At 40.2% G+C, this 136,360-nt stretch overlaps 6 protein-coding genes across 17 annotated transcripts in view; 4 read left to right on the plus strand and 2 right to left on the minus strand.

Moving 5' to 3' along the window:
* Positions 1 to 16,863, plus strand: part of trioa (trio Rho guanine nucleotide exchange factor a) — a 72,794-nt gene extending 55,931 nt beyond the window's left edge. For 3 of the 9 annotated variants that reach the window (XM_056400152.1, XM_056400158.1, XM_056400159.1), the window contains 29 exons: positions 562 to 591; positions 1,696 to 1,838; positions 1,980 to 2,079; positions 2,211 to 2,454; positions 2,604 to 2,711; positions 2,995 to 3,188; positions 3,284 to 3,454; positions 6,195 to 6,290; positions 6,565 to 6,713; positions 6,804 to 6,870; positions 7,102 to 7,205; positions 7,306 to 7,375; positions 7,495 to 7,584; positions 7,670 to 7,762; positions 7,972 to 8,022; positions 8,125 to 8,202; positions 8,363 to 8,554; positions 8,919 to 9,099; positions 9,192 to 9,458; positions 9,552 to 10,048; positions 10,864 to 11,111; positions 11,263 to 11,404; positions 11,518 to 11,545; positions 11,665 to 11,827; positions 11,936 to 12,057; positions 12,169 to 12,247; positions 12,452 to 12,652; positions 13,660 to 13,798; positions 14,156 to 16,863. In XM_056400152.1, the coding sequence (XP_056256127.1) occupies positions 562 to 591; positions 1,696 to 1,838; positions 1,980 to 2,079; positions 2,211 to 2,454; positions 2,604 to 2,711; positions 2,995 to 3,188; positions 3,284 to 3,454; positions 6,195 to 6,290; positions 6,565 to 6,713; positions 6,804 to 6,870; positions 7,102 to 7,205; positions 7,306 to 7,375; positions 7,495 to 7,584; positions 7,670 to 7,762; positions 7,972 to 8,022; positions 8,125 to 8,202; positions 8,363 to 8,554; positions 8,919 to 9,099; positions 9,192 to 9,458; positions 9,552 to 10,048; positions 10,864 to 11,111; positions 11,263 to 11,404; positions 11,518 to 11,545; positions 11,665 to 11,827; positions 11,936 to 12,057; positions 12,169 to 12,247; positions 12,452 to 12,652; positions 13,660 to 13,798; positions 14,156 to 14,713 (4,605 nt within the window). In that variant the 3' untranslated portion in view covers positions 14,714 to 16,863. Of the gene's footprint in view, positions 1 to 561; positions 592 to 1,695; positions 1,839 to 1,979; positions 2,080 to 2,210; positions 2,455 to 2,603; positions 2,712 to 2,994; positions 3,189 to 3,283; positions 3,455 to 6,194; positions 6,291 to 6,564; positions 6,714 to 6,803; positions 6,871 to 7,101; positions 7,206 to 7,305; positions 7,376 to 7,494; positions 7,585 to 7,669; positions 7,763 to 7,971; positions 8,023 to 8,124; positions 8,203 to 8,362; positions 8,555 to 8,918; positions 9,100 to 9,191; positions 9,459 to 9,551; positions 10,049 to 10,863; positions 11,112 to 11,262; positions 11,405 to 11,517; positions 11,546 to 11,664; positions 11,828 to 11,935; positions 12,058 to 12,168; positions 12,248 to 12,451; positions 12,653 to 13,659; positions 13,799 to 14,155 lie in introns of those variants that run through there. The other 6 variants (XM_056400153.1, XM_056400157.1, XM_056400155.1 and 3 more) reach the window with 6 other exon arrangements.
* A 15,029-nt stretch (positions 16,864 to 31,892) lies between these two features.
* Positions 31,893 to 46,260, minus strand: zgc:91944 (uncharacterized protein LOC436941 homolog). Of its 3 annotated transcripts, XM_056399484.1 has the most exons (11): positions 45,808 to 46,260; positions 44,404 to 44,514; positions 42,669 to 43,098; positions 42,254 to 42,339; positions 40,508 to 40,618; positions 39,101 to 39,325; positions 38,005 to 38,161; positions 36,172 to 36,254; positions 35,352 to 35,447; positions 34,869 to 34,987; positions 31,893 to 33,949 (listed from the first exon to the last, which is right to left on the minus strand). In XM_056399484.1, the coding sequence occupies exons 2-11, from the start codon at positions 44,483 to 44,485 to the stop codon at positions 33,803 to 33,805; spliced, it is 1,536 nt and encodes a 511-aa protein (XP_056255459.1). In that variant the 5' UTR covers positions 44,486 to 44,514; positions 45,808 to 46,260; the 3' UTR covers positions 31,893 to 33,802. The 3 variants fall into 3 exon arrangements, with proteins under 3 accessions (XP_056255459.1, XP_056255461.1, XP_056255460.1); XM_056399486.1 differs by lacking the exon at positions 39,101 to 39,325; XM_056399485.1 differs by lacking the exon at positions 45,808 to 46,260 and having other exon boundaries at positions 44,404 to 44,678.
* Positions 46,261 to 47,332: 1,072 nt separating this feature from the next.
* Positions 47,333 to 48,988, plus strand: LOC130183794 (gap junction beta-4 protein-like). The gene is made up of 2 exons (XM_056399487.1): positions 47,333 to 48,025; positions 48,161 to 48,988. The coding sequence occupies exons 1-2, from the start codon at positions 47,490 to 47,492 to the stop codon at positions 48,459 to 48,461; spliced, it is 837 nt and encodes a 278-aa protein (XP_056255462.1). The 5' UTR covers positions 47,333 to 47,489; the 3' UTR covers positions 48,462 to 48,988.
* An 813-nt stretch (positions 48,989 to 49,801) lies between these two features.
* LOC130183778 (gap junction beta-3 protein-like) lies at positions 49,802 to 52,067 on the plus strand. Of its 2 annotated transcripts, none has more exons than XM_056399463.1 (2): positions 49,802 to 50,051; positions 50,534 to 52,067. In XM_056399463.1, exon 2 carries the CDS (start codon positions 50,616 to 50,618, stop codon positions 51,345 to 51,347), a length of 732 nt encoding a protein of 243 aa, XP_056255438.1. In that variant the 5' UTR covers positions 49,802 to 50,051; positions 50,534 to 50,615; the 3' UTR covers positions 51,348 to 52,067. The 2 variants fall into 2 exon arrangements, with proteins under 2 accessions (XP_056255438.1, XP_056255437.1); XM_056399462.1 differs by having other exon boundaries at positions 49,803 to 49,995.
* Positions 52,068 to 52,867: 800 nt separating this feature from the next.
* Positions 52,868 to 60,585, plus strand: tmem54b (transmembrane protein 54b). The gene is made up of 6 exons (XM_056399566.1): positions 52,868 to 53,117; positions 54,069 to 54,265; positions 54,909 to 54,968; positions 57,020 to 57,211; positions 59,284 to 59,430; positions 59,533 to 60,585. The coding sequence occupies exons 1-6, from the start codon at positions 53,105 to 53,107 to the stop codon at positions 59,926 to 59,928; spliced, it is 1,005 nt and encodes a 334-aa protein (XP_056255541.1). The 5' UTR covers positions 52,868 to 53,104; the 3' UTR covers positions 59,929 to 60,585.
* Positions 60,586 to 60,891: 306 nt separating this feature from the next.
* Positions 60,892 to 101,081, minus strand: LOC130183840 (hippocalcin-like protein 1). The gene is made up of 5 exons (XM_056399567.1): positions 100,565 to 101,081; positions 71,071 to 71,239; positions 68,982 to 69,263; positions 65,838 to 65,943; positions 60,892 to 64,433 (listed from the first exon to the last, which is right to left on the minus strand). Exons 2-5 carry the CDS (start codon positions 71,164 to 71,166, stop codon positions 64,336 to 64,338), a joined length of 582 nt encoding a protein of 193 aa, XP_056255542.1. The 5' UTR covers positions 71,167 to 71,239; positions 100,565 to 101,081; the 3' UTR covers positions 60,892 to 64,335.
* Positions 101,082 to 136,360: the final 35,279 nt, after the last annotated feature.

Here is a 136,360-nt window from a genome sequence, read left to right on the forward strand (position 1 = left end):
TGCTTCCACCAACGCTGCTGACACCGATTCAACTCCTGAACGCCCACAATCGCCTCATTCTGGCTCTGTGCCACTTTACCAAAGTGACGAGTAGCCATCCTCCTCTGCCAGAAAACTAAGCTTTTATTTGATTTCAACATTGATACATTTATTTAGTCCTGAGTTGATTTTTCCATCCCATATTTTCAAACTTCCTGTTGAACACTGTCACAGATGGATTAAAGTTTGTGTGTCAGCCGTTGGAACAGCATGAAGCTAATATCCTAACATTTAATTCTGAGCATTGACTACCAAACTAACCGCTGAGAAGCAGTCATGTCGTATGTGCATTGTAAATTAAGTGTGTCTCATTACTAACTACACGTGTTCACATACACACACATATACATGCACACCATCCATTACAATCTGCTACACATTTTAATTGGCTGTCAGAACACAAATTATCAGTGTTGTGCGTTTCTCTCATGTCAAACCGTTTTGTCAGCATAAGAAATGTCATGTAAACATCTTCTAAAACCAAACCAGTGAAATTCTCTATTCTATATTTTAAATTCAAAGCTAAGTCAGGGATCCAAACATGGAGCAATGGTGAGTACAAACTATCCCACAACACAGCCCTCAGCCACTTCTCACAAGTCTGAAACTCAAACTCTTTGCACCTCTTATCCTCGCTCTTCATGAACAGGAGCTTAGGAAAACCTAACGGCAGACATGATCCACAGCAGAAACCCACTTTAACCCAGTGCCACCACAGGTGTGGGGCTGAAAGTTGTAAAATAATCTAGGGCAGTGATTCCCAACCAAGGGTACTTGCACATCAGGGGGAAACTTTCTGCAGTTGGCAAAGAGCACTTGGAAAGATTATGTAGTAACACAACACATTTGACAAAAGAAATTAAAATACTATTACAGAAACATCTCTATATATTGAGTCTGCTGTAACACATGAAGACTGTGTTGTGATTGAGAGTGCATGGAAACTAGTTATCTAGCAGTTAGCTAAAATTTACTAACTTGAAATAAGTACTTCGTATAGTTAGCTAAAGTAACACGAATTTATTAAAATTTTTAAAGGTTGGTTAAAAGTGATGAATTCATGGTTAAAATAGTTAAAGTTATAAACACTTAAAAAATAGAATAGTTATTTATTTAGCTAATGAAGAAGCGGATGATATCAACAGCTAAAAGTAACAAACAGTTGAAATAGCTAATGCTAGCTAAAAGTAGTGGCGGTTATCATAGATGGCTAAAAGTAATGGATAAATGGGTGAGACGTCCAGCTTCTGCCGTGTAGCTGTGGTAGCTAGTTGCACAAATGTAAAACTTTCCCAAACTGTTCAGTTATATAAAAAATGAATCCACTTTTATATAACTAGTGTGTTAAATGAATAACACCAAGTTCAAATCAAATCAGTTCAAATGATGAAGAGGCTCTTGAGTTAATCTGAGAGGGCTGTGGGGGAACGGCTGACACAGAAGGTTGGGAACTGCTGCTCTAGAGGTCCACAGCTGGAGAGGACTGTAAAAAACACAAAAAAAGTAAAATGACTAAGGTTGATAAGAGATGACAAGAGGCAAATTCAGACTTGTGTGAACTACACAGTGTGAAACAACATTTCCAAAGGAATTTAATTTCCTGACAACTCTTAACTCTTGGCTTGTTGAACTCCCTCCATCATTGACCATTAACAGGCGTCAAGCATCGAGAACAAGCAGGACTGGATCAAGCACATCCGGGAGGTGATCCAGGAGCGCACCATCCACCTGAGAGGAGCGCTCAAGGAGCCCATTCATATTCCAAAAGCAACTACAGCCAAGCACCACAAGGGACGAAGGTAAACATGCGTCACCTGAAATTTAAGATTTTCTAAGGGAGCAGAAAGTAGTGCACATGAGGGAATACACACAGTGAAGTTCATTTACACTCAGTTTCAGACATACGCTCACCTTTAACTGATGGTGTGTGTGTTTCTTAGGGATGGAGAGGACCTGGACAGTCAGGGTGAAGGCAGCAGCCAACCAGACACCATCTCTCTGGCATCCCGCACCTCTCAGAACACACTGGACAGCGACAAGGTGAGGATGCACGCACACTGATGATACCGTGAACTGTTTTACATTTCATATTATTCTGAATCACTAGACCTTGTACCTGGGAGAAGTGTCACGTGGAGACCAGGTCTTAGTGATCATCCTCTCTCCCTCAGCTCTCTGGTGGCTGTGAGCTGACTGTGGTGATACACGATTTCATGGCCAGCAACAGCAATGAGCTGACTGTGCGGCGCGGCCAGACGGTGGAGGTTCTGGAGCGCTGTCACGACAAGCCAGACTGGTGCCTGGTCAGGACCACAGACCGCTCGCCAGCCCAAGAGGGCCTGGTCCCCTGCTCCATGCTCTGTATCGCCCATTCCAGGTCCTCCATGGAGATGGAGGGCATCTTCAACCACAAAGGTCAGTGCTGTATGTGGTGTGAGGGAGGAGGGTGTATGTGCATCGCCATTTAAGGAGTTTTATGCACGGGGGCTGAAACAATGTTTTGATACTTTTGTCCGTATCATGTGGGAAAAAAATAGAATTAACAGTAGCTTTGTGTATCACAGACACTTTGTCAGTGTGCAGCAATGACTCCATCATGCCGGGGTCGTCCGCCACGCTTCAGCCTGGTCATGGCATTGGCTCCCACACCTCACCAGGGCCAAAACGACCAGGTATGATCCCTGAACCATATTCTCTCTTGTGCCTGCTTAAAAAAATGTCAAAATTTCAGCTTAATCACAAAAATAGCCTCCATTTTTAGTTAAGTAATAGTGCTTGTTTAGTAGCTAAAAAATTCCCACTAAGTCCCTCTGCAATGATGGAAGTGTACTCTGAATTTTACTTGATAGAGATGCTTCTCAGCTGTCAAAATGTAGATGAAATCTTTCAGATAAAAGGCATGTTTAGGTAGGTTTATCTTCAATTGTTTGTTCAAGTATTTGGGCTATTTCCTAGGTAACACCCTGCGGAAGTGGCTCACCAGCCCAGTGCGTCGGCTAAGCAGCGGCAAGGCAGATGGCCACGTGAAGAAGCTGGCTCACAAGCACAAGAAGAGCCGCGAGATGAGGAAGAGCGGGGAGATGACAATGGGCTCCCAGAAGGACTCAGATGACAGTGCCGCTACACCTCAGGACGAGACTGTGGAGGAGGTGGGTGGATACACCTCTGTCCAGTGAGCGGTTCCTGAGCAGCTCTGCGCAGTATTGTGTATTAATTTCTGCTCTGCGATCCATGTGTGTTGCAGAGGGTTCGTAACGAAGGCCTGTCGAGCGGCACGTTGTCCAAGTCCAGCTCTTCGGGCATGCAGAGCTGCGGGGAGGAGGAGGGCGAGGAAGGTGCTGACTCAGTACCACTGCCCCCACCTATGGCCATCCAGCAGCACAGCCTGCTGCAGCCGGACTCACAGGATGACAAGGTGAGGAGAGGGAGGATGTTACCGTGGGTACAGAAGAGAGGGGTCAGAGAAAAGGGATGGAGGTGGACAGATGGGCAAAGATGATGACAGGAAAGGCAGAAGAGTCAGAGGGGAAAAATTATGACTGAACTGTTTTCTGAACTTAGTTTTAATCTAAGTGAGAGAAACTTTCACTGACTCTACCTGTTTTGTCATCAGACAAAATTTCCACATAACAAATTTAGTTCATTTCTCTGTTTGTTCTTGTAACTTACAGTGGTTGAAGCTTTTAAAAATTGAGTCAACAAGCCTGAGGCAACAGCTTTTATCTCTAATAAGTATTCAAGTCAACTCAGTGGCTAAAAACTAAATATTAAGGACTGAAACAGTTAATTTCCATTAGACCATACATCGTGTATACTTTTTTGATGTATGAGCAGGATAACAGCTGTTTTTCTTTGTCCCTCTAATTTCAGCATGATGATTATCTTAAAGATAAATCCAGCACTTACACTGGTTCTTTCTTGTCATTGCTGTTGTGATCTTTAGTTCTTGAAAGTTACATTTCCGCTCATTTCCCCACTCCCCCTGCTCCCCCACCCCCCACCCCCCTCCAAAAAAAGGAACATCTCCTGACACGGTGTTTAAGTGACTCCTTAGTTTCTGTATTGCATAACATTTTATCTTGGCATGTTGCATCATATTCTCCCCTCTCTCTTCTAAAGCAGAAAGCGATGAAAAGTTTCAGGCAGGTCCAAGTCTCCTCCTCGTCTTAAGTGGAGACGCCTCTGACACTAATTTCTGTTTCTCTTTTGTTTTGTTTCCTGGTTGTATCGTTTGCTGTTTGCCATGCTGTAGCATTACCTTGATTTATGTCCTGTCTTTGCTTTGTCTCAGTTTCCATACCTCTCCATCTGAAATGCCCTGCTCTCCCCCCTCTGTCTCTTCCCTCGGTCAAGTTCTTCAATTCTCTCTTTTTTACCCCCTACTCTTCAGCTTTAAACGCTACTTACTGAAGCCTTTTTTTTCCTTGGTTACTACACAGTTTCTAGAGTGAAAGGAAATTAAGCTAGCAGCTTTTTTTTTTAGACTTTCTTCTTTTTAATATGCACCCCTCTCTGTCCCCTAAAAGTCACTCTTCTTAACTTTTGTATTTTTCTGAACTCTTAAACATTCCTGCATTTCTTTAGTGCAGTTTTTTTTTTCCTTCCATCTTTTTTTAGTTTGACTTGTTTTGACTTGGACTTTCTGCCCTGTTTCTTCAACACCCCGCTGTAATGGAGAGTCGCCTGGCAGATGAGCAAGGGCACGAAGGGAAATGTAGATAAAGAGGGAAGGCAGTAGAAAAGCTCAGAAGGCTAACTTCTATAAATTTTGAGGATATTTAGAATCTCGTGATGCCTGGCTAGAAAAACCACAGGACTGCAGCTTTTTTTTCCTGCATGTTTATCGTTCATAGGATGGGAGGAGGTTGGTAAGTGAGGTTTAAAAAGAAACAAATACTCAATATAAACACAAAGAGGAGAGTCGGTAAGATATCCTGTCAGCTGAGCAGGCAGCTCCCCCGGATAATAATCTAAATATGACCCCACACTGAGGTGAAAATTCAAAAGCCCTCCTGTTCCCATCACCCCCCCACCACCACCACCACCACCACCCCCCCGTTCCTCACCCGCCCTGCCCACTCGTCCTCATCTCCCTTTTACCCTCTGTGCGTTAACCTCATTACCCATGCGAGTAATTGGCATCTTCTAAACGCTGGCGAGGCCAGAAGGGCACACAGCCTCACCCAGAAAACCTAATTGGGGAAAGTCTTGAAGCACAGCACAGCAAGGGTGAGAGTCTCCTGAACTATATCTACATACATACATACATATACCTCTTTCATTCTCGCTCTGTGAGCATCCTTTCTTTATTTCAGAGGCTGTTCATCATCACCTGAGAAAGCAACGGAAACATCCTCTATTCAAACATCACTTCTTTTTTCTTTTTTTTTTTCCTGACCTTCTCCCCATCACTTTTCTCTGACATTTCACTTCTTCAACTTCATCTCGTTCACCTGACTTTCAGCCTCATGTTTTTACCTTTTCACTGACAGTTTTTTAAAGTTCATGAACTTTTTCTTTGCACTTTCTTGTAACCTTTAGCTTTAAAACCCCTTTGCACTGGGGGTTCCACTAGTGGAAGCTACTTTTTGGATTTCTCTTTAGATTACAGCATTGAACATTTTAACAAACATTTTCACTAAGCCATCACTCGTGCAAATGACTGAAGTAACTCATTCAGTTATAATAAAACTAATAGACTACTAACAGAAGCTAATCTTGAAATGAATCTTAACAAAACTTAAGCATGTCCTTTAACCATAAAATAATATTAAGCCATTTCTTTTGCTGTTCATCTATGGACTAAACGTATTACATGCAGGTTCACATTCATGGGTTCAATCAGCTTTGAAGTTTTCCCATTAAAACAGATCATAAGAGTATTTATCGTCTGTTTTACAGATGAGGAATTTGCTGTTTAACGCAAGATCTCTTTAAATGACCTGTGTCATTTTAATAATTAAGAAAAGCTTGTATCAATTCTAAACTATAGATTGCTCTTTGGCTGGTGTCAATACAACTGTTCCTACAGAGAAAATGGTGGCGATTAAAGTAGCAGAGTTAGCGTTAGCAGGAACAGTTGTTGTGTTGCATGAACTGTCAGGTTCTTATGCTTGTTTTTCGTCCCTCCTCTCATCTCTCTGTTTTCGTCGCAGACCTCCTCTCGTCTGTCGGTCCGTCCATCCAGTTCGGAAACGCCCAGTGCCGCCGAGTTGGTGAGCGCCATCGAGGAGCTGGTCAAAAGCAAGATGGTAGGATAACAGAGGAACAAAAGAACACATCCGAAATTTGTATCAACGTAGAGGAATTCAGAGGTCTTCATTACAGCGAAATATTCCAAGTGTCACATATATTTTTTTAATACTTTACTTAATACTTAAAACTTTTAGATTTTTTTTCATTAAGCTTAAGTTGAGAAGTAAAATGAATCTCATATTTCATTATCATTTTAATGATCGATGATGACATGATCAAAGTACTTTTAATAGTTTTATTACATCATTTAACCTTTTTCTCTCGGTGCAGGCTCTGGAGGACAGACCCAGCTCTCTGTCGGTAGAACAGGGAGACAGCAGCTCTCCCTCCTTCAACCCTTCTGACAACTCCCTCCTCTCCTCCTCCTCCCCCATTGAAGAGATGGACGAACGCAGGACCAGCGTCCTCAAGAAGAGACAGTATGTCTCCTTCTGCTTACAGGCTGTGATGTTTTGAGAGTTTTCATTCTAATAAATCTGTCATCTTTATTCTTTCTTTCTTCGCTGTAGTTACATTCTGCTGGAGTTGGTGGAGACGGAGAGAGATTATGTCAGAGACCTCGGGCTGGTGGTGGAGGTGAGTTGATGCTTTATGAGCAGTGGGACTGGTTAATTAGTTCTACATTATTATACTGTCAGATCTGAAAATATGAACATCTTTATGGTTCTGTAGTAAGTCGAGCTGCGCTCAGCTTTTTTATTCTATCTGGCATTTTAAAATGTCAATGAAAGTTTTCTGGATTAACTTGCTGAACTTCGTAGCCTCCCTGTTGTAAATTATTGTTAACGCGTGTGTCTCCGTCCTAAGGGCTACATGAGCCGGATGAAGGAGGAGGGCGTCCCCGATGATATGAAAGGGAAAGACAAAATCGTGTTTGGCAACATCCACCAGATCTACGACTGGCACAAAGAGTACGTGGCACACACGTCCAGATGATGGAGAGCTTCCTCGGATCAGAATCACTTGCACAGTCACTCACTTCCTTCTCTTTGCTCTCCCTGTCCTGCTCAGCTTCTTCCTCGCGGAGTTGGAGAAATGCCTGGAGGACCCTGACAGACTGGGACCGCTATTTCTCAAACAGGTTTGACCACAGTGAATTTCTGCTACTAATATCGCTATGGGAACAACTCTTATTTCTAACTTCTGCTTTTCTCGTACACACTCAATCCTGTTGTAATTGTGTGTGTTCTCTACACCCAGGAACGGAGACTGAACATGTACGTAGTGTACTGTCAGAACAAGCCCAAGTCGGAGCACATCGTCTCAGAGTACATCGACACCTACTTCGAGGTATGAGCCCATTATTTTTATGATGATCAGACACTACAAACCAACATCTTGCTTTCAATGTCTCAATTAACCTCTGTCTTTGCAGGACCTGAAGCAGCAGCTGGGACACAGACTGCAGATCACAGACCTGCTCATCAAGCCGGTCCAGAGGATCATGAAGTACCAGCTGCTGCTCAAGGTTGGTGTGTTACAGTACAGCAGGGGGTGCCAGAGCTCCAGCTGCTGCTCCCCCTTTCTTTTATCATCCATATTATTGTACAGTTTGTCCCAGTCTGCTGTCTATAAATATACATCTCTGCCATCTGAAAGCTGCACTGATTTTGAAAGAGTAAATTGTTGAGTTCTGTTTTCTTAACACACGTTTTTTTTTTTTTTTCCCTGTTGTAGGATTTCCTGAAACACTCTAAAAAGGCTGGGCTGGAGTCTATGGAGTTGGAGGTAAGATAAGAAAACTTAAAGCTCTTGTTAAATGTTTAAAATCAAGAAACAAAACATATTCAAAAACTCCATCAACCTTCTGGTCATGTTTGACTCTTACAGAAAGCAGTGGAGGTCATGTGCATTGTGCCGAAAAGGTGTAATGACATGATGAATGTTGGCCGGCTTCAGGGATTTGATGTAAGAAATTACATTAAATTGTGATTGAAAATTATGCTTTACACTAATACAGTATTCTCTTCATGTGTTCACCCGGACTTAACTTCTCAGTTACATTTTCACATTTCCTCTCCCACAACCGATCTTTCCATCTTCCCATCTCGTTCATCTCCCTCTCCAGGGGAAGATCGTGGCTCAGGGCCGCCTCTTGCTGCAGGACACATTCATGGTGTCTGACCCAGAGGGCAGTCTGCTCGGCCGGATGAAGGAGAGGAGAGTCTTCCTCTTTGAGCAGCTGGTCATCTTCAGCGAGCCCCTCGATAAAAAGAAAGGCTTCTCCCTGCCTGGCTTTCTCTACAAGAACAGCATTAAGGTAATGGATATATGATGTGTGTTAGTCGTTCCTCTCACTGCTTCACCAGTGCAATTTAGGCATTTTCTTTTGAGAAAAAGACTGTCATGTTATGCAACATGAAAAGGATCTTCATTGCTGTTTGTGCGAGCTTTTATTTTGAAGTTTTAGTCAGATATGTTTTTTTTTCTAGGTGGTGAACCTTTAAGCTTCTGTTAGTATGTTACAGAAGAGTAGGTCAATTAAGGAAAGAGAATAAAAGAATAAAAATGCAAGTTTAAGAGAAGTATAATTGATCAAATAAAAAATATTACACTAATTTACTCATTACCACAATTAAAGCTCAGAAATTGCCTGACACCTCTCCTGTGATTGTACTCTGCAGGTGAGCTGTCTGGGTCTGGAGGAGAATGTGGAAGGTGACCCCTGTAAGTTCAGTCTCACTTCTCGGTCGACCAACGGCGCCGCGGAATCCTTCGTGCTTCACTCCTCCCACCCAGGGGTGCGTGAGGTCTGGACCCTTCAGATCAGCCAGATACTCGAGAGCCAACGCAACTTCCTGAATGGTACACTGACACACAAACACACACAGGACATGTTTTATAGAAGCAACTGTTTGCTACATGTTTGCCGTCGTCTCTTTTATACCTCATCACAGCTCTGACCTCACCAATAGAGTATCAGAGGAACCATGTAGGGGCGAGCGGTGGCTCATGTGTACCCAGCATGGCAGCGCCAGGTGGAGGCAGCGGTGGGTCCAGTGCGTCCCCTGGAGTTGGAGGTGGAAGCTCCCAGGGCAGTTCCATCCCTTCAGGACCCCAGGGTGGTTCTCGTCGGCCCTCCAGAATTCCCCAGCCCTCCCGCCTGCCCCAGCCCCTACGCCACCACCCCGGGGCCGACCCCGACGGCCCCAACAAGATGTCAGGTATGGAAACTCTGTCTGTATTTGTGAAATTTGTTCTGTATGGCAAAATGAAAGATGTGACTGAGGTGTGAGTTTTGCTCACTTATGGTCCAGGTTCAACCCCTCGTCCTGTCCCTCCTCCCCTGCTTCCTCCAGGGGGTAGCCCGCAGGGCAAGCGCCCCAGCCAGGCCCCCGAGGACCAAGCACAGACCCCCACTCCTGCCAGTGTTGTAGCCCCTATTCCCCGTGCCACAGTCGGGCCCCTGCCCTCTACACCCACTTCCAAATCGCGGCCTGGAGCCGTGCCCCCCATGGCCACGCCTAGCTTTGGCAAAGACATCCTCCCTCCTCCCCCTCCCAGCCCCGGCCAGAAGTCCGGATCTGGATTCTGGAGCTCTATGCCAGGCTCTCCAGCCAGCCGGCCTGGCTCGTTCACCTTTCCCGGGGAGGCAGGAGAGAGTCCGGTCCGCCAGAACTCGAACCAAATCCAGACCGGCTCTGGATCTGGGAACCAAACCCACAGGCACTCCACGCACAGCAAGGAGGCAGACCGCATGAGTACATGCTCATCGGCCAGCGAGCAGTCCATCCAGTCCACCCAGAGTAACGGGGTAAGACCACTACCTGCTGCCCAGTGCTGCTCCGACTAACACCGAGGCAGAGGGAGGCCTGGTCTGTCCTGTCTGCCTGCTGTCTCCTGTCCTGCTGCAGCCAGCGCTACTAATCTGTCCCCTACTACGCATCCCTGACAACCTTCACTGCTCTTCAACATCATCCTCTCTCAAAAGTTTGTCAACATGTTTTCAGGTTCCAAACCTCTCTAGTGGACCTCGTTCAGCTCTTCAGTGATTCACTTTCAAGGCTGTTTCTAGATTTCTTACTTCTAACAAAGCTTATACTAACACCTGACTTCCTCCTGGCCGTCCTTCACCTCCTGCTGTCTTCATGGTGTGTTACTCAAATCTACTTTTCCTGCCACTAACCTCCAACGTTTGTGGTTCGCCTGCAAACGTACTCGACCAAGATCCTCTCATTCAAGCTAACGTTCCTCATCTCGTCTTTGCCTGGAGCTGCAGAGCAAAGACGAGTGAAATGGAAATCTTCATCTTATTCCTGCCTTTCTTCATCCACTTTTTTCAAGAAGAAAATATTGACTCGCTCGTGTTTTGTCTTCACTCTAATCTTTTTCGAAGACTGTTTTCAGTGTTTATCCTCTTTGTTTTTCTACTTCTTTTTCACTTCTTCCAAAACTAGTTCGCTTGTGTTCCTCTTGAGATTTCATCCCATAGTTTAGATTTAAAGATATCTGGTGTTATCATACCTATTGCCTCCAAACCTTGAAGAGATTTTACATTTAACTGCAACGAACCAGATGAATTTGTACTCACTATTTCCTACATGTCCGTGCTTCCTCCCTGTGATGCAGAGTGAAAGTAGCAGCAGCAGTAGCGTATCCACCATGTTGGTGACCCAGGACTACATGGCTGTGAAGGAGGATGAGATCAGCGTCATTCAGGGCGAGGTGGTCCAGATCTTGGCCAGCAACCAGCAAAACATGTTCTTAGTGTTCAGGGCAGCTACCGAGCAGGGCCCCGCCGCCGAGGGCTGGATCCCCGGATTTGTGCTGGGACACACCTCGGCAATCGTCCCTGATTGTCCCGAGGGATCCATCAAGTAAGAGCTCTGAAAAACTGTACCAGTATGAATTATTTTTACTGTTTTCTGCAAATTGGAGTTGTTATTTTTGCAGTCTCTTATTTGTAGTAGCTTGAGCCTTGTTTGAATAAACTTTTTGATTTGACTTGAGTCTTGTTTGTTGTCCCAGCAGGAAGTCTTCATCCTGGCACACGTCCCTGCGCATCCGTAAAAAGTCTGAGAAGAAGGACAAGGAGGCAAAGAAAGAGACCAAGCTGGAAAACGGTTACAGGAAGTCCAGAGATGGCCTGGCCAATAAAGTTTCTGTAAAGGTGAGTTTATCACTTCATCTGAGGAAACACTATTAAGTCATGCTTCTGCTCCACAGTGTATTTTTCACTCATGCTTTGTTTTTTCTTTGTTTTTGTTTTTTTTCTGTCTTCAGCTTCTAAATCCAAACTACATCTATGATGGTAAGTGTGAAGTTTGTAGAATTAACAAAACTTACAACAAAACCAATTCAACATCTTATCAAAAGCACCTTTTAACTGCTTTAAACAGGATTATACCTCTGACTTTTTCGCTCTTCCAGTTCCCCCAGAGTTCCTCGTACCCCTGAGTGATGTAACGTGTGACAGCGGCGAGAGTGTCACCCTTAGGTGTAAGGTCTGTGGTCGACCCCGGGCCACTGTGACCTGGAAGGGACCCGACCAGAGCAACCTCACCAACAACGGACACTTCAGCATCGCCTACAGGTATCACTGCATGAGTCTCATTTTGTGTTGGATATCGCCTTTGGGGTTAATTACATGAGGCAGTGCAATGGGACGGTCACTAAATGAACGTGTGTGTGTTTGTTTCAGTGACACAGGTGAAGCGACGCTGCGGATACTTGGCGTGGCCTCTGAGGATGATGGCGTTTACACTTGTGTTGCCACGAACGAGCTGGGCAGTGTAACGTCATCAGCTAGCCTCAGAGTCTTAGGTAAGGGCGCAGGTACAAAATAAAACGGACAGTATCAGTTCTGCCTCAGAGGTGTGACAGTGCTGGTGCTTACAGATATTCACTGACTGTCTGTGGTGTCATTTGTCTCAGCTGTGTCCACTGACGGGGTCAGAGTGAGCTGGAAGGACAACTTCGAGTCTCACTACACTGAGGTGGTTGAATTGGGAAGGTAATGTGATCTTACTTACACTATCTATTATCATTCTGTAGATTCTAGCAAAGTTAGACCCATGTATAGATTTTAATCAACACAATACAACAAATTAGCTTTTTGTTACAAATAGAGCATCTTAGCTTTCAGCCCTCTCTATGATAATACCATGACAACCATAACAACTACTGTGTGACCCCTCCCTCTGTTTGTCTTCACCAGGGGTCGTTTCTCTGTTGTCAAGCGTTGTGATCACCAGGGCACCAAACGTACGGTGGCGGTCAAACACGTGAACAAGAAGTTGATGAGGAGGGACCGGGTGACTCAGGAACTCAATCTGCTCCAGAGGCTCCAACATCCCCACATAGTCAGTCTGATAGACACGTACGAAACCCCCAGCAGCTACGTCCTCATCCTGGAGATGTGAGTACAGACCAAAATAAAATTATACGAGGAGTTTTAGAATTAAACTATCCTTGTATAGCTCATTAACTTATAAGTATGGTGGCGTCTAAGGACAAAGTACTTAAAGGCATAAACAGTAAAGGAAACACACTACAAATACCGAACCACATACAAATGGGGAAGGCACATGCCAAAAGAAGAAGCAGCAGTGTCCATCAGGCTTTATGTACCTGACCATTTAATAAGTATTGATATTTTATCCAGGCAACAAAGTAACCATTTAGTTTTTTAATAATATGTGGTCACTTTATCCAAATAATGTCTGTTTGGAAATTTTCACATTTTCTGAAATGTGAAGAGCAGTTGCTCAATGCACAGCGTTGTCCCGGTGATAGTTTAGTTTGGTGCTGTGGTGACATATCTGTACATACAACAACCTCAAAATCCACACGGGCAGCACTGATGATCAGCTATATATATCTAATAAAACATGCACTTTTTATGTACTCAGCTTTACCGTCAGACAAACTGGCAACAACAAATATTATATTTCAACTCTGAGACTAAATTATATCTTCATACACCAGAGCCGGCAGTAAATTACCAAAAGGCTTGCTGAGATAAAACTGTTCACCCCAGGACGATGGCACACATTGAGAGAATTTCCAAGCAGACATTATTTGGATAAATTGATGACATATTCAAAATCTAAATGGTAACTTTCTTTCCTGAAGAAATATGAAAACTTAATAACCACTTAGGTTGGGTACATAAAGCCTGATGGACAGTGCAGATCATCAAAATCGAGCCCTTCACGCCCCCTAGCATCCCGGAGTGTTTCCATTGTAGAAATCTTTGTTGCATGTGTTTTCCATATTCGGTTGTTGTATTTCTTGCATTTCTAGATTTCCAGATTTCGTTTCCCTAAATGTTTGTGCTTTCATTCTTATATGTGTTTATACTTTAGGAGCAACCATAGATCAACCTTGCATTTCTTGCATTTGCATTTATTGTGTGTGTTTCAGGGCTGACCAAGGTCGTCTGCTGGACTACGTCGTGAGCTGGGGGAATCTGACAGAGGAGAAAGTGGCCTGTTACCTGCGAGATGTTTTAGAAGCTTTACACTATCTGCATAACTGCAGGATAGCACATCTGGACATAAAAGTAAGTACTTTAACCGTGACTGCAAGTTTAAAGTGTTTTACCTTCACACAACAAAAGGTCTGGATTCCAAAACACTTAATCTGACCGAGCACCTACTTCATCTCTATAGTTAGTCATCATGGTGGTTAAAGGCCACACAGTGCATTTCCAGTCTTAGTTAGATCCTCGTTTTTCTTTGAATGTTGAGGGTCAAACTTCAGGATTTGCATTATGTTTCACCTGTAAAAAAAAACAAATGGGTTCACTTCAGGAGACTGGAGTCCTGACTGATGGGTTGAATTAATATATAATATAATTAGAGTCAAGTAAAGAAGGCTAATGGAGATTCTTGACTTTTTCTTTGTTTTCTTGTTCTAGCCTGAGAACCTGCTGGTGACTCACAGCTCCAGCGGCCAGCCAACAGTCAAACTCACAGACTTTGGTGACGCTGTCCAGCTCAACAGTGCCCACTATGTTCACCCTCTGCTGGGCAGCCCTGAGTTTGCCTCTCCAGAGTTGGTCCTCGGGGAGCCGGTGTCGCTGACCTCTGACTTGTGGAGCCTGGGCGTGGTGACCTATGTGCTGCTGAGCGGCGCCTCCCCCTTCCTTGACGAGAGTGCCGAGGAGACCTGCCTTAACATCTGCCGGCTGGACTTCAGCTTCCCCAGGGATTACTTCCAGGGTGTCAGTCAGGCAGCCCGAGACTTCGTCTGCCTGCTTCTGAGGACCGACCCCGGCAGGAGGCCTCTAGCTGGGCTCTGCCTTCAGGAGCCGTGGCTGCAGGCTGGTCTGGCTGACGGCCGGGCCAGAGCAGAGGGCTGCTTGGACACCTCCCGCCTCATCTCCTTCATAGACAGGAGGAAACACCAGACTGACGCCCGGTCCATTGGAGGTGTCAGGAGCTTCATCCAAAGTCGCCTTCAACCCCGAGTTTGAAGCCTGAGTGAGGATACGCAATTCCAAACCAACTCCCAGCCCTGCACCACCTCAACAGTCTGACCAGACCACAGCAGGAAAAACTGGACACACTTCAGCTTGTTGTCCACAGGGGCTGCAGATTCCTTTGGAGTTGAGCATCTTGATTGTCTAGATGTAAAAGAAGGAGAAACAATGAATGCTGATCTTATCCTCTTTCACAGAATGTTGATTTACTAAAGTCCTGTGGTCCTTTTATCAACTTTAACAGACCTGTTGAGGTCTTCAGCCAATCAGAGCCCTAGAGAACAGAGTTCTCTCCTACCACATAAATTAATGGATGCCGTTGTCTACTGCTGCTTGCTGGATTCAACTCAACAGATTTTGTAGTTAAGTGAACAAAAATCTTAAAAAAAAAAAAAAAAAAAAAACTTTATGAAGTAATTTATTTTCCTTTGCAAGAGTTAAAGATGATCAGAAGAGCCAGTTGATCGAGCCTTGACACCACTGCACAGATGCAGAGCTTTCAGGAGAAAGTGATGCCAACGAAGCTAGTGATAGCGCTGAGAGCAAACTGCCCTCCCTCTTGCTGCTAGAGAGGAACACAGACGTGCATTTTTGCTCTTTTACACTAAACTGTTAACTCAAAGACATTTGAGAAGCAGCCCTTTCTTATAGAAACAATGTATAGAAAGGAAAAGTACTGTCTCTACATTTCCGAGAAAAAAAAACAATAACTGTAGAAAATGCTCATCAGTTGAAAGTTGCTGTGCTACTTTGGACTCTGTAGACAGTGACTGAGCTTCTTGACTTTAAACTGAGACATTTATACGTGCGATCAGAGCTTTTTGATGGCTGCGCTTACATAATGTACCTAATCTAAGAAACCATGATGACCATGTTGCGAGTAACAATGCTGCACTGTCCAATCTGAGAAGAAGACATCCATTGTTTGCTTTTCCTAGAACAAACTTGTGTTGCGCAGATATGAGATGTTTAAGCCTTACCTTGTATATAGACTTCTGCCTTCTTCCCCCTCACATTGGACTCCTGCTTCTGGACAGCAGGATGAGAGACTGTCGGAGCCTAATTGGCAGCGGTGGTTGCCAATCAGATGGGAGTGAATGTGAAAGGCAGAGGAAGACAAATTACTGTAAATGCACTCATTGTATGTTATGTTTGATTATCATGTGCAATGTTGCGGCTTTAACATTTTATGCAACTATTTATGAATACATCTGTTGTATCTGTAATAAATCTAGAGAAAAGCATGTACTTGGTACTGCAAGCACTGCTGGTAGTTTGTGTTTATTTGATCTTTGAGTGTTACGACTTCCAGGCCAGGCCGTGTCAGAGGTCACAATCTACAATCATTATGGTTTGATCAAAAAATAATTTAACACTTTTTGTACTGTATGCCTCTGTAGTATTGGTACACCAAAGTTGCTCTAGCTTTATAGTACTTAATAAAAATGTTTTATTGTGATTATGTTTCACTTGAGTTAGATAATCTATGACCATGTCAACTGATTGTTTACACTAGTTAAAAATACTACGTTGGAGGAACACAATTAGTTCATTTAGTCTCATGTGCTCTTTAATATAAAGGCAGGGGATTATTGAAAGACATTTATGCTGAATGGGAGATTGTGGTGCATCATTTACTAAATGGTGTTCTAACTTTATGTACAAATACTTGTTGCCAAAATATTTCTTCCATGAATTCCGGATCCTTATTAAGAAAAAAATTGCCCTAAAAATAGCGACTAAGGAATGGTTTTTAGTTTGGTTAGTTTGCTTTCCTGGAAGTGAGAACCACCAGACTATACATGAATCCAATATGGCGGCTAGGACATGTCAAGTTTAAATGGATTCTACCAGGAACAGAAGTCACAGTCCTCTGTTACCTTTCTATTTATTTTAATGGTGTGCACAGACCGTTAGAAACAAGGAAACTTGGACTGGATACCTCAGTTTAGGGTTTTTTCATTGTTTGTCTTTTACTTTTGTCATGTTTGTTTCCCATTTCATAAATTACATGTTTGCTATTTGTTTTTATGTTTTTTATCTTTGCATGTATATTTCTTTGTACAGATCTTACATATTTCCACATGTAAATATCCTCATCTTGCCATCAGTTATTTGAAAATTAAACATAATGAACACATGTACCATGTTTTACATTTTGTTTCTTTATGCATTGTTTTGTGTTTTCTTTTATTTCTTTATTTTTTCATTTAAAAAGCTAAATTGTACACAAATTTGATTAAAACTGAAATGGAAAAGTAGCATAAACATAAAGTTGTTGATGAGAAGAGCTAAAAGCCATTTCCACCGACACCTTTGTTAACTAGGTGACATTTTGGCGTGCTGGGACCTGGTAAATTTGCTCTAATAAATCACGCAATATCAATATTGATTTTTGTGATTAAAAAAAAAAGATGATCGACTTTGGCATCTCAGTTTTTTACAGTGCACCGATCAGTCCAGATGATGAAAAACGTATTACATTAAGTCATAAAAATCGCTATGAAAGTAATAGTGCAGAGAGAAATATAAAGTCGTCCTGTAGTAACGCAAAAAGAGCCATAGTATAGTGAAACATAAGTCATATAGTAGGGCATAAGAATGTAAAAAAGTCATAAAAACAGTATAGTAAGGTATAGCAAGTCATTGAAACGTCATAGTATGGTAAGGCAAAAAAAGTCGGATTATATTAAGGCATAAAAATGACAGTAAGGTATAAAAAGTCATAAAAATGTCATAGTATAATAAGGTATAAAAAGTCATAAAAACAACATAATATAGTAAGGCATAAAAAGTTATAGTATAGTAAGGTAAAAAACGTCAGTATAATTAAGCATAAAAAGTCATGACAACAAAAGTATAGTAAGAAAAAAATAGTCATAAGAAAGTCATAATATAGTAAGGTATAAAAAGTTATAAAAAGTCATAGTATAGCAAGGTATTAAAACAACATAGTATAGTAAGGCATAAAAGGTTATAGTATAGTAAGGTATAAAAAGTCATAAAAAAGACATGGTATAGAAAGGCATGAAAAGTCATAAAAACGTCATAATGTAATAAGGCATAAAAAGTCACTAAACATCATAGTATATAGTAAGGCATGAAAAGTCATAAAAACGACATGGTATAGTAATGCATAAAAAGTAATTAAAACATAGTATAGTAAGGCATAAAAAGTCAAAAAAACATCATAGTATAGTAAGGCATAAAAAGTCATAAAAACATCATAGTATAATGAGGCATAAAAATCATAAAAAAAGTCATAGTATAGTAAGGCATAAAAAGTTATAAAAAGTCATGGTATTGTAAGGCATAAAAAGTCATAAAAACGTCATAAAAACGTCATAGTATAGTATGGCATAAAAAGTCAAAAAATATCATAGTATAGTAAGGCATAAAAAGTTAAAAAAAATCGCATTATATTAAGGCATAAAAATGTCAAAAAAACATCATATTACATTAATGCATCAAAGGTCATAAAAACATCATAGTATGATAAGGAACAAAACGACATAGTATAGTACGGGATAAAACATAAAAAAAAACATCATAGTATATTAAGGCATAAAATATCATAAAAACTTAATAGTATGGTGAGAAATAAAACAACATAGTAAAGTAAGGCTTAAAAATGTCAAAAAAACATCATATTTCATTAATGCATTAAAGGTCATAAAAACGTTATAGTATGGTAAGGAACAAAACGACATAGTATAGTAAGGCATAAAAGGTCATATAAAAACATCAAAGTATGGTAAGGAGTAAAACTACATAGTACAGTTGGGCATAAAAATGTCAAAAAACGTCACAGTATAGTATGGCATAAAGCATCAAAAACTTATCACAGTATATAATGGCATAAAAGGTCAAAAAAACGTCATTGTATTTTAAAGCATAAAAGTTCATAAAAACATCATAGTATGGTAAGGAACAAAATGACATAGTATTATAAGGTAAAAAATTGCCAAAAAACGTCATGGTATAGTATGGCATAAAAATGTCAAAAAACGTCATAGTATAGTATGGCATAAAACATCCAAAAAACATCATAGTATATTAAGGCATAAAAGGTCACTAAAACATCATAATATGGTAAGGAACAAAACGACATACTATAGTGATGCTTAAAAATGTCAAAAAACGTCATAGTATAGTATGGCTGAAAATGTCAAAAAACGTCATAGTATAGTATGGCATAAAATGTCAAAAAAAACATCATTGTATATTAAAGCATAAAAGGTCATAAAAACGTCATAGTATGGTAAGGAACAAAATGACATAGTATAATAAGGTAAAAAATTGCCAAAAAACGTCATGGTATAGTATGGCATAAAAATGTCAAAAAACATCATAGTATAGTGTGGCATAAAACATCCAAAAAACATCATAGTATATTAAGGCATAAAAGGTCACTAAAACATCATAATATGGTAAGGAACAAAACGACATACTATAGTGATGCTTAAAAATTTCAAAAAACGTCATAGTATAGTATGGCTGAAAATGTCAAAAAACATCATAGTATAGTATGGCATAAAAATGTAAAAAAAAAAACATCACAGCATATTAATGCACACAAGGTCATAAAAACGTCACTGTATGGTGTGGAATAACACAATATAGTATAGTAAGGCTAAAAAATGTCAAAAAAACATCATTGTATATTAAAGCATAAAAGGTCACTAAAACATCATAATATGGTAAGGAACAAAACGACATACTATAATGATGCTTAAAAATGTCAAAAAAACGTCGTAGTATAGTATGGCATAAAATGTCAAAAAACATCATTGTATATTAAAGCATAAAAGGTCATAAAAACGTCATAGTATGGTAAGGAACAAAATGACATAGTATAATAAGGTAAAAATTTGCGAAAAAACGTCATAGTATAATAAGGCATAAAATATCAAAAAAAAATTTATATATATAATAAGGCATAAAAGCTCATACCACCATCATAGTATGGTAAGGACCAAAATGACATAGTATTATAAGGTAAAAAATTGCCAAAAAACGTCATGGTATAGTATGGCATAAAAATGTCAAAAAACGTCATAGTATAGTATGGCATAAAACATCCAAAAAACATCATAGTATATTAAGGCATAAAAGGTCATTAAAACATCATAGTATATTAAGGCATAAAACGACATACTATAGTGATGCTTAAAAATTGCCAAAAAACGTCATGGTATAGTATGGCTGAAAATGTCAAAAAACGTCATAGTATAGTATGGCATAAAAGGTCACTAAAACATCATAAAATGGTAAGGAACAAAACGACATACTATAGTGATGCTTAAAAATGTCAAAAAACGTCATAGTATAGTATGGCTGAAAATGTCAAAAAACGTCATAGTATAGTATGGCATAAAATGTCAAAAAAAACATCATTGTATATTAAAGCATAAAAGGTCATAAAAACGTCACTGTATGGTAAGGAACAAAATGACATAGTATAATAAGGTAAAAAATTGCCAAAAAACGTCATGGTATAGTATGGCATAAAAATGTCAAAAAACGTCATAGTATATTAAGGCATAAAAGGTCACTAAAACATCATAATATGGTAAGGAACAAAACGACATACTATAGTGATGCTTAAAAATGTCAAAAAGTCATAGTATAGTATGGCATAAAAATGTCAAAAAACGTCATAGTATGGTAAGGAATAAAATTACATGGTATTGTAAGGCATAAACATACCAATAAACGTCATAGTATAGTATGGCATAAAATGTCAAAAAAACATCATATCAAACCATAAAAGGTCATAAAAACGTCAAAGTATGACATAGTATAATAAGGTAAAAAATTGCCAAAAAACGTCATAGTATAGTAAGGCATAAAACGTAAAAAAAACCATCACAGTATATTAAGGCATCAAAGGTCATAAAAACGTCATAGTATAATAAGGCATAAAACGTCAAAAAAAAAAAATATATATAATAAGGCATAAAAGCTCATAAAAACGTTATAGTATGGTAAGGAACAAAACGACATACTATAGTGATGCTTAAAAATGTCAAAAAACGTCATAGTATAGTATGGCATAAAAATGTAAAAAAAAAAACATCACAGCATATTAATGCACACAAGGTCATAAAAACGTCACTGTATGGTGTGGAATAACACAATATAGTATAGTAAGGCTAAAAAATGTCAAAAAAACATCATTGTATATTAAAGCATAAAAGGTCATAAAAACGTCATAGTATGGTAAGGAACAAAATGACATAGTATAATAAGGTAAAGAATTGCCAAAAAACATCATAGTATAGTATGGCATAAAACATCAAAAAAACATCATAGTATATTAAGGCATAAAAGGTCACTAAAACATCATAATATGGTAAGGAACAAAACAACATACTATAATGATGCTTAAAAATGTCAAAAAACGTCGTAGTATAGTATGGCATAAAATGTCAAAAAACATCATTGTATATTAAAGCATAAAAGGTCATAAAAACGTCATTGTATGGTAAGGAACAAAATGACATAGTATAATAAGGTAAAAATTTGCCAAAAAACGTCATGGTATAATAAGGCATAAAATATCAAAAAAAAATTATATATATAATAAGGCATAAAAGCTCATAAAAACATCATAGTATGGTAAGGACCAAAATGACATAGTATTATAAGGTAAAAAATTGCCAAAAAACGTCATGGTATAGTATGGCATAACAATGTCAAAAAACGTCATAGTATAGTATGGCATAAAACATCCAAAAAACATCATAGTATATTAAGGCATAAAAGGTCACTAAAACATCATAGTATATTAAGGCATAAAACGACATACTATAGTGATGCTTAAAAATGTCAAAAAACGTCATAGTATAGTATGGCATAAAATGTCAAAAAAAAACATCATTGTATATTAAAGCATAAAAGGTCATAAAAACGTCATAGTATGGTAAGGAACAAAATGACATAGTATTATAAGGTAAAAAATTGCCAAAAAACGTCATGGTATAGTATGGCATAAAATGTCAAAAAACATCATAGTATAGTGTGGCATAAAACATCCAAAAAACATCATAGTATATTAAGGCATAAAAGGTCACTAAAACATCATAAAATGGTAAGGAACAAAACGACATACTATAGTGATGCTTAAAAATGTCAAAAAACGTCGTAGTATAGTATGGCATAAAATGTCAAAAAACATCATTGTATATTAAAGCATAAAAGGTCATAAAAACGTCATTGTATGGTAAGGAACAAAATGACATAGTATAATAAGGTAAAAATTTGCCAAAAAACGTCATGGTATAATAAGGCATAAAATATCAAAAAAAAATTATATATATAATAAGGCATAAAAGCTCATAAAAACATCATAGTATGGTAAGGACCAAAATGACATAGTATTATAAGGTAAAAAATTGCCAAAAAACGTCATGGTATAGTATGGCATAACAATGTCAAAAAACGTCATAGTATAGTATGGCATAAAACATCCAAAAAACATCATAGTATATTAAGGCATAAAAGGTCACTAAAACATCATAGTATATTAAGGCATAAAACGACATACTATAGTGATGCTTAAAAATGTCAAAAAACGTCATAGTATAGTATGGCATAAAATGTCAAAAAAAAACATCATTGTATATTAAAGCATAAAAGGTCATAAAAACGTCATAGTATGGTAAGGAACAAAATGACATAGTATTATAAGGTAAAAAATTGCCAAAAAACGTCATGGTATAGTATGGCATAAAAATGTCAAAAAACATCATAGTATAGTGTGGCATAAAACATCCAAAAAACATCATAGTATATTAAGGCATAAAAGGTCACTAAAACATCATAAAATGGTAAGGAACAAAACGACATACTATAGTGATGCTTAAAAATGTCAAAAAACGTCATAGTATAGTATGGCTGAAAATGTCAAAAAACGTCATAGTATAGTATGGCATAAAATGTCAAAAAAAACATCATTGTATATTAAAGCATAAAAGGTCATAAAAACGTCATAGTATGGTAAGGAACAAAATGACATAGTATAATAAGGTAAAAAATTGCCAAAAAACGTCATGGTATAGTGATGCTTAAAAATTTCAAAAAACGTCATAGTATAGTATGGCTGAAAATGTCAAAAAACGTCATAGTATAGTATGGCATAAAAATGTAAAAAAAAAACATCACAGCATATTAATGCACACAAGGTCATAAAAACGTCACTGTATGGTGTGGAATAACACAATATTGTATAGTAAGGCTAAAAAATGTCAAAAAGTCATAGTATAGTATGGCATAAAAATGTCAAAAAATGTCATAGTATGGTAAGGAATAAAATTACATAGTATTGTAAGGCATAAACATACCAATAAACGTCATAGTATAGTATGGCATAAAATGTCAAAAAAACATCATATCAAACCATAAAAGGTCATAAAAACGTCAAAGTATGACATAGTATAATAAGGTAAAAAATTGCCAAAAAACGTCATAGTATAGTAAGGCATAAAACGTAAAAAAAACCATCACAGTATATTAAGGCATCAAAGGTCATAAAAACGTCATAGTATAATAAGGCATAAAACGTCAAAAAAAAAAAATATATAATAAGGCATAAAAGCTCATAAAAACGTTATAGTATGGTAAGGAACAAAACGACATACTATAGTGATGCTTAAAAATTTCAAAAAACGTCATAGTATAGTATGGCTGAAAATGTCAAAAAGCGTCATAGTATCGTATGGCATAAAAATGTAAAAAAAAAACATCACAGCATATTAATGCACACAAGGTCATAAAAACGTCACTGTATGGTGTGGAATAACACAATATAGTATAGTAAGGCTAAAAAATATCAAAAAAACATCATTGTATATTAAAGCATAAAAGGTCATAAAAACGTCATAGTATGGTAAGGAACAAAATGACATAGTATAATAAGGTAAAGAATTGCCAAAAAACATCATAGTATAGTATGGCATAAGACATCAAAAAAACATCATAGTATATTAAGGCATAAAAGGTCACTAAAACATCATAATATGGTAAGGAACAAAAGGACATACTATAATGATGCTTAAAAATGTCAAAAAACGTCGTAGTATAGTCTGGCATAAAATGTCAAAAAACATCATTGTATATTAAAGCATAAAAGGTCATAAAAACGTCATAGTATGGTAAGGAACAAAATGACATAGTATAATAAAGTAAAAAATTGCCAAAAAACGTCATAGTATAATAAGGCATAAAACGTCAAAAAAAAAATATATATATATAATAAGGCATAAAACGTAAAAAAAAAAATATATATATATAATAAGGCATAAAAGCTCATAAAAACATCATAGTATGGTAAGGACCAAAATGACATAGTATTATAAGGTAAAAAATTGCCAAAAAACGTCATGGTATAGTATGGCATAAAAATGTCAAAAAACGTCATAGTATAGTATGACATAAAACATCCAAAAAACATCATAGTATATTAAGGCATAAAAGGTCACTAAAACATCATAATATGGTAAGGAACAAAACGACATACTATAGTGATGCTTAAAAATGTCAAAAAACGTCATAGTATAGTATGGCTGAAAATGTCAAAAAACGTCATAGTATAGTATGGCATAAAATGTCAAAAAAAACATCATTGTATATTAAAGCATAAAAGGTCATAAAAACGTCATAGTATGGTAAGGAACAAAATGACATAGTATAATAAGGTAAAAAATTGCCAAAAAACGTCATAGTATAATAAGGCATAAAACGTCAAAAAAAAAATATATATAATAAGGCATAAAACGTAAAAAAAAAAATATATATATATATAATAAGGCATAAAAGCTCATAAAAACATCATAGTATGGTAAGGACCAAAATGACATAGTATTATAAGGTAAAAAATTGCCAAAAAACGTCATGGTATAGTATGGCATAAAAATGTCAAAAAACGTCATAGTATAGTATGGCATAAAAGGTCACTAAAACATCATAATATGGTAAGGAACAAAACGACATACTATAGTGATGCTTAAAAATGTCAAAAAACGTCATAGTATAGTATGGCTGAAAATGTCAAAAAACGTCATAGTATAGTATCGCATAAAATGTCAAAAAAAACATCATAGTATATTAAGGCATAAAAGGTCACTAAAACATCATAATATGGTAAGGAACAAAACAACATACTATAGTGATGCTTAAAAATGTCAAAAAACGTCATACTATAGTGATGCTTAAAAATGTCAAAAAACGTCATAGTATAGTATGGCATAAAAATGTAAAAAAAAAACATCACAGCATATTAATGCACACAAGGTCATAAAAACGTCACTGTATGGTGTGGAATAACACAATATAGTATAGTAAGGCTAAAAAATGTCAAAAAAACATCATTGTATATTAAAGCATAAAAGGTCATTAAAAACGTCATAGTATGGTAAGGAACAAAATGACATAGTATAATAAGGTAAAGAATTGCCAAAAAACATCATAGTATAGTATGGCATAAAACATCAAAAAAACATCATAGTATATTAAGGCATAAAAGGTCACTAAAACATCATAATATGGTAAGGAACAAAACGACATACTATAATGATGCTTAAAAATGTCAAAAAACGTCATAGTACAGTATGGCTGAAAATGTCAAAAAACGTCATAGTATAGTATGGCTGAAAATGTCAAAAAACGTCATAGTATAGTATGGCATAAAATGTAAAAAAAAACATCATTGTATATTAAAGCATAAAAGGTCATAAAAACGTCATAGTATGGTAAGGAACAAAATGACATAGTATAATAAGGTAAAAAATTGCCAAAAAACGTCATAGTATAATAAGGCATAAAAAGTAAAAAAAAAAATATATATATAATAAGGCATAAAACGTCAAAAAAAAAAAATATATATATAATAAGGCATAAAACGTCAAAAAAAAAATATATATATATAATAAGGCATAAAAGCTCATAAAAACATCATAGTATGGTAAGGACCAAAATGACATAGTATTATAAGGTAAAAAATTGCCAAAAAACGTCATGGTATAGTATGGCATAAAAATGTCAAAAAACGTCATGGCATAAAACATCCAAAAAACATCATAGTATATTAAGGCATAAAAGGTCACTAAAACATCATAATATGGTAAGGAACAAAACGACATACTATAGTGATGCTTAAAAATGTCAAAAAACGTCATAGTATAGTATGGCATAAAATGTAAAAAAAAACATCATTGTATATTAAAGCATAAAAGGTCATAAAAACGTCATAGTATGGTAAGGAACAAAATGACATAGTATAATAAGGTAAAAAATTGCCAAAAAACGTCATGGTATAGTATGGCATAAAAATGTCAAAAAACATCATAGTATATTAAGGCATAAAAGGTCACTAAAACATCATAATATGGTAAGGAACAAAACGACATACTATAGTGATGCTTAAAAATTTCAAAAAACGTCATAGTATAGTATGGCATAAAAATATTAAAAAAAAACATCACAGCATATTAATGCACACAAGGTCATAAAAACGTCACTGTATGGTGTGGAATAACACAATATTGTATAGTAAGGCTAGAAAATGTCAAAAACATCATAGTATAGTATGGCATAAAAATGTCAAAAAGTCATAGTATAGTATGGCATAAAAATGTCAAAAAACGTCATAGTATGGTAAGGAATAAAATTACATAGTATTGTAAGGCATAAACATACCAATAAACGTCATAGTATAGTATGGCATAAAATGTCAAAAAAAACATCATATCAAACCATAAAAGGTCATAAAAACGTCAAAGTATGACATAGTATAATAAGGTAAAAAATTGCCAAAAAAGGTCATAGTATAGTAAGGCATAAAACGTAAAAAAAACCATCACAGTATATTGAGGCATCAAAGGTCATAAAAACGTCATAGTATAATAAGGCATAAAACGTCAAAAAAAAAAAATATATATAATAAGGCATAAAAGCTCATAAAAACGTCATAGTATGGTAAGGAACAAAATGACATAGTATAATAAGGTAAAAAATTGCCAAAAAACGTCATGGTATAGTATGGGATAAAAATGTCAAAAAACGTCATAGTATAGTATGGCATAAAAATGTCAAAAAAACATCATAGTATATTAAGGCATAAAAGGTCACTAAAACATCATAATATGGTAAGGAACAAAACGACATACTATAGTGATGCTTAAAAATGTCAAAAAACGTCATAGTATAGTAAGGCATAAAAAGTCATAAAAAAGTCATAGAATAGTAAGGCATAAAAACGACATGGTATAATAAAGCATAAAAAGTCATAGAATAGTAAGGCATAAAAACGACATTGTGTAATAATGCATAAAAAGTCATAAAAACGACATAGTATAGTAACACAAAAAGTCATGGTATAGTAAGGTATTAAAATGACATCGTATAATAAGGCATAAAAAGTTTTAAAACTTCATAGTATAGTAAGGCATAAAAAGTCATAAAAAGTTCATAGTATAGTAAGGGATAGAAAGTGATAAAAAACGCCATAGTATAATAAGGCATAAAAATGACATAGTATAATAAGGCATAAAAAGTACCCTTTAACAACCCCACCAAGAAAAAAGCAATTGAAAAAATTTTTTTTGCATTTTTTTATTTCCTTGGGTGACTCATAACCACAATCAATGATTTTTTTTTCCCACAGGCCCTGCGGTTTTTTATAATATTGATCTCTACCAAATGGTCGAGATGTCACTTGATGGTTTAAGTTCAGAATTTCATACAAATACCAAAAATAGTAGAAAATGTCAAATAAAATACTAATTTATACAGAAATACACAACAAGAAATATCCATGACATTGAATACACTTTATTGCTGGTGCAGTGGTATGCAACAAAACAGTGCAAAACATAGGAAACATTTGCATTTCATACTTCAACTGCACAAACGTTTTTTGGGACACAAGATCCACATTTCTGGTGGATTGATTGAACTAGTGTTGCTGGTTTCCATTTAATCTTGAAAAAACATTGCAAACATATGCCAAACATATTAAAACATTACATTTCTGACCTTCTCACCTCAACACACCTCATCTGTGTGAGCTTGTTGAGCATTACATCCACTTTACCTCTGGTGATATGCTACAAAGCATTCCTGGTGTTTGTTCAAACACAGGAAAAAATTGCATTTCTCACACTTCCACCTGGAGACACCCTTTGGACAGAGGTTGCATCGTCCCTGCGTGTCACAGTGAAGAGGCCAGTGTCCCAGGTTGTCGTAGCGCACGTCTGGTTGTGGTTTTGGTCGTGAGGGTCTTGGGGTGTCGCCTTGCTTCTGTTGTGGTGGAGAGCTCACAGAAGGTTGTCCCACTTTGGATGCTGGCTTGTTGACTCGGTTCAAGCTTTGGGCAACTGCCAGGCGGAACCTTTTGAGAGACATGGGTTTTTGGTTCAGTAGGCCACAGTCCCTCTTGTAGACCAGCCAGGAATTTGCAATGCACAGGTCAAGGATGTATCCAAACAGGGGAATGTACCATCTCCTTGACTTGGCTGGGGTCTTGTACAAGTGTACCAGCATGTCGGAAAGATCAATTCCTCCCATGTGCTCATTATAGTTAAGATGATGGCTCAATCAGCTTGAGGTAAGTGAGGTACTCCTCTCATTGAAATATAGTGAGTCAAAGTGTGCTAAACCATTTGGTCGAGCAGGCAGTTAAAGGGTTAAAAACTTCATAGTATAGTAAGGCATAAAAAGTCATGGTATTTTAAGGCATATAAAAAGGACAAATTATAATAAGGCATAAAAACGACATAGTATAGTAAGGTATGAAAATTCAAAAAACGTCATCGTGTAATATGGCGTAAAAAGTCATTAAACATCATAGTGTAATAATGCATAAAAAGTCATAAAAACGAGCTAGAATAGTAAGGCATAAAAATACATAGTATAATAAGGCATAAAAAGTATTAAAAACTTCATAGTATAGTAATGTATAAAAGTCATGGTATAGTAAGACATAAAAAGTCATAAAAACGACATATTATAATGAGGCATAAAAATCATAAAAACGTCATAGAATAGTAAGGCATAAAAAGTCAAAAAACGTCATAGTGTAATAATGCATAAAAAATCATAAAAACATAATAGTAAGGCATAAAAACGACATGGTATAGTAAGGCATAAAAAGTCATAAAAAGGTCATAGTATAGTAAGGGATAGAAAGTGATTGTAGCAGCCCTTGGCATCAATAATTGCAGCGTTGAGTTCGACAGGCACGTATTTTATTATCCTTCGGTACCGTGAAACTAAAAAACAGCAGCAAGAAGAAGAAGAATACAGTTCATCGAATATCAAAATACACATAAGCATTTAAGATTCACGCCAAACACAACATCAACCGGCAAACACTTCTCTATCTTAAAAACACACATTCATCATCGCAAATGTGAAAAACTTGTTGCATCATTCCCAAGAAGACTCATGGCTGTTCTAGCTCAAAAGGGTGCGTCTACTCAATACTGAGCAAGGGTCTGAATACTTATGACCATGTGATATTTCAGTTTTTCTTTTTTAATAAATTTGCAAAAATTTCTACATTTCTGTTTTTTTCTGTCAAGATGGGGTGCTGAGTGCACATTAATGAGAAATAAAATGAACTTTTTTGATTTTAGCAAATGGCTGCAATGAAACAAAGATTGAAAAACTTAAAGGGGTCTGAATACTTTCCGTACCCACTGTATATGGGTGTCATATATGTGGAGTCTAGAACTCTGTGACACACACACACACACACACACACACACACACACACACACACACACACACACACACACACACACACACACACACACACACACACACACACACACGCACTCATCACCACAGCAACCAAACTTAGTGCATTCGAAACAACTTTCATATTTTTTTTGTTGCCTGTAACTTCTGAAACACACGAGCTGGAAGAAAACTCCTGTTTTTCCCTCGATTCTATGGAAGATTTATATTTAGAAAAAAAAAAACAACTTCCATTTTGACCTTGTGATTTTCCACCATTTTGAGAATGTCCAAATCTTCTAAATTCGATTCAGTTTTTCACCCAATTTCACACATGAAAAGTTTGGACTCAGTAGGAAGAGATGAAATGTAGCAAATGTTCTGAAATTGAGGATGCAATGACAATAAATGTCTCAGTGTAATATGTGCTGTCGAAACAACATGTCCTTACATGTCCAAAGTTAATAATCCTGTGCTGATCACAATCATGTGTGATTTAGTTCAGGCTTCTGTAAATTATGGTGAATATTTAGACTCTGCATTCATTCATTGGGAACAAACCCATATATTTTACATGTTCTTTAATAACTCATCCATCTGAGTTTGCAGGGATTTTCCCAAAGCTCCTTTCATTACTCCACTGTAACCCCCTGCAGCTTTGGTAGCATATACTTCACAGGTTCCACAGAGTCTCTGTGCTGTTGACTTCACATTAGTTTCCTGTACTAATGTATCATTTATTTCTGGTTTGGTTTTGATTGATCAAAATGGTCAAAGTGGGTTTATTGGTTAGAAATCAAACTTTTAGCAACACAGCCGGAAATATGTGAAGACTCTGTGCTTTTATGCAACAAATGGTCACTCACAAAGTCAGTCAGCCTCCACTCACTGAGCACTTTATTAGGAACACCTGCACACAGTCGAGACAAATGCTGTAATAATGAGGGACCTGGAGTAAATTCATTTTACACTATAACCAGTTGTGGCTTTAGCTAATTATAAATTTAAAAGACAACCTAGTCTTTAGGGCATTAAGTGTGAACAAAGAGGCGGCTGGGGAAATCTTGCCAGGCAACGTCTGTAAAAGAGACTAAAGTGGAGAAAACTGAAAGTGAAAAATATATGAATTTCTTTAATTCATGTTAATTTGTCAAATTAATTTGCCCATGATTTATGAGGAACCGCATGTCTACAGTTTAACAGAAAACAGTACATGTCTGAGCAGAAGCTCCAGTTAATGTTACAGTCAACGTCGCCTACATCACTGGGACCAGTATAATGTTATGTTGTTGTTATGTATTTTACACAGCAACAGACACAGGTCGTACGAGGACACAGCCAAACCAACACAGAGCAAAACTTGTAACAGAAAAGTGTCTGACAAAAGACCCGGTCCTTCCTGGTGGAACCACCTGTTTATGCAACCTTAAAGAAAATCTGAAGCCACTGACAAGAAGTAAAAAAAAAAAAAAGTGAATCCATTTAAAATTCAGGCTGCAACCGTCAAGGGCCGACTACTTCCTGAAACACCTTTTAATGACATTTCACATTTTCTTGTATTTGCTTGTCATTTTGTGCCCTCGCTACCTGATACCGTCTCCTCCTGCAGTTCATCACATTACAGCTGTATATCACAGCGACGTGTACACATCCTGATTCAGACAAGCTCATTGTCTCCATAATGACCACACACATTTTATCCTTGTCTATGCAAACACATTTCTTTGATTTATAGAGGAGTGACGATGTCGCCATCTTGTGTTGAGAAGTCAGCTACTACCCTTTTATAAAAAGGTGGCACTTTGGCTAAAATTTCAGAAATTAACGTGTCATTCATGTTCAAAATAAAACTAATTTGAGAAGGGTAACACAGACACTTGGTAATAATGAGTTCAACTTTGATCCTATATTCATATTATATAGAAAAAAGGAAGGGGCACATGCTTCCATCATATCAGGTAGAACTCAATTCATGTACCCCATGAGCTCATGAAACAGCTGTTTACTTAATCCATGATTCAGAGTTTTGGTGGCAATAACAGACTTAATCATAGATAGAGGTCACAGAGCTGTTCACCCTGTTGTTCAGATGCCTCAGTTATCAGCTGAGCGTCTGCTTCACCAGATACCATCACACAGCGCCAGCACTTCTCCTGAGATCAGCACTGAATTCATAAGAAAACATAAGAGCTTTCACTGCAGAAATCATTTTAACAAGACATTTACTCTAGTGTTGAATAAAAAAAGTGATTAAAAAAAAAATTGACGTATAACTGATAATTTATTAATTGAATAATTCAGTTCTACCTAGCATCTGCTGACAGGGTGAGGCGTTAACTTGTCTCAACTTGGCGACCCAAGAGTCAGGTTTCATCATGTTGACACCAGCTGCATGTTCCTTAAACCACTGAAAAGAAATCGAGACGTGTCAGACTGATTGTTTACACTTTTATTATCGTTATTGTTTTCTCATTGTCAGATAAAAGCAGATAGAGAGGAGCATATTCATCAGAAACAGCGTGCAGCTTTGGGGGGGGGTTCCTGTCCAAAGCCGGACGAGTGAACTGTCTGAGGTGAGTTATACGTTAACAACACAGGGCAAACCCCACCGTCATAAATGCTACATAACACTGTCCATATCATAAACAGTCACAATAATGGCTGCTGTGCTGTCACAGTGTTTCATGACAGTCAGCTTGTAACACATTCATGACATACAGTTATTCTGAGGTAAGCTAGAGTTGGCTAGTGTTGTACTGAGCAAATAAACTATCTATTACGTACTGTATATCTATAGTGTTGTGACTGTGTCATATCCTGCTCCTGTAAGCACAGGTTTCTGTAGCTCATCTCTACCTTGGCATAGCTTTGGCAATAGGAGGTAACATGGTAGCGCCCTGTTGGGGGGCCATTTGAGAACAAGCGTCTTTGTCCATTTCATGAACATTAAGGGAGTAAACTCCCAAGGCCTTGGGCCAGTGAATATAAGGGACTACATGATGCAGAGTTTAAGTCAGCTATTCATATTTCAAGTCTGACGAATAACAGTTTCTATATACTGCTACTGTAATTTGAAGGAAAGCACCCATAGACCTGTATATTTTCTGGGTTATGTACATGTCTAGGTCCAAACGCAGGTAATAGTCTGTGTCGCTCTCCCCTCTTTCAATTATAGTGAGATCCACTTTGAAGTGCAGCTTTGCAGTCGTAACAACTTACAAGAGCTTTAAGCTTTAGCTTATTCCAATAGGAGAGAAGGTGCTTGTAGCATGTAGGCCAACACATTATAATTTTTTTTTTTTTTTGATCACATTTGTTTTTAGCGTTTTTTTCAAACGTTAGAGATATAGAAATAAAGAAAAAAAAAAAAATCAGAGTAGACTTATGTAATTAGTCTAGCTTCACTGGCTGAGTTGAGGTTTGAGACAGATTGTGAAATGAGGGTAGACTACAAAAATGACCAAAGAGCAGCATTCAGTATAACAAAGAAGACAAGATGACAAAGAGACACTATGATATATATTGTCCTAGGCTTGTTTTGCTAATATAAAAAGGTATAAATAACACATCCTGTTTTGGTTAAATACAGTTAAGATGAAGAAAACAAAGCATATGTTAAGACACAAAAGAAACCTGGTGCAATTCTTCACCGTCTTTATCCACCATTTTTTGGGATTACCTGAGATTCCAGTTGTCCCTCAGGGCTTTACGGATTTGATAGCAACAGCACTCGTTGATTGATCGACTTGTTTGCCCAATCGATTGATTGATTGAGGTTAAGAGTCTTACGAACCAGATGGGGTCAAAGACATTCGAGCAAGCAGAGAGGGAATTCTTGTCACCACAAACCAGATCCTTGATATCATACTTTATCCCCACCAAGCACAACCTGACCTGCAGGCTCAGCACGTTCGTGTCACCACAGTCCATCAAACAACCACTCTGAAAAAGCTAAAAGAAGGCATGTAGCAAAGACAACAGAAAAGGCTTAGCTTAAAATGGGCGAGGTATCCTTTACATAATTCTCCCTCTAAGGAATTTAGGCTTTTTAATACCATCTTGGAATGCTCTATATATATTGATATATATATATATTTATATACTGTATATTGCCGTTAATATAAGCAGGATTACTGTTGATAAATACAGTGGCCTCCTTACCATCAGAGGCACCTCAGCGAGATTCAGCACCCTTATCCCTTTGATTTTTGGGTGTCAAAGGCCACAGAGGCCCTATGTGGGTGGTGGAGGAGGAGGAGGAGGAGGAGGAGGAGACACTTATTGTTTTCCTATTTCATCTGATTAAAAATCAAATATGATGATGCGAAATTACACTGGCTTTGGTCACTCCTCATCCACAGTCTCCCTTTTTGAATCCTCCTCTTTCTGTTCCAGGACCTGAGGGGTGGGGCTTGGCAGGGCTGCCACCTCTGTAGTAGCCAGTGAGGAGGGGTCTTGTTGGTCAACAATCCTCTGGGAAGATGTGTCTTCCTGTAGAAAGATAAACAGCAGACATATGAGCAAAAAATATATGGATTTCGGTATTATTTTTTATTAGATACATCCTGTCGGTAGTTTGTTTGGAGCCTTTTGAGGCTTCAAATTATCCAGTCTTCAGGTCCCCACTCGCAGTTTTGGGCTTGGTCAGCTCGTAAGGTTAGCGAAGCGGCTCTTTACAGACTGCGTTTATGTCGTCCTGCCTGGTGTGAGCAGCCAACAGCTGGCTCGAGTTTCTGCTGTGGCCCCTCATGACCTCTGGCAATTCCTCAATTTGTACTCCGTGTAGTAGACTCTGGCTCTTATGATCACCTGCCACAGTATTTATTATGGCTGCATTGTATATATCTCGCTAGCATGGCTTGTTGCCACACCTAAATGGAATAAAGGTCTCATTAATAGTTAAGGTCTCTACACACCGGGAAGGGAGCTCTTTCACAACAACAACAGAATTTCACTCTGTGGAAAAGACCCCACGCTCCATTTTCTAACCTTTCACTGGTGCCAGGAATGCATCTGACCAATCATGACACAACTTCCTGGAAATGTTGCACAAAAACATTAAAACATGGCGGATCGTCACAAAATGCCGATCACATGACAAAAATTATACAGACGATGTGTTTTCCTTCTTTTATTCACCAAGTCATCATCGCTTAATGGTGACTCCATTTCTTTCCTTAGAGCGTCTTTTAGAACCTGTGCTTGTATTAAAAGCATGGCATGAATGCAAACGTATGTGGTATGTGATGTGAAAACGGTCCAAAGGTTTAATTCTCTTTGCTAAAAATAGCTTGAAATAACAGTTTTAAAGCACCACGGTCACAGCATATGAATCTTACTACTACTTCTGTAGTCCGTCTGTTTTTTGTTTCTTCTTCACTAGTTGCCAAATGTCTCCATGTCGACTTACTTGCTCTGAGAATCGATGAGTCACCTGATCAGCGAACTCGTGCATCTCTCCCTCCTCACCATTTGAATGGCAGCTTGGACTTGGCACCTCAATTCCGTGGCTTTCCAAAATGGCAGCCTCTAGTTGTGTTCAACAGGAGAGCGGAGATTGGAAACACAGGACGTATAAATGTGTATGTATAAACATGCAAAGTGTCCAGCGTCTACTGATGGAGACAATCCTCCTCATATGAATCCACCTACTGCAGTGGTTCTCAAACTTTTTCAAATCAAGGAACCCTTAAAGTGACACAAATTACACCACGGACCTTCATCTGGTAAGATTACAGAAGGTGTTTGAAACCCATCACCAGAACAGTCACGCATTCTGTCAGTGTGTGACTTATGGAAGGAATTATAGTGAAAATAAAAAGGAACCACCTCAAGGACTCCACTTTGAGAACCACTGACCTACTGCATGTAAAGTAAGTTATCAGGTCCTCACCGATATTCGCTCTCCTCTTCATCTCCTTCCGGCGGTTGGCAAACCAGTTGTACACCTTCAACGCCGTCACGCGCTCAAACTCGGACAGTTTACAACCTGAGTAATCAAACAAAAAATGACAGTCATTTGTCACGACAGCGAACAGCACAGAAACACATTTGTCATTAAAAAAAATATATTGTTTACCACAGCTTTAAGACACTACCACTGGGAGGAGCCAGTGCTGGACCACAAGAAGAAAAAGAAGTACACAGAAGTACTTCACACCACATGTGTCATCAGGACTCAACCTGGATTAACAAGAACTGCAGGTACGTATTATTTTTAATTTATTTGTATATACTTGCATGTCTTTCAAACATACATTTAACCCTGCTGTACTGGGGTGACAGGTTAATGCTACAGTGGTATGTATCAAACAATACAATTTGCACATCAATGTGAAATAAAATAACATATGGTCAAACTGCATATTTAGTCTGCTCAACAGAGTGAAAACACAATATCTACATTGATCTGAGGCAAAAACAAAATGCAGCAAACCTTTTATTTTATGAGCTGGAAAACAGCAAAGATCTGGAATTTTTACTTACTGACTGAAATGATCAATCATCAAAACAGACTTTATTATTAATCATTAATTAATGTATTATTAATCTCCTGACTGACTAATCAATTAATCAAAACTAATTCAGATCAAGTATGCAGAATGCCATTTTTATTCAAAGTGGGAGAGCAGACTTTGAGCTATTTTTGGCCGCTGCCCTGGGTCATTTCTGACAGGAACGGGCCTCGATACAGTGAAAACGCCACAGAGTACCTGGCTTCTGAATGACAGAGTTACAGGCACTGGCGATCTCCTCTCGCTTCGCTTCGTCCGGATACTGGTTCTCCATGAAGAAACTGGAAGAGACAAAACAGCCACAGTATTGGAAACAGTTAAATCATATTACATCACAGGCTCCACATTTATTAGGAGACGGCACCAGTCTGAGCAGCGCTAGTTACGCCCTCATTTTACACCTCATCAACTTTTAGTCTTTGTATTGAACCAGAGGAGAGGAAGGACAATATTTATACATCGGGGGAGCGTCAGGAGAGAGCCTCACTGTAAAGGAATAGATTAATGGATGCATTAAGTAAATTAATTTCTGCAATTAAAGCTTTACACACTTAAATCTCTCCTTATGCCTTCAAATATGAGGAATCTTTGGTATAAACAGAAATGTATTTATCCAGGTAAAAACCTTTTTTCTTTTTTTGTTTTTCCTTACTCATGTCTACATACTTTAAATCCCCTCATGGCTGAAAAAGAATTATTATCTCACATTACAAAACACACAGGGATTAATTTCGTTCAGCTCTCTTATCCTCTCACCCTCCGGGTTGCCCTATCCTGTTCACTCTGTCTTACACACAAATACACACACACACACACACACACACACACACACACACACACACACACACACACACACACACACGCCACATCATCTTCACCTCTACTTTATCGTCCTTGGGTCTAAACTAGCTCATAAGGATCAGCACTGCAGTGGAATTGCGTAATCCGAGGGCACTGCTGGTGAGTGTTGTCTGAGGCCCTGTGTGGTCTTATTACTGCGAGTGGCCGGTCTGCACCCTATACTTACAGCAACCATGTAATAGAGAAATCAATTGCACGCCGCGGGTAGAGGAATGCCTACTCCTCTTTCTCTGCATCTTTCTGAGAAGACTGTCTGGGACAGAGAAGCGGGGACATAATACACCGAATAAAAAACTGCATCATGAGCCAAATCCCTCTGCACCGCACAAAAGAGAGGAAGCCACAACACTAACACACTAAAGGAGGTTATTACTACTGACTCTTACCTCATATAATACATTCCTATCGTATGGGAATGATAGTCATGAGGACTTGATGGTTGAATTTTTCAAGTACTGACATGTTCAAACTCATGGGAGTCTTCTGTAAAGCTCGGCTGGACTTGATCATCTTTTTTTTTTTTTTTTTTTTTTTTTTTTTAACAGTTTAGTGCAAAACACAAACTCAAATCTATAAGTGAGACATTTGTTTGCCTTTTACAGCAAAACAAACATTGAAATGTCATCAACAAATCCCATCTTGCCAGAGAAAACTTAATACTAAAATAAGTCATTTTCATGCAAAAAAAAAAAAAAAAAAAAAAAAAAAAAAAAAAAAAAGTGAAACATTCAGTGGTTCAATTTTATAAAATGTGACGATTTGCTGCTTTTCTTCATCCTATGTGATTGAAAACTGAATATAAAACAGGCTTTCACTACAGGGGTGAATAAAAGAAATAATGATGTCACATTGTAGGAAATTGTGACTGTGAAAGATTGTGATTCTTCACTATTTTTGGACATTTCATTGACCAAACGATTAAATGATTAATAGAAAATAAGCATCAGATCATAGTTACAGCCCAGGTTCATTTCATATACAGTAAAATCTGCTTCACTTGACTAGATTTTTGACTAGAAGTTGGTGTATTTAGGGTTCGAACATTGGGCTCCTGAGCAGAGCTTCCTCCTTTAAAGTTGAGTCGAATGGTATATTAAAGAAGAATTCTCCATTTTACAACATGATATGAAAGCAACACATTTCAAATTAACTCCATTAAGATTCACTCACCTCTCCATGATTGATTGGCACTCCTTCCTCCAGGTGAACCTGCTTCCTCTGCGCAGCCTCAGTGGCCCACTAACCATCCCTGCTCTGTCACCAGACATGATCCCCGTCCTCCAATCAGGTTCCTCCTTTACCAAAGACCGCATTGATAAGGTGGCACCTGAAGAAGGGAGCACATGGAACAATTTAACTGTTGAGAGTTTGTGGAAACAAAGATGAGAGTGATCATGTTTGGACTCAAGCTGCCGTTGCACCAGTTGAACGGAAGCTGGATCTTAAGTTGCAAAGTAAGAGACATACAACTAGTTATCACGTGCGGACCAGCTAACACAAACACAGGTGGTGCTTGTCCATGGCCTCAATAATATTCAAATAATTAATTTACCATTTACTGATTGCTTCAGTTTTACTGGACAAACATTCAGCTAAATTAAAGCCAACTGCAACCAGGTTGTGTCAGCAACAATTCCCATCTCCAGTGAACGCAGCAGGAACAATACACAGTGTCAAAGTCTGTTTCATCATAAAAGTGAACAGTTGTAGTCTGTCACAGGAAATGAGCTCCTGGTTTGGTTTGTACCAATTGTTCGTAAATCCACCACTATGTGTGTAAAGTCGATGAGTCAAACCACTCGTTTACTAAATCAGGTTGCATCATTAAAATTTAAAAGGCCTCTCCCACTCTATGCTGAAAATAGTACAGAATAGTGAGACTCTGATATACAGGCTGATACAGAAATATCTGCAATTAGATAATATCGGCAAAAATAATGGCTGATATTAGTTTATTGGTCTGGTCCATCCATGGTTCTAATAAACGTTGCTTATAACCTGCACTTAGCCGCTACACTATATTCAAACTAAGCCATGTCTGAAGTGAACAGTCAGCGTAACAGCCTGCAAGAACCTGCTGTGACTACAGCAAAGTCAAGAGGATTTCAATAGTATGGAGCCACTTCACTTTTAGCATTAGGGGTACAATCCTCTAGTTTTTCTCTACTGAGAAAATGGCTATGGGTTTAATGGCATGCAGGCCAGCTCATGAGCAGGCGTCTCCTGCTGCAAGCTGCTGAGGCCAGGGCAGGGAGGGACTGGTTACCTGGCTGGGCCTGGGCGGCTGCGGCGGCAGCAGTGTACCACGGCAGCAAGTGCATCAGCAGCTCTCTCTGCCTGCTCCACACAGGGTTGGGGTTGAGGTTGGTGTTGGGGTTTGGGAGGATGTTGGGGAGGCTGCCACTTGCCCCTGCTACCGTCCCGTCTCTGTCCCCTCCCCTCGCCCTGGGCATGGGACTCACGCTGTGCTGGCTTTCACTCCACCTCAGCCCTTCAGTCGGGACAAAACCAATGGTCAGGCAGGCCACAGCCACGGATTAGACTGTAGACAGGTTTGGGCTCACTGGGTTTACTGACACACTCCTGTAGACCTGTCTGGCAATTTCCAATCATAATACACTTTTTTTTTTTTGTTTTTTTTAAAATGCATTTTCCAATTGAAAATTTTGACTGCTTCTTTCAAGTGTAGTTGTTCAGGTCAATAGGAGCCTCCGTCAGAAGCAAAGCATTGTGACCGCATTGGTTTTGAAACATTGCAGAGAAACGTAGTTAATGTTAGTATCATTGTTAATAGCCTGCTTGTTAGCCATGTAGGAATGAAAACCAGCACCAGAGTACCTCCAGCATCAGGGCTGAGAACTACAGAGGAGCTAAGGAAGAGCTTGGGTGGGCAGGGAAGAAAAAATAAAGGATTAAGATGAAGGGAGGCAGCAGCGACAGCAGATGGTCCATCAGTGGCTTCGTGTGTTTTATAGAACTGGTAACGTAAAAACTGCGACTTTTTGACATGATTTATTGTGAATGCACGCCGTCTGACACAAACCAATAAAAGCTGTGAGCATCATCGGCTAATGTGGTATGGTGCAGCTGTTTAAAACCATACCAGATTTTTAAGGTAGATGTACACCTGTATCCTAGGACATGGAGAGGTCAACACCGACCCAAGCTGTTACTCTAGCCTGCACAGGCAAACCGCATCCACCCACTAAAGTTTCATTTCCAAACCAGAAGCCTTAATATTATTGATTAGCATCTCCTGTGACAGGACTACCTTTATCATTTGTCTTTGCTCTGAAATTATAGATTTGTTTCGTGTCCTTCCTTGACCTCACAGCGCTCGACGACCAGGATGGAGTTAGCGTGAGGAATTAGAGGTGTGTGGGTTTACCATGCAAGAGAGGGTGGGGGTGGGGGGGTAAAGATGGAAGGGGAAGGTTAGCAAGCAGTGGTTCATATTCATGAAAGACAAGAAATATTATCTTTTTAATACAAGCCTTCCTTCCTGCAGTATCTTATCTGTAATCTGTTATCATTAACCTGAAATTCAACCTTGATCAGCTCTCTCATCATTAGTCTTCCCGTGCCTCACATCCATCATCCCTGTAATGATCTACTGTATACTCCACTCATCTGCTCTGTAACAGTCTGATTCTAATTCTACAACCCGTCTCACCTGGATTATTCCTCTCCAGCAGGTACCAGCGGTAGAAAGCTCTGCGTTTGGAGTCGCTCATCTCCAGGCCTTGCTGCAGCAGCCACTGGGAGATGTAGCTCTGGCTGATGCCTGCGTGCGTGAGGCAGGAGGACATGTTATCTTAACAAATTAAAGACATTGATTTATTACACGGTGCACCAACAGCATCTGTACTATGGAGATCGGCTGCGAGCCAGCTGTGTAATACTACTGTTTCAGCTAATGAAACCAGCCCTATGTCAATACTTAAATTAAGGACATGCAATTTAATGCAAAACCTTTTCCAGGGAGGACAGAAAAAAAAAAGTTTGCTGATGTGAACATTGAGCTACTTGTGATTGTAGCTCCATTATTGTTTAGAGGTTGAGTTAAAGGTACAAGCCCTTCTATGTTAGTGCATTACCAATAGCAACCTGCCTATTACTTCATGTTTTATTACATCTATTATTATAAAGGTTCTGCCTGAAAACATATTTAGTCCAGTAGAGTCACATCTACACTGAGCAGCCTCTTTTATATATTTTATTCATCAAATAAAACTGGTGATGACAAAGGGTTGTTGTACCATTGAACCATATGTTCTATAATTTCATGTGTAGTTATTTGTGTTAAAAGGCTGCAACTTTGATTGTATCATTATCGTTATTTTTTAATCTATAAAACGTCCAAAAACAGTGAAAAATGAACCACATTTTTCTCAAACTCACGATTTTCTAAATAAAATGATATAAAAACACAGAAAAGCAGCAAATTCTCACATGTGAGAAACTGGAACTAGTGAATGAATGGATGGCAAGAAAATGTCTTAAACTATTAACCACTTATCAGAATTGTTGGTAAAGTTAAGTTAAGTGAAGTTGCACCACCTCACTTAACTTTCAGGCAGCTCATACCAGGTAAATAACAGTCCTGTTTAATTTCACAATAAAGGTACAGTTCTCCTGGCACCAGCGCTGCAGCGGCGGGTATTCCCTAGTGCTGAAGCATTTAGTCAATTAATCAATTAGTTGATCAACAGAAAAATAATCACCAAATATTTTCATAATCAATTAATCATTTTCAAAAAGTTTCGAAACAACTTGCTGCTTTTCTTTCTCTCGTGTTGTAGTTCCATGAAAATCTGGAAGGACAAAACAAGACATCTGAAGATGTCGCTGGGCTTTGGGAAACTATGATGCACATTCTTCACTATTTTCAGACATTTAGAAGTGCTGAATCAATTCACTGTAAAAAATAATAAAAATAATAATAATGTGCAAATTGAACAGTGATGAAATTGGTTGCAGCTCTAGTATTCTCTACTGTAAAGTCAGTAAAAGCACCTCCTTGCTCCTGAAAATACAGACTTTTCGTTCTACAAAAGAACCTAAACACACATCCGCTATCTTACAATTATTTTCATACATGCAGGTGACTGTAACGTGTACAAATTATTGCAGGTAACATTTTCAAATAAAGCTCCATACTCAGTCAGGGCCCCTGATCATGACCAGTTCGCTTGATGTCCAGTTATACTTCATAATATTATTCAGTGAACTGAATAATTCCTTTTCTATTTAATGAAACAACAATCAATTATGTATCTTGTTCGAATCAACATCAAACTGAAGGATGAGATTCACACCGCCACATGTCTGCACTATTCATGACTGCCAGCGAATGACATTTGACATGTGTCATCTGCTACTGAGGCAGTTGAATAAGCTGTAATGAAAAGCAGGGTACCTGTAACTTGGCCTACGATTGCCTGAGAGATCCTGCGATTGTTGAGGAAAGTTTTGATTTCTTCTTTCACCAGGTTGCTGTCTCTCCTGTAAAAGCAACAAAACCCCCGTCATGGCATAAGAACCATTAGACTGTGGTTAAAGCACAAGCCTTTGCTCTGACTAACCTTATTCACTGATGCTTCTCTTTTTTCAGCCATCCCTGAACACCTGACCTGAATTAACTCCACTAAAATTCTGGAGAACAAGTCTGCACCTCTGGGGACAGAGGCTGTTATTATCTGATGTTATAATAGTCTCTCTTTGTCTCTACTATTCTTTTGGTCTTTCTCTTCAACTCATCCTCACCCAGCACTAATTCATCTCTGGCTCTCTCTTAACAATTAGCACCACCTTCCTCCCCTGTTCCTTCTCACCTCATGTACTCCTCCACCTTCTCCTCCAGGTCCCACTCCTCCTCTCCCATCATGTCGTAACTGAACGACCTCTGAACGGCCACGCTGGGAGGGAACAGGGGCGGAGGCGAGGCCTCGTAGCTATGGCTTGGGGACAGCGCGGCGCCGTCCAGGCCGGAGGTCTGCGTGGTAGCAGATGCCAGGGAGAGCGAGGAAGAGGAGGAGGATGATGATGAGGATGGGGCTGGGGCGGCTGTGGTGGGGGTGTTGTTGGACGGGGCCGGGTGAGAGTCACAGTGCGACGGGCGGTGGTCTGGGTCGAGCCTCTCCAGGGACTCTAAAGCGTGGATGATCTGAGGTTTGGTCATGCCGGATAGACGTAGGCGCTGCAGGAGGTCAATCTGTTCAATGGTGTAGCGTGGCTCCACCTCACAGCACTCCATTCTGGCATCTGCATACATAATGAGGGGTGTAAATTTTGCCAAAGTGAACTTGAGACCAGCTTTTCTGAATGAAATACAACACCAATTTTGTAAGTGAATATGAACCAACTGTAGCTCTATTAATAAACCAAAGGTCTGCGTCGCCGGGTTGAATCCTCACCAGATAAACAGCAACCCAAGACTACACAAAGTGTTACCAGGACATATACTGCTATATTTATCTCTACTCAGCACCTTTGAAAGACCTTAAATTTAGAGAATAAGTTGCAGACTTTTACAGGACCTGCCGACAAACTGATAAATGAAGAAAGAATTATTAATAGATGAAAACACAAATAAAAAAAGACATGCAAGGCTGAATTCAAACACTACCCTTCCTTTGTCAAGGTCCATTTCTCTTGAACACAACACTTTAACTGCAAATAACTGAACTATTTAGTTATGCTTACATCAAATAACTCTGACTTGACACGAGGCTGGTTTACAAAAGTCAACTTAGGAAAAGAAACAGACTGCATTCTCCTCTGAAGAACCCTTGGGTCATTCAAAAATTTGGCACCGATTCAAAACACTTGGCACAGACAGTTGGGGCTAACCTTGCTCCATTTGTCCAGGGTGGAATTAAAGTAAGATCACCCTGGCATACATAGCCTAACATCAGGTCCCCTCAGCCTAGTCATACCCATCCATACTTTTACTTTCTATACCTGTGTGTCCTGTGCAGAGCTGTGGGGAGCGTAAATTGTAATTGTACAGATTAAAGAGTAAATATTGCATGCAACTCATTTAGAAAACCTAGCACTTTGACATGACCTTGCCTAATTGAAAAATGACACCTGGGGCACACAACTTGATGTGATTTACAAATGTATTAAAACCCACTCTTCAATCGGCATTGGTATATTTTCATGATTTTGCAGAGCCATCCAATAAAAACAGTGGTGAGCTACAACGAGCAGGACCACCTGCCCATAAAAAGTTGGTTTTGTTAAATGGGATGTGTGCCGAATTCACCAGGAGGACAATTATTACTGGGATGCTTCAAGTCCAGAACTGTCACGTATGTACGTTTGTTGATAAGAAGGACAAGAGTTAACTTGCCAGATCTTTGCCGAGAATCCCGTTTGAAATGTTATGTTTACGGGACAGACGGACAACCATCAGAGTCAAAGTTATTTAAGTCAGCCACTGTTCTCATATTGGTATTCTGGCTTCCTTTCTGTGCGAAACCAAAAGATTCACAACAAAGCAACGAGCTGGTTTTGGCTTTAAAAGTAAGTAAAAACGATGTCCCGTCATTGAGGCAGCCTTACCTGATGGAGGGGGTGACACAGACAGGCGCCCCGGGAGTGGTTCAGTGCGTGGGGTCGCAGCGGGGACACACCACTGTCGCATGGCTCAGCGGAGTTCAGCTCGGCTGGACCCTTTACACAGAAAGACACGAGAGTTGCTGCAGTGTGCTGCGGTTAAGCTGCCTCTATTAGCATGCTGGCGAACCTGCAGCGGCAGTTAACTCGCTAGCAGGCTAATGTTGGCTAAGCTAACACCATCAACTCTGCGTGGTTCCCCTGAGCACCAGCCGCACATCCATAGCCGCTTGCTATTTTGTTGTGTTAAGTTCGCCAGCGCGAGGCAAATACAAAGCGGAAGTACTGGAATATATCATTCACAATAAAAGTATTTTGTGGCATCCCAACAAAACAAAAAAAAACGGGGTTTGAACCTTGCATGGATTATATTTACAGAAGAGCAGAGAGCTTAGAGTTTACTTGCTATTATTTTTGAGAAATAAACCTATGGATGTTTTGCCCCCTGTTGCACAATTTCACATGTAGTCCCTGGGTGTTTAAAATGACTAAAATAGCCTTTTATTTATAGTGGGTATTCTTAGACTCCTTTGTCAATTCAGTTGACCATAGACATATTAACTAAGGCCACAACTAACAATCATTTCCTTTTATGATAGTCCACTCATTATTTTATTCAATTAAATGCCTAACCATTCACTCAGTGAAATGTTATGAAGTTGTGAAAAATCCGATTCACAACTTCAGAAAGCCCAAGATGTTGTCCTCAAATTGATACGGCCAAACACTCCAAAATCCACAGATATTTAATTTACAGTGATATGGAACAAAGTAAGGCAGTAAATCTTCATATTTTAACAGCTGGTTCCAGAGAATAAATTGCATATGCTTAGATGAATGATAAGCTTAACAATAAATTCTTTTGTTTCAACTCTGATGCAACCCTCTGGCAACGTCAATCTAAAAACTGGCAATCTCAAAACATTCAGAGACAAATTTCACCACACTTTCAAATCAATTTAATCTTAGGATTCTGCTGATTCCATTAGTTTCACTTCTTTAGCTTACTCTTAGTGGGAGAATGATCCGTGTAGGCGAACTACGCTTTTATTTTGAAGGTTATAGGAAACAACAATTGAGCCTGGCCAACTTGACCCTACAGTCGGTCTAGTGTCGGTTATCAACTTACCTAAAACTTAAACCTTGGAGGTTTCATTAACAGTATAACAGTATTTTAGACGAACTGCTGTCAATGAAACCTTTACGGTTAAACGTGGATGCAAGCAAACATTTTGTGTGTTAGGTCGAGGGGCTGGAACTCAGCCAGTTGCTAACGAGTTAGCTCGCTAGCTAGCAAAGTTAGCTGATAGCTAGCAGCGGATTGTCCCACCGCGGAGCACCCTCTCTTACCTCCCGTTGCTGTGGAGAGATAGCTGCAGCCGGCTGGACGGAGAGGGAAGATGGTGAAAACTGTAGAGGAAGTGTCGGTCCACCCGACTCCACTAAAGAAAGTAACTCCTCGGTCCGGAGCTGACTGTTAACTAGCGACCAGAGGGTGAACGGTGCAGGGTCATATTGTCTTTCAGCTGTGCAGTGGGGAAATAGTGTATGCAAGTGTGGGGAGTCTGTCTCAATTTATGACCCCTCACCCGACACCAGTCAAGCAAGCAAAAATTATAATAATGATTTCCGGTTATACTGTACCTACTATAAAATATACCATGGCTCTATTTAAACACCCAATGCGCCAAAATTAGAGTATAGGTTGCATTTTAACGAAAGTATTTGGAAATTAAAATAACAACAACGCTCATACACATATCTACTGTAAACAGCTTTTAGTTGTACTGTATTTTCAGCAGTTAAATAGTTTATCCTTTTATTTTGCCTGATAAAGGAAAACATGTCACTTAATATATCTACCTTGACGCAGCACCACCCAACACATAAGTGGCTCTGTGTCTTTATATACAGTAGAGTCTATGGTCTGTTTGCAGATGTAAGGTGCCTGTCTCATTTGCAAGCATTTATTGAAGAAGTTACAAGAATTGGAAGTAAACAACATCAATTAATATAATGACTAAATATTATTAATAATTTTGTAATAACAACAATAGTTATTATTATTATGATAATACAACTGTTTGTGTCCACCTTAAATCCCTCCAGCTACATTCTGTCATGAAGCTGAATAATGTCATAGCTGATAACCAAGACGACTGGTCCTTAATGTTAAAATCAATTGATTTTGGTGTGGCTCTCTGTAATCTTGGAAATCTATAATGGGATGAGCATCCAGCGTCTTTCTAGTACACATATTCACACACATTCCTCCCATCTTATTCCTAGTAAGAAAGCACATGAGGGTATTTACCAAAATGTGAAACTATTTATTTGAATATCTTACATTTAACTTGTAGTACACTGAGCAGCAGCAGGGGTCATGTGTGAAATAATGTTTAGCAATCTAGCCCCTTTTATACTGCCTGTTCAAGGCAGGAATGTTGTTCTGTACAAAAGGTACAAACCTGGAATAAGGGGGGGGGGGGGGTTGTTCCGGCAGCGGAGGTAGTCACATAGCCAGATCATCATCTGTGTAAAAGGGAGGGCCCATTACAGGACAGATGCTGTTGTGTTGCACGTCACGACTCTGATTTCGGTACCGGCGTGCTGTCTGAAATCACACACTGGGACGGCATTATGCTTTGTTTGATTCAGTGTAAACAAGCAAAGGTGGCATAATGAGGGGGCCTCCTTAATGGCAATTTAGAGCGATCTCTGTTTAAAAGAGGCTTATACTTCTCCTGCCTGTTAGTCAAGGTGTTTGCTATCGCCAGTTCCACTAGTGACTGTAGCTGAAGAATGAGTCTATGTTTGCTTTGCTCAGGATTCCTCCCTCCCCTTCAACCTGTGCCAAGAAGGCAGCAGTAATAAGTACTATATTAAAGAGCCTTTGTGCCTGATATGCTCAGTTCAGAGTGAGTCCAAGCCATCTGTATTTGAGCACTCAGCAGAGTGTGTGCCAAATTCTGGGGTGTTTTTTAAGGTTTTTTTTCTTTGTGCGGGTCCAGCCTAATATCTAAGACGACACCATGAACTGGGCCTTCCTCGAGGGCCTCCTTAGCGGGGTGAACAAGTACTCAACCGCGTTCGGTCGTATTTGGCTTGCTATCGTTTTCATCTTTAGGCTTTTGGTTTTCCTGGTGGCGTGCGAGAAGGTGTGGGGCGATGAGCAGAAGGACTTTGACTGCAACACCCGCCAGCCCGGTTGCCACAATGTCTGCTACGACCACTACTTCCCCATCTCCTACACCCGACTCTGGGCTCTCCAGCTGATCTTTGTCACATGCCCGTCCTTTCTTGTGACTCTCCATGTGGCCTACAGAGATGACCGGGAGCGCAAACACCGGCTGAAGCACGGAGAAGACTGTGCCCCTCTGTACGATAACACAGGCAAGAAACGAGGGGGTCTCTGGTGGACCTACTTCTTCAGCCTGCTGTTCAAGATAACAGTGGATGGCGTGTTTGTCTTCCTGCTGTTCTACATCTACGAGGCCACCTTCTTCCCTCCATTGGTCAAATGCAATGAACACCCATGTCCTAATGTCGTGGACTGCTACATTGCCAGGTAAGAGCTCCTTAGATCCTGGAATCACAGTGGCTTAACTTGGCCTCTGACCTCCACTAAAAAAGTTTCTTTCTTAAAAATGATCAATAATTCTTAATGCTGTGTCGCTCATATTTGACTATATGTTTTCCCCAGGCCCACAGAGAAGAAAATATTCACCATCTTCATGGTGGTCACCAGCTTTGTGTGCATCTTCCTCACTCTCTGCGAGGTCTTCTACCTATGTGGGAAGAGGTTCTGGGAGTGCTGCAGAGGAGGACCTCGCTCCGTGAGAGAGAACTCCTTCATGATGACCAGGACTCCTCTGACTGGGAAGGAAAACTCTGCATACAAAGATCCTGTCCTGGAGAAGGCAAAGATGGTCGACAGTGGCAACGGAGAAGCCACTCAGGCCAAAGAGAGTTCAGCCCCAGCGTACAGCATAGCAGTGTCCTGAGAGACATCGATATAATGAGTTTGACTTAAAAGAACAAAGTAAAATTCTTAGGCGGATTTTATACTGTTGGCCGTTGTAAAGAATTGTTGTTTACAAAATTTTTAAAACAATTTTACATCAAAGATATGTAATGTTTTTGTCCCTTAATATTGTTGAGCTGAACAAATATGTAATACTTTTGTATAAGTTTGAAATTTGAAATGACTGATATATAATAGAGGTGATTTATTTTGTCTGTTTACATGATTATATGTTATTATTTCGTTATCTCTTCCTAGAATATCATGGCCACAAAATATTAAATTGGCTGGACTTGTTGTTGTGTACATTAACATAAATTGGAAGTGAGGAAAATATCAATGAAAGAGCATACGCAATGTCATTAACTTACCCCAGAAATAAAAACAGATGCCATTTATATTATCTACAATAAACCACCATTCCGTAAAATTGCTGTTGACTTTATTTAACCATGTATGAAAAGTTTCAGAAATCTTTGGTATTAAACTGATGATGTGTATCCTCCAGGTAATTTTTTGAACGAAGCTTTGTCCGTTGTGTTTTTGGCAAAGACATCTGTAATTTCTCTGCAAGCCAGATAAAAATGGATGTAGAAGTATGGAGTTAATTGAACCAACAGAGATTAAGCGTGTGGATTAAAATATGTTTAAAAGTTATCAGAAAAACCACGTGCTGTACAAAAATCACTTGGGTACAAAATTATCAACATGTGGTTAGTGATGGGAGTAGCGTTATTGACAAAAGTTGATAAAATCACCACTCCCACAGTGAGTTTCAGAACATATTAATGACAATTAAACACATCCTGCATTACTTCTAGGGCAGAGCAACAGACCGAGAATACATTTATTTAAGGACAGTATCATAAAACTGAGTGTGCTAATAAGGAAGTGACTGCATCACATTTTTACCTGAGAAAATGAACAAGCAAAAAAGCTTGTATCTGATTTTGCGACATTGGTTCTCCATATCTGAGTTGTAGTTTAAAGGTCCCAGAGTGCTTGCTCAAACAAATGTTAGGTGGTGGCCCTGTTTAATCCTGATTAATCAAAGGCTACAAAGGGGCATATCTCCACATTGCAGCTACTTAGTGGAACTGATATGAAGTCACCTGTAAAGAAACGTGGTGATCAGAGTAGACAAACACACCTAAACAAGGTCTGCTAAGGCCCACTTGTTATGTATTATATCACCTTTATTAATTTGCACAGTGGCAATTTGTTACAGAGTTCCTTATTTGGTGATGTCTAACTCTACAACTGCCATAGTACATTCATTGTTCCTGGAGCTCTTAGCATAGTGTCAGCTCTGAGATAAATTGATGCAGACAAGAGGCTTAAAAAAAATATGTCATAGGTAGCTGGAGTTTTAAAGGGAACTTAGGGTGGATGCCAAATGTGGCCACACCTCCAGGTTATGGCCAAGAGTTGATTCTTCCACTCACTCAATATTGGAGACCCACTGTAGGAGAGAAGTCACCCAAAGCGAGCTGCGGGACATGATCGACTGAGTGGTAAACCGGACTTCTTATCATAAGCTAAGAAAACTTGTTTCGTCACGTCATGTTTGGTGAATTAATAATTTTGGTTAATCGTATTCAATTTTAAGACTTTCTGCAAAGCAAAGAAGATTAAATTTAAGAGAAGAACTCAAGTGTTGATTACTGTAGTGACTGGCAGTGTGAGACGTAAGAAAAAGAATAACTCTACGTTCAAACTTCAGCCTTCACTTTCCTAAAGGTGTATGAGGCTGTAACCAGCCTTGTGCACTGTGAAAGGTTTTATGTGCCGAACAAGCAAGTATTTTATTAATTATTGAAGGCATCTCTCTTCAAAGTACCAAACTTTGTAAGTAAGTGACAACATTTATAACTGGTGAGGACTGGCCCAGATTTTTGAGGTTTCAGAGTATCAGTGAAATGTTTGATCGGAAAAGAGAACACCTATCAAAAAATATCTGGAACAGACAACAGAATATTTTTGCTAACTCAAAGCTGATTTTATATGATTTTTTTAATACTATTTCACTAACTTTGCCTTTGAATCTTGCAGTTTATAAAGTTCCCATCCTGCAACATTTAAAGACAGACCTCTAAAGAGCCACAGGTCAAAAAACCAAATCAAAGCTGAACTCATGGATTGGAAGTTTCTCCAGGGTCTTCTTAGTGGAGTCAACAAGTACTCCACTGCCTTCGGACGCATCTGGCTATCAGTGGTCTTCGTCTTCCGGGTGTTGGTCTTCGTGGTGGCTGCTGAGCGCGTCTGGAGCGACGACCAGGGAAACTTCGACTGCAACACCCGCCAACCGGGTTGCACCAACATCTGCTATGATCACTTCTTCCCCATCTCCCACATTCGCCTGTGGGCCCTCCAGCTCATCTTCGTCACCTGCCCTTCATTCATGGTGGTTTTACACGTGGCCTACAGAGAAGAGCGGGAACGCAAGTACCGGGCCAAGCACGGCGAGAATACTCGGCTGTACGACAACCCGGGCCAAAAGCACGGTGGTCTCTGGTGGACATATTTGATGAGCCTGTTTATCAAAACCACCTTTGAAATCACGTTTCTCTACTTGCTCCACTATGTCTACGACAGCTTCAGGCTGCCCAGGAAGGTCCAGTGTGATGTCAGTCCCTGTCCCAATTTGGTGGACTGCTACATTGCCCGGCCCACTGAGAAGACCATTTTCACCTACTTCATGGTGGGGGCGTCTGTCTTGTGCGTGGTGCTCAACATCTGTGAGATTTTTTATCTGATTGCAACCCGGATGGTGAATCTCAGACATCGAGGCAGCATCCGCACTTCGTCTAGAAAGATCCACCCTGGCCTGGACTATGATGGCTGCAAGTCCTCTCTTCCATCCTAGTTGGAGATCCAGTGTAGACAATCAAGATGTCTTTTTATACTTCTATTTGATTAACTAAAGGGTTATCTTTTTTTTCTCTATTATAGGATAAGTTCACCTTTTTTCAAGTCTGGCTTAATGCAATAGTCACCTCACTTTATGTAAATTGAAAAAGTTGTTGGTTGCAATTGTTCCTCCTGCCCGTGCTAATGTGAAATGTAAGATATGGGTGATATCGACTTGATTTGTCAAACTCAGACTGCTGAACTACAGGATGCATTTTTCCACAGAACCGGGGCTGGGGATTTTGTCCCACATGTTCTTTACATTATAGGAAATGTTCTCTACATGGCTGTGATGGACAGGAGGAATATTTCTAGCAACTAGTAACACTTTCAATTTACAAATGGACGTGTGTGTGTTTTAAGACAGATGTGGAAAAAGTGAAGAGTATTTTAATTTTCTATGTAAATATACCTCTTTGACACAAATATTCTCTGCCTTATAATGTTAGAATTATTTTCCATGTGTAATAAATATTTCTGTACCAGCAGAGAATGGTACATAATGGACTAATTGATCATTAAATTAAAAGGTGGCGTTTATACATTTGTGACCATTGTCAGCATAACTACCAAAAGTGAAATATTTGTTGTATGTATTCCCTGTAAAAGATTGTCAAAGCACTGAGAATAAAGTTTTCTTTTCCACTTGGATTAAATCACAGAAAATGCACGTTCATGGGAACTATCTGCCTTTTTCTCCTTTAATGGCGCCTTTTCTCCACCTGGTGGCACCACAGGCACACTACATTATCATGTGAAGGCTGTGAAGCCCTGAGAACACATGGCAATGATCCCACTCACAGATCTGATGATTGTGTATCATATGTCTGACTAAAAAGTCAACAATGAATTCCTACAATGCTCATGAACTATAGCTTCTGTGGTACTCATTAATCACTTTACAGTGATAAGTGATGTTAAGATTTTAATAATACCTCGGAACTTCCATTTGTCTGCATAGTGCATAGTTAATCCGTCATATTTCCAGGCTTTGATTCAGGTGTTGACACCGGAACTAGCATAATTGATGTCCTTAACGCGCCACATTTAGCAAGAACAACCTTTTAATGCTAAAAAAATAAAAGTCTGTTAACTGAAGTGTAGCAAATACTAACAAGGCATTTCCATACTTTGTTTTCTATCCACAAAAAAAACGAGGAGGCCCTGCGTAGGTGCACCTGTGCTCGTTTACATCGAAGTTGCTGAAATTCAACGCACAATGGGTAACTTGGGTTTCAAAATAAAAGCATAAATTGCCTCACCTATCAAGGAGGAATTGACGGCAAGAGTGTATGTTAGGAAAATAATGGAAAGATTAAAAAATCACTTGTAATATTGTTTTACTACACATTCTTTCTCAAGAATAAGTTTTGGTACTTTTTATTAAATTGTTTAAACAATTGCACTATTATGCTCAGTTCGTGCAATTTATCTAACTTTAATTTAAAAAAAAAAATACACATCAGTAATAGTTGGTGACGTTATTAAACTTTCATTCTGACCCAACTAACATTGTTGTGACACTGTGATGCGCTCGAAGATAAGATAAGATTTTATTTTGAAATGTTTGAGCAGAAGCGTCGTTTTCTGTCTGCCGTGCTTTCTGACTGGAACATCTTGCTTTGAGGAGAAGAGGGGATAATCGGCAAGGGGGGGATAAAAGTAAACTCATGATACTTTCTCTCAATTTAACCGCATGGTGACCTGACGGAGATGGCCGGTGCAGGTAATAAATATGACTGGGAAGTTTATTTAAATGTATGTAAATTGCAGACGATGTTTGTTCAGAGAAGTTTCCGTGTGTTTGTCAAGGTGTGGTAGTGGTGTGGCTCACCAGTCTGAGGATGATGAACTCTGATATCTCGTGACGGAAAGCTTTGAAACTGCCTCTATCTGTTTGTGATAATTTGGCGAGGTCCTTTCATTAGCTGAAACCATTTCCTTACAGATTTAAACAATTTGAACAAAGTGATGCTGTTGAATAATGATTAGTCATGATATTTTACATTGATTGAGGAGAGTAGTACTTGAGACTTATGTAGCTACATTTAGATTTATTCTGTAACATTAGTACATTTCTAGTCTTCAGTTGATTACTTTTCAGATAGTATTTGCTATGCCAGGTTTCTGTGTTTTGCTTAGTTCAATATAGGATATTTTCACAGTCATGGGTAAGCCCCTCTGAGAGTTGCTTTTCATGTGTTCACTATAAAAAAAAAAATTTTAAATGGTTAGTTAAACTTACTTTGATATAAACTGCAAATGTTTGCTTAATATTTCTTACTATTTCATTTCAGCTGGTTTTAGAAGCAGCAATTATTGATTTAGTGTATTTATTCTCTTGACTCCAATTGTACTCATGAAAAATGTAGTTTTGTTCTTCTTTATATTCTTCAGTCAACTCTATACACTTGTTTGGGACAGTTCCAGTGTGCACAGCCTGTACTGTAGTTATGTGCTCAGCAGCTAATCATTAATGCAGTTGACATCTCTACGGTGGTTTTGACCAGGCTTCTCTGTGTCTCTGATCAATACCGCACAGTCAACATGGATGATGTAATATTATCTGAAATCACTGCACCTTTCTTTGCCTTGGACTGAGTTCTTTTGTTGTATTTCACTGCCTGGAGCATTAACTTGCTTCACTTCTTCTCCTCTTCTTTCCTCCACTCTTCAGGACTGTGTTGTTCCAGCCTGGAGGAACCGAAGGCCCTTATGAAGATGGGTCTGAGCATGGTCCTCATTGGTCATGTTAACTTCCTGTTAGGAGCGCTGGTGCACGGTGTGGTGCTCAGACACATCAACCTCCACAAGCAGGCCCGGGCCATGGAGTACGCCATCTCTAACGTAGTGGCTCTCACCTCCGGCCTGGTGGTGAGTGTATAAAGATACACGTTGCACAAGTATTCAGACACCTTCACCTTTCACCCTTCACTTGCAGCTTCATCTTAAAGTCATTAAAAAAATGTTTTTCTCTCATCAGTTTACACTCAATATCCCACAATGACAAAGTGTATACTGAATTGGACAGAAGCCTCACGTCAGTGAAAGACATGAGCTTGAAAAAAAAAACAAAACACCTAAAGGTCTTTGAGACTGTGAGGAGCGAGATTCTCTGGTCTGATGAAACCAACATTGAAGATATGGTCGTCTGAATCAGTGGCTGATTCAGCTGATGATTTCAAACTGATAAACTGAATTGATAATAATTGCATATAAAGTTAAAGGGATATTCCATGATGATTCTGGCTGACCTGACAAAACAACTTTCAAACCCGCATAGAGGCACATAAACACATATTTGAAATGCTTGTAATGACAACACAGCTGTATTGTTGAGAGACTTTGTGTTTTGACTTTACCTGTGTTGCTACCTTGACTGTCTGTCTTGAGACTGGATGAGAAATATATGATGTGAAATCTTGGCATTTTTAATTATCTGGTCATTTTGCAGGATGCCTGTCATTGTTTTCCCCCGTATAGTCATTGACAATACCTGTCTGTCTTGTCTCTGCAGGGAATTGTTGTTGGTATTCTGGCTATTGTCCTGTCTAAAAACAAGAAGAGCAGAGGCCTGGTCAGTATCACTTACGTTTTTTCCTACAAGTTGTTACTTTTTTTTAATCTGAAAGTTCTTAAAAGTGATTAAAAACGGTAAAAAAAATACATACTAATCTTTTCACTGATCCCTCCCTACTTCGTCAGATCAGTATTTCTCGTGGCACTGCACATACACTTGCATTCTCTTTGATATTCTCCATCTTTCTCATACTTTATTCTCAGCTTTGCTCTGTGCCTCTGTAGTCAGTCAGGAGCACATAAAAAAATCCCTTTGAGCTGCATGTTGCTTCAGTTGTCTGAGTCAAGCCCTGCAGAGCTGGAACAGTCTGTTTATTCAGTCAGCTGTCAGGCTGCTCAGACGGGACTGACGAGGCAGCGATCTGAACAGAATGAGTAAGCTCAGGCAAACCAGCCACGATAAACCACTCCCACTTTCCTTTGTTGGGGAGAGCAGCTGAGAACTGGCCAGGGCAGAGCTGACGAGCAGCAGGTTACTTCCTCGTCCACCTTGTTATCTTTATTCAGTCATCCAGGCATCACTTTGCATGAATTACATGTAATCGAAACACTCCCTTTTTTTGTGTTAACGTGGTTGTTTATCACAACTGGGTACTACAGTTTCTAATCTCCCAGAAAGATTATATTATTTCTTATTGTTCTTATCAGGTTTCCATTTAATTACTCAGTGATCTTCACAAAGCATTTTTAAGGTGTAGACACTTTTGCACCCATGTCTCACCTTCTGTAAACTTCTTCAAGGTTGGGTTTCTCTGCCCAGAATATGCAGTTATCATGTGTAATCGTGCTTAGCTGATTATCTGGTTTAGAAGTGTTTTACTGTGAGTCTCACTAAGGCTGGCATAAATAATATAAAAGCCAAAACCCAACAGAGTGTGAGTCAGTGTCTCAATACTTATGGACTCCCCATATCCTGTCTGTGGCAGCCTCAAGCCCATTGGTTCCTACTGAGGATGTAAAGAATGGTCAGAAACATAGTTTAAAAAAGCCAAGATAAATCCTAAAATAGCTGGGCACTGCAGTTTTTAACAAAACCCAAATTATATTCGACAAAAGAAGCTTAAACCTGAGAATATTTGACACATTTTCACTCATTTTGCTTGAAAAATACCCAAAACAATTAATCAATTTTCCAACTAGTTGCTAATTACTGTTATGTAGATCAACTAATTGATTAATTGACTAATTGTTTCAGTTTATGGGATTTGTTGATAATTAGTAAATATCAAATATTACCAGGCTTATTCTTTAACGGTGTAGGACATCAACTACCATCAAAAATCCAAGCATAAACTCTTGGACCTTGTGTGATATTTGTAAAGATATATATTATTAATTGTGTTTTTAAAAGGGGTGCTCCACTGATTTACGATTGCAATTCCATTAAGTGGGGGAACTCAAGGAGACGAGTGACAGTCAACGAAATTGATGCAGAATGTACAATACCTAACAATAAGGACAGATTATTTGGACGATGACATCCAGCCCACAGCTCTTTGTCAGGTGACCTTTCAACTTGCAGAGCAGCTTTATTTCTGCAAAATGTGGTTTCACTCTACAGACTGCATTTGCACATATTTTATACGTGGTGACATCATCAGGGTTTCTTTATTTTTCACACTTCAGAAAACTCCCAGGAGAAACTTTATTCAGCTGTTTTCACAGGCTGAGTTGTACTGCTTATCACAAATAAACCAATTTTCATGTATCAAATCAGTGGAGTGCCACATTACTATATTGTATGGTAAAACAACATTTTAAAGTCATTTTTTGCCTTTTTCTTTATTAACATATTTCAGATTTTTCATATATATTCATGTTTTCCCAACATTTTTTTTTTTTTCATTTTTGCATCCATATATTATTGCTTATCCTCAAATATAACGCTTTCATGTAACAGATGCCATTGTGTATTGTTTATTCTTAGCTGTGCTTTTATCTATTTACTGCTGCAGATTCCCCAGTTTCCCAGTTGGGAGCATTAAAGCTTCATCGTATCCGTCATTAAGTTTTTCTTTCCTGATTATTTTATTTGTGTGTCTCCCACAGACATGGTCGCTTTTCTCAGTCAGTCTGGCAGCATCACTCACGGCAGCAGCTTCATCCATTGGACTCTTGGTGTCCGTGGTGAGGGCCGTTATTCATGGTGGGCGGAGCCTCCTGACTCACTGCCGCTTCCCTGATGCCATTGGCTACTCCAGCATCACCAACGAGTGTCCTTTTGACCCCACACGCATCTATGTGAGTGCATTAGTGTGTGTGCCACAGAGGCTCAGATCAAAGCATGAAGTGCGACTTTTTCCCCTGCAGCTGGCTCTTTGAACAGCTGACCATTGTTGCCGCCGCATAATCACAACAGAGCGGCGTGGCTGCACGTCATGGCGGCTGTATCCCTTGTGTGTGTGTGTGTGTGTGTACTGTACATGGTGTGTGAGAGAAGAAGTGGGAGGTTGGGTGTCTGTCCGTTCTGTCACTCAGTCAGTCACACTCTGCAGCCTGGTGGCAGAAATGCTGACCTGACCCTGTCGGTCCACTTTAGGCTCTGTCCTGTTCCAGTGTGCTGCAGATGGACTGTCAGGCCGGCTCAGCCTCACAGCTGCATCCACGCATCAGCACCACTTTGGCGTTTTAGCACAGCTTGTAGTCTACAATTTGTCAGTTAAGTGACCTTTGTCTTAAGCTGGATTTATACTTGACACAAGAGGTTAATGGCGGTGCCGCTGTAGATACATAGAGCGTAGGTTTTGAATTATAGTTCAGTGTCGGATTTCGCCCATTAATGCAGCACTAGATGCACTTACAATCCTGCGCAGCTGATTTGTTTACATCCGTTCAATTGCCTGTTTACAGTTCATTGTGTTATTCACTGTCACAGAAAGCAGTGATCACGTGGAGCTGAAGCTTCTCTAGCCAGACTGTCAAACACACACAGGTGAATAGGTAACACTTTCTTGTTTTCATAGGAGAAGAAGAACTCTACATTAATACACATAAAAAGTCCCCTTTTTGTATCGGCTTACAACTAGGCTACATTAGAGTGTGTTAATACATGCTAATTAGGGGGACTTTTGTCTGCTGTCCTTTGACAATATGTGCAACTTGTTCATGAAGTAACATTAAAGGTGTGCCTCCATGTAGCTACACATAGGAGCTATGGCAACGATCATAATACCAAAAACTGGCATAAGTGACACTTAATCCACAACTTGTACATTTGTCAGCCTCAGCATTCAAAACTACAATAAGCTACAAGATGCTAGTAGTAAACACAAGTACACAAAATACTGGCTAACGTTAACCTGATGTAGTTTGAATGTCTATTCATTCTCTGAAAGCTAAACGTTTAATATTTAACAAAAATTTGAAATTACTGTGTTGTGTGCTTCCTTTTACCTCAAGCTAGGTTATCAAATCAATTTTTTTATTTGCTATATTGACTTGTCATGCTAGCTTTAGCTCGTGCGCAGGTAGCAGCAACGATAAACCATTCAAATACTGCACTCACTAGCTAACATTAAAGGATGATTGGTTTTTTAGTTTTTACAATCATTCCTGTCACCAAGGTTAAAACTGCACTCACAGGGGGAATTGCTGAGATCTGAAAACTTAGTGACATTTCAAAAAGATAAGTAGTCTGACTATTAGGTTTTAAACAAATCCCCCAGGTTAGCCAGACTTATTTAAAAGAGAAAATAAAGATAAACAGTAAAATTTACACCTCGACTGTTCAGTTTTTCAGTGTTCCTCAAATGATTGTTAGTGTCATTTTAGATTTGGAGAAAACAGACTGACTAGCTGTGTTGTAGTCTACTGAGACTGGAGACCATGCTGTTCACTCAGAGCTGTATATTAGCTGGGGATCTCCAATATAGCTGCCAGGGGGTATATTACATCACCTCAAAATGTGTGTTGGGCTTCTTATAGTTGCTTAGAGGCAGTAAAGATGGTTACGCAAGGTTTATTTATTTTTCTTGTACTTTCTGCATATTTCACCATGAATCCCAAAGAAAGCTCCAAACTTTGAACTATAAACTTTCATTCTCTTTGTAGTCAGCATGCCTGACAAAAGGCAGCTCTTTCTGTTGGAATTCCCTCTGCACACATTTGCTTTGATACATTCCTCTCTGCATATTTTATTCACAATGCTGACTCCCCTGTGCTCCGCAGCCCTCAAAACCCCCCCAAAAAATACAGTTCTGTAACACATCATTACCCACATTGTTTCCCTATTGATGTGGAGCTGCTGAGCAACTGTTCTCTGTACGGTACAGCTGGTGATTGGAACTAACCTCACTCCTCCATCCCTCCCCCAGAGTACCACTCTGATCCTTTGGGTCCCTCTGATCGTGACTTGTGTCATCCAGATGGTGTTTTGCGCCCGGTGCTTTGCTGTCTGCGGTTCATTCCTGGGTCTGCTTTGCTGCCCAAACAGGAAGATACACAGAGACTATGGCAGAGCGGTGAGATTTTGACTCAAATACACCTGCATTGGACTGTTTTAAATAATTTTAAAACCAGATTATATATATATATCATAAAATACTTCCTCTGTGTTTGTGTAGATCAATGTGGTGAGGCCGATGGAGAAAGCTGCTCCCTCTCGCTATAGTGAACCTCCAAGAACCTATAATGAACCTCCAACTCGCTATAGTGAATCTCCAAGAACCTCCAATGAACCTCCAGCTCACTATACTGAACGTCCAAGAAGCTATCACGAATCTCCAAGACGGAACACTGCACCCCCAAGACAGCAGCAACGACCCCCTCCCCCTCCACAGCATCCTCCCCGTCAGCACCGGAGTCTTCCTCCCTCGGAGAGGCAGCCTCTTCGTCCGCCGTACAGAGAAAGGTCAGGCAGAGAGAGGCCGGAGACGAGGGCTGGCAGCCAGCAAAGGGCACCGGAGCAACACCAACTGCTGGAGAGGGGGACGCTGGAAAGGTCCAGCTTCTGGATTTAGCCATATTTGACAGGCCAGAGCTTCTTGAGAGAACAAGAGCTGTGAGGTTATGAACTGTAGCTGTAGCTTCAAACATCATATTCACAACCCTGTTTCCTGTCAGTACTTCAAAGCTACAGACTCTGAGAACGAGGATGTTTTATTTAGCAGTGCAACGGAACCTGAGATCAAACATGATGCATGAAAGGTTCTGCAGCTGACAGGATCGTTGGACTGCATGTTGAATCCCAGTTATGTGAGAGTGTGTGTGTTCTTGTATTTTTGTGTTTATGAGGGCAAGATTATTCACATTAGGATTGAGAGATGAGAAAAAGTGAGGACATGGTGAAGGCTGTTTCTTGTCCAGGGAGTTAGTTCATTCAGAGTTAAAACAATAGCGTGACACAAGGACATACGCTTGTTCTCTGGAGTTAGGACGGGATTAGCTTCACTTAGCAAGACTTGAACTATGTTCAGGTTTATGCATACAACCTTTTACCCATGTTTAAGGCAGGATGAAACTCTGGTTTGCATGTTTGAGTTATTGAGAATACTGTGTGTGTGTGTGTGTGTGTGTATTTTTTCTGCAGTTAGGTCAAGAAAAACTAGTTTCATGAGAAACTAGTGATGCAAGATTTTGTATTTATTGCCTAAGTAAATAAAGTTTTTAAATCACAATTTGGCAGCTATTTTGTGGGTGGTATCTGAACTCTGCAACAAAAAACATTTCATTTTAATATGTGCTAATAGCAGCGGCTATAGTGACCTGACAGGTATTACTGGTTATGCTCAGGAGACATAATGACATTCACCCACGTCCTGTCAGGTGTATGTTAATAAGGGCCTACAATGTGCCTTGACAGACTGCAGATGCATGGCAGTCATGCTCAGCTGTCAGACCAGACATTCGCCTCGTCCACAATGAAATACTCTTGATGTATTGCATTCATGAATAACCAGAAATGAGTAAACAGTCCACACGTGCAGCTTTGAAACACTTAGGTATATTTCTATTTCAGGTCCAACGGAACAAACATGACATCCTCATGTGAGGTTTTCATGCAACAGAAAAATAGGAAGGAAGGAAGGAGAGGTTAGGAAGGAAGGAAGAAAGAAGAGGGGAAGGGGGGCGTATTTATCCAACACAAGGTACCAGTTTATCAGAGGCAGTGAGAATAGAAAAGGGTTAAACTGTAATTGATCATGGGGTAGCAACTGTTGTTCCTTATCCTACCAGCAGAAGGCAGTGACACTACAGGATCTCCAAAGCAGAGGTGTGGCTGGTCAGGAAGCTCCTGCGCAAATGTTTGGTACAAGTTCACCTCACATCAAGTCTTATGACATGCGGAAGCAGCTGCACCAGCACAGCTCTCAGGCTCTGATTGGTAGTTCACTTTGCCACCATTGCACACCATTCAGTTTGTGAGGTAGTCAAATGTCGGGCAACACAATATAAATAAAAATCACAATTAGAATCATATTTCAGGCTGATATCAACTTTAGATGTTCGTCAGATGTTTTGATGGAGTTTCCTCTCTGACCACAGAACAAACACTTATTTCTATCTCGCACAAAAGACAGAGAAATCCTCCAAGTGTGATGAAGTGTTTGGGTTTTATTCCTCACCTTTCCCACTGTGTGTAAACTGCAGCCTGTGTGAACCACCCGCTTTACAGAGCTGCTAACCCACCTGAAATAACTGAATTAGTCTGGGTTTTAATTAAGCGTTTCATTGTCCCATTTAAAAAAGGATTTTTTCTAAAATCTTAAGAATAAAATTGTGGAATAAAAACTGAATCCTTCGCCAGGAAGGGTCATGGTCCAATTTAGAGATTTTGAATATCAGCTTTGCTAAATACCAGTGGTGGAAGAAGTTTTCAGACTACTGGGTAAACGAAGCAATATCACATTATAAAAAGACCGCATTATAATCCTGCATTCAAACTGTTTACTCAAGTAAAAAGTACAGAAATATCAACAGTAAAATCTACTAAGTATCAACAGTGAAAGTACTCATGCAGAATGGCCTTAGTTAATGTTATACTATTATTATAAGTTATATTATTATTGTAATGATTACTTTAAAGTTATAGTTAATCAAGATGGAGCTAATTTAACTAGTTTTATTACTTTTCAACACTTAAATCTATAACAACACATATTATATAAACTAATCATTTCATATGTAAAATCTTAATCTGAAAAAGAAACAAGCTGTTAAATAAATGCAGTAAAGTAAAACTTACAATATTTGCCTCTGAACTGTAATGGAGTAGAAGTATACAGTAACATAAAATAAAAATACTCAAGTAATGTACTTAGGTGTTGTACTAATATAAGTCTCAGTACTTGAGAAAATGTACTTCAGTCTATAACAATAAAGAAATACCATATGTTTTATGATAATGTTTCTTTAGGGGTCATCTTCAACCAACAGCCTCAAGTCTCTTGTGCATCATATCAAGAAACATTTTGACTGAAATGAAAATAGTAATCTCTGTCTTCAGTGATGTCGTCAGGGCAACAGGTCAACTCCTAAGAAAATATTTTTGAAGCAGGGCTTACTTCAAATATGCAGTTTTACTTCAACTTTGAATTTTTTTTCAGTCAACTCCATGGTAACCTACGTCACAGACTGACTTTGTAGTGTGTGTTTAATCTCTGAAACAGAAGATGGCAACAGTGATCTGACAATGGGAGCCTTAAATGGGCGATATATGAGAGTGGTGCTGGCACTGCTGCAACCAGCGGCTCTGTTTACATTTGCACAGTGTTTCAGATGGTGGTTTTTATTGTGAAACATGGTTTCACTCAGTCAAAGCTGTGTTTTAAAACTCTAATATCATACAGTTTAAAGTAGTTTAAAGAGACACTGAGAGATTGACTTGATGCCATGCCTGGAAGTGTTTCACTTTCTCTGCGCTACAAATATTCATTAAATCTCTTAGAACAGGTATCCCAGATGTTAAAGATTTCTATAACTGCTAATATAAACATGGCCACCGGCTATTGTCTGGAGAAAAACTAAAAATCCAAATCAGAACAAGTAACCTGCTACTGTCTCGTGACACGTGTCCCTTCATCTAACTGCTCTGTAAGCAGACTAATCCAGGAGGTTATAAAAGCATTCAGCTAGAGAGAGATGAACGAGCCCTTAGTGAGTTTTCATGTCTGTCATGAGGAAAAGAGAGTGGGGTCAGGGTTTGTCCCAAAGCAAGACAAATATTCAGTCATTTCTGCCTGGTACGGTGCTGAGGAGGCTGCAGAGCTACAAAAAGATACCGCTGTGCGTTTACTGTTTCTGTGTTGTCGTCGTTGGGTTCGCAGGATCATGCAGTATAGTCACAGGTCACGACTATCTTAAGTTTACTGCTCGTTGATAAAGAACTTTAAAATACTTACAAATTAAGAAACAACACAACATGGTAATACTGTAAAAGTTAGCCTCGAGGATACGGTGCATATTCACATGCACACACACATTCAGACCAAATGCACAGCCATACTTTATAAACACATGGCGGCTCAAACGATATGTGCTACTGGTGTCGTTGATCAGATGCATTATGGGAACTCCTTATTTCACTACAATTTCATATTCTTCTTCCACTTTGACAAAAACCACAAATCCCAGAGAGGTCAGTCTTAACTCACATTTTCTCTGTCTCTCTCTCTGTCACTGTAAACTAGAGTGTTCATCTAAAACAACATATCAAAGTAAAAGATAATAACAATAAAAATGAATAAATAAAACAACATGAAGGAGGAAAACAATATGTACAAATGAAAAAACACATTTAAAATTTATAAATCAACAAAATGCAAGTAGATATCAATAAAAACCTAATGGGATCTTAGGCCTTCTTTTTCTCAGCGAAACATCCCAATAATCCCCACCCACCCACCTCCAACCCGCTGACCACCCATTCAGATCAGACCAGGAAGCTACGCTACATAATACTGCCTTTCAATGCCAGAGAGTGTGCACCATACATGAAGACGAATGTACTTCATCTTATGATATACATAGACATACAGTATATACATGATATACATGTGTGTTGGAGGGGAAACTGAGCAATCCTCACCCTGCAAAAAAAAAAAAAAAAAATTTGTCACAAGCCCCCTGGAAATCCGACGTTCCAGAGAGAGAGGAATATTATTCGGGAACATTAGCGGACGCCTCTCTCGACTGATCATTAAATGTATACATGTCCCTTCATATATTTCCCCCAAATATAAAAATAAAAGTAAAATGATAGTGATGACTTTTCTTATCCTCCTTAAAATTCTTCCTCCATCTTTGCACAACAACAACAAAAATTTTAAGATGATATGAGAGACGAGAACCATCATGCATTGATTTGAGTGACTGGTTCAATAGCAACAGAGAGGGTGAGGAAGAAGGGGTCATAGCGGGGCAGTAGTTCAGAACTGGGAGGCCGAGCTGGGGTCGCACTGGAGTAGCCGGACGATGGAAGGGTCGCTTTTGGCACCTTTGATAAACTCCTCCAGGGATAATTTGCCTGCAAGACAAACAGAGAGAGAGAAAGTTAGATAAATAGACATTATTTTGATTTATTTTTCTTTGTTAAATGGAAATATGTTCTCAAGCATGATTCAAAGCTTGTGTGTTTTTTAGCTAGAGTTCAAGGCCTTTAAAATCTTTTTCATGTGTGAATCAAAACCACACAGCGCTATTTTAAATTTCTGGGTGTGCACAAATATGCACCAAACATGGCTGTGGTGGGAGATATGGGATGGGAGCCATGTGAGGTTCACTGGAAGATGTTTATAGTTGATAGTTCAAGTTATGGAATCAACCACTTGAGATGGAAGAAACAGGCTGACCAAAAAAATACTTATTCGGGATAAACAACTTACTGGATCTTAGTCAAAGACATGTGCACTTTGTTTTACTACTGTGGGTTTGATTAGTTGTTTTTAGCCTTGCTACCAGCAGCTCTTTGGTCCAGACTGAAATATCTCAACAACTACTGGATGGAAAGTCATGGAGTTTTTTAAGGACATTCGTGATTCCCCAGAGGATGAATCCTACTGACTTTGGAGATCCCAACTTCTCATCTAGCACCATCACAATGTTAGCTGTTTCGATTTTTAGAGAAGTCTTTAAGCCGTATTGGGTGGGTTGCCATGACATTTGGTTCAGATATTCATGGTCCCCGGAGTGATTCTCTGACTTCCTTGATAACTTTTTCATCTAGTGCCATCATCACTTCAAATTTTTAGTTTGTCCGAGATTTATCTATTAAACGAAATATGTGCAAAACTGCTGACATTCCCATCAGCCTCAGCTGTACTTTGTGTTTATTGCTAATCAGGAAATGTTAGCTTGCTGACGTGATGAACAGTCTACCTGCTAACATCAGCATGTTGGCATTATAATCGTGAACATGTTTCCATTCTGACTTTAGCATTTAGCTCAAAGCACTGTTGTGCTAAGGTACAACCTCACAGGGACGTTAGCATAGCGGTAAGTGTTAAATAATGAAGAGGTCAATATTCATCATCATTAATTTTGTAAAAATGGATGATGCACAAAGACTAAGTTGGATGTTCACATATGAAATATTTAAATTAGCCAGTTACTTGGAGAAAGGCTGAAAGATGAGAAAGACAAGCTCTAACTATGCTATTTGAAAGTATAGTTTTTGTATGTGTTGCCAGAGGGTGCATGTTATATTTTCTATGCTTGAGTGTCTTGTAATCCCAAATGTTTGGCCTGACATAAGATAAAAAATACTAAAATATGCAGCCCTACATTCTCTCAAAGATCTCTTGATTTCTGCAAAAATAAGCACAGCTCAAAAATTATCTTCAATAAAATGTCACATTCATCTGATGCTCGTCACTCCTGTCCTCTCCTCTCAGCATATTTATTCCTTCTAGTTGCTATTTCCTCCACTCACCATCATTATTGAGGTCCATTTGTCTGAAGATCTTATCTGTCCTCTTCTCCGGCGTGGATTCATCCTCTGGCATCTTCATCACAGATGACACCATCTTGTAGATGGCCTGAGAGACAGAGCGGTGGAGCAAGCACGAGAGAGAGAGAGGGAGAGGGAGGGAGAGCGAGAGGGAGAGGGAGAGAGAGAAAGGGGTGGTGGGGTGGGAGCGAGAGAAAAGAAAGATAAGGGAATTCAAGCCAGCAGGGATCCATTAAGGAGACTCAGTAGGAGAGAACTAAAACAAAACTGAACTGAAAAATAATGTCACTGCAGCTTTCAAGATGCTGATGTACACACTTTCTAAAGTCCACATGATTCACTTCCGTTTATTACCCCTCGATGCTAAGAGCAGCTTTTCCACAAATACCCTCGCAGGATTTTCTTATGCCTGGAGAACCACACCATCAGAGTGACAGAGATTGCATGTGCCAACAGGGTGGGGGTGGGGGTGGGGGCTTACAAGCAGAGTTTACCGTATTGATCTGATACATCTTTATCTGTTGACTGATACCAGCGCCTCCCGTCCCCTGATAGCATTAAATTAACCTAGCAAGTGAGCACGGAGAAGCTGCAAGTATCAGCTGGCCTCAGGCACAGATCTGCAGTCAGCTTACTGACTGTAGATCAGTGTCACAGCAGCACCCTCAGAGGGGAAGGTAGCCTGCATGAAATAAGCCCTCTGAGCTTTTCAGTAAGACAGAGAGGTTTAAAATTTATCCCTTGGACTATAAAATGAGAGTTCTTGTCTTCCTCCGGAGAAAGGTGTATAGCAGGTTATATATTGACTTTGAAAACAGGTCTCACTTATATGACACAGACAAAGTGACAGACAGTGGTTTTACAGTCTTTCTTTAGATGGGGTCACGTTTTAAAGCACTTTATTGATAACTAATGTGACAAATGAAATATAAACAATTTGCACAGCTGTTAATTTGCACAGTGAAAGCTGCTTTGTCTTGTAAGTTGAATAAGTGAAGCTATGCCCTCTTCTGAAAACTCTCCCTAAATTATTTATTTATTCCCTAAATTTGTAAAGAGGCAACAAGCTAGCTGATGCTAAGCTAAAGTTAATAGCCTCCTGGTTCTACCTAGCACAAATACATGAGAGTGGTATCCATCTTCTCATCTAATTTGATTGCCCCAGTGATTTTCTGATTCATTTATATGTGTGTATCTGTTTTTTGGGGCAAAAACTCTCTTTTCCTTTAGCAGAACGATTTTATTTTAACTTCATTTCCTCCCATCACCATTTTGAAACAAAAGGAACAAGTCAATATGCTAGATTTTAAATCAAAAACCTTTTTAAAGATCTACAAATAAGATAAGAATTGACATTTTGTTGGACGTGTCCTCTGATTAGGGCATGAAGGGGTTAGGATATGTTCTGCTGTCCGATAATGTGGTCTAGAACAAATTTGACTTCCCTTATTACGACAATCTCTCTGTCTCTCTCAGTGTACAATGACACAATGGGCCCCTCCTCTCTCATCCAGCGGTGCGTAACCTCAATGAGCTTGAGGATAATCCCAGTATTCTGCACACTCAGGGATAAACTCTGGTTAAATTTAACTCACTAATCCATGAGAACCCAGAAGTGCGCGCACACACACACACACACACACACACACACACACACTGACAAAACTTGTTTCACTATCCCCATGGGGTCCACCCATCGACATAATTTGTCCATTGTCCCTTACCCAAACCTCAACCATCACAACTGAGTGCCCATCCCTCACCTTAACCCTCAAGCAGTCTCTACCCGGGGGGACTTCAATTTTTGTCCCCACAGTGACACATGTCCCCATAGGATTGGCGTGTATTCAGGCTACAGTCCCCCACCAGGATATAAAAACAAGCCCAGAGAGAGCACACAGCGAGATCCAATATCCAGTATATGAGTCTCTCGACTTCTTCTCTTCAACAATGAAAGGATTACATGCTGCACAAATGTAACAGTGTGCTTAACAGTCTTCATAGAAACTGTTGCCTGTGCCAATATTGCAATCAACACATTAAATATGCCGATTAGTGTCTTTGCATGTTGGTACTCGAGCCTCCCCATACATACTGGAACGAATGTATTAACTTGCATAATTGAAGTAAGAACTGTCTATTTCTGTCCATGCAGAGGATATATGAGTGGATAGTTCAAATAACATGTACATTAGTGGGCTTCTGGGTATTTTGAATGTATAATGTAAATACTGAAGTTAAAAAAAACATTAACATTAAACATTTAATCTCCTGGTGAGGCCAGTTCTGTACTTTAAACTGCAACAAATCTTCTTATGAAAACTTAGATTTGGTGACTAAGAGACTCATACCATTATTTTGGTATTTCCAGTTGTGCTCAAAACCCCTATGTGACTAATATTTGGGATCCTTCTGTTTGTGATTTGTGCCTTTTATCTCTCAGGAAATCAAATCTGTCTTTAAAGATGAACTCAACACATAAAGGTCAAGTTAAGTTCTGAGTATGACTCAGCATATGAAAACATCCCCCTGTGGCTCTGAAGGAGGCCCCCAATGTCCCCAAAGAATATAACCCAGATGATGTTAAAGAGGTTATCGCAGCTTTGAATGGAAACTAAATATCTGTAACGGGAAGTCTATGTTCCAAACTTCGCATAAAGATGGAACTAGTTGAATTATGGGAAATTTGGGATCTAGTTTTTTTTATGCTTGACACATGCTAAAGACATTTCATCCTCTTCTTTCTTCCATTTTGACCATTTTTAACCACAACAGCAGTGCGGACAGTCAGTTGGTTCAAACTAAAGTATCTCAACAACTATTGAATGAATTTCTATGACATTTTGTTCAGACATTAATTGTCCCAAGAGGAGGCATCCTGATGACTTTGTGGATCCAATGATTTTAGCCCCACTATGAATCTAATATTTATGGTTTTGAGTGAATTTTTTCTGTTACATACTCTTGGGTGGACTGTCAGAAAGTTCGGTCCACACGTTGTCTCTGAGCCAAACAGAAGCACAGTCTTTTCAAAAATATTTAAAAATACCCTACATCCTGTTCATAGTCCAAATGACTCATCCTTTGCCCACAACCACACAACATTACCCAGTGTCCCTTGCTCACCTGTACAATCTCCAGCATCTCCTCGCGGCTGATGTACCCATTTCCGTCCAGGTCGTACATGCTGAAGGCCCATTTCAGCTTCTGCTCCAGCTTGCCCCGTGACGTCACGCTCAAAGCGATGATGAACTCCCGGAAGTCTATCGTCCCGTCACCGTTGGTGTCAAAGGTTCGGAAGACGTGCTCGGCGAACTTGGAGGCGTCACCATAGGGGAAGAAATTGGCGTAAATCTTCTTGAACTCCTCCACATTCAGGGTTCCACTGGGGCAGTCCTTCAAGAAACCCTGAGGAAAAGAGAAGAGATGATATGAGGCAAGACAAGGGTGACAGTAATTCCTTTAATGCTCTCTTTCAGTCTCCGGGACAATACAAGACAATTTTTACATCAGCAGACACTCCTATTATAACTGACAGATAAAGCATTTTCAATCAGGAATCAAATTTCTGTAACAAAACTTTGACCGGTAAATGTTTCATTCATGTAATGATCCATTCTGAACAGACTGAAGCAGTGCTTTTTCAAAAGGAGCTTAGTCTTGGATAGTTGAAAGCAGTTCTATCTTCTTTTGAAGGAGACACATTTGATAAAGCAGCATTGTGCCTGAGAAAAAAAGGGAGGTAAAAGTCATGTCAGTCATGGTCTTTGTTCGGCAGCAATGTACCACTTTTTTTTATTTTTACAAAGGCCGTTAAGATAGAGGCAGCGAGGTGACAAAGTCATTGTCCTGATTTTAAGACTGGAATTACTTTTTGATCATCATTTTAAATATTCTCATGGGTGAAGGTGGAGAGGCAACATGGCTCTAATAGAAAATTAATTCTCAGTGTTTTTGACATTTCACTACTGTTAGTGTGGCTTTCTGACTCGAAGCTCAGACTTATTGCCAATAAATCCCAAAAAAAGACAAGCTGGATTTATTCTCCAAGACCTCGGGCACCTTAACATCCATGTGGAGCATGCCATACATCTCCACCATCCAGGAGCTGTTAATCCACTGAGAGCAAACACCATTGTGACCATTGTCAGTGTGAGGGGACCCGGGGTCAAGGGGGCTTAAGTCACAGTTCAGGCAGGTGACGGTGTAAACATGTACAGCTCTTATTCAGGACGGCTCGCACAGCTGTTCCGTAGGTCTAATCCATGCATAAAGCCATATAGCCATTACACAAACACACACCCACGAAAACAAGACGAGATAATTCATTCGGTCAGTCCACTGTGGCACTTCATCACGCCAAGATCTAATCCGGTCCCCCCGAGTGGATTAACGGACTGGGTGGTGCTCTGCCTTGAACGGAGACAAATGTCATATTGAAGGCAGCTGTCGCTATCACTAATTGCTGATAAAACGTGACTTTACTGAGGAAGGACGGCTCTGACAGATTTATTTTTATCTAGGGTCACTGTGCTATGCTTATTTCTCAGACAGTTGTAAATGACTTATCACAGTTTACAATGTTGTTTTGTACTTGCGTTATGCTATGACGGAGTTTTCAGTTGTTACTAAGTGTTGATCTGTGTTGACAAAAGTGTTGACTAAAGATTTTTGTAGCTCACCCATGACTGAAGTGTTAAATTAATTCTGACAGGTGTAAATCTGTAACAACAGTAGTACACATTTGACTTTAAACACAGACATTATCCACTAAAAATCTCAATAAATTTAGTTTCTTGGCCTGTGAACGATCACCGTTACCTGATAGAACTGATTGATACACACTGACACAATGACAGAAGTATTCAAACCAGAGCTGAGTCAGACGTTAATAACTAACTGTGTTTTCAGAGGTCTGATGTAATTGAGGTGTTGAAATAACTTCATTTCAGAAAGTGTCAGTAATCAATATTTTTATACTTACAATGGATTAAATGTCCATGTCCTAGTGACAAACCCAACTATCACCCAACTGTGTGCCCTCAGCTCCAAGGAGCTTGTTAGCCTGTTTTAGCTCATTGTTTTGTTTTTACGGCCCACAACTAGTGCAGCATCAAATGTAAATAATTAACTAGTTTTTTATTTTATTTTGTAGCAGCAGTAGTAGAACCATTTCTACATTTTGGTGCCACTCAAAGAGTGTGTGTTTACGTACCTTATACCACTCCTGCAGCTCATGGTCGGAGAACTCGGTATTCTCTCGTAGGTCCTGCAGCATCTCAGGCCGCAGCTTGCTGTTCTGTTTCCCCATGGTAACGGGACAGGGCTCTCAGTTTCCTTGACAACAACAGCAGCTATAGCTCTAGCCAGGCCGCTTTTCACACCTGTCAGTCAGAGATAACGAAAACAGGAGGTCAGCAACAATTAAGCAGAGAGAGGAGGAGGAGGAGGAGGAACTCTGGAACAGAAAACAGATTGGTCAGCAAACACCAGCACGTCACTGGAGCCACACAGCAACAGATATGAAGAATTAGACAGTAGGAAATATCAAGAATAGACACAGGTGACTCTCAGCTACAGTTCTATCTATAGACAGAACTGAGTTCGTGGGAGTTAAATCATCAAGTAAACAATGGAAAAGTAACATAAAACTATTCCTTACAAGAAATGGACAAATTGACGGCATGACTTTGTCCGCTCACTCAATGACTTTCTGCCTCTTTTTTAATGAAATCAAAGTGAGCCCTGTCACAGCATTGTGGCCCAGTCCCCTTGACACGAGATGTTATGCAACTCAGCGCGTTTCTAAACTGCTGCGTTACATTTGCAAAACATTAAATAATCTCGAATGCACCCCTGTTACGTCAAACGCTAGCCCACTGATCACATTCATGGGGTTTATCTGGCCAGCTGTGTGTTTGTGTGTCATATCAGCAGTGTGGCATGAGTGTGTGTGTGTGTGTGTGTGTGTGTGTGTGTGTGTGTGTGTGTGGTGTGTGTGTGTGTGTGTGTGTGCGTGTGTGTGTGTGTGTGTCCAGATCTCCTAATCTTCATCTCGGCTCAAACTGCCTGACGAAACACGATTTCAGTGATGCAACTATATACTGAAACAGTTACTAGGAAACCACTTTTTTTTTAACCTTGAAATTCCATTAATTTACTCATCAATAGTGATGTCATTAATCTATTTTTAATTATTTAATTATCAAATTGTAATATAAGACGCTATTTTTAAAGGAAAAGTTGCTTTATTTACTTTCTGGCAGAGAATTAAATGAGAAGATCGATAAGACTCGCATATGATGATGAATACGAGGCTACAGCCAGCACCCTGTTAGCTTAGCTTAGCATAAAGACTGGGAACAGAGGGAAAGAGTTAGCCCGTCCAAACAATTCATACGATTCATACTGCTGTACACTATTACTAATATATGCTGATATGACACTGTTAATATGTACTGCACCAGCTGTGAGTAAAAAAGAGGAATTTGTGCTTGTTAACTTTGCTACCTTGTACTAGACGGCTAATTATCCCGTGTACAACCATCAAAGTGTTTACTTCTGGTGTCTGTGAATGGTGATTTAAATTACTGTATCACTGCGGCTGGAACACCACCGGTGAGACTTGTCTGACCCTCCTGACCTCCAATCTCTCCTCAGTCATGCTGGGTAATTACGCAACTTTTTGTGTGAAAGTGTGTGTGTGTGTGTGTGTGTGTGTGAGGGAAAGTGAGAACAAGCACAGGCGGGTTTGTGTTTATATTAACTTGAAGTCAAAGTGTGTGTGTGTGTGTGTGTGTGTGATGCATATGAGGTGGACGGCGTGGGTGCAGGTGTTTATCGCTGCCTGGTGAGAGCTTCACGTACACACACGGTCAAAACCCATACGCCCAGTGGTCTCTTTACTCAGCTAATAAAATTAAGCTCCTCATCCTGAAGTCATTAGAGCGAATGCTTGTACACTGACAGTAATGCTTGCAGCCTATTCCCAAGCTACTGAAGGGAGAAGTGTAGCCATCAATTATGATTTCCTCCTTTCTGTTTGGGGACTGGTGAATGCTGCACACACCGAGGATTAGGAAACAATACAATGGCCCTTTGCCACCTGGAAAAAAAAACAGCTTGTATCCAAGGTATAATTCGCTAGACTGCATTTCCACCATTCAAAGTCTAAAATTTCCCCCAAAACACAATAAAATGTCATTTCCTATCATAACATTTCTGTCCTGTTAAAATAACAGTACACATCCCATTACATTTACTGCAATAATTTTATGACAGATGCGTGCTTTTTTGTGACATTTTGAAAATTAGACCTATTAGTCATAAGGTTTCCTCTTAATATAGCCATCAGTTGTTTCTCTATTTTTTCAATTCAAATACCTCTAAGCCATCCAGCTTAGTGGGTCAATCTTAAGCCATATACACAATCTAAAGACAAAGACAGACAGTAATTGAGTGGCGTCTGCTGTGCTGAAAGCCACATATATGTAAAATCAGAAAGTCTCACTATAAAGAAGTAATTTGTGTGTTTCAGTTGAGCAGGCTGAGAATGGACTGAGTGCACCGCTGCGCCTCAGATGAGCGTTTGGAAAACACACCCATCAGACACGCGCTCATGCACACACTTTTCAGTACCTTTCAGAAATTAATAATAGCCGCCAACGCTGTCCAATTGTCAGGTGGAGAACACAGCCGCAAAACAAACAGGCTGTACCGCTCCGTGTGTGTCAGTGTGTGGGTTGTGGTGGTGGTGGTGGTGGTGGTGGTGGTGGTGTGGTGGTGGTGGTGGTGGGGGGGGGGGGGGGGGGGGGGGGGGGGGGGGGGGGGGGTTGGTCTAAGGAGAACATGGAAGAGGAGACGAGATTTAATTGGGGAGATAAAGATGCTTTAATTACAGCAGCTAATGCTTCCTGATGACACACAGACACAGAGAACAGAGCAGCCTTCACCTTAATTGGCTTGAAGCAAAAGTGAACAAAGTAAGTGAATAAAAAGAAAAGTATTTCAACCACAAACAAAGTACACTGTATGAATGGGACTACTGACACATGTATGATGATAAGAGCACATTAAAGCAATCAGACTGAGAAACATTTCTAGACACTGTGCTTTATTAGTTAAATGTGCTTTGAATTACTGCTGGAAGACGACGTTTTATCCTAAAAGGCAGAAACTAATGCAGAGGAAGTGAAAATGAATCCCCTCATTGGGACCACATATAAAAAAACATCACAAAACTATTGCAGTGACACCTAACGCATCATCGCTGATTTTACTTGTTAGCCGCCTTTTTCAGTTGTTAAATACAAAAACAATCTCTATCAAATAGGCTTAATGTTTTCTCTGAGGTCATATTATGTAATTGACACAAAAAAGTACTAGCTAGTTTACATGTCAACAGATTCAGCTACATGACAACTGACCAAATGCCATCCACTGATGATAACCATGTGATGTGTTTGAAAGCTACATTTCCAATGTCAAGAATGAATTTCTTTTCCAATCCAGATTATGACAGTACAAGTTCTCAGGCGTCTTTCTACATTTTCTCAGTCGATGAACTACCGTATTACTACGCACAAGCGCACTTAAGATCGCAGATCAGCTGTTTGAGTCAAAAGAGCTATGTGTAAGTGCGCTTGTGCAGATGAATACGGTAGTTCAGGTGTTGAGGAAATGTAGTTCGAAAAGAAAGGGCTGTTTGACGGCAAGATAAAGTGGTGAAAATATCTAAATTAAAGCATACCCTTTTTTTTTTTTTTTTTTTTTTAAAGTGGCTGAAACACGTTTTTTTTCCTACCCCTAGCAAGCTAGCCAAATTAGCCAAAAGTAATATGAACAGCCAATGCTACTGCAACCTCAGTATACAGCTACATAACAACATGAAATATCTTGCTAGTTAGTTTTACAAACTAGATGCAGAACTGACCAGAACATACAATGAAAATAGCTGTTATATCCATGTCTGTTCAGTGTCTTCACAGCTGGCTGCTATGGGCTACAGAAATCCAACATGGCTGCCAGAGGAGACGTTGCATCCTCTCTACAGGTTCAACAAAGCCCTTAGAGACGGACTGACAGAAAGTGACAGACAGGCTGCCAGTGGTCTCTACAGACGCTCAACAAAATCCTATTCATCTTTTCACTGTAGTCACCACTCTCCCCCTCCCTTCTCCCTATGTTTTTTCTTTTTCTTCCTCCAACGCAGCTTTGACCTGTGAAAGCTCACTGCATGCCTCCCTGTTGGTCTGAGAATCACAGCATCGTAAAAATGCTACTGTTCTCACCAGCCACAGTTGTTTTAATCCCTTGCGGCCCCCAAAAACCCAAACCCTGCTTCCAATCCCTTCAAACTATCCCTTTATCGTTCATCCCTCCATCCTCCTGAGCCATAAAACACTAATCCATCTCCACAGTCTAAGTGCCCAGTGCTTGTTAGTTGTTGTTGTCCAGCCCCATCGTAAGTCGACGTGCGCGCACGCACGCACACACACACACACACACACACACACACACACACACACACACACACACACACACACACACACACACACACACACACACACACACACAGACTCTGCCCCATGAACATCTGTTCCAGAGCTACTAAGCGGGTCACCAACCTCTGGGCTGATGATCCTTGCACAGAGGAGCAGAGGAGGAGAGAAAGACAGAGAGGAGAGAGACAAAGACATGCAGACAAATGATGTAACACCACAGAGAGGAGCGGGAGCTAAGGTGAGAGAAAATCAGATCCAAGGACAAGAGGTGCTTCCAGCGGAAAATTATGTTATTAGGTGGTTGAAAGTCTTTCGGGAGGGCGAGGCCTAGAGAATATCTTTCTGAGTATCTACTAGCCCCAGTTTGTACCTCTTATGTATTATCATCCCATTTGAGCCATAGAACAACTGTAAGAGAGCATTTTTCTGAGAGATGAATCACAAACAGTCCTTTAAAAACCCAGGTCCTGTTTCAAAGTTGTGCCTGAATGTCCTTGATCCAAAGAGAGATGATGCCAGGGGGCAGTGTTGGGCTTTAGTAGTGTTAGGGGTTGCGATTTGAAATTCATTAATAACAATACAGTTTTCTAATTGAAATAACACTTTGTTGCTCTTAGTGGATTGTGTGATTGATTGTGGGTTGATATCGATTTCATCTGTATCAAATGGATATACAGTGCTGTTAGCTTGTTGCAGGTCGACCAAAAGAGGAGAAAATCTGTCTTCTGGCAACTTAAAGATGTTTTTTTTTTATCTTGTTAACACATCTATATGGTGTATTTTATATAATACACGACATATCATGAGCAAAATAATCAGTCAACACCGTGACTCTGTATTTCCACCTTGGAACTGCAGTGAAAACAGATTCAGACAGCCAGGGTTTCATACATCAAATAACATGAGGAACCAATCCCATCAACCTGCAGAGTCTTGCAGAGAGGAGTGGGGCGAACATGAACCTGAAACCTTGCCAGTACAGAGAGCGAGAGTTTGCATTAGCACAGCCACAAACACTGTGTCAGCAAATACCAGTTACAAGCTAACAAAATAAACAAATGACTATGCTAATCTTTGTGATACATCTTGTAGTCGCTGATTTTGGTCAGAACAGACTCCTCATCTGAGTCTGGGTCTGACTGACCGCTCTAACCATCTTGATACTCTCTGCTCTTTCAACTGTCAACCGAGCGCAAGCAGCAGCGGTGGGCGGCGCACAAGGCCCGATCCAGATTTCTTGATGAGGAATTAAGAGTAGATGTGCTTCCAGGCCCAGAGAATTTTTGCATAGTTTAAAAACATGCCTGAAGAGGAACTTTATGTTGTGCCTTTTACGATGTTGATACAGCTCTTTTCAAAATAAAATCTGGTCACAGAGAAGTGGAAACATCATAATGAATAAAAAAATGGATTAAAAAAAACACTAAAATACAGCCATAGTAAAATCAACACAAGAAATATGCACAAAGCAAGTGAGTGAGTGTGTTTTGTTAAACTCTAGGTAGCCAGACTTTATCTCTCAGTAAACAGATGTCTGGGTCTGGATGTAATGATAGTAAGTAAGAGCTAAGAATCTACATGGTGCAAACTTTAAGATAAACCCCTCGAAGCCTGATTGTGATTTTGTCATTCAGGCTGCCAGTAGTTGATATTCTGTGCCAACATTGGAATTGGATTTTTTTATGAGGCCATTTTATTGCCCAGAAACCCTTCAGAAGCACCTTACAGCACATCAGTGGACACTAAAAGTAATTTAATTCCTGGAGTTGCTTTAGCTTCTCCTTAAGGAGGATTGAAGCTGGTTTCACTGCAGATTTTACAGACTGTTGAGTAAAAGCCTCTCACACCAGGCTGGAATGACTTCTCCCTGCAGCCATGTGAAATGAAAAAAAATATTAAAAGCATATTGACTTGCTGTGGTCAGGGAGGTACCGCCATCATCAAAGAGGCCGATGACACTTGCTGGCCAATATCAGGTTTTTAATAAAGGGCCTGTTAAAGCTCATCAGCCCAACTTTACTTGTAATAAAGTGAAAGAGACAGAAAGCGGTGGAGGACAGATTGAGATGGAGGGAGGGAAATGGGAAACGAGGCAGGAGGAAGTGAGAGAGCGTTAGAGGAGAAAAGATAATTCCAACGTCCAGTTTAACAGACTTTTTCCTCTCGTCTGTTTAATGTGCTTATAAGACGAGAAAATGCCGCCTTCATATTGCCTGCCAACAGCTCGGTCATTAGGGAGGAGGAGGGATGGAGAGATGGAGAAAAAAGGAAAGAGAGAAGCCTGGAGAGAAGGAAGATAGACCACGGTGGAGGGAGGGGGGGTGTTGAAGTGGTATGCGGCACTAGAATAAAGCACATGGAGCTGGTGCCATGTGAAAAAAAAATGGCAGATCAAAAAAACTGACAGGCATCATTGATTTTTTTTTTCTTCTTCACTCGAGTGCTTTCAGTCTCCCGTTGTGTCTTCTCAAAGCGCAGCAATTTGAGAGGCCACCTGAGACGCCAGGCGGCTTATACCGTTCATCCATATTTCTTTTCTTTCTCCCCCCTCCTCCCCTGCTCTTCATGTTTTTATCTTCCTTGCAATTTCCCATAATTTCTGCCCAGCAATTCACTTTTCTTCTCCTGGAAATCCCATTCTGATGACCTATCACTTCTCTGTCGCACGCTGGAGAGAAGTGATAGCCCTGCATTGTCTGCTTCTCTCTCTCTCTCTCAGACTGTACTCATTTACAATGTGCAGTTCTTATTTCTTCCTCTTCCTTGTCACTTATGACGGTGATGGCTTTAAGTGCTCATGTTGCAGATGCTGTGTGATGTGTATTGTGTGATGTGAAAACATGGTGATGTGGTAAATGTGGTACTTAAGTTCTGAGACATGATGTTTCTGAAAAACTTTCTGTGCATGTCCATTCAGGGACCAGCAGATAGCTCGGATACTGTCAAGCTGAGTGTTGCCTGGAGACCAGCGATCTTTTTCGAGCTTATTGTTTGGTCCTGTCCTGTTCATCATCAGTAATATCATCCACTGGCATGGTCTCCTCCATCCTGGCCCACTGGATCAATACAATTAAATCATGGATGCAAGCCAACTAAAGCAATTATTTCATAATCCATTAATCTGCCGATGATTCTTGATTAATCAATTAATCATAAGGGCAATAAAAAGTCAACAGTGAACACAGTGAAAAATGTCCATCACAAGTTCCTGGACCAGTCCAGTCAACTATGGCTGTCGCAATAACCGCAATACTGTAATATCACTATAGACAAGTGAAATGCGACTTTTCAATTTCAAGATTTAGCAACAAGAACACACTAACAACTAACAGAGTTTACATATGTAGGAAACAGGTAAAAAACAATGATTAGATGATCAGGTGCTGAAGCCTCCTGCTCTCTGCAGCTGAGCCTCGGGCGCTGTTGAGTCATCCTGAATCATCGCAGGGGAAGTTTCTTCACCGCCACAGTCCCAGTCAATTATTGTTGATCAACTACACAATTAATTAACTACTTGTTTCAGCTCTAAAGCTAACTTTCTCAAACGAAGCTGTGACAAATCTGACATAATCATCACAGGCCTCAAAGCTCTGCTCCATCTTGGAGTGGACTTTGACCATGGCCTCTCATTTGAACACAAAGCAGATCTTATCGCCGAAAAGTGGTTTCTTCCATTCGATAACCTGTCAAGGTATTAACAGTGGACTAAACCTCGATTAACTTATTTTGACCAGATGGGGCAATATAAACATTGTGGAGTTGGGTTCTACATGGTTTTAGCTCTATTTTGTTCTCCACCAACACCTGAAAAAAATATCTGGATCTTAAGCTGCCAAATGCTAAATGCTGCTACACTATGATCACCAGCTAGTTGCTAACTTTTTCTGTCTCTTGTTGCTGGGCAGGCAGTGTAAAGTTGGTCTAGCAGAGCCTTTTGCTGGAAACATTTGCTTGCTTTGTCATAAAAAAACAATGCTGATGAGAGTCAACCAAAACAGTAAAGATGCAGGATGAAAAAGCAAAATAATCAGCTGCTAAAATGCTCTGTAAAGCTGTGGTCCTTTTCCCATCAACCCTGGTCTTCCACCTTTCTACCCCACTTGCTCCACTTAGTGCCCTTACTGCCACTGTTAGTCTGCGAGAGGCTGCTGATCAATGCAAATCAATTCAAGTCTCAAAATTCACGTGTTTCCATCTTCAGAGACAGTGAGAAAAAAATAGACAGTGAGGAGTTGCTGAAGGAAAAGACGTTAATGGAGTGGTTAAAAATAAGAATGAGGCCTGGTCCTCAGTGTGGAGCTCTCTCTCTCTCTCTTTCTCTCTCTCTCCCAGCCTGCTGCACTCACAGAGTTTTCAGAGCATGTCCAAATTCCGATAATAACTCTTTGTCAAAGAGGGAGCGTATTCACACATGGATGCACACACACCTTATAGCACCAGCGTAGTGCGATGCAAAAATCTTCCTATTTCATTTATATGACTAATGTATAAAGCGTACGTGATGATTTAGGAGAGAGGAGGAAAGAGGAGGATGTGATGAAGTAACACAGTAAGGTCACATAAGTGCAGAAGGTTTCAAAGGCTTATGTAGTATCCACTTCATAGGGAGGATGAGAGACAGACAGAAAAACAAAGAGACAGACAGACAGACAGACAGACAGACAGACAGAAGGGAGAGTTGGGGTAAATCAGTCTTTTGTGAGATAAAGTGTGGTGAGATAACTACTAATGGGAAAATAAATGTGGTGAGAGCATAATCTTTTTTATAGTGTTAACACGACCAGTACTCTTCCTCAAAATTACCTCTTACCTTGACCCTAACCATTAGTTACCACCTAACCAATCAAACCGGCGAACGCAACGATCATTAGCCAATCAGAGGCAGTGTAGGGCGGGTCGTGTTCAATGTTTACTTCCGTAGCGTCGATAGCTAATCGAAAGATAAAGTCACAGCGGTGGAAAAACGTATTACAGATTTCTTTCGGCAAACCATCGGCTAAAGGGAGCACAGGTGAAGACCAGCCTTCCCAGGAGAGCAGCTACATCGGCACATCGTTGTCGTTTGGTTGTAATTTTTCCTCGGGAGACGGAGACTGCCACGGCACCCGGGAGTATCACCGTTAGCACCGCCATCATTGAGGAGCCCGCCGCTAACAGGTGTCAAGCTAGCACTGACCTGGCGTCACTGGAGGAGCCTCTCCAGCCAAAGACAGTTTTAGCATTTACAACAACTTGGTTAGCTAAATGGAAGTGACTTCATCACGTGGCGGTTTGTGTGTTTTTGTTTGCTTGAAGATGCAGCAGAGGGAAACCAGTTGATTTGGTGCCTCTTCACCTTCCCGAGGAGCTGGACCCAGGGCCGGCCGGATCTCCAGCTCAAAATGCCGGGCGATGTCACCGGAGAGTCTCTATCACGGTTCAAGTTGAAGCCGCATGTCGATCCAAGCTCCATCCACAAACAAGAGCTCTTTTTTACAGAAGCTGAAAAAACTCATAGTTATGCCTGTGCCTGCTCATCTCTGTGGCCTGATCCGAGCGGACCTTCTCCACCTTGCATCGCGTTGAAACATGGCTACACCATGACCCAGAAGAAACTCACCTCTCCCTGATGCATGTCCACACTGACATTTTGAATTAATTGGACATCCGCGCCCTTATGACAGACTTCATTTCCACAACACCTGAGCGCGAGGTCACATTTGGATCATTCCTGGAGCACCTGACACCTGCAGCTCAAGGTAAGTTATTTGTTTTAAACTGCCGCCGAGCAGTTTAATATTCATTGGTCAATTACTTTTAACATCACACTCATATACCTAAGGGAAAATGTGCGTATTTCGGATATGTTCTTGTGCGCAACGAGCTTTTGGACCTGTGAGTTACAATCGAGGCATAGTATTGTAAGCTGCCGCCGAGCAGTTTAATATTCAGTTGTCAGTTACTTTGGACATCACACTGATTTACCTACCTTTGATATTAAGATATGTTCTTGTGCGCAATGGGCTTTTGGACCTGTGTATTGCAATGTTGTGGCATTATTGTGAGCTATTATTGTGCAATAGCATTTTACTGCGTTTGTTTTATAGACCTGGCTGCTGCTGTTATTGTTACTGCTGCTGCTTCTTTGGTCTGTGTTGTAGTAGTATTGCTGTACGCCTTTGTTGTATTTGTATGGGTTGTATTGTAAGGGTTGGGGTAAAATGCTCCTCCCACCTGTACTTCTGAGATTATTATAATCAAATACAGAGAACTGCAAAAAGGATTCACTATTTTCTATTTTCCCACATATGACCACGTTGAATATTGGATAATTTTGAGTGCACACAGATCAAACATGCTCAACGAGTTAGTCTCTTGTGCATCAGGGCTAGGACTCACTTCCTTCAGGCCCTGCAGCACAACAGCATAGACTTCCTCTCAGGAACTCTGACCTCCATCTAGAAGGAGGCTGGCCTCATTCATAATACGTCCATTTGATGGCAATGCTATTTTCATCTGGGTCACAAAGACAAGAAATAATGTCTTCCATCCAGAGTTAATATTCTAGATAACGTGACTGAAAACTTCCAAGCAGCACGAATGCCTGCACATATCCATTACTTGGATCCTAAGCAAGCAAATACAAATCAATTCGATGCTACTAAATCTGGGACTATTCCAGGAGCCTTAAGTCACGCACGTAAATCTATTCTTACATACACCTCTGTGGAGAATAAGATGGTTTGTGTTAATAGCTTTCTTGGCACTGGACACCTCATTCCTGTTCCTGTTCAACAAGGAGCCATGTGTCTTTTCTTGCCCACATAGAAGCATCTGAATATAGAGTCATCTTAAGACTCAAATCATGTCTTTGGATCACTGCTCTCCAATCATCCAAAGCACACAACTTTCTTTTTCATATCATGTCCAAGGTCAAAAAAAAGAAAAATCTGCTTAGGCTGTTTACTTTTATCCAGAAAAAAATCAAACATGCACAAATATGTCGGTATACAAAAATGAATGCACACATATTCTCTTTATTACTCATATTACTCTTTTCTTGCATTATATAAATATAAACCAGTGGATACCATAGGAGAGAGACGGTATTCATTTATATAATACTTCTCAAGAAGAGGGACTTGTAAGAAGCCTCCTTGCAGCATTTCCTTATGAAATATTTACACTGGGAAGATCATCTTCTCAGTCGGTATCGCAAAATTCACTGTGTAACCAGCACACACTTATCAAGCAGTTCAATCTTGTATTGTAGCTGCTACACTGTTCCCTCTCACTACATGTACGAGATATTATAGCATATAAATGCCGAATTATACTGGACATTTGCATAAAACAATAGCAAATGCACACCATGAATGAAATTAGTTTTGCTGTGCTGGAGACAAAAGCAGTATGCATTCACAACTGCAAAAGTTTAAAGGTCCCATGTTGTATAAAGAGACATTTCCATGTCTTTTTTGATTATAAAGCAGGTCTAGGTTCTAAATTAATACTGTGAAAGTATCAAAGCGCTCAGTCCACAGAGAAATGCACCCAGCCTGTATTCAGAAACTGAGTCTTAAAACAAGCCGTCAGGACTTCTGGAACTTTGTGATGTCACAACAAAGCAGTCACCGCCCTCAGCCATGCCCCAAAGCCAGTCCACCTGGACCCACCATCCAACCTTGCAGGATTTGGTTTCTCTGAGTGTTTTACCTTAATTCAGCTTTATTTTTATTGGATCACTTAGAACAGTCAGCCAATCAGGAGACAGGGTATGAGCCTCCTCTCTTCTGATTGGCTCACCAATCTGTTGTTACTAGAGCTAAAGAGGGAAGCCTGAGAGAGGAGATGTAAAACTACACAGAGATGGTTTTTGGTTCTTAGAAACATAAATATATCTTCTGATGGATATTAAAGTTCAAAGTGTAAATATGGGACCTTTAACACGTTTTTGGTAGCTGGACAGAAAATAGTCAATGTAAACCTTTAGAAGTAGTTCTCTTCTTTACACCAACAATGCTATGCATGCAAATGAATAAAGAGCCCATTGATACAGCAAGATGAGCATTGACAAAGAGAACAGCTATTGTAGGCTTATATTTTTGTTGATTTCAGTCGATGGCTAAGACACAGCAGCTTTGTAAGTTATTGTAAACACAGAAAATTAAGCATTTGCTTCGGTGCTGTGAACACTCTGAGCTGTTGCTCTGAGAAAGACTCGTGCTTGCCAGACATACGGCTCAGGTCAGCACTGCATCTGTCAGTGCAATAACAGCAGGGGAGGGTGCTCGAGCTAGCTTCCCAACTGTAGCGCACCATGTGTTTGTGTGGGAAGGGCCAGGTTCAAGGAGACAACGAGTTGAGTGTCTGCACAGTTGGTGCATCAAAGGGAGTCGAGCTACGACATTTGCTGATTGCACCATATGATAAAGACTAAGAGAGAATACTGGAGGAACAAGAGGGAAAAAAAGAAAGGGAGCAGGTTAAAAAAAGATTAAACAAAACATGGGGAACACTGATGGATAATTAATATCCCTCTCTCTCTTCCTCCCTCCCTCTCCTCCCATCACAGTATCTGCCCCGTGCAGCATCATGACCTTTAGCGACTGTGTAATTCTAGCACAAGGCCTGAGTATAATAATATATGAAAATCCATAGTGTCTGCTGCACACTGAGCAAACAGAAGACAGGAGGCTCAGCTGCTGACAGGCCGAATCGTGGCCCTCCACCCGTACAGCCTATTATATCAGCAGTAGCCTCTCGCTCCCACGGGGGGAGACGCAGCTACAAGTTAGCTTGTCTTCCTCCCGGAGACAACTTGACCTCAGCAGCTGAGCTAGTCACAGTTCGTCTGCAAGGTTCCAGATCTTCAAGAGCACACAGATATTTTTAGACGACAATTGAAGATGTGCACTGCTCTCTCTTCTGAGATAATATGATGCATCATCAGTTAGCTAAGAAAGATATTAATGATCTAATATAAAAATCCTTGCATTTTAAAATGAACACCTACCACAATCATAGCTGTAAGGCTGTAAGGCTGAAGAAATTAAGAGTGGTCACGTTCAATAACCAACCATACAAAGAGCACATCCCTCCTTAATTCAACCCAAACCATAATCTGAATCCTAATACGAAGTTAGCTCCATGCTAACAGCCATGCTAACGTATGGCAGCCATACAGTACAGCTATCAAGGTAATCCCGTGGATTAAGCGAGGATTATAGGCAGATTATTGGAGCAGCTCTCACCAGCGATATGGCATGCTCATACTGTACATGAGGCAGTGATGGAAATTATGGATCACTCTGCTGATTTGAATAGTTCATTCAGTTCAGAGTCATTTTCCGTACGTGATTGCATTACTGTCCGTAACCACTCATTTGATCCATTCAGTTGGATATGAAACTTGGCCTGTTTAGCTCGTTTTCATTAGCTAACAGCTCAGCAACGGATATCTCATCAGATTGAGGATGCTGCTGTCTGTCAGCGAGCTTTCCTTTTCAAGTGAAGTAACATGCCGTATATTACAGCTATACTTAAAGTGGTGGTCTCAGTCACCAGTGAGGGGACCTACACTGTTAAAAGCTACTGATTGTAGCATCAGTATCTTCGAGACCTTGGAAACCTTTTCTCAATAAGCTTCTCACTATGAGGAACGGAGTCTTAGGGAGAAAACTGCAAACTAATGTTAGAGCAGGTCTGATGATTTCACATGATTTCTGTATTTGAGTTTTTTTCATGCTGGTTTTGAACTGGGTGGGGCTGAGCTGGAGATTTGCAATGCCACACAATACAGTCTGGGGACCAGGGACTGAAACAATAACTCAGGCCAGGAATTTCACTCCATCCCAGGCCACCCTCACAAACCGTCAGACTGCTGATTTATCGGCTAACCCTATTTGTTGATTCAGATTATTATCCAGATTACAGAATACAAAAGTTTGTGACTGACCAACAAACCAACAACATTATAGATTGGTAGCTATTATCAAAAGCAAACTCAACATGGAAAGACGGGGCTGGTGGTAGCAACAGTGCGGACTCACACTGCCAGCTAAAGCACTTCAGCAGGCAGCATACACAGGTGAAGTGATGCGAGAGGTCTTACCTTCCTGCTTCTTATATTATCGCTGGTTGACTGTTAACAGTGCAGGCCAAAACCACCCTCACGCCACCGGGAAATGTCCTGCTTCTCCAAATGGGCCGTCTGCCACTGCTGAGGACAGTTGAATGGTTGTTTGTGTACGTTGCCAGACCACTATCAACCAAATCTGATTAAACCAAACTCACACAGGTCTGATGCTTAGTAGATGAGATTTTGTGTGTGAACATCTTAATAAGTAATACTTGGGAGAGGATGTTTTTTCTCCGAAGTTGTACTCTGATTGTTGCTCATTTAGTCATGAATAGTTAAGGTTATACACAAGCTTTAATGAGCGTTCTCACAAATCTCCATTTCAGCCTTTATAGTGGTTTCTGTTTTCACAAGAAAGTCAATAATAATATTCCAACAATATTCCAAGATTCACATCGAACATATAATTGAGATTGTGTCTGTGAGACTGACCCCTAAACAAATCTATACGTCTATAGGTCCCCTCTGGGGTCACAAGTGCAGCTATTCCTGCTGCTGAGGTGAAGGAGAATCCTGATATAGTTCTATCCTTAGCTGCAATCGATCTGCTGACATACAACACTCGTCTTCCCTATCCTCTCATTTAGCCTCTCCTTTTTCTTCCCCCTCCCTCCTCCATCCATCTCCCATCCCCTGAAACTGTCTCCAGTGTCAGTTTGTCGTTTTTCTGCAGCCCTTGATCTTTGCTAAATGCCCTGGGCCTAGCTTGGTGCTGCCTGAGCTCCCCTGGTGTCGTTGCTCTAGATCTTTCCGTCCTGTCCCTGCCAACGCAAACTGGCAACAGGAGCGCTTGAACACAGCCCTCTGGCCTTTCTCCTTGTTACTAAACTACCCAAAAGTGGGTTCAGATACATCGTGTTGTGCTGGGACTCGTGAGTGCGGTCACGGTGTCCTGGTTTCGCTGCCTGGAGTAATGGCGGCTGCGAGCAGTCAGTCTCTAACACCTGACGTATTAGCACTCAGGTTTAATGAGGTTCTAGCTTTCATACCCATCCGCAACAACAACAACAACAACAACAACAACACTATCATTCAAGAAGTTGATGGCAGTACAGACCTGGATGCATCAGGAGGGAAATCTTATTCCTTGAATGCCAGCCGCTTGGACAGGTTGAAGTTTGAAGCTGTAGCTCCAGTGCACATGAAATTGTAAGGGCAGGTTAAACAGGACACTGAATCAAACCTCTCTTCTTACAACCTGCCAACCGTATCACGTTGCCTGGGAAGTGAATTGTCCCATATGCACTGAGCGCTCAAAGGGTTACTGCGCTGCGTTTTAAGCTCTCAAAGGGCTCTAAAAATGGCAGCATCCCTTACTGAGAGGCCTCCAAGGTGAAGGGCTTTCGAGGCACCGGAGTGTATTTTAGCTCATGTCCCAGAGCAGCATACTGCACCGGCACAGCGGCAAGAGCCCCAAAGACACACTCACAGCAACGTGCTGGAGTCGCACGCACAGATCTGTACGCTGTCACAAAAACACACACTATAGGAACACACACTTCCTAAGACGAAAATGGTAATTATTCTCCCAGCATCAACTTCCTTCCTTTGTTGCTGGAGGCAGTCATTCACTTATTCAGGTCAAGGATTCTTCTATGATGAGAAATAAGTAGTAAAAAAAAAAAGTGACAGACAGTTACATGGGCATCAGTTGAGTTTGGTGAGCTGTGACACTTCACATGGTTCAACTTAAAATAGTTTGGTTTATCATTTAATATTTGGACTTCGGAAAAGCGTCCAGGAAAAGTTGCTTGTTGCATTTAAACTTAGCTTAGTTATAATGCTGTTATTGTGTCACTGTGTTGATTTATGCATCACTAAATTGAAATAGGTTGCACGGAGGAGTTCTTACTTGCAACCAGTAACGGATAACGCAGCTAACTGCCAAAACTAGCTTAGCTAGCTAGTTTACTGTTTAGATTGAAAAGTAAAAGAGATGATATGGACAAAAAATCTAACTGTTGTTTCATAAAGAAGTAAACTGTTAATGTTACATTAATTATTAAATTAAAATGTAATTTAAATTTGTGATATTGAACTGAATGAATAAGTAAGAAAAACAAGCGAAACAAAGTCATAACTACATTTACAATATTTTAGCACTGAAGGAAAGAATTTGTCATTTTCAGAAATATGCTCATTCACTGTCTTGGCGAGAGTGAAATGACAAGACTCATGTCTGCTGAATTATGAAGCCTAGCTACAGCCGGTAGCTGGTTAGCTCCAAAGACAAGCCTGGTTCTGTCAAACTGTAATGACGCGCAATTTGTTAGTGAGTCTTAAATGTGCTATTTTCCTACCTTTGTACTAAGCTAAGCCCATTTCCAATATTGGTGCTAAGCTAGGTGTCGCTCCATATTAAATATTATAGATTTTAAAGTTTAATAGATAGTTTGGCTCTTTGGGAAGCAATGTTACAACTCTTGCTGCTTGCATGACTTCCTGTTTACATAGTAGATTGTTTTTGATGCGACAGTATTACAGATGTTTTCTCAGCATATTAGAAAAAAGAAGTTTTAATGGTTCAACCTGATTCTGTAAATCTCTCTGAATCAGTCTGAAACAAGTTAGCTGTTACTAAAAAACAACTTTACACAAAGTAAAATTAGTCATAGATTTAGGGACTGCTGGTGTAACTGGGTGTCTCCTCTAAGCTGACACAGCAGTGACGTAGGTTGGATATTTCATGACATAGACTAAATCATATCTCATCAGTCACCCTTCTTTCCTCCACATTGTTCCCAGAAACTTAGTCAGCATAACTGGATTTTGCAGTGTTTTACAGTAACTGTTACGCCTCACAGGGACTTTGCCAAAGCTTTGGATTTAATGAAGTGACGCAGGACAGCAATCAGGGTTTCTTTTTTTTTTTTTTAAGAACAAGCAGGACCCAAGAGAGTGGCAGCAATTAGGAAGATCCAGGTGAAAAACAAGGGTAAAATAAGAAAAAAAAAAAATGATGTTGAGAGGAAGAAAGTGATGCAGTGGTGAGAAAAACAACAGAGAAAGCTCTGATCATGTGGAGCTGATGAGGGGCGGGGTGTGAAAGGCAGATGGGAGAGGCAGGAGCATCAGTCTTTTCCAGCTGCTTGCTGGCACACACACTGACGACAAGGTTACGACCCTTCTGCCTCTCTTTTCTGTCTTCCTCCCTATGTCTCTCCACTTCATTTTCCGACACCCTCTTTCACCCCCACCCCCCTTTTTTTCCACTTATCACATCTCTCCTGCAGGCGTACCGTATGACATTTTATAATCACCCAGCGAAAAACCACCAGTGCAGGACACACACACACACACACACACACACACACACCACACACACACACACACACACACATACATTTACTCCTTACTTGGCTGACGTTCCACCTCACACCCTATGGCGATCACACATCCTTCGAAATGTGTGACTCATATGACGGATGTATTGAATGAATCTATAAAAATAACCACAATTTTTGGCCGTGTTTGTAATTACAGATCATGTACTGTATGTGTAGGTGAACTGTGTGTGTGTGTGTGTGTGTGTGTGTGTGTGTGTGTGTGTGTGTGTCATACTGCTTCAGTCTCACACTGCAGAAGAATTACGAATATTATTTCATCTTGTGCTGCTCTTTTGCGCCATGTACGTTAAATCTTGTTATCTTTACATAACACAAAGTTGCCCTGAGAAGATCCACAAATCCCTTTGGTGTGTTACAGTTGGCGATTACGCTGATTGGGGCGTTGATGTGTATCTCTGTAGCAGAAGTGGTGTGTGTGTGTGTGTGTGTGTGTGTGTGTGTGTGTGTGTGTGTGTGTGTCATACTGCTTCAGTCTCACACTGCAGAAGAATTACGAATATTATTTCATCTTGTGCTGCTCTTTTGCGCCATGTACGTTAAATCTTGTTATCTTTACATAACACAAAGTTGCCCTGAGAAGATCCACAAATCCCTTTGGTGTGTTACAGTTGGCGATTACGCTGATTGGGGCGTTGATGTGTATCTCTGTAGCAGAAGTGGTGTGTGTGTGTGTGTGTGTGTGTGTGTGTGTGTGTGTGTGTGTGTGTGTTTTGAAAAACAGGGCTGGGAGCTCTTGCTTAAAAGTCATCATATTAGTATAAGGCAAAGGACATTGCTCTCTAATATACTTACATAAAGGGGATTTAATCTCCACTTCGCGTTCTCACAACCATAATCTAACTCTCGCTCAGCCTTGCTTAGTTCGTGAGACTTCTCTCTGTCCTGGGAAGATTTGATCTAACGTAGCTGATGACACATCTCTCACATCTGCAGCAGGTTTTCGGTTCAAAAAGAGACTTTCTGAAGGGAAATGTCAGACACTGTGACAGTATTTAAAGAGTTGGAACTGGAGTAATGTTAAGTCAGTGTCTGGAACATATGGTAAAAAGGTCCCTGAGTTCCCAAATAGAGCAGAGGCATGCAGTGTGTGTGATAAGCAGGGAGGTGAAGAAAGCTTGGGAAACAACCTAAATGCTATGCTTCAGTGAGGTGTTACGAGGAGTGACTGGAAATGTACGCCATACCACCGCGCCATATTACAGCTGTGTCACTTCCACACTTCCTGCACCGGTAACGAAAAGAGAAGAAAAGGATCTAAAAATACCAGCACACTCCCGACTTTCTGTCAGGATGGCAAAGAGACAAGTCAGCTAGAATTTCCCTTTCTCGAGTGATCGTGTTGCAGCCATAGAGGCCCGCGAGCTGCGTGTTTGAGGTATCCCACAATGCACTGCCGTGACTTGTTACGGTACTGGCGTGCAGCACTCGCTCTGGGCTCAGATGGAAAGATCACACGTTCAGACAACTCCTTTTCTCCTATGTTCCTGCTATGCTTCCTCCCTCCTCGTCTCCTGCAGGCTCGGCTGTGAAGTTCACACATCACACGTCTGCTGATACTGAGCAAAGAATCACCTCCTTGCTGCTTAGCGGCTCCTCCAGTTTCTCATTTTTACCATAGCTGTGGATTACAACTGCCGGAAGTGTGATTCTTCACTACACCTGGGTGATAAGACAATCTGTTTTTCTGTTTTCTTATTTTAGCACTGCATAATTAGCATTTTCTACATTGTAGAGGGGATCCTTAAAAAAAAAAAAAAAATGTGTACAAAACACAAGACCTCCAGAACATCATTAATTCATTTAATGTCTGATCTTCCATTATGATATTTCACTCAGGTAGGCATCACATATTTTCAGCTTAATTGTGTATCATGTGCATTGCATTTAACTGCTGACTGACAGCACATCCTACAAAACAACATGCAGAACAACATTTACAATTATATTTTTGTCATAATTAACCACGTAAATCCCGGATAACTCATGACAGTCCTATTTCTAAAATACGGCAAAATACACACTGGCTTTTGAACATTAAATATTAAATTTGATATTCAGTCTGTAATGATTCAGTGATGCTGCTGCTGCTGTTCTCTTTGCTAATGTAAATCACAGAAAACTAGCCTGCCGCACTAAAATGTTTTTGAGTCCAAAATGGAAAAACCATCTTTAAAAGTCAGGCTGTTGCTGACGATGTGAAATCCTGTGTCACTTTATCGTAAGAGCTTTACAGTGAAGTTAGCTTGTAATTCAGTGAGGCAGCAGAAGCACCACGATCGAAAAGAACATAATTAGACTACATTAATAATTAACATTAACATTAATTGGGGCTCTTAGATTGTGTTTTAATTAATTCCATTAGTTCTTGTTTGTTCAAATTATTTCTACTTTAAATGACAGCGTCTAAACTACAACTCATCTGAAATCAAATTTTTTTCATTGATATTGATCTGAAGGAATTTTTCTTCATTAAGACATTAAGTTGAATGTGAATAAGCACATGCTGTATTGATGAAACGTTCAGGAGCCGATGGGTTAATGTAATTGGAGACAGAAATGAGATGAACACCTCAGTGTGCATCATCATAACGGTTAAATATACACTATACAAAGTATTTTTTCCTAATTCAATTCAAGCTTGAGGCGAAAAGACAAAAATTTTTACCTTTGATGAAATTAAACAGCAGGATAACTGTGTTTAGAGTTCTTGTAGAGTTTTTTGTAAATTTGATTAACAGCTGTGATACAGTTACATCAGAAATTATAGCTTTTTTTGCAAATTCCCACGAGTCGAACAACACAAACAGGACATTGATAGATCACGTCACAGTTCCGTATGAGAAATTAAAAGCTTAACATTTGTTCTTGATTTCTTTGCGACTTTCTTTCTTTCCTTCTCTCCGCCATTCTCTCTCTTCCTCTCTGATTTTCATCCCTGTCTCTGTTTAATGTGTCAGCAACAACACAGAAACAACTCTCGTCTCCACCGAGGACAGTCACAGCAGCACAGCACTGTGATCAGTGACAGCCTGGTATGCCGCCTGGCAGTCACTGTCACTGCTTCCATTTAAGCTCACATCTACTCTATTGTGATCTGCTAACAGTATTCTGCTAAGGAGCTACCATATGCACAGGACAGAGGCTGTTTAAAGCTGACAAGCAACCTGCTCATCCCAGGCTGTGAGGGACGTGGGGGGAAAAGAGAGTCTGGGCTCTTGACATGAATGCAGGAGTCATGCTGTCCTGTTGAACATTAAATGATAACAAAGTGTTAAGTCCAGGTTCTACCACATCTGGAAGGATTATGAAACTGAGCTGTGTTTAATCATGAAAAACAGTTTTATTCTCTCATTCTCTGTGTGGTTGAAAAAAGAGTCTGAATATATTTTCCTCTAACACTCAGCTAATCAGGTTCAGACAGTTCAGTGAAGATCACAGCAAAGCATCAACAATGAACAAATAATGAAGATTCTCTCTTTCAGTTGAGTCGCTTACTTCTCGAGTATTCTTATTCATTTAATCATTGTTCCAACTGATAACAGACTTTTAAAGGTGTATATAGAATAATGCCCTCTGAAATAATACAAAACAATACCAAAGTCAATGTATTTTGTTGCTGTTAAGTTCAACTTCGGTGAATTCTGACTCGACTCAGATTCACAACATGGACCAGCTTGTAAATTGCCTTGACAGCGCTGACCTTTTGAGGGGAACCGAGACCCGGAGAGTCTAAAACAGAGGAAGCTATCATATTAGCTATGTTGAACTGTCCAATTATATAAAACCGCGCTGCCAGAGTATAAACTGCACCGCAGACGAGGAGCAGCATGAGTCCTAGGTAATTGTGACATACAGTGGAAATATGTTCCCATGAGTTAAACAGATCAGCTCCAGTTGAGAGCACATGTAGTCGCCACGCACCACTCCCACAGCATTAGCTGTTTCGTGGGGGATGCGCAAAGAGCGGGCACTTCCTGTAAATTTCAAAGACATTAATGCTTCTCTGAATTTACAGATTCTTGGATTTTTGTTTGTTTGTGTTGCTGGTTGGTTGCAATTTCAAGACTTTAAAGATGTTTTATGTAACACAAGACACATCATAAGGAATAAATAGTCGACGCCACAAACCAATCCCGTCAACTTGCAGTGATGGGGGTTTGGGGGGGGGGGGGTTGCATCAGCTCAACCACTAACACTGTGTCAGCCTCTGCCAGTTACAAGCTAACAAACAGCATAAACAAATAAAAGATGCTAACTAACCGTTCTGATACGTCCGCTAGTCACCGATTTTGGCCACAACAGACTCCTGAGTCTGAGTCTCTCTGATGTTTCCTCTTCTAACCATCTTGATACTCTCTGCTGTTTCACCTGTCAACCTGGAGCAAGCAGCGGAGGTGGGCGGGGCACAAGGTCTGGTACAGAATTTCTCAGTGAGGAAGTGAGCGTAGATGTGCTTCCAGTTCCAATTGTGGATTTTCCTTTTCACTTTTTCCGTGGAAAAAACCATGTGAAACAAAATATTAATCATAGCAGAGGAGTTTTACATAGTTCAAAACATGTCTGGAGAGGAACTTTAAAGTCAGTTTTTTTTATTTTTTGGCCAGTAGTAGGGTTTGTTTTTCCTTTTTTATTTGCATGCCATAAATGCACATGAGGGAGAACATTCATTCAATCATTTACTCTGTCTTTATTTATAGGCTACGAGTTGGTCCAATGAGAGCATTTCACTCTCTTTTGCAGGGCCATTAAAACAGCATTAAATGAAATCTGAAACATAAGAGCATAAGATAAGAGCAGCCAGAGCTTAAACAATTAATCAATTAGTTGATCAACATAAAAGTTATCGACCACTGTTATGCTAATCACTCCAGTATTCCATATCTCCGCTTCTCTCTGTTGTATATTAAACTGAAAGACTTTACAATGTTTTATGACGAAGAAAATTCATTAAACATGTTTTTGTTAAAGGATTCACACAATGCTTTTTGATTGGAAAGACTGAATGTAAACATAACTCTGTTTGTTTACAAGAAAACTCCACAGTGGACCTTTCAGTAGCGTTTTAATGCAGGACCTTTAATGGAGTATTTTGCTAATGAGGTACCAAAATGAGTGCTGCTGTTCAGCCCTGTCGATCAGTCAGAAATGACAGCCTTGATGACTAATTCAAATCAACAGCTACTGGAAACAGCAGCTTTAACAATAATTCATAAACAAGACTGCTCATTAGTGTGACTGCCTAATCTAATCAGTCAGTATGAATGAGTATAACCACAGTGAAACTCACATTGACTGTTTATAATAAAAGTGAAAAGGTATCTCCACAAACAAACAAGTGTCAAATGAGAGGAAAGAAAACAATAATCTAATTATTACAGCAGTTCACATCGTAGGAATATCATGCTGTGCCCCGTTAATTGAACAGCCTCCACAGAATAATACTGCTCTTCTGCTCACAGCTCCCCAGTAAAAGGTTGCTACGTGATTGCACCAGCAGCCGGAGAAATGAGTCTGCAGTCATTACGGCTGCTTGTAAATGCATCCAAGCCAGCCGGCGCCAGATCGATTTTTCTATTTCTGATTGGCCCTCTGTTATTGCCCAGAGAGCCCCTGCGAGAGGCTGCTGGAGGGGGGGCGAGGGTGGGGGACGGGGACGCTGAGCTTAATTGATTCGGTCACGGTATGAAACAAGTTATAATTTTTCACCCGGAACGTTTTACCTCACTCCACTCACTGGAAATACAGCTCAACTCTCACGTAAAAAAAAAATAAAAAAATAAAAATACAGGCACAATATCCACCACTCTGTTTATATTTATGCGGCTAAGGTGGAGACACAGCTGGTGGTTATTCTTCCATAAAATTCCTCACATTCTGCTCGAGGGTGAGCGAGGTAACCTAAAGCGAGAGAGAGAGTGTGGAGAGTCTGGGGAACAGAAAATAATTTTGCTATGCCTACTGTACAGCTTCCTAAGAGTAAAGGGACTAATTAAACCACTTGTTTATTTCTCAGGGAGCCTTTTTAAAATGGGCCGAGAGACACAAAAGCAACTAAAAAAAAAAAAAAAAAATGTACTGAAAGAAGATGAAAGGCATCTTGAGCAGGGACAGGAGGAGATATGATGATTGAGTGGGAGAGATGCAGAGGAAAAAAATCATGTCAAGAAGTGAGGGAGGAAAAAAGAGAGAGAGAGAGAGAGAGCGACCTGTGCTCTGGGAGAGAAGTGATAGATGGCAGGATAGGAAGAGGCAGCTTTTGAGATATGATCTCAACAGGTATTGGTTGAAGTGTGTGGCGAATGTGTGTCCTTCCACCACGCCTTATCAGTTGAGATCTGTTGGCCACATACACACACACACATATGCACACACTCTTTTCTCCCCCCTGACTTCATTAGCCAAACCACATGCCGAGCTCTGGGAGTAATTGGCTGCCCTTTCAGCCTCCTAATGGCTAGAGGAGAGGAAAGGAGAGGAGAGGACAGGAGGTGAACTAGCAGATTTACTGTCATTTATTAAAAATCCCCACTCGGAAGTTATTCTGCTTCTTGCTTTCATGTGATTTCTTTTATCCTTTTTTTAATCCACTGCTCTTTTCTGGTGCTTTCCTGTTCCGACCTAATTTTGTTTTTATGCCTTTATTAGAAGACAAGAGGAGGAATCACATGGCAGTTCTGTCATATTATTCCAGACCAGTGTCTTTTGATTGGATTCACTGGAGACAGAGCAGATAGATCTCCCTACAATAAACAGTCATGTTGCTTTACGTTGACATTTGATTTGTTCAGACTCATTTGAACCATTAAGACCGGATGCGACATACTCATGTTTCTCCTTTTAAGACTGGATGAGATCTACACGGGTAGTGTATGATTTTGTTGTTTTTAAGACATGTGACCGATGAAATGCATCTTGATTCACTGAAATCCGGGCCAGAAAGGCAAAATGCATCATGGGATATGTATTTAAATAGTTTTTTCTGCAGTTTTAGCTGCAAAAAAAAGTTTTTAAAAGTGCGGTTTGAACAATGGCTGATGTGCTATTGAAGCAGAGTACAGCAGTTACCTGGATGAAAACAAAGAAAGACACTGATTTCTACCTGCTAAGCTACTAACCAGCTAGTCAAAGCTCAGGTGAGACATGTCAGAGGAGGAAGAGGAGGAGGAGGAGGATCGCTAGCTAGACGTAAAGATTTACTTGATACACCACTCCCACTGAAACCTTAATAACTCAGCCTCTGAAGCAGATAGATACATGACATAAAAAACCATTTGAGACATTAAACATTTGGCTTTTATTATAAATCGTTGCCTTTACCCTAATGTTCATCAACAGCCATATCCAGTTTCAAAGGGCAAAGGTAATGATTTATAATAAAAGTTAAATGTCTAAGGTCTCAGGTGGTTTTTATTTCATGTTTCTGTCTGCTTCAGATGCTGAGTAATAAAGATTTTGGTGAGCATCAAGTCAAAGGAGGTTGTTTTAGAGGGCACCTCAGGTCTTAATGGGTTAAAAGCAACTCCAGTTCAACTACTAACAACCACTATTCCCAGGTTCATACACTAAGGATTCTCTCATGATTGAGCTCTGGGCCACATCGAGCGTCGCCTCAGACTGATGGGCAAAAAATCTTTGGCTTTCAGGGCAGTGCTGTGTTTTTGCTTCCAGCCAGTCCACCTCCAGCAGAGCAGCAGCTCTCAGCCTTATCACGGGCATTATCAGACTGTATGTCCAACGGGCGGGAGACGCCCCTCCCTGGTAGGATCAGGGCAGATTATAGGGCTGACAGCGCGCATGGGAAACACAGACCTTGTGTCAATCCATGCAGGCCACGTCACGCTCACATATGAAAACACAGCCACACAGAGAGGAGGCTTACCAGGAAACGTTACTCTGCCCATCAGAGAAAAGGAGCGCTCCGCTTATTTAACACATGAAGTTCATTTTACTCATCCCGAGGAGTAAGTGCAAACAGTTGTATAATGTCTTCTGTGATCCTGGAGGGAGATTTTCAAGTCCGATAAATAACCCTGAGGATGTCATAGTGATGTCATTGGGGTTATTTTTGGCTCATGTTTAAGACTTTAATGTTTTTTTTTTTTTTTACAGTAAGCCTTTGTTACAAACTGGAAGTGTGTGGTTAGAAAAACATGAGTCAGGGAAAGTCTAATGAATGAGTTGCATTATGGAAATTGTATGATCCAGTGTTTTTGGAGCTTGGTCCGTACTGGGGACAAGTCAGGGTGTCTCTGCCTCTGCAGGATACATTTTGACCGTTCTTTGTTGAGACCTCTAGACCTTCGTCAGGAAGATTTAAACACTTCTGACAAAGGTCTGGAGAGACCGAACTTTCCAAAACCTGCGAATATCTTCATCGAGAACACTGTTCTTTCTTAAAATGTTTCATGTCTCTTGTGAGTACCTCGAACTTTATGCGTGAAAATCAGTTGCCCTTTAAGGTGTTTCCAGGTTTTTGAAAACACCATTAGTCAGAAATGTCAGCCTCAAACATCGGTGTAATTCCTTATGGTGCTCAGAATAAATAAAACTAACATATATACGCAGGTGGCTGTTGATTTACTGAGGCAGGCTGTCCAGATATAATACAAATACATATCCAGGCAACAGTGAGGTGAGTAAATTGAGAAGACAGGCTCCGTATCTGCTTGTACAAAAAGTCTTCATACCTAAACAACACAATTGTTCGTCTTCCAAAACAACCAATATAACTCTTACAAAATTTGATTTCATATGCCACCTATATCATTTAAGTTGAGACTCTAAAACTATTTGGTTAATGTTATCTTGTCCTGGTTGGTCCTCAAAGCTTCTTTTCTCCATCAGATTTCTACCATGACTAATGAAATCCTACATGAACACAAAATTGTTCAAAAAGTTTTTTGGTGGTTTGAAGTGGGCGGGGCTAATTTGGAACAAGGTGATGTCACATTTCTGCGCCGCAATATGAGTTTTTTTTAAACATTTGACTCAAGACCCACAGTCTCAGCTGTCAACGTCAAACACTATAACATCAGCAGTAACAGTGTCACTGTATTTTCTACGAACAGAAAACTGGACATTTGTAAACATCTGAACATACAACGCCGCAGTCTACTTCCTGGTTGGGGAAGTCTTGTATTGAGAACATCAGTAATAGCAGTCATTACCATCACAATCATGATGATAATGGTTCATGGCGAAGTGGCAGCTATTAACAACAAAGTGCTGAAGACAAAATGCAACATTACTCTAATAAAAAATAAACAAAACCATTTCCTCCCCATCACTGCGTTATACCACCAGACCACAGAGCCATTTTACACTGACTCCATCTCTTTACTTTCCTCTCAGTGATTATGGTCTTTTCTCCATAAAGCCCTTACAGTTGTCCTTTGAGAAAATACCACTGGCCTTCCACATCTATCATGCTGCCAGAAGATATAAAAACACGACTTTTCTTGGAGGGGGGGGTAACCCATCCCATCCCGAAGCCTGGAGGCCTCTCAGCATCAGAAACAGTGAAAGATTTTACTTGTTTCATTGGAACAAAGTGCAGAGCTCCAAAATGCTGAGCCTGTGTGTCTGTATCACATGATCCACTGCAGACCTCGCGCTCACATGACATCATAAAATAAAAAAAAAGCTTAATTCAAAGTGACTTTCAGGTTGTGTTACTTATGTATTCCATGCATCCGTGCAGCATCTTGTCGAAGAATTGTTTCATACGAGAGCAAGGTCACCTATATATGAGCAACACTGCATTGTTCCTGTGAAAGCCTGCGGTGTGGACCAAAGACAGAATTACACTGCACACAGAGGAGAGAGGCAGGAAAACAACCATTGAAGAGAGTAAGCGATGATAATGAAACCACTTCCCTCTCTCGCTGCACCTGCCACACTGACACACACCTCGACTACGATATCTATCATTCGAAGGGTGCTTAACGCTTCAGGGTTAAAACCTCTGCTCATGTGTATACAAGTTATGAGTGTGTGTGTGTGTGTGTGTGTGTGTGTGTGTGTGTGTGTGTGCAGGCGAGTCTGTTTATGAGCCCGAGTGACTGAGGGAGTAGTGCTCCAGCACACATTTATCTTCTTATGTAACAACTAGACTAGCATTAGCACATGCAGGCTAAACACTGCCTCGACCCACCAAAACATCAGCAGCAGGAGTCTGCAACCCAAGCAAACTGAGCCAAGCAGGTTTCCGTAGGACACGATCCCCCAAATGCAGATCAATTTGTTCGGGTCACGCCACCGCCGTGCGCTACATTCCCATTAACCTAAGGTTAGGACCCAACAACAGCCACATTATCAGCTCTCTCATCATTCTTTTCATTATTAGCCACCAGAGAATGACCACAGCGCCCTCCGGCCCTACAACAGCCGCTCATGTGACTCCTTTAAATATTCCTGAGTGGGGAGGAGGCAAGGCGACTTTCTGCACAGATTTCACTTCTTGGTGCCTAATGCCAGGCCTGACAGAAACCAGTTAAATCTGAAAGGATTATACTGAAGGCGTGCAACAGCTGGGTGGCATTTAGGAAAGAAAACGGAGAGGCAAATGCATCAAGTAGTGCACGGTATGAAAGGGTCTGAGTCAGATATAAGCACGCTTGTTTCTTATTATCTCAAAGGAAAGGAGAGCAGAGGTCTTTAACACCTTAGTGACAGATGATAATTAAAGGTGGCGTGTTGTACATCCCGAGGGCCCCTGGGCCCCTGCCTCTTATTTTATTTATGTAGCCCCCCCACTGCTGTCAATCAGAAATCATCTGTATGAATAAAATGATAAAGCACATGTTTTGCATGTTATGTGAGAAGCAGAGATAAGAGGATGTGGGATAACTGAGCAGACCACAAGCTGCATTATTAGCACTCTGGTTGGTTAGAAAGGCTCAACCTATTACAAAGGAGTGTTATAATCTAATTTGCAAAGTCTCTATAATGGCCTTGAATCATTTAACTCATATGATGGTCATCCAACTGGTCTGTAGGTAAATTGCATAAACTTATTACTGAAAGACGTTTTACAGAATTCAATAACCTATTAGTTTATAATATTACTATGTGACAAAATAGCGTTAAGTGCTGCGGCTCAGCCAATGCAGTTCATTACACACATACTCAGCGGTCTCATCAGGAATATTAAAGCCTGGGCAATTATCAGCAGGAGAAGAAATTAGGCAGTTAATAACGGCTTTCTTTTTTTCCCTACTGTTTCTGAATGCACCTCGTGGCTGGGAGGCTGAGGAGGACACCTGCACGGTCCACTACCATGCGCATCCATCCTCGCCTCTTGTCCCGCGTTGAGATCATTCATAAAAAATGGCAGGCCTGTGCTGCTATCACCTCATTGGCTGCGCAAAATAAGGTTTTTCTGCCTTTTAATTTCAGCGAGTTGCTCGATTGAAGCACTCGTAAGATAAAGCACCGTGACGCGCACCCTGAGATCTGAGCACAGGAATAAAGCGCGTGTCTTAATGCGATGAAACAAACTGCAGGGGGGTACACGGGAATGTTTTCAGCTCACACACTCTTGGTTGTGCTATAGGCTACTCGGCGGTTTATTGTCACCACACAGCCGGAATTCGCAGCGTTTCTGTGGGTAAACAAAACCCGCCTGTGTCGCGTTTCCAGAAGCCGGAACATCATTAATGGTAGCATCACAGAACACATTAGGCTAATAGTTTGGATAGGCTAAATATACGTGTGTGCATGTCGACCCCCTTTCCTTACCCGATAAAGCCGAGGCAGTGTCGGTGCAGCTGGGGATGGGGGGGGGGGGTTATCCCTGCTCCGGTTCAGCGGGGCTGGTGTGTAGGACAGCCGGGAAGAGATGCAGGAACGCGGGGCTCGCTCTGGACGCTTCCCTCCTGGACGAATAGTGATGCTTGGAGCGTCCGAGACCTCTGTTTCTTACTGCACGCTCACACACGCATCCACACACACACACACCACATACACACAAACACACACACACACAAACCGAGTGGCCGGCTGAGTGACTGACTGACTAAGTGGCCCTTGGCTACAGCAGCCGAGCCCTGCAAACCATGTTACTATGCAGGCGAGAGGCAGCAGTGATGGTGCTGCGGTGCGGAGCTGGTTCTGGCTGCTGCTGCTGCTGCTGCTGCTGCTGCTGGCGTTTCCTCTCCTCCAGGGGCCGGGACGGGATGGCAGCGGAGGACAGTGTGTTAAAGTGGTGTGTGCCGGTGGAGTGGATTTAAATGGGGGGATGGTGTCGCCGGGATTACGTGGTAGGGGTTTAATTAGATAGCGCTGCGCCTATTGGCACCGACATTGCGCACAGCCCTCCTCCTACTCTCCTCTCTCTCTCTCCCTCTCTCTCCCTCCCAGTGAGATAGATAGATGTGTGTGTGTGTGTGTGTGTGTGTGTGTCACAACATAGAATAATGGCGTACCATACTGTGTGTATAATAATGTAGTTCACTGCTCCGCATTTCTGTTGTCAGTGATTGGAGATGAGGAGTGCACATGGGGTCACAAACAAGCACCTTGGCTACACTATAAAATGTAAATACACAATAAATCACTGTAATGTTCCTATATAGAGAAAACAGCCTGCTGTGCTTATGGTACAGTCATACATTTTTAATCGCTACAGCAGCTGATCCCTTTGGTTATAGCAATGTAACAGAAATAAACAAAAACAGTCATTAACCAAGTTTCAATCCAAATCAATTTTCTAGGTTAAATGTGCATTTCCATCCACTTCTGTTATGTGAACATTAGGAGCTGAGTGCATCCAGATAAATAGTTTAATGGTACTCCAGGCAGCTGCCATCAAGCCGCTGAAGAAGAAGAGGCTGAAATGAGATGGCATGATTAAAAGAGGACCTGTCAATCCTCAAAAGATGGAGAGCCATGTTGAAAGCGGTGATTGAAAGGTGATTTTGGTGTAGTGGTCAGAGTTGGTACTGCAACATCCAACAGCATCATGTGACACAAACTGGCCCAGAATCCCTTTTCCCCACACAATTACTAGAAATTGAGCAGTTGTATTATGTCTAGTCCACACATACGCAGGTATTGTTATTTTAAAACTTAGCTTTTTCTATGTTTGCATGTGGCCTTGCGTTTTAGGTCACTGACAACTAACTTTTTGCAAAGCTCCCTCCAGGGCGAAGATGTTCAGAAACTCCAGCCCAGTCCTAATGTCCACCCTCATGGACTCACAGACAGACACTGTAAAATCAATCATCAAGTGCAGGAGGAATCTCTAGCAGACATTTAAGGCCCTCTATGCACACTTTCTGTAGGTCATTTCTACAGACTTTGCCTAAGTTGAGCTATTGGTGATTCCCCATTAATACCAACATTAGGAGTTTGTTTACAAACAGGGATCTCAGGGAGGAAATACAACATGTAGAAGACTGCAGGCAACATGTTTCGTGCTGTCCCATTTTTTCTTCATACCATTTTGAGCCCCTGCAGCCTCTCGCACTCAAGCACTTACCAGGTGACGTCCGTTAAGTCTGTGAGGGTTCAGGGTTCGGGTCTTAGGGGGGATGTTAGGACTGGTTCTGATTGGCCAACTTGACTTTAAAGTGAGGATTATATCGCTGCCTTTTGGTTTGGCATGTTTTTGCGTTTTCATGTAGACAGACTTTTTTTTTTTAAAACAGTGTTTGTGTAGATGCAATTTTTAAACCAAGAAAAACCCCCATTTCAATAAATATCTTTGTACGTGTGGACTAGGCCTCTGAGCATCATAAACCCCCTGAAATGAAATGTATTTTCATAATTTGATCCATTTGATGTTTCATAGGAATGAATAGGGAACCACCTTTGAATGAAAACACTCCTGTTTTTTATGCACAAAATGAAAATGCACATAAAACAGGTGGATTGAAACAGATTCTCTGCTCTTTTTATAGTGCAACCCCACTGTTCGTCATATGGAGGCACACACACACACACACACACACACACACACACACACACACACACACACACGCATCAGAAAATTTGGATCTGACGCACTCAGTGTTATCAGTGTTGAAGGGAGTACCAGCCCTGACACACATACACACACTCAGAGGTTTGCCATCTGAGCCAGACATCAGTCGTACTTTGTCACACCTCACAGAACTTGAGAGAGCCGTGGGAAGGCTTTTTTATTAACTCCAAAGGTTGGAGATGACTCATGGTCGGTGGTCTCTCCGGACTAGGTTTGTCTGCTCATTGAAAGGACAGCTGGCCTGCGTAACCAGCACTACCCGACAGGAAAATCAAAAATGACATATACCTAAAGGGAGCACACAGGCGCTTCGAGCAGCAACCATTTCCTCCGACACTTTGTGCCATGATGTGTTTTAGACGAGGAATGAGAGGCAGAGGTTTTTTCAAGGATGGTCAGCTTCTTAATTAACCACTGTAGCATCTGATGATCATGTCTAATTACCTCTTAGTCATTTAGTCAAAGACGTATTCTGTTGACGTGGCCGGTGTGTGCCCTCTGCTCAACACATCATTCATTTTAATGAAAGCCAGTTTTTCAAAATGTGATCAGAACATCACAGACAGCGTACCACTTCTTAAAAGAGTGCAAAACTCAATATTGGGCGAATGGAGTGATTGTGAAAATGAGGGGGAGGCGGATGAAAATCAGAGGTTGAAAGTTATGTCTCTGATTATAAGGAATAATTTATAAATGATGTTGTTGCCGAGATATCGCAGACTGGCATTTAAATGAAGAAGCGGAGAAGGAATCACAGCAGGGATGGACGTATCAAATGCCGAATGTGATACGAGTGGAGGATGGCAGGAGTGGAATTACAATTGCCACGCACAGCATGTTCATATGATGCGCAAGTCTCTGTCCAGATAATTGGATTGAGATATTGTTCTTGCGGATGCAGGGGAGGGGGGGGGGTCTTATAGTCCAAGACAAAGTGAGGGAGAAACAACAACCTTGAACCTAGAGCAGGTTTCCCACTAATCAGAAGGTTGGTGGTTCAATCCCCGCCTCCTCTGGTCCGCTTGTTGAATTGTCCTTGGGCAAGATACTGAACCCCAAATTGCCTCTGATGGCTCAACCATCAGTGTGAGTGATTGGGTGAATATGATAAGTATTGTAAAGCACTTTCGGTGATCTCTAAGACTAGAAAAGTGCTATTTAAGTGCAGTCCATTTAACATTCAACCCTTTTGATTTCACGCCTCTTCTTAGTCTTTGTGGACACAAAGTATTTGCTGCTATAATCAATAATTTCATATAAATAGTGGTTCACCTGATGAAAGGGATCGCTCCCAGTGGTGAGCTCATTGTTGTTGCAGCTAAAGACGCAATTATTTTCTTCAGTAATTGGTGGAGACCCAAACGAGAGCAAAAAGAGAGTGAAGATTAGACTTATATTCATCTGGTTGCCAAAAACACGACTCCAAATAAACTGTAATGTTGCTCGATGTCAATGCCACTTCAACTTAAAAGCTGTCAATTCAGTATTGTGTTTACCTGCTGTTTCCGCTGCAGAGGAACAGCTATTGCAGGTTTGAAATCGCTGCTTTCGCTGACTGTAATTAACATCATTTAATTAGCAGAAAGTGAGGATGAACATGGAGGATGGAAAAGTGTAGAGGATCTTAGACAGGAGAGATCACAGCTACAGTTAAAAAAAAAAAGACACTAGGAGAGGACACATCATAGATAAGGGAGAAAGAGTTATAATAACATAGTGCACACACGGCTGTGCTGAAAGAATGGGAGCTGTGAGTTGTTAAAAAATTAATTGCTGTTTGATGTAGTTAAAAATCACAAAGGCTTTGAATTCTAACTTCCTTTAGTAGATAATCATTAATCTTAGAATATGGACAGTAAACCCCAGGAGCGTGTTTCACGTTTTCAGAAAGACTGATGAAAGGAACCGTGAACAAGAGAATGTGGATATCACAAAGATTACAAATAGAAATTTTATGACTTTTCCATATATTTGTTCATAACTAAGTTGGAGCGTTTCCATATAAACACATCATTCCCACTGTTTTGTGTAGTGTGTAGTGTGTAGTGTGTAGTGTGTAGTGTGTAGTGTACTGTATATGTAGCAAGGCTTTGAGTAAGGCTGTTAATAAACCGTAGTTTATTAGCAACAACCACACATCGTTAAACATATCATAGTTGCTGTACACATATATTATACTAAGTGAGATTTTCTAACCATATTAGAGACTGTCCTCCTGTAAAAAGGTCGTTTGTACAACAGATTATTATGACCCATAGTAACATTTTGTTGTTTGGCGACATCTAGTGGTCGTAGTAATTACGGCAGGAGCAAAGGGAAAAGTGCGGTGACGTCGTATAAAGGAGCGACAAATTCCATGTTTGGAGGAGGTTGTGGTGGATGGATGGGTCAACCAAACAGGAATATGACACAGGAGAGCGTGACAACCATGACAACAAAAATCGTCTAATGTTGAGGAGAAGTTATTTTTTATTTTAAAGCAAATCGCAGTCTTTTCCTAACCTAAACCTAAGAAAGCTGTGACTGTTATTACAGTAACCATGGCGACAAAGGTAGGTACACCCCTCCTGTTACAGTGTTTATTACTGTAACCATGATAACCGAGGTCCGGTACGTATCTGACGGTTGGAAAAAAAGACGGGTTTTGCAGAATTATAGGATTAGTCAGGGTTGCTGGAATACATGTCTCTAACATTATCCTGTACATTATGACCAGTAGCCCCTCCGTTATCTGCTCATCACAGGGTTGGTGGGTAGATCCAGTCCTGGCAGTAGAGCTTCATTATATGTGCATTTATGTGAAGTGTTCAGTGGTTTGTTGGGTGAGCATCAGTGTTGTTTTATCTGCAGGAGGAGAGAGGAGATAAAGCAGAAACCTGGAGGGGGGGGGGTGATCATGGGAGTGTGGATGATCGGGAGAAGTTTGAGGCATGGAGCGTTGTGTGTTCAAAGCCTGATAGTGGCTATGTGTGTGTGATCATGCGTGCACTCCTCAGCTCAGAGGGATTAGGGTGGATGGGGAGCTGCATGGGAGGGTTTTTTTTTTTCTTTTTTTCTTTCTCCCGTCTCTTCCTCATGACTTTTTTGATCTGAAGGAACGGAGGAGTTACTGTGGTGCAGTTCTGTTCTTTCGCATCCAGCCTTGTTCCTGGTGTTTTCTCTGCCCACACCTTCATACCTCTCCTTGTCTCACCTCTGTTGTTTCCCTGAGCGTAAGATGGGGACAAATATCTGAGTCAGCTTTTGCTTATTTCATTAGTTGTTCATAACTCTGGCTCTCTGTCTCTCTGTCCTGTGAACGAGGACGCTGATGTGATTGAATTACCCCCTCCTCCTCTCGTTCCCTCTCTTTTTCCCTCTCCCTCTCCTTTGTGTTTTGTGTACTGTTGGCACTTTCCCTCCTCTGTGCCAGGGTTCAATGCTGTTGTTGCACTTTCTCTGGTCTTGCATAACTGTGCAGCGGTCGCGTTGCGCTGCATCCTCCATCTCCTCTTCCCCAGGCGGGATGGTCACTGTGGGAAACAGCGGCCCAGAAAACTGACCTTCATTTCAGTATTCTAGAAAGACTTTTCCTCGCTGCGCGCGAAGCTCGTCTCCCCAAAGGAGAGTGTTATTAGACCTGTTTGACCTTTGTTGAAGTAGGATAAAGCATCAGGAGCTGTTTTAGACAAAGCCTCGTACTCTTAAATGACAGAAACCACAATCAGTTTATTTCATTATTTATTGACGCGAGTGTTTCAGCCTTCTGTTGTTTTCAGTGTCCTTCACCACCGAGGCCTTTAAATACAGGAAATCACAGGTTGGCAACAATGCAATGTTCAAACATTCACTCTGTGGAGTAAAAAAGGAAGGAGGGGAGTTTGATTATTACGATGGGGAATCACCCTGTGGCAGAGATAGCTGGTGAATCTGGTATGTGTTCGTCTGGTTGTCGAGGTTATTTCCCGTGTACTTCCCTTTTAGCATTTTTATGTACAGCTAGCATGGTACGTTAGCTAGCCTTGCTACCAATTTGGCATCCATGACTGCTCTGGTAGCTTTCTCAAAAGCTGGATATGTTGTGTGTCTCGAGCGGGACCCTGCGATTGGCCGCTGTCACTATGACGACTGTGCCAGCACCAAGTGTCAGACAGGCCCATCATCAGGTGTTAATGCAACGCGTATGTGTGAGTGCTCCATAAATGCTCCTATATGAAGACAAACCAGGCTTTGATAAACTTGCTTATCCACACCCATAGGCAAACAATATATATGTGCATATATTAAATTTCAATATATGAAATATCTGTACATTCAAAATAAAAACACATTTAAATATTTATATGAAAACCATTAGAAATTGGAGCAATTTGATTTATTGACATTTGTCCAGCCCATACAAATATGTATGTTTATGTATGTATGCTGATATTGTAGACATATGTTACATAAAAATATATCCATCCCAAAGCCTGTCAATATATGTTGATGTTATTTACAGTGGGAAAGTCTTTTCCCAGAATGGAAATTTAGACATACAATACAAGACAAACATTAGACAAGACATTAATAAGAAAAACACATATAAGAATTTTCATGTTGTTTTAATTCATAAATATATAAATTGCCTATATATTTTAAAATATATGGTTGCAACATTATATTGCATATAAAAATTCATTATATAGCTATTTTTAATATATGAACATACACATGTTACTGTGGGTATTTCCTGTATGTTATAAACTTGATGAACAGATGATGTATACTGCATATGTGATAACAAATGCCCTTATAGTTAACAGATATGACAACATCACTCTTGATATAGGGACAAATATGAAATAAAATACATTTTTGTATTGACACAGTTATTCTCTGAAAGACAGAAAATATATTTTTTTAGATTGTAAGGCTACTTTTTGACTTTCAATTTCAAATTCATAGCAGGTTATATGAGGTTGAATTCATCGCACATCAAAGTCTGTTTACAGGTCTTGGGGAATCTGATAAATTGACTCAAGTGATACCACTTGAGATTGTGTCAGCTGGGGCTGAGGACTACAAGTTTGAAAATGAAAAGAAATATGGGGATGTGGAGAGAGAAAGATGTGATCTTATACCAGACCTCTGCTGGGAACACTGAACCAATCAGAACAGCTATCAGGAATCTGCTGAGAGAACAAATCCCCCCTTAACAAACATGAGCGTTAGATCTTAATTAAATCGACAGTGTTTCAGCAGAGTAATAGTGGGAAGTGTCGGGTTATAATGGCCGCGCTGTACACATCTATGACTACGACTGGATGCTACTAGTCAGCAGATAACCACACATCTGTGAATGAGCCGATGATACTGAAGCATGAATGAAATGACTGATGCTAATCAAGTACTTCATATCTCTGCCTGGAGTGATGCTCTGCTCCATTTAAACAAATCAGGCACATAAACAAGCAAGAGCAACAAGAGTAAAAAAGAAACATGAAATGTGGTTTTAAGGCAAGATTTCTAAGAGAAAGGGCCAACTAAAATTAACATTGTATATTTATAAGGAGAACATGAAATAAGTGTATTTATAGCACATTTTATGCAAGTTATTAAAATGATATTAATAAAATCAAATAAATGATTGTTAAAATGAATTTATTGGGTAAAACACCTTATCTCAGAGCAAAACTTATAAGGTGCATTTTAATATATTTTTTTCTTTTTACCAGTGACAAGTACCACAGTAGCGACACGGGGAAGAACAAACATTTCAAACTGGAAGAAAACAAAATTAAATCTCCAAAAAGTCACATCTAAAGTCTGTCTCTTGTCTTGTCTTGTACTAGTCGCTGTTGTCGTTCCTCCCGTCCTTACGATGACTTTACTAGTCATCCTGACCTTGCTGCTTCTCAGAATAGCTTTAAAAACCCTGTTGGGCATCACAAGGTGAGACAGTGACCTGGGACAAAACCTGATTGAGGATTTCAGGATCAACATCACAAAGTGAACTAGGACTGGAAAAACAGGGGTTACGACTGCGTGTAGATGGCAAAGGGACTGATGTGGGTTATTAATCCGTGGGAAAAACGTGATTGACAGGAATGTGTAATGACTTGACTGGAAGTAGATATTTGTGAAAATGTCACTATGGTTTTTCTTTACTATTATCAGTCTATCTACAGTTCCTCCTTTCTCCTGGTTTCATTGGCATTCAATGGATGTTTCTTTTTGGAGGTGACCTTTCAAAGTTTGAGCATGAATAGTTATTTATTAGAATCATCCGCCATGAGGTGGATGGTGTTATCGCATGAGGTTGTGCGGGTGGAATTAATTGGAGGTAAATTTTACTTTGCATTCTGTCTTAATGCGGATGACGGACATTTTTTCTCCTCTTAGTTTCATTATAATTTAAATTGTTTTTCAGGAGCGTGCGTACAGTATTTTTCTTAGCCAATGGGAGGTATGGGATTCAGAGCTGACCTATGGTAGTTTAATTTATTTATTTCTCCGATTATTCGAAGTTCTTCCCTTTTTGTATTCTCCTAGATATTCATTGTTTCATTTCGAGGCTATACAGCAGGGTCAGGGTCGGTGCTGACAGCGGGATAGGGTGGTTATTTCACCGAGGCGGGAATGAGGTTTGAATAATTGGGGGCACAGACTTTTGGACCCCACTGTAATTATGTTGTAGTGGTTAAACTATATCGTGTTATGTAGTAAAAACAACAAAAAAGTTGATATTTCCTGCTGCAAGAAGACACAGACATTTTAGTTTACAGCCAAAATCACGGGAAAGAAATTTTAAATGAGGTCCTTATTGTGCACCATGAGTGCTTGTAAATGCGAAAAGGAAGAAAATGAAGTAAAACAAGAAATTATTTACTATTTATGTTGTATATTATACTTTTGAAATTTTTTACATTTGAAGTTTTTCAGAACAATTTTAGTTTTATTGATTTTTTTTATTTGTCAAATATTCAAAGTAAAAAACAATGATAACTCATTTCTGGATTTTGTAGACAAAGACAAAAACTCAACAGTGAGCCTTATCTAATCTGGCAGTACTCCGAGCACAACAAGTGGGTTGCCCAAAGCCATGGAGAAATGTTACTGGCATCAGAAGCGGAAAAACATACAGTAGTTACGAGCTTGGATCTATCTACTGCTAACATTCAAGTGACATTTTTATTGTGCTGTTTTTTGCCAACACAAATAACAAGTAAGGTTCTTTCAAACAAAAATATGATTTGCATACCGCTTACTGTGCCCAATATAAAATATCTACTAAATTAACCAAAGGGTGTTTTTTCTTTTTCTACCGGAGGAGTGAATCTGACGAACGTGTTAAATTCTACAATTTCCTACTGTCCCTCCACATATCAAATCAACACCTCAAGCTGCGGGTTTGTGTCTGGAGGAGCTCTGCATAAGCTGATATTTCTGTGAGTTAGCATCAGGTTCTTCAGTGTGTTTACAGTATATCTTTAGTCCTGCGGGCATCACTATCGGAGTAAACTTGTATTACCAAGCTGCAGTGCTTGGGGTCTGTTTTCTTCCTCACAGTACACTGCTGCGGTCAGCAATAAACTGGAGTTACACACCACACAAACACAACTACGGTGCATTCAAGGACCTGCATCCAGTTTATGGACCGTTTCAATGTAATTGCGTTGCTAGGTAACAGCTTGGGTTCAGGCTTATTCCTGCCAGCTACTGATACAGAAAAACACTGCAACAGAAAATTGAAAGAGCTTGGACCCATTTAGTTTTTTTTATGGTTCAAATTATTCAACTAAATTACCTGGCACTAACTACCTGTTCTTTCATGACAGGTGGTAACAGTTATAAAAAAAAAAAAAAAAAAAATTAATGGTACCTGTCAGAGCGGTTTCCACTGCTTCATTTGACCCAAGCTCCATGACATGTGGAAAATCAATGAATGGAGCTGGACATGTAACTGGATATTTGTCTTTTCAGGAAACACAATGGCAGCAGTGGTGCCCTGAACCTCACCTGCATCTGCAGCAGAGATACTAGCTCTGCAGGGGAGCTCTGAGTGTTCAATAAAGAGCAGATATCATTTCAAGAGAGAGATGGTTGGTTACAAATAGCCATACTACTATAGGTGGGTTTCCATCCAAATGTAGCGTCAAATTCCCACATTTTGAGAATTTTTGAGATTCTGCAAAAGAAAATGTGAATAAAAAAACACGATAGAAAAGGAGTAACAACTAGATGAGGCAATAAATAAATCGCCAGTCAAAACTCAAGTGGGGAAGAAATGTAAGGAATGTAACAGTCTCCTTTTTGTCTCCATTTTGTTTTTATCAATACGCCGACCTTTCAAAGATTAAAAAATCTTTTGCAATACTTAAAGATTTTTTTTAATTTCTGCCATTTCAACTCAGGTTTTTTATTCATAAATTGTAAATACGCATAAAAAAAGCTGAAGGGAAAAAAAAGTTTAATCTTTCTATATGTATCTACTGTATGATCACTGTACCACCTGACCTGGACTTCAGACAGAACTCTGCATATCACATATAGCCTGAATGTGCTTGACTGAAACAAACTCAGGCTCATGTACATATACATTAATACATGTTGTTCTTTTTTAGGTCACAATTGATCTAAATTACTAAATTTATTTAAGTACTGATGTAATATTAGTATATTTAAAAAAACAAATGTGCATTCATTTCTGACCCTGCTTGGACTTTGGTGCCTGTTCCTGATCAATTCAAGCAGGACACAAATTATGATCAAGGTCCAGAGAATATATTACTGTGAGCAAAAGTTCCAGGTTTGATGTCTCCACTCATGCCATGGTTTATGTCAAAGGACAAGTTCATATATCTGCAGTGTTCATTTAGATCTACAAGACCTTCTGCTGAAACTCACCTTTGTCCAGCTGGCCTGTACTTTAAATATTTCTGGCTTGCTGTACATGACATGCTGATGTAACAGAAATAAATCTATGTGGGTCGATCAGTGTGGTTGCGGGTAGAAAAAAAATGCAGCCCAGGGCAGTCCATGATAACAGTGAGGCCACTGTGAATCCACCTGAAGGTTAGTACTAAATATAATATAGATATAAGAGGCTAGTAGTAATATAACTGAACATAAAAAATACTGCCTTTATTCCAAAGGCACAATTTGCCAATTTGAATATTTGAAAACTAAGCTTAACTAATGTTGAGTAATGTCTGCCTGTAAACTTGGTATTTTCACCAAGGGATGATCATGTAATAAGAATGTGGATTTGAAACTGCAGTTACCAGATGATTTGTCAGGAGGAAACCAGGTTTCCCCCAGCACCTGTCCGCTGTGTGACGGTTAATCCTGCAGCATCCGATATCACCTGTGTTCAGACAGTGGGATTATAGCACAGCTATTTCTGAGAGAGGAAGAGGGACTTTCTTTTTTTTGTAATCCCAGTGAAAATCATCCCTGGAAGCCATTTCACACAGCTTGTTTTAAATATGCAAGCACTTCCTGTAACGAGTCGTGACTGTGTGAAACACAATACTGCTGTAAAAAAAACAGGTCACTGTCAAAATGCTACAACCAATTAAGAGAAGCAGTGAATACATAATGCTCCGTGGAATGAGTCACAATCTAAAACGGCTTCAGAGGTTCCCGTTTCATGGTGATGCATAATTCTTAGAAGACTTAAACACTGAAGTGCAGCCAGACTGAGGCGGCTAGTTTTAATGCACCCAGCAACTCTCGCTAATGCTTTGACTGCACACTCTAATGCTTCCACTTAATCTCCTTTGGCTGAGAGGAGAGGATGTTCTCACCTGTAAGATCAACACAGGAGGACTCAATGAACGTGTGAGACTGAACTGATGATGATGAATGATCATCATCCTCGGTTACACAATTCGAACTTGAAATTTGTACTCATAAACATATGAGATAGATGAGACAGCTCCACTTCTAATAAACCTTTTTGAGATATGTGGCCACAAGAAATTAAAGGAACAAAATTCTCTCCGTTTATAAAATGACTGTGGCTCTCCAGGTGAAGTGCTGAATAAAACTGTTCATATTTTGAATTCCTCAAACCTTTGTTTATCTCAAGGAACTACTTTCCCATAGTGAAAAAGCCACACTATAGAAGAGTGCAATCCACCCCCACAACAGTCTGTGCATCATAACCTAATCATGAAATTGGCAGATGGTTCAAGGTCTTTTTAGACCAAGGTGAAAAGCTTCTGTGTTTTTTTGCTTTCTGCTAATGAAGCAGAGCAGTATACTGTCTTTGGTGCCGAGATGAAGAATATCATCTTTCAGATGAAGGCGAGTGACTGTGCATAAAGCTGCAAATAGGATGTTCATTTGTGAGTGCATCGCCCATCGCCCCCATCGTGATGAAAGTTCTCCTGCTATAATGAGGCTTTTCACTGTGAATGTCTTTGGCATCCTGGCTTTGAAAGCACTCTTCTCGTACGTTAGATGACGACACTTGCCTCATCGGTTTACTTTCCAATTCCTACAGTTTTGAATTTGAAATGTGGAGTGCTAAATAGAAATTAGGAAATGCATAAACAAAGCTACTTCACCATATAGATATTCGGCTTGTTGAACTTTCCTTTATTCTATAAACAATCTTGTATATTTGCATCGTTCAGTGATGGAAAGTAACTTACTTTTATGTGACCTAAGCAGTTCTTCTACTTCAATACATTTCAGACGGAAGTAATACTTGTAAAACATTTTGAAAACAAAAAGACATTGTTTTACGTGATTAAACCTCTATCTCGACCAGCATCATTAGATCTGAGAGATATCATAAATAAGTGTTTTTTCAATATACTGTATACCATGCTGTATACCAAAAATGAATGAATATTGAGCTGTGTTCCACTGTTATGGATTACCTCAGAACTAATCAAGAACTTCTGAAACTCTTTTAGTTTATGATTAAAGTTTGCTGAGGATCGTTGACTTGAAGAGGTGAATTTTCTACAGAGATAACAAAATATTTTCTGTATCATCACAGTCGGATTCCACCAACTAATGAATTAAAGCTGCAAGCAGCGTTGAGCGAGCCCTCGCACTGAACTGATGATGATGAATGACTTCGCTTACCATCCTCCTCGGCTACACACTTTGTACTGGAAATTTGTACTCATAAACAAATGAGATAGATGAGATAGCCCCGTTTCTAATAAACCCTTCTGAGATATTTGACCACAAGAAATTACAGGAGTAAATGTTTATAAAATGAATGTGGTTCTGCAAGTCAAGTTTTACAGGTCAGTATCTGCTGGGCTGACTAAAGCTGTGTATACTTTCCATTCCTTAAGCCTTTTTTCTATCCCAGTCGCAGGGAGGAGGCGACTTGACGCAGCCCACATGCATTATGTTCCTTTATATCAAGTGTAAACCAGACCATGGAAGTTTGGGGCGGATTGGACAATGTGTATTTGAGTTACAACAACTTCCTGTTCCATGGCGAAATATCGAACAGCGAATTCAAAATGGCTGACTTCCTGTTGTGTTTAGGGTATGGCTCCCGAAGGCTTTTTTGTAACTCTTGGCATGTTACATGTATGTACCAAATTTCATACATGTAGATGAGACACAGCATGAGAGCTACCTCATTGAAATTCTATATGGGTGTTATCAAGCCATTTTGCCACACACATGCGCAAGACCCATAAAATATAAAGGTGATTTATTTTTATAGCAGAGAATAAAAATAAACAGAGCACTTCCAATAGGTCGGTCCAACCAGTCGGTGCTCGGGCCCTAATTAGCCTATCACTGAGCTGTATTTATTACTGATAATAGTACCTAATATATTGAATATAGTATATATGATGATTTATCACTTGATGGGGCTGTTCTCCATGAGTAATTTTGCATTTAAATCCTAAAACATACATTTTGCTTATAATACTACTGTTCAGTAATGTTTTTAATTCCGGACTTTTGCAAAGGCAAAGGTATCAAACACTCCTGTCTAATCCCTCTCAGCAATTCACAGTAAAACTTGGGGATGCCCGGCCTTTTTTGGCTGAATATAAAGTTATGATACAAGCAGTAAGTGAAAAAATGAGAACGAGTTCAGAATATTAAACACAATCTCTCACTGCACTGTGTCGAAGGTCTTCTCAGCATCCAGTGACAGAGGAATAGTAGGAGAGGGGGAGATAACCCGTAGACTGTAGATACTATATTTGCTTTACAATGGATTATACATTTATAATTCATAATGGTTTACTATGACATGATGAGTAGCACTTGATACAGCTGTTGCTCACTCACAATCTATGACGGCACCACAAACTGTAGGAGAGGATTAGACTTGGCTAAATGCCAGGGACTAGTTAATAGCATTTAGAGGAGAATACACCAAGGCCACACTGTGGTTACGTAACACACACACACACACACACACACACACACACACACACACACACACACACACGCATAGTGCTACAAGCACACACTCACTCATGACGTCAAAAGTATTGCATTTGCTGGCTTTTCAATACAACACAACCCATCTAATCAATACAAACTAGCCACAGTGATCAATATTAATACTTTACTAGAGTTTTTCATCTTCTCAAGGCCTTGAAATACAGGCCCGGAGCTTCGTCTGCCAATTCAAGGATGCAAAATGCAGGATGTCAATGAGGCGAGGCTGAGAGTGACCTTTGCGGTTGTTAGAGTGATAAATTCACAACTCTGAGGACGCTGATTAATAATACAGTTGAAGGCCAGAATCCAAACAAACACCCTGTTTAAAAATCTTTACTAATTCAGTGATTGATCTTTTACCTTAATTAAAATGGCTGCCTTACATGTGAACCAGCCTTTCCACAACAGGCTGACGGTACGAGTGGTTCATTAAATCAACGGCTGGACAGCGAGGTTTAGATCTCCTATAGCTCGCAGGGACCGTCGGCTCATCACTATGTTCCTTCGTACCGCCTCGACTCATCTCAGCAGGCAGAGGTGAGGTAGGCAGAGAAAACAGAAAAATAAAAGTTAAATTAGTAATGCGGCCTGGGCCTGCTGGCATGAGGAGGAAGGGTCTTGTAATATTGATGAGTTGAGTGCAGCGGGAATGACTCATCTGGAGCTGGAGATGAAGGAGAGCATAAAACCTACAGTACAAGTCGTGCAGTTATTTCTTTTAACCCCAAATCTCTGAATCATAGCGAAACATTTTCTGAATGCCAAGAATTTCCCCCTTTTTCATGATTATATCTTTGTAAAACAATGTGTATATCTAAATACAAACTGTAATGATACTGCAGTGTATATTTTTTTATAGGATAGAGCTATTTTTGGACATGTCTGTGGAAACAGCGTCATAGCTTCATGCTTCTTGGTTGGTATTTCCCGTCGCTGCACTGCACTGATTTATGAGCTAATACTGCTAATAGACATGCTAACTTTTGTGGTGCGTTAATGACTGGAGAAACATTTATATCTGAATGTTTGTATCATATGAAAGTTGAAAATGTTTTTTCCCCCCTTTCAGCTTGTATTGGTTATGTACTGTTAACATAAGGCTGTCTTTTTATGGCCCTGTTCAGACCTGGTGTTGACATCTGTCTCAGGTGATCTGATCACTAGTGGACCGCTCTAAGTTCAGGTGTGAACGCACCCGAGACGCATTGAGAACGTATTCGAGATCCGATCACTCAGACCACATTCGGAAATGATCTGGGCCACATTGAAGGGCCGTGTACTCAACTGACGTCCTCTGCCTCATCCGATTGGTCCCTACACAGTTTCATAATGAACCAAAAATGCTTTATTATTTCAGATGGATAAAACCTTATTTCAGTGTAGAGGTGTGAGCAGCGCAGTGATTTGCTCAACCCCTCCGTGCCCCGTTCTGTCTCTCTCTCTCTCTCTAACACACACATACACACAAGCGCAATAACAACAGACTCTGTTTATTTGCATATAAACCGGGGAAGTGACATCTCATCTCAAGTGGCCACTAGAGACGGATGTGGAGACACATTTTAAAGAAAGGTGTGTACTGACGTACTGACAGCTGACCACTTGTGTATGGATCACTGAAGACACATGTTAATGCAGGTCTGAACAGGACCTATTCAACATTTGTGAGGACACTCATGTTAAAGTCACAGCGAAATCAACATTAAAGTGTCTTAAATCATTCAGATAGAGGAGGCACTAGAAGAGATAGTGAAACAAAAAGACGAAGAAAAGAAGAAGAAGAATGTGTTTTTTTTCCTTTCTTTAAGCCAGTTGTGTGAACATTTGAGGGACTTCAATCAATGCAGATTCATAACACATCGAGTTGAAGAATCCGACCAGAGTGAATGATGATCAGAGGAAATCATTAAGAAAGATTAAGACCACGAACCAGCATCTGCGAAGCTCCTCCAGTCGAACTCACTGCACATAAACACACGTTGGTTTTTCTTATGTTTTAAAGGAAGTCTCTGTCTGCGGCTCTGTAGTAGTATGTAGTAACTCATGTAGTTTAAAAAGTGGAAATGATTGGAGGCTGTGGATGGATGAAGAAACAACTACTGACAGAGTCATACACATTTAATGCTACACAGGTTTCTAACAGATCCTTTATGCACAGTGTAATGCACATGTGCAGAAAGTAAAATAGGAACTTGCCTGTTGGTTCTATATAACGGTGAGAATAAAACTTGAATGTGCTGAAAAGATGAAACCCTTCTGGCGATAGTTCCTCCTCTGCAGAGAATAGGCGGCTTAATGGGAAAACTGGTGACTTGAAAATCATTATATTGAAATTCTTTGTCCCGCAGCTGCAGACCCAGTTTAAGAGTCTTCAGAAAAAGGATCAATATGTAAATCAACATTGATCATGACAAAGCATGTTTGGAGCACGTTCTCAGATGTTATTTAGTAGAGGTCAGAAATGAGCATTTATAGCCATCCATGCCTGAATATGTGCATCATACGTACTGTATCACTGAGATAATGAGGCTGCCTGTGAGTCATGTCGGAAATCTGCTGCTGAAACTGTTTATTAAACTGTCCCAGCCTGGGGACCTGCTAATAGATAATACTATCACACCCTATTCTACATTGTGCACATAACACAAATGGTTTAAAACGATTACTGATTATGTTGCAGGCTCATTGTCATACGTGTACAATAACATGATTTTGGCCCACACTCTGACCACAGAGGGACACGCCATTGGCCAGAGGATGAGCATTATCTGCTCTGACGTCGCTGCCTCATCACTGATCTAAATGAATACTCAGACTAATGATTTGAGCTGCTCCTGGGCTACAGCCTCTCCTACATGTTGTACACAGAGCCAATGAAATGTTTCTCAGCAGACTTCCCCCCGAAATATGAATCAGACAACTAATCCTTTTTGATTATTTGGTGTATAAGTGACCGTTAGTGATACAATGAGGTGACTGAAAACGTATGAACTAAAGAGAGAGCTTCTGCACTGTGAGCGATACGCATTTCTCACCTATATTTCTGGTCGACCCCGCTTCCTACAAAATGTGTTTATACACTATTAAGTTACAAAAAGACACATAATGACTTTCTGGATTAGGTTCAATGGCAACGTTTTTTTTTCTTAACAAGGAAGAGGTCGTGGGTGAATAGTCGGGCATACAGGGCACAGGACATGAGAGACTGCGCTTATTGCAGCTGTAGGTGGTTGAGCTGAATTGTGGGTAATGTAGGCACCAGATTTTGACAGGAAAGGAAAAAGCTTGGAATAAATAAAAGATGATCACTCTGGTTCTGCTTTCCATCGTGAGTCTTGACAGTGTGATAGAGCTGCAATGGTACATAGAGGGAGTAGTTTTTGTTAGCATGAGTGGATACGGCAGGGAAATCAATGAAATACAGTGTGCCGATACTGATCGTTTAGCAGATATGATCAAAGCATGGCTACTGAATTTAACAAGAACCTTTAGAAGCTCAGTTTAAAGTCAATTTTTTCAGCACATGGCATCAAATCAAATACTATTGTTTAGAATCTGTCTGATCATCTGACTGCTCATGTTTCTGGCCCCGTCAGGCTTCCGTAGCCTTCAGAGATTTCTGATCACTTGTGTGACTGACAGAACAGACGAGGAACACAACAAAACCAAGGCTGTGAACCGTTGTTTTTAAAAACAAGTGATATATATATAGAAGGTCTTTCATGAGGAGAGATGAACGAAGGCTTCTCTGACAATACAAGTGGTTGACAGTTATGTCATTTGTCACTTATATCATTAAGGTGTATTGAGCATATCGGAAAATCAGAAGATATATCACTCCTAGTACTGACTGATAAATCTGTGTGTGTGCGCTAAATACAGTATTATACCCCCTCACTCCCCTTCCATACATACCTCTGGTTTGATGTTGACACTCCAAATTAAAGAGCTGCAACCTCGGGAGCCTTCAGCTATGGATCCTGAAATATTGGATTTCCACCTCATTAGCATGCTACAGCACAGCGGCCATTTTGTCGCCCGCCCTGGGACATCAGAGCAGTAAGGAAACCAACAAGAAGTGACAGAAGACAAATGGATGTTGACAAATTTGATGACTGGCGGTAATCATCCCTGCAATTCCATTTAATAATTTTATGCTTGGGGTTTGTTTTGTTTTTTTCTTCTTCAAGCTGTTTGAATTCTTGGCAGCATAACATTAAGTTTATACATGAAATAGACAAACAGACACACAGAGGTTATTGTAAGTAATTTGAGCACCAGCACAAATAAATTACCAACACAGTGTGGAAGATATTAAAGTTTGCTCAGGTAGATTCTGTTTCATTATTATGTGAAGAAATCACACACACACACACACACACACACACACACACACACACCGTTCACACAGAGAGAAGGTAATGGTCAGTTTAGCCTCTGCTGTGCACCACATGTTTCAAACAGCAAAAAATAACCCAAAACATCATTATGTATGCAGTGTGCTGATAACTGTCGGTGGAGACTGTCCTCCCAAGGAAAACAACAGCATCAGCCGCCACGTGAGCTCTGACTCTTGTCTCTCAGGAGATAAGGTGGAAGTCGTTTGAGGGTTTGTTATAGAGAAATGGACCGTGGGTAAATCAACAAGGTGCTGGACTTTGACATGAGAGACTGCTGTCTGCTGATGTTTGTGTTAAACCATGAAGATGATCATTCTCTAACTTTAACTCACCTCTCCCTCACCCTAACCAAGTGCTTCTTGTGCTTAAACCTATAACCATACCTTAACCACGTAACTCGATTTATACCTGTTGACTGCCACTGACAAATTATATTATATATAGTGACGCCAGATCTCAAAACAATTATATGGGAAGGCATTGACAAAAGTTACAAATCATTTTGTCATTTGGAGGATTTGTTGGATGAAAAGTATGATTGAGATATGATAACACTGAAATAAAATTTCAAAGGTAACTGTCTTATGGGTAGATGTCCATGTCTTTATTGATTATAGATCAGGTCTAGGTTCTATATTAATACTGTGAAAGTATCAAAGCCTCAGTCCACAGAGAAATGCACACAGCCTGTATTCAGAAACTGAGCCTTAAAATGAGCCGCCAGGACTTCTGGAACATTGTGATGTCACAACAAACCATTCCCCACTCTCAACCATGCCCCAAGCCCCGCCCACCTGGACCCACCACCCAACCTTGCAGGATTTGTTTCCCCTGAGTGTTTTACCTGAAATCTGCTATATTTTTATTCTGTCACTCAGAAAACAGTCAGCCAATAAGAAGAGGCCCAGAGCCTCCTCTCCTCTGATTGGCTCACTGACCTGTTGTTACTAGAGCTGCAGAGAGAAGCCTGAGAGAGGAGATGTAAAACTACACCAAGATGGTTTTTGGTTCTTAAAACCACAAATATATCTTCTAATGGATCAATACTTCAAATAAAATACTGGAAAAGTAAATTGATGAAACACAAATGTTCCCATGCGTGTGCCAAGTGCTCTCTTCAGATGTTTCTCATTTGACTAATATGAATTATAATAATGATAAATATTATCAAGAATAAGGATCTGAATAACGAGAGGATTATAAATTACAATATGCTGCATGTTGTGTATGGTTGTTCAGAGAGTTAAGGGAAACCATACATCATCCAGACACAGCACAGTGCTTTTACTATTGTTTTTCCTCTTTTTGTAATTTATAGAGGTTAATTTATTTTCTGGTGTAAGTGGAAGTAAGGTATTACACATCTGCCATAAATGGATTTTGACTTTGGGTAAGTTTGATTACTCTAGTGCAGCTACTGGGGTGGGTAAGATAAGCCCTACACTGAGTCATACCTGCCAACGTACCAGCAATACAAATAAGGAGAATGGTGCTGATGAAAACTATGTGTAATCCATAAGCAGCAAAACAGCAACTTGACTTTTTCATTCAAATTAATTGAGGGTTTCTTTTTTATTTGTTGCATCAGTGTGATTGAAGTTGCAGTGAGTAATGAGAATTTGGATTTTAGTCTGGACGGTTTAATAAACAGATTACAGCCAGAATTGGCTGTTTTACCTTTTTTACTGCTCCCCCTGCCATTCTCTTTCTGAATTTCAAGCTTTTACCAGCCCAAATAAAACAAAACCAATATCAGCAACAAGCACATGAGGCCGTTTTGGCTCAGACTAGCGTGAAACAGCCACTAGCGAAAAAGCAGCAACTTTCTCGATGTAATCAATGCGTCCCATAAAGCAACAAAGCATATTAAAATAACTCACTGTCGTCATATCCCTGTTTTAAGTATGTGCATTAGCATAATCCGCCTGTAGCTGTGTGGTAGAGAGTCAGGGACGGGTCACACAGCTGCATCTTACAATAGCAACTCATTAGCACTGTTGTGGACAGTTGATCACACACATCACACTCCACACGAGTAATGTCTGTGTGTGTGTGTGTGTGTGTGTGTGTTTGTTTATGAGTGTGTTAGGATAAAGGGATTACTTTGTGCTGTTGTGTCAGTGTGTATACAAGACAACTCCCTTGATGAATTTTCCTCATTTAGAAAGTGTGCGTGTGTTGCCGGCTGGATGCAGTTGTCTGTTGCCCAGGCAACGTTTGGCCTCTCCCATAATCACCCCGCCAAAATAGGCCTGCGCTAACAATGCCAACCAGCCCAGACAGTGCAAAGACTGTACTCCCACTTTCTAGGATTCTGCTGGATTATATGTTCCTAGTTTGGGTGTGTGTGTGTGTGTGTGTGTGTGTGTGTGTGTGTGTGTGTGTGTGTGTGTGTGTGTGTGTGTGTGTGTGTGTGTGTGTGTATGTGTGTGTGTGGTCTTACACAATTATTTTTAGAATAATCAAAAGCTCTTACACAGATGAAGAGGAGTTAATTTAAGGTCTGAGCCAGATACATCATCAGTCAGCACAGTGATATAACAAATGGTGCAAATTGTATTTTTAAAGTCACTGGAAATACTTGAGTTAGCAACGTGCTGCTATTAATGACTGGTTATACCTTGTACTTGTGGCCTGGGGCAGGAGTCAGTCACACAAACAGAACTAGAATAACAGGATCCATGTTTAGTCATTTTATTTATGTGCTGACATAATTGTATTTTAAATGGAATATTTAATTTTGATTGTGTAAACTTATTTCATATACGGTTGTTTCAGAAAGTATTCAGACCCCCTTACTTTTTACACACTTTATTTGTGTTGTAGATTTAATTTCAGATGGATTCATTTTCCATTTTGCCCTTTAATCTACTCTGTAAATGAGAGATTTTAGCTTTTAATTTTTAAGGAATTTGCAAAAAAAAAAAAAAAAAAAAATCCATCTTTCATTCTTGTTATTATTATTGTGTGATGATTGTTTGGCAAAATTGCAGTTTTATGCATTCAAAATTAAATCAATAAAATAATAAAAGTTTTTCAAAAAGCGAAGGGGTTTGAAAAGTTTTAGAAGCCACTGTATGTGATATTTATGACAATAAACTAAATAACTATGTAGATTTTGTGGAACATTTGTGGAGGATTTACTTTGGATGTTACTGATACAGTCACATTTCTTGCCCATCGTGTTTATTTTTCAGAATAATCAGTGGTCTTTATTAATTATCACCGTCACTGCATTATTAAAGCTTCTATAGTTTTGTCTCATCCTCATATCATTAAGTGTTCCGATGCTGAGGTTGAGTAAGTATTGGTTGTTTTTTACACACTGACTAATCCTAACCCTAATTAAACATTTGACTTCAAATAAAATCTTGTCTCAGACACCTTCAGTCTGCACTTTGTTCAAAGTGAGCAGCAAATTACAGACTACAAGCTTCACATTTTATTTGACATTCACGAACTGGATATATAAACAAGTCAAGGTCCAAATGTTATTGGATTTGGTTTTTAAGTCTTAAACAGCAGATTCAGTTGACTTCTTCTGGCAGGATTTTGAACTAGATATTAAAACTGTCCAAAGATAAACCTCCTATCCTTTTCTGTAGTGGCAAACAACTTGAACAATAATAACAACAACAAACAGAATCATGGTAAATGGACTAATATAACACTTTTCTAGTCTCATAGACAACTCATAAAGCGCCTTACACTACAGCCACTGCTCTACCTCCTGAGCCACAGCCTACAATTTCAAAATCACAAAATCAGTTTGTAAATGTCATAAACCGGCTCAGAGAAATGAGACTAGAGGAGTGTCAACACAAAAATTCATATGAAATGTTGACAAGCCCCATAAAGCAACAGAGGTACATCTGAATTTCCCTGGGTCAAATTTTGAATTGGTCACATATTACAATTAATATTTTAATTACTCCTAATGCATCCTTTTTTGTATTGTAAACTTTGTGTATCTAAAAAGCTGATGGTCCTATTGACCTTAGTGTCAGCTTTCTGTAAGTAGAGGAAACCTTTGGGTTCAAATTCAATCTTGAACCTTTCCAATTTCATCTCTTCTTCTCCTATCTCAGTCCTTTCTAAAATATTTTAGATGCCCCAACAAAGTCTGCAACGGAAAACCAGTTTTGAAAGCCAGAATTCTCAGTAAACAGTGAGTTATTGGTATACAGTGCATGCACAACTGTATCAGCACAAAATGATTTTGTGCTATGGGGTTATAAAATTCTTATGGCACCTTTATCTATAATTGCTCAAAATTACACTGAGGTTTGGTTAAGATTGAGAAGAGAAGAGGCAAGAGTTAAAGGTGGGCTTATTGGAAATAGAGACAGTGAATGGAAAAGATACATTAACAGTGTTTGTACCATATTAGTACGAGCAGCTTATAGTCATTAGGCGCTATGGGGTTGGAAACTTCCTGGAGCATTTCTTACCTTTAAAGCTGCTATACATTGTAAGGAGGTTTGGTTAAGAGTTGGGATTACAGTTGTGCTCTAAGAAGTAAGAGTTATAGTTGGGCTTGATAAAATAAAGGCAGTGAATGGAAAATATACAGTAGAATATACAGTGTGTGTGTTTGTGTGTGTGTGTGTGTGTGTGTGTGTGTGTGTGTGTGCCTGAGCTACAGAATGCCTTCATTTCAATCTGGAGTGTGTGGCGTATCCCTTTACACTTTTTTGTGTGGTGAATGTGACACATCAATTATAGATAGGCAGTAATGCACACTTTGCCTGAGTGCGTTCCCAAGTGGCACCATTAAAGATGAAGGAAAAAAATAAAAAAATTCTGGGCTGTGCTCACTGCAACATCAAATAATTACGGTGGCAGGCCCTTAAATTCTCGGTGCCTCTCTTCAAAGTTTCAGTCTCTTCCCTGTGAGTGTTTTTTAGGAGGGTTATGAGGAGTGCCATTAGGAATGCTGCCAGAATATGTTAGTGGGAACATGGGGGCTGCGCTGGATGCTGGAGAGAGCTGGAGAGAGCTGGAGAGAGTAGTGACTCCACACTGAGCGAAGGAGAGATCTGAGGAAAGAGTGAACGCCTGCTTGACCTGCTGCTAATCTGATCACTGATTATTTCTTTTGCCTCCTCGTTCCTTATCTCTTCCCTCATGTCTATTTAAAAAGTATGGCTTTCAGTTACAGTACAGTTTTCCCCTTTCACTTCAGTCGACCTACATTCTGTTCCCTTCCCTCCTGAGTTTTTGTAATGTTTATGCCTTTATCTCTTTCTCCACTCTTTACACTGAATTCACACTGTGGCTCAAACTTAAAGGGATAGATCTGATTTTTTTAATTTATTTTTTTATCACAAAGTAACACATAACCTGGAACATACTTCTCCAAAATTTGCAGTTTCTTTTACACTGTTGTACCAGTATTGTTGAGATGTGGGAGGTGTGTTCATCGTCTCCTCTGCACGGATGGTTTCATGCATGTTGTGTGTAACTTTTGTTTACAGCAACGTTTCCTTGTCATCTTTTCTGCTCTTTTTTCGGACCACTGCTTTGTTTTTTTTATCTTATACAATCCTATTTGACAACACCCTTCATGGAGTGCATGTAAATTTCTTTAAACCTGATGATGACACCCAGATTTATATTCCCATCCTGTTGGGAGATACTGACAGCGCTCTCAGATTGTTTAGCTACTGTTCGGTTTTGGCATTTAAACAAAAACAAAACAGAAATGACTATTCCAAAAAATATCCATCCAATTTGTCCTATACCCCCCTCAGGCTTGATGCTAGTATTATTATCCCAAATTCAATACTTAAAATCTGAATGTAACCTTTGACTCCTTCCTATTACAGCTTCAGTTTTATTTGTCCCTGGGGGCAAATGGTTTTGCAGCAAGACGTTAATACAAAACAATTTAAAATACAGATGCAAGATGATAAAATAAACTTAAAAGACTAAGTAAAGTCACTGCAATAAAGTGCAGTGACATCCTTTACAAGATCAACATGTCACCTGTATAAAAAACAGTATGGATATGTAAGTCTGTGTGCGTAACAGATTATATGCATATCTATATATAAATCTCAATCTCACCATCCTATGCTATGCTATCCTCCCGCCGTCGCCGTCTGAGTTCATGAGGGAAATGGTGGTGGGAATGAATGAGTGCCTGTTTCTGTTGCTCTGTACAGGGGGAAGTCTGAACCGTGAGCCAGAGGGTAGAATCTGACTCTGAATGAAGGGGGTGGGAACTGACTGATAGGATGGATTTAGCAAGATGGATTTCCTTTGGATTTAAATATTTCACTTAATGTAAATGTCATATAGTTTCAGTGAAGAGCAGCTGGTAGAGAACATGTGGAATACCGTTCATGTCTTCTCTCCTCTCTGTTCCCTCTTTACAGTAATAACGGGGTGAGGCAGTAACTCATTTTCATGCCCCTGCTGAGGCACCCAGTGCTCCTTCCTCCACCCCCTCCTCCTCTCTCCACTCTTCAACTTGGTTTGCCTTTTCCCCTCATCATCACCCCGTTCTCCCACCGCCATAAACCACCCGGTCAGACATTCTGCTCGTTTCCTCTGTCACGACTCCATCATACTGTACGCCTCTGCCTCACCCTTTCACTTTCGCTCTCTCCCCATTTATCTACATTTCCTCAGTGTCTTTTCAGCTCCTTTTCAAATGCTCTATTAGGCCGTTGATTAGCCATAATTTGATTTTTTTTCCACCCTCTTCTTCCATTCTAGAAAATAGCCTTTGCACCTACGGCTTCAATTATGTATTCTTCTAATGAATAACAAAGAATTTCACAAAGCAAAAAAGACATATTGTGACTGATGATGTTCCAGTTTGATAGTTGGTGCTATCTATGGATAATTTGTCGATGGCGCTTTACTTTCTGTATCCATCCCTTGGTGCATATACGTAATATGGCCTCAGGTAGGCTGTACACACACACGCACACATACGTACACACACACACTCATATACTCACCATGGCTTAAGGTCACAGCCTGCCTCTATTGTATTCACTGTTGCTGTGCAGAAGCTCATTTTGCCTTTTAGCTGATTGCTATCTCCTCATTTGGTTCATTTAACATGTAATAAAAGGCTTTCTCAGATGAACAGCTTAAAAATACACAGTTACACACGCACACACATGCACACGCACACATACACACACACACGCACACACACACACGCGGGATACGGATCAGACAAAAACCAGAGGATCTCAGTCTTTGCCAGAAGTCAATACTAAGCAGTTTGCTATGGCAACCATTCTCAATCCAGGCCCCAACAATAGTCCCTATGGGCCCTTGTAACCTTTAGTTTTGTTTCTCTTACACACATGCACCCACACATACACTGATCATAACAAAGCTCAAGGACCTTTAACCATGTGAGCATCAGTTATCAAAGAAGTCTCAATTGCAGAAAGGAAAGAGAATAAATGGTGTCAGAAAGACGAGGCGATTGTACAGTAGAACGCACCTCTGAATATCCGTGCTCGGCTCTGACAGACATCTTGATATCTGTGGACATTAACTGAGAATAAATCCTTGGGATCTCTCTCAGGAACCTGCGAGGACACCTACCCTTCCAACAGATGAGGCCCAGATTTGAAGAGGATACCAGCAGGGAGACATTTTAATGAATTAATATGCATTGGCCCAATTAGCCTCTGCACTGCAGTAATTATCACACACACTTATGCGCTGGAAATCGGGACATCTCGTTGCGCAGGTCTGCCAGCCCAAAGGATTGTGGGACTTATTTTTAAGCTGGAGGAGGTCAAATGTTTCTGAGTTGCTCTCTCTGCACATTAATTAGCTGGAATTCACTTGCGTAAAGAATGAGATGTGACAGATGAGTGGTCTGATATCTAATTCCTCCGATCTTACCTCCAGGGATGTGGGGCGGGGGGGCGGGGGGGCGGGCGGAGGGGACGGCATGTTGTTAGAAAGCAAAACACAGTTTGTTTTGCACATATGATTATCATAATCAGCTTACATTCATGCTCTGGGTGTCAATTAAGGGTTTATTCTTCCTTTAATTTGTGCTTTGGTTTTAGTATTTAAACAAGATTGTGAGAATAGAGTAGGTTAAGTGACTGCAGCTGAGGGAATGAGACAGAGGAAAAGTACCAGGAGTGCTTCATAAACTATGTAAATAGTTTAGATCTGCATCCAAACACAAAATAAGAAGCTGCTAAATCAAGTAAATGAACAATGGATTAACTGAACAGACAGAAAATTGATCAAATTGATCTAAAATCTGTCTATTATCACTGGGTAAAATTACATAATGCGCTTCTCATTGCGGCATTATATCTGCTGGATGTAAATAGATTGTTAGCTGTCAGCCATAACTACTTTTATAAGGCGATAAGTTGTTAGATATGTGTTTGTTTGTGTTTTTTTGTTTGTTTTGTAGCTAGTCTTGGTGCTCCCAGGTAGTCAAAATTTAAATTAGTACAACCATAACATTCATCAAGCTAAAATGCTGAATATTTACCACTTAAATTGTCGAATTTGTTGCTTTTCTGTATTTAAACACTGTAGACTGTTTGTTGGACAGAACGAGCCACTGGGCGTCATGATTGTTGTCACTAGTTTTTAACATTTCATTTTATAGACTCGATGAAAGTATGAAAAGTCAAATATTCATTATATGAACAACTTAGCCTTATGTCTTTTTTCCACCAAAATTGAACTTGAAGTGAAGGATTTTTCTTGTTTTACTGTAATCTGTGTTGGAAGAGCACACAAGAGAAGAGGCTGCACAAATATGTGGATTCATCATTTCCAATTGTTTCATTTCTTCCAAGAAAAGTTTGACTTCAGCGTTGAGCCTCAAGGAAGAAAAATGAAAGAGGGTAAAAGTTGGAAAATGCAACTTTTTTTTACCAGAAGTTTTCTGATGTTGAATTGCGCAATAGTTCAGTCTACGGTAACCTGTGGCGGAGGAGGGTACTGTTAAAAAATGGATGATTCGGAGCGCGGGGTGGGGGTGGGGGGGTAAACAAAGGGAAATGGTGTACACACACAGGAATGATGGAGTGGAAATGTCTGTGTGAGTCACAGCAAACATGACAGGACAGAGTTGGGGAGGCAGCGACTAGACAGACTGACTGGCCTTTGGCATCTCGCACACTTTAATTAAAATAGATTGGAGATGGAGAGAGAGAGAGTGAGAGAGAGTGAGAAAGAGGAGGGGACTGTTACCGTGGTAACCAAGTTTGGGTAAATTGAGACCTTGAGTCATCTTAAAGGGGAAGAATTTCTACATTCCCCATTACTGGTTTCACACCATTATAGATCTGTTTCCAGCTTCTCAGATTGAGATATCTCCTGTATTATATTGTATTATCATTATGTATTAATTAACGTGAATGTTTGTGACCTTACCCCCAGTATAGGCATATAGTCATGTCAAGGTAAAATTTATTTACATTAGAACATCACAGTCAGCCATCTCTGCGTGTATGAACCTCGCCCAGTGAGAGTGTGTGTGTTTACATGCTCACCTATAACCGTGTTTCTGATTGTTTCGCTCACAGCCCTGGGGACCTGTGCACGTTTGTGAGTCTGATTGCAGACACTAAAATGAAAGTCTGTGTTACTGTTAATGTGGCAGCTGATACAGATCACCGTGGTGTTTGGCAGAGGCTCCTCAGCCCCCTGCAGAGCCTTAGAGGGAGTCTGGGAGCAGTTCATCACTCACACAGGATGAGGGTGATTACTTGGCTACTGTATTCTGGGTCCTGGATCTAAATATAGCAGCGCTGTTGCGCTGGGGAAGGGGCTGGGCTGCCGGGAGGATGGTTATGAAGGCATGTGGTCACCATTGATGTAACGGCAGGGGCAAGACAGCTTTTCAACAGTGATGCAGAGAACGTGTTGCTTTATGTTGATTAGTAAAACTCAAACTGAAAGCTGCAGTTAGCTTGATTTGAAATTTGATTTGAAGTTTGACTTTATTCATGTACATTTTCCACCAACCTTATTCGCCTTTTGAATCAGGCTGTTTACTCTCTTTCATTCAGATTAATACTAGATGTCTCAGCCAGGCATGACATAAACTAATACTACCTTCAGGCTGGGCTACTCAGAAATGACTTGGTTTAGGATGTGAGTGGTAACTAAGAGCTGTTTGCCGATCATTAAGGAGGTGATGACACTGTTTGTTGAATCCATGATGAACAATGAATAAAACCCTCATCCCAGAAGTAATTTGGTTCTGTCAGTGGTTATATATTAACCTAATGAACCGACCCCGATGTCATGCTGTGACCCGTCACTACACGCTTGGCAACGCACAAGAGGACTCACTTTGGTTTCGGGTATGACCCACATCCTCTCCTTGGCTTTAAGTAGCTCATAGCACTCAGTATATGTTGCAGCCTGTTAGTAGTGGTGTAGCTGCATGCTTTAGTGTTGAGTTCATTAATTACCCCAAGACATAACAACACATCATTTGTCCAGTACTGCGTGTGATGTGACAGCGCTGAGACATTTAGTGCCCAGAGGCTTGTGTTTTATTCAGCAGGTTAGAGATCTCTTTTCTATAAGTGAGCAACAGAACAAAGCACTTCTCCTTAACTATGGTAGAGCAGCAGGCAGGTGCTATAACATCACAGCTTGCTTGTGACTTTATATATTATTTTATTATATATTATATTATATAATTTAATGTGCTCATGGTCCATGGTGAAGAGGGTGATCTGAGGCCAAACGTTCTATAAAACAGTCGACTGCCAGCGAGAGTGTTTTGAAGAGTGTGTCACAAACACAAATTTGAAGTGCAGACAAGTAGGGTGACATTCTGCTTATTGTGTACAGATACAATTAACACGGACATTTCTTTTTCTGAACTGAACAGCTCCTTCAAACAAACTATAACGACGACTGACTGAGCAGCAAAATAAGCGCTGGTATATTGTCGAGAGCGCCGCTTCTCTCTGTTTTTGAAGGGCCATCGAGAGAATCGTTGCCACAGGCTGCGGGGCTGAGTGAGGTTTCCACCGCCGTTTGTGTAATCTGTTGCGATAAGTGCAGCAGGGAGCAGAGGAGGCTAAATGACTCCGACTGTTGCCAGGTAGGTTTCGAACAACACGTCTGGTATGTTCTCCCGGGGGACTGTCGGTGCGTCATGTGGGGAAGAGGGGGGGGGGGGGGGGGGGGGGGGTTTGGTTAGTGGGCACATGGGTTTGGTTCCACACTGTTTACCTGCTTACTTGTACGGCAGGACTCAGACAAAGAGGGTTGAGTAGGGCTCCGACATTTTTCTTTTAAGTATTCAAGCACAAGTACAACAATTAGCTGGTGAGTACCTGTGGTTGTTTAATAAACAGTATAAAACTCATCTTGACGAAGGTATGGAACATGAACATGTATGAACATGACGCAGTTAAGTTCAAGGGGTTGATTGTGTCTTATTCAGCTCAGCTCACTTTGATGTTCAACGCCTTTAGCATAAATTATTGTAATATTCAGTACATATCAACAGGGAACATTTTTTGGCATATTATTTTAGTCTGTACACATCTGGCCAGCGGTGGGAGAAGGGGGGAGAACGAAAAGCTGCCACATTACTTCTCTGTCAACTGAATCAGAGCTCGGAGAGTCGAGAGCCGTGGAAATAAATATCGAAAATAAAGGATTATGTTTCAAAAGATTAGAGGCCTATAACATCCACTGACTGAGGGTGGGGATGCCTTCCCGCCGCCGCCGCCGCTCCACTTTACAAATGCAGATTAAAAGAAATTAAAGGAAAAAAATGAGTCAAACGATGCTAAAAAAACACATAATGAGCTAAATGACTAGTTAGCATCTGGCTTTTACTTTGCACTAAAGCTCTGCAGTGACATTACAATGTATTGTATGGTATGAGTGAATAAAAAATGAAAGTAAAACTATACAGTGGAAACAATTATGAATATTAAATAGTGTGCCAATAAAAACAATAGACGTGAATTTGAAACTACTGTGGGTTTGTAGATTGGCTGCTCACTTTAAGAGATACTTTAATGGTGGCTTGTTTTTCTAAGGCTTCTCACAGCGGAGGAATTGGGCCGATTTGCTTTCCTGAAGCTGAATATGAAACGACAGCCAGGAGCCGGTTGATAAGTGAAAATGGGGAGACATTAAGTTGAGGTGTGAGGAGAACCAGTGAAAAGCTGCTTCATTTTTTATTTTTTTATTTTTTTTGTCAGATAAGTTTTTTTTGGAGAATCTTGTGACAGGAGGTGAAAACAATATAACATCTTATTAATGTTCTCCAGTTTTTTTCCAGTATATTCAGCAACACAGTGACAGATAAAAGGGAACAAAACTAAAAACACAAAAGAAAAAATAAATATGGGAAAACCTCGAACCTCATTTCCTCAGACAATGTTGTGCTGATAAAATATTAGTTCTTTATCTGCACCGCTCCCCCCTGGTATTGACTGCTGGTAAACATGTAGCATATTTACGAGCTCTGATCATATTTCACACTAGTTCTGACATTCAACAACAGGAACGCACTTACTTTTTCATTTTGAATTTCTGCTTCTGCAATTCAACAAGCTGCTCTTGATTGATTAAATATAAAATATGAAATACGTATTTAACTAAACTTATGCAACACTTGGAAATATGAGAAGAAAAACATAAACTATGTTCAGCAGCTGTTGGAAAAATACCAATATTTCTAGTTTCTAAACCTCCGCTGCACCTGAGCCTTTAGGTTGTACAGTAACTCCACAAGCCTGCGCATTGCACGGGGCACATATTGAACACGCGGCTGATCGATGTGCACATATGGACCCTGAGTGCATGCTAGCGATTATCAAGGTGTGCTCCACCTGTGCGTTCAACCGCCTAGGTAGAATGAGCATCATGGCCGACTGGCTAATGGACAACAGGACAAACACGAACACACACTCTTTTCCCTCCTGCGACAAGAGGCGTTCGATACTGAAGCCTCATGCTGCAAGAGGCGCCGCAGTTCACCACTGACACGTATTGTTTGGATTCATACACGGCATATAGGATGGCCTCAGAAGCTTATTGTTTTTGTTGCAATTTACATGTTTGTTTGTTTTTTTAACTAAGGAATACTGGCTGTTTTTAAGGAGCTGCAGTGTAACCTAGTTTGTCTGCTTTCATGTCTGTATTGAGCGTTGTTGGATTTGACAACTTGGTCCTCGTTGGACCAGTGCAACTCTTTTTGTTGTCACTCAGCTATTGATAATTTATTTCAACACAGTTTCTTGCTATAAACCAACGCTGGGATGTTTTTCATCTAGAGGAACTTGGAACTTGGCAAACAACAGAGATAACAATTCAGATACCTGTGTTGTCGCCTTGTTTAGCTCAGACAAAATGGTTAAAAAGTTGAATATTTATATATTTTTTTCACGTCTGTGTCATATTCAGATTCAGCCTAGATATCGAAACTATAGTGGAAGGTGTCAGTTTTATGTAATGTTGCTGATGTGATGTCATTACGAATGTCAACAGGTCTTTTCCCTGTCAACTTCTGCTGCACGTTATGTGTGAAAAATAGGTGAGACACCGAATCTCTAGAGAAGAGAGAGCGGGTGAATTTTACGGAGATGGGTGAAACCGAGTTACGATGATGTAGGTAATCTGTGTCGAGCTGTAGTTTCCCTTTTTTTCTGTGCTCACAATGTAATCACTGTTAAACTTTAAAATCACAAAGGTTTCAATATTTAATAGAAACTGGAGATTTGTCTTAGAATGTGAAAAGTAAACCTCAGGAACATGTTGCGGGGATGGTTGTATCTCGTGAAGTATTGTAGCCTTGCATAAATATTAACCTGTCTCATCTCGTGCTTCAAGACAACATTGACTTTTTAAAGTTATATTACCAACACCACAATCTTTTCATCAAGTAACCGGCTCTTTGACTTGTTGGTTATGGTTAATAACACTTTAGCTTCATGATGAACAATACTGTAGACGAACCAATCAAAGATGCCGACAGTAAATCTGTTGCAGATGTGTTTAGTATGAACAGCCTGAAGTACAGATACTGTTATTGAGGAACATAAAATACTGAAGCTGGTCTGGTGTTTGTTTACTTAAATTTTCCGTTGATGAAGTTTCAGGTTCTGTCTGTGTCGAACTAAAACACAGCACATCAAGACAGAGTGTTCGGAACAGCAAACATGAAAGCGAGTCCTGAAGGGTGCGTCATTATAGTGATTGTGAATTCATTACATTGATTTTATCCTTGATGTGAAATGACTTTGATCTTTCAAAAACCAGACGATCTGTAAAAAGACAGCAGCAGAAAATGTTAAAAAAAACACGACTGAGCGCCTGTAGAAAGTTGCAGCATGAAACCGTATCCACAACCTGAGCACCGGTTCACACCCGCAGCCCATTTCCAGCTCGACAGGCGCACACTCTGCCGAGACCTCGCTGACCTCAATAAGGTAGGGAGCGGGTGTGTTTGCGTGTGTGCTTACAGCACAGCTGTGTGTTTGCTCGTTTGCCGAGTGCGTTGTCATGTGTGTGACAGGCCATCAGTCATGATTGGATCCCTGTGCTGCAGCCCTCAGGGAGAGAGAGACGCAGTGTGGCAGTGATGGAGCAAGGTGTACACGAGGTTGTGTGTGTGTGTGTGTGTGTGTGTGTGTGTCTACAGCTTGAATGTGAATGCTCATGTAAATGAATGAATGTGTGTGGCTGGTGGGTTGTACTGGTCATCGTTGGAGTGACAGCTTGCTGCTTCATCTGCCTGGTTGGGATAAAACGGCATCCAGTTCTACAGGACAGAGGAAACACACTGTCACAGCTTTAACAATCTGTTCCTCTCTGTTCTCTTTTTCCACTCTTATTTTTCTAATTCTCTTAATCTCTACACCTCTAGTCTTTCTGCAAATTAACACTATCTAAATCTGAGTGCTCTTCAATATCCCTCTTACTATCTGCAATCTGTATGCTCCTGCTGCTCTGTGACTCATACCACTGACTGTGTGTGTGTGTGTGTGTGTGTGTGTGTGTGTGTGTGTGCACGCTACATCTTGTACTTTTATCTATGTGAAGAGCAAATGTCGTCAAAATGATAGTAAGATGAGTAAAACTCACCAAACAGAGTATTTTTGTCAGTGTTTGTGTTGTATCTGCACTGGGAATTCAGTTTAAGTGAACAGTGATAGATGGAGGTTGTTGCTGTAAAGTCAAGTACAAATAAATGTGCTGATTTTCAATATTTTTCTTGTTGACATCTAAATCCAGTGAGATGCACAAAACCAACAAGGAACTAAACCCACTAAGTATCGTCTTCGTATTAAAGCCTGATGTATCTTATTCCTCTGAGCCACACAGCTCCACTGTCGTCCAGACCCTATTAAAAACACATTAATGAGCCGCACTGTTGCACAGGCTGACATGTCCGCTCACTATGTTGAACATACACACCCTCCTGCAGCTGGAAACACCCACCAGAGCGCCAGAGCTAACAGTCCCCAACAAATAGACAATGGTAGACGGTGCTCCTGTTAGAGAAATGTTTGCTAAAAACCACAGTGCTGATCTGTTTCTGAAGCCTTTAGCCTTTACTTTAAAAAAAAAAACAAAAACAAACATTTGTCACCTGGTTTTACAAAAGCACATCTCCAGTAGAGGAAGAGGGGCTGCAGCAGATGCCACAGATGGGCTGAGAAAGTCAGACCTTTAAGTCAAACCTTTAATTTATGGTATTACGCCTTGTTCACATATACAGACTCAACAGTGGCAAGTGTTTGTAGTCAGCTCTCGGGTATTTTCTGGTGCACAATAAACTAGCAACATGTGGCCCACAACAATGATCCTGGTCATGGTCCTGGCACTGCTAGCTTCACCAGGGAGGATATGTTGTTTGATGGTGGGAGTGGGTCAACGACGAACTCATTCAGTTTTGGTTTGGATCTGGTTAAAGTTAACACTCACTATGAAAATCTGAAATTAGTACCATTGCTTGCCGCCCTTGTGCATGGTAAATGGCTCGCATTTATTTATGACACACCCCAAATGTGTGTGTTTGAGGGTGTCACACAGTTGGTGAATGGCCGTATCTTCTTATTGCTCAAATATGAAATCCAGTCTGTAGTTCTCCTCCTCCCTAATTGTCAGGCCACACAAACACACAGACACACACACACACACACACACACACACACATAGATTATTGCGGCTAATCTGTGCACATTAAATCCATTAGTGGAAACATTATCTCTTTGATCAATGATTATAGCAGCCATATACTGTACCAGAGCTGGCATGAAGCTTTGTAGCAAATTCAGAGTGCTTTAGATCATCTGAGGACGGTCCATCCCTTCCTGTGCCATTAGAGAAAAAGAAAAACTCTACATTTAATTGACAAGACATTGAATGAGCAAAGAAATTAGCTCCTCTCTAAAAAAAAAAAACCCATAGCAGATAGTGAAAAGCGAAGCGACACTGCCCACTTAAGCTTAATTAGCCTGAGTTATATGCCAGCGTTTCAGCACACAACACCAGATGGTATATCTTTTTTTTTTTTTTTTTCACACTTAACGGAGGTGTTGATTGACTCCATACTATCGTAGCCTACTCATTTCACCGAAGGGTTGTCAGACCTCAAACGCGGAGGCTTCTCTACATTGCTACAGTTTGTGAGATCACATTTAGCAGACTCTTATTAAATTACAACTACGGGTGCAATCAACCAGGGAAGCCTGTTCCCATTCGCCGAGGCACTTCAGGTTTACCCGTCTTAACCAGATTAGTTAG

Source organism: Seriola aureovittata, chromosome 16 (assembly GCF_021018895.1).
Source record: "Seriola aureovittata isolate HTS-2021-v1 ecotype China chromosome 16, ASM2101889v1, whole genome shotgun sequence".
Taxonomy (NCBI): domain Eukaryota; kingdom Metazoa; phylum Chordata; class Actinopteri; order Carangiformes; family Carangidae; genus Seriola; species Seriola aureovittata.

Excerpts from the sequence above, each read along its gene's own strand:
- LOC130183794 (XM_056399487.1), top strand. The coding sequence starts at position 47,490 with ATGAACTGGGCCTTCCTCGAGGGCCTCCTTAGCGGGGTGAACAAGTAC. Across the intron at positions 48,026-48,160 it reads GTGGACTGCTACATTGCCAG|GCCCACAGAGAAGAAAATAT; the intron begins GTAAGAGCTCCT and ends TGTTTTCCCCAG.
- tmem54b (XM_056399566.1), top strand. Across the intron at positions 57,212-59,283 it reads TTGACCCCACACGCATCTAT|AGTACCACTCTGATCCTTTG; the intron begins GTGAGTGCATTA and ends TCCCTCCCCCAG. Across the intron at positions 59,431-59,532 it reads ACAGAGACTATGGCAGAGCG|ATCAATGTGGTGAGGCCGAT; the intron begins GTGAGATTTTGA and ends GTGTTTGTGTAG.
- zgc:91944 (XM_056399484.1), bottom strand. The coding sequence starts at position 44,485 with ATGCGACAGTGGTGTGTCCCCGCTGCGACCCCACGCACTGAACCACTC. Across the intron at positions 43,099-44,403 it reads TGTGTCACCCCCTCCATCAG|ATGCCAGAATGGAGTGCTGT; the intron begins GTAAGGCTGCCT and ends TTATGTATGCAG. Across the intron at positions 39,326-40,507 it reads GCTGGAGAGGAATAATCCAG|GGCTGAGGTGGAGTGAAAGC; the intron begins GTGAGACGGGTT and ends TCCCGACTGAAG.
- LOC130183778 (XM_056399463.1), top strand. The coding sequence starts at position 50,616 with ATGGATTGGAAGTTTCTCCAGGGTCTTCTTAGTGGAGTCAACAAGTAC.
- LOC130183840 (XM_056399567.1), bottom strand. The coding sequence starts at position 71,166 with ATGGGGAAACAGAACAGCAAGCTGCGGCCTGAGATGCTGCAGGACCTA. Across the intron at positions 69,264-71,070 it reads AGCTGCAGGAGTGGTATAAG|GGTTTCTTGAAGGACTGCCC; the intron begins GTACGTAAACAC and ends TCTTTTCCTCAG. Across the intron at positions 65,944-68,981 it reads AGATGCTGGAGATTGTACAG|GCCATCTACAAGATGGTGTC; the intron begins GTGAGCAAGGGA and ends TCTGTCTCTCAG.